The 144,179-nt window shown below is 36.7% G+C and overlaps 1 protein-coding gene across 1 annotated transcript; it reads right to left on the bottom strand.

Moving 5' to 3' along the window:
• Window positions 1-9,373: 9,373 nt before the first annotated feature.
• KY (kyphoscoliosis peptidase) lies at window positions 9,374-109,769 on the bottom strand. Its single transcript, XM_074302115.1, has 11 exons — window positions 109,526-109,769; window positions 103,968-104,030; window positions 96,095-96,157; window positions 77,585-77,659; window positions 75,055-75,117; window positions 65,643-65,719; window positions 64,615-64,723; window positions 60,565-60,682; window positions 34,526-34,714; window positions 29,482-29,672; window positions 9,374-15,465 (listed from the first exon to the last, which is right to left on the bottom strand). Exons 1-11 carry the CDS (start codon window positions 109,647-109,649, stop codon window positions 14,573-14,575), a joined length of 1,965 nt encoding a protein of 654 aa, XP_074158216.1. The 5' UTR covers window positions 109,650-109,769; the 3' UTR covers window positions 9,374-14,572.
• Between the last annotated feature and the right edge of the window lie 34,410 nt (window positions 109,770-144,179).

Here is a 144,179-nt window from a genome sequence, read left to right on the forward strand (position 1 = left end):
ATATGGCAGAAACTAGGCATTGATCCACACTTAACACCGTATACTAAGGTCAGGTCAAAATGGGTTCATGACCTAGGAATAAAGAATGAGATTATAAATAAATTAAAGGAAGATAGGATAGTTTCCTTCTCAGACCTGTGGAAGAGGAATGAATTCATGACCAAAGAAGAACTAGAGATCATTATTGATCACAAACTAGAAAGCTTTGATTATATCAAATTGAAAATTTTTTGTATATACAAAATCAATGCAGATAAGATTAGAAGGGAAACAATTAAACTGGGAAAACATTTTTACAGTCAAAGGTTCAGAAAAAGGCCTCATTTCCAAAATATATAGAGAATTGACTCTAATATATAAGAAATCAAGCCAATCTCCAATTGATAAATGGTCAAAGGATATGAACAGACAATTCTTGGATAAAGAAATTGAAACTATTTCTAGTCATATGAAAAGATGCTCCAAATCAATAATAATCAGAGAAATGCAAATTAAGACAACTCTGAGATACCACTACACACCTGTCAGATTGGCTAGAATGACAGGGAAAGATAATGCAGAATGTTGGAGGGGATGTGGGAAAACAGGGACACTGATACATTGTTGGTGGAACTGTGAATACATCCAGCCATTCTGGAGAGCAATTTGGAAATATTCTCAAAGAGTTATCAAACTGTGCATACCCTTTAATCCAGCAGTGTTGCTACTGGGTTTGTATCCCAAAGAGATCTTAAAGAAGGGAAAGGAACCTGTATGTGTAAGAATGTTTGTGACAGTCTTCTTTATGATGGCCAGAAACTGGAAAGTACATGGATGCCCATCAATTGGAGAATGGCTGAATAAATTGTGGTATATGAATATTATGGAATATTCTTGTTCTGTAAGAAATGACCAACAGGATGATTTCAGAAGGGCCTGGAGAGACTTACATGAACTGATGCTGAGTGAAATAAGCAGGACCAGGAGATCATTGTATATTTCAACAATAATACTATATGATGATCAATTCTGATGAATGTGGCAATTTTCAACAATGAGATGAACCAAATCAGTTCCAATAGAGCAGTAATGAACTGAACCAGCTACATCCAGCAAAAGAACTCTGGGAGATGACTATGAACCACTACATTGAATTCCCAATCCCTCTAATTTTGTCTGCCTGCATTTTGGATTTCCTCTTCACAGGCTAAATGTACACTATTTCAAAGTCCGATTCTTTTTGTTCAGCAAAACAACTATTTGGTCATGTATACATATATTGTATTTAATTGATACTCTAACATATTTAACATGTATTAGTCAACCTGCCATCTGGGGGGAGGGGAAGAAGGGGAAAAATTGGAACAAATGGTTTAGCAATTGTTAATGTTGTAAAATTACCCATGCAAATATCTGGTAAATAAAAACTATTTAAAAAAAGATAAAAATAGTAATCATGTTATACAAATGAAGTGCAGAGGAAGAATAGACATAGAGGTTTTAGAAGGTGAGGAGGGCTGGTAGTTCTGAAAACTTGTTCATATCAGGAATGGGTTCAATAGGCAACACTAAATATATATCATGAAGGGTATAGCACCCTCTAAAATCCATAAAGAAATAAAGGGGGAGGGAGAGATGGATAAGGAAGCAAAGGGTGAGGGAAGATAACAAGGGAAGGATCTCTGAGTGAGAGGAGATTAAGTAACAGTAAACCAAGTAATAGAGCAGATTTTAAGGAAAGAGCAGGGATAGGAAAGATGTGTATATGAATGTGTGTATATATGTATATATTTACATATGTATATATAAATATATCTTTTCTTAACTGCAGCTTGCTTGGAGTGGTGGTGGAGATGAAAGGGAGATGTGTGTGTATGTATGTATATCTATATATTTACATATGTATATATACATATATATGTATATATATATGTATGCATGTGTATATATATAAATATATCCTTTCTTAACTATAGCCTGCTTAGGGATGGGAGGGATGAAAGGGGGAGAAAAAGAATAATGTAAGTAAAGTGTGCAACAGAGAACAAAAGAACAATTTACAAAGAAGTAAAGACCAACACTCATGAGCATAATTTCTCCTATTAATACATATATATATATACATATAGATAGATAGATAGATATAGATATAGATATACATTTTCTTAAATTGGTATTCGTTATATATTTTGAATCCTCCCTGATGTTCTGCTGGACACGATGATGTTCCATTTTGTTTTGTTTCATTTTGCTTTGTATTGCTTTTCTATTTTTTTCTTTCTTTTTCTATTTTTCCTTTTGCTTGTTCTGTTTCTTCAAATAAAATAAATTTGGAAAAAATAAAAATAAAAAGACTATCATAATCTAAAATCACAAAAAAATAAAAAGAATACAGGAGTACCCCAAGGGAGTAAAGAAATGTTACATACTTGGTCTTCAGGCAGTGGGGATGTTATATAATCATATTTAATAAAGCAAAACAAATTTCCATATTGATCCAAAATCAATGTCTCATTCTGTATTCTATATCCACATATCTGGAAGTGAGCATCTTATTTCTCATTAGTCTTCTGGAATCATAATTTGTCATTACACTGATCAGAGTTCCTAAGTCTTTCAAAGCTGTTTGACTTTTCAATATTGTTATCTCTGTACAAATTGTTCTCTAGGGTTTGTTCATTTCACTCTGCATCAGCTGATACAAGTGTTTTAAGGTTTCTTTGAAATGATCTCTTTTATGTTGGAGAGGAAAACTGGGACACTGATACATTGTTGGGGAATTGTGAACGGATCCAACCATTCTGGAGAGTAACTTGGAATTATGCTCAAAAAAGTTATCAAACTGTGCATACTCTTCGACCCAGCAATGTTACTATTGGGCTTATATCCCAAAGAGATTTTAAAGAAGGAAAAGGGACCTGTATGTGCAAGAATGTTTGTGGCAGCCCTCTTTGTAGTGGCCAGAAACTGGAAACTGAATGGATGCCCATCAATTGGAGATTGGCTGAATAAATTGTGATATATGAATGTTATGGAATGTTATTGTTCTGTAAGAAATGACCAGAGGGATGAATACAGAAAGGCCTGGAGAGACTTACATGAACTGATGCTGAATGAAATAAGCAGAACCAGGAGATCATTATACATTTCAACCACAATACTGTATGATGATCAATTCTGATGAATGTGGCTCTCTTGAACAATGAGAGGATACAAATCAGTTCCAATTGATTTGTAAAGAACAGAACCAGCTACACCCAGAGAAAGAATACTGGGAAATGAGTATTGACCACAACATAATATTTCTACTCTTTCTGTTATTGTTTGCTTGCATTTTTGTTTTTTCTTCTCAGGTTATTTTTACCTTCTTTCTAAATGCGATCTTTCTTGTGCAACAAGATAACTGTATAAATATGTATACAGATATTGTATTTAACATATACTTTAACATATTTAACATGAATGGGACTACCTGCCATCTAGGGGAGGGGGTGGAAGGAAGGAGGGGAAAAGTTGAAACAGACGTTTTTGTAAGGGTCAGTGCTGAAAAATTACCCATGCATATGTTTTGTGTATAAAAAGCTATAATAAAATTTTTTAAAAAAAGAAATGATCTCCTTTATCATTTCTTATAGTACAACAGTATTCCAGTACATTTACATACCATTACTTGTTCAAATATACCCCAGTTGATGGAAATCCCCTTAATATCCAATTCTTTGTCACCACAGAAAAAAATTATAAATATATTTGGTACATCCTTAGAGATTGTTTTGGTTAGGACTAGAATCTTCCTCAAACTATCATCTATTATTCACCCACCTTCCTTTTCTTTCTGTTATCCTGTTGAATGAAATGTATTTTTGTGCCCAACTGTATATGTATGTGTGTATGTTTGTGTGTGTGTATTCTTTCTATATTTGATAAATTCAGATGAAAGTGAAGTTTGAATGTTAGCTGCTCCTTCCTCTCCCCCTTGTTTGAATAGATTTCTACTTGTGTACCCTTACCATCTTTTCCCTTCCCTTTCTAGTGTGTTCTCCTTCCCCTCCATTTCTACCCATCTTTTATGATCATCAAGATATAACAGAACCACCCTTAGGCCTTCAAATTAGACTCCCTCTATAACCCTTGATGATGATGATGATGATAGCTGTGTGATCCTTGGCAAATCATTTAATCTCTTTCATCCTAAGTTATTTATAAAATGGATATACTATTTATCCACATAGATGTTGTGATAACATATATAAAAGACTTCATAAAGCCTAACATGCTGTATTATAATTGTGATTATTTTTATAAGCTGAGGAAACTGAGGCTCAGAAATGAGAAAGTGACTCACTAATTGTCATATAGGTAGTATCAAAACCAACCAAAAAATTTCTGACTCCAAATGCTGTGTGCTTACTGCTACAAAATGAACTGAGAGACTTCAGGAGGTGGCTCCACAATTAAATACAGCATCCTTTGAGCTCAGTTTCTTTAGGGTATATGTTAGTCAGTTAGGTGGTGGCTCTTAAATTTCTGATCTTGATATCGTTGCTGAAGAACCTGAGTTGCTTCTGGGCTGGGCTGCTTTGGGCTAGTCTGGACACAGGTGAGGTGATATTGAGTTTCACTGAGCCTTCTGAGGAGGGTTCCTTGAGCAAAAGATGTTAGTTGTGGCTCATTCACATGAAACTTGAAGCTTTAACAATGTGGCAAATCGAATTGTACCTTTTAATGCTTCTCTTCAGTCTTATGTTTGAATGTCAGATTTTCTATTCAGTTCTGATCTTTTCATTAGGGATGTTGAAAGTTCTATGTTTCATTAAATATCTATTCTTTCCTCCTCCTTCCTCCAAAAGATTATTCTCTGTTTTGTTGGGTCAATTATTTTTTGGTTCTAATTCCTTTGCCTTCTAGATTCCACTCTTTTATCATGGTAGTAGTCTGATTATTCTTAAATTGTTTCTTTTTGATTTGTTTTCTCGGTGTTTTTTTTTTTTTTTTTTTTTTTTTTAAAGCAAGTGATAATTTACATTATTTTCTTTTGTTTTATTTCCCCATCTTTTGAATTTGTTTTTAATATTTCTCATTGTCAAAGGAGACATTAGTTTCTATTTGGTCCATTCTACTTTTCAGGGATTTGGTTTCTTCAAGATGATTCTTCCATATATAGCTTTCTTTTCTTTTCTTTTCTTTTCTTTTCTTTTCTTTTCTTTTCTCTTTTTCTTTTCTTTTCTTTTCTTCTTTTTGGCTTTAGAACTCTCATTTCATTTACAAAATTAAAAAAAAACACTTTCCCTTCAATTTTTCTTTCATTTCTTCTAGGAATTCTAGTTGAATTTGTACCTTTTGTATGTTTTCTTTTCTTTTCTTTTTTTAAAAGCTTTTTATTTACAAAACATATGCATGGATAATTTTTCCAACATTGACCCTTGCAAAACCTTTTGTTCCAAATTTTTCCCTCCCCCCACCCTCTTTCCTAGCTAGCAGGTAGTCCAATATATGTTAAATATGTTAAAATACATGTTAAATCCACTATATGTATACATATTATACAGTTATCTTGCAGTACAAGACAAATCAAATCAAGAAGAAAGAAAAAGAAAAACTGAGAAAGAAAACAAAATGCACGCAAATTAACAGAGAGAGCGAGAATACTATGTTGTGTTCCACACTCTGTTCCCACAGTTCTCTCTCTGGGTGTAGATGGTTCTCTTCATCACTGAACAAGTGGAACTGGTTTGAATTATTTCATTGAAGAGAACCACATCCATCAGAATTGATTGATGTTTAGTCTTGCTGTTGCCATGTATAATGATCTCCTGGTTTGGCTGATTTCACTTAGCATCAGTTCATGTAAGTCTCTCCAAGCCTCTCTGAAATCATCTTGCTGATCATTTCTTACAAAACAATAATAGTCCATAGCATTCATGTACTATAATTTATTTAGCCATTCTCCAATAGATGGTCAACCCCTCAGTTTCCAGTTTCTTGCCACTACAAAGAGGATTGCCACAAACATTTTTGCATATGTGGGTCCCTTTCCCTCCTTTAAGATCTCTTTGGGATATAAGCCCAATAGTAACACTGTTGGATCAAAGGGTTATGTTCAATTTGATAACTTTTTGAGCATAGTTTCAAATTGCTCTCCAGAATAGTTGGATGCATTCAGAATTCCCCCAACAATATATTAGTGTCCCAGTTTTCCCACATCCCCGCCAACCTTCATCATTATCTTTTCCTGTCATCTTAGTCAATCTGACAGGTGTGTAGTGGCATCTCAGAATTGTCTTACTTTGCATTTCTCTGATCAGTAGTGATTTGGAACACTCTTTCATATGAGTGGATATAATTTCAATTTCTTCATCTGAAAATTGTCTGTTCATATCCTTTGACCATTTATCAATTGGAGAATGGCTTGAATTATTATAAATTTGAGTCAATTCTCTATATATTTTAGAGATGAGGTCTTTATCAGATCCTTTGGATGTAAAAATGTTTTCCCAGTTTATGGCTTCCCGTCTAATTTTGTTTGCATTAGTTTTGTTTGTATAAACCCTTTTTAATTTAATATAATCAAAATTACTTATTTTGTGATCAGTAATGATCTCTAATTCTTCTTTGGTCACAAATTCCTTTTTCTTCCACAAATCTTAGAGGTAAACTATGCTATGTTGTTTATAATATCATTCTAATTTGTTTATAATATCATATCATTCTTTATGTCTAGATCATTAACCCATTTAGACCTTATTTTGGTATACAGTGTTAGGTGTGGTTCTGTGCCTATTTTCTGACATACTAGTTTCCAATTTTCCCAGCAGTTTTTGTCAAATAGTGAATTCTTATCCCAAAAGCTGTGGTCTTTGGGCTTGTCAAATACTAGATTGCTATAATCATTGACTATTTTGTTCTGTGAACTTAACCTGTTCTACAGATCAACTTCTCTATTTCTTAGCCAGTACCAAATGATTTTTATAACTGCTGCTTTATAATATAGTTTTAGATCTGGTACAGTTAGGCCACCTTAATTTGTTTTTCTTTTCATTAATTCCTTTGAAATTCTTGACCTTTTATTCTTCCAGATGAATTTTGTAATTTTTTCTAGGTCCAAATGTGTTTTTCTTTGAGGCTTTCTTGTACATATTTTTGAGTCATTCTCTTCTTTTTAGTTGTGCCCTGAGCATCTCTATCATCATAACAGCTTTTAATGGTGGTATTCTTTTTTGCTTAGTTGCTCATCTTTTAGCTTACTTCTTGACTTCAGACTTTATGTTAGGGCCAGGTTTCTTGTTCTTCTGGAGGAACGTCTGAGTTGGTCCTGCTGTTGCTTTCTTGGAATTATTGAGTGTGGTGTTTTAACATGATCTCACAGACATCTCAGGTTAGGAATATGAGGCAGGAAACTTTCATTGCTCCCCAAATGGTCTGATCCAGGAAAAATCTGGCCACTGTCCTCTTGGTCTGAGTTCTGCCAACTCCTGACCTAGGTTTGGGTCTGAACACAAGACTATGACCTTGTCTTATTTAGATTTTTGAATAGACTGTTGCTGCTGCTGGATTCAGTTACTATTTGACAGTTAGAAAGTTTTATTGGTTTCGAGTGACAGAGCCATACACTTCATGTTGATCTGGGATTTCTGCCCTAGTTATTCCTTTTCAAGCACCAGATTGGGTTGGAAGTTAAAACTAGAACCCAGAAGGTGATCAGTCACATATCTACTATTTGCTTTTGAATTTGATCCTTGCTTGGTAAACAGCCTAGGGCCACAGTGGCTCTTTGCTTTGAAATGCCATCCCTTGGTACAAGTCCCCTCCTCAGTCCACTTTGGATTTATGACCACTGGTTAGAAAGCAACAGAACTTCCAAGTGGTTACTATTCCTGTACTCTATTAAAATTTAAGTACACCTCAGCTGGATAATCTTCTTGTATTGATGAATGGCTTCTTTCTGTATTTGAATGTTCTGCATCTGATACTGGCCAGACTTCAGACATGGGCTGGAAGAACATCATTTACTGTGGTGTTTTTCCTTGGATTTCCAGATTGGGATTGGATCTAGTACATTTTCACGATCTTTTTTAAGGAATTGTGAGGGAGAGAGAGGGAAAGCTCCCTGTACTATTTTTCACTGCTCTGTGATTTTGGCTCTATTTCACTATGTTCCCTTCTTTGAATTTAATTTGAAGATTAACTTTGGGAATTCTGTACAAATTCTAGTTTTTGATTTTAAAACATGTAATATCTATTTTTGTATCATCCTGTATGTGTACCTGTGACAGGAACACTTCAACTATAATTACAGGATTTGATAATCTTCAATGAGGGGGTCCTTCTTTCCCTCCCCCTCTCTCCCCCTCCCTCCCTCCCTCCTTCCTTCCTTCCTTCCTTCCTTCCTTCCTTCCTTCCTTCCTTCCTTCCTTCCTTCCTTCCTTCCTTCCTTCCTTCCTTCCTTTTCTTTAGACCTTTCATTTGATTGATAATAGGGCATCTCCAGTAAGAAAGTTCATTCTATCAATGTAGACTAACAACTATTTTGCAACATTTTTTGAAAGTTACCTAGAACATTGAAAAGTTAAGTGACTTGTCCAGTATGTCAGAAGTATACCTTAAACTTGTTTTCAATAATCTCTATAATGTCTAAATTACAAATAGTCATTGAGGGTAATAAACATTTTTTGAACTTCTGATCCATCACCAATCTTAACATTTATACATTAGTTAAGTATAAAACACAAATAACCAAGCTATTACCATAAAAAAAAAAAGTGAACCAACAAAAACTATGGTGATCAAATGAAGCTGATTTTTTTTCCAGTAGAACAACAAATACTGGTAAGACAGCATGGCATAGGAGATAGAGATTAGGCTTTGGGGTCAAGATAACTGGAATTCAAATCCTCTTTCTGACATATACTGGCTGTGTGAGCTTGAACAAGTAAGGCTCTTAAACTCTCGGTACTGCAAGCTATCATAAGATAAGACATAAAAGACTAATTTATAGGTGAGTTACCAATTTGCATGAGTGAATGGAGTTTTCACATTGATAGTTCTCCAAACCAATGATATTCCAGTTCTGAGCAAATTAACAAGGAAAGGAGGGAAGAAAGGGGGCTGGAAAAGGAAGTTGTTTAGTTTTAAAAGTTTAACAAACTGCAATGAAAGAAACTTGTCCTTTGTCTGTCTTCAAAGGACTGATGAGCCACAGAAGAAGACTGAACTCACCTAATTGTGTTTTCTTTAATGGAAGATACAGCTCTTTTCTCAGACAGCCCATTTGCATCATACTGTCACATTCAAATGGTCAGACTATTGATTTTTCTTCTCCAGCTCCTTTAAACATGGAAATGTTTTTGACTTTTTTTTCCTTGAGAGCAGTGATAAGAACGGATCGATAATTACATTGTTGGATAAAAATGAATATAAATTTTATTGAAAAACAACACTAGCAACAATGTGGGAAAGCACACAGATCAAACAGCCGTCAGCCTTTTCAGCTCAATACAAGGATTATGAAAAGTAATCACATTTTTAACATTTTCGACTACTCATACAAAATGAAAAGAAATTATAGAATTCAAATGTACTCTGATATACTGATGTGGGACATAGATGCAGAACAGTTTTTGAAAGCTTTCCCAGTACCACTATATGGCAAGTGGGGTTAATCCTCTGACTACTGTGGGACTACCTTTCAAGAAACAGAAGAACCTAGCTAGTCCATTTGAACTGCTTCTAAAATCTCAGGCAAATAGAATGAGAAGCTTTTTCAATATCTTTTAGAGAAGGAAATACAAAAAAAAAAATTCTTTAGCACCCTTTGTCTTGCTTCTTAATAGGATGTATTTCCTTACATTTAATACCAAATCCTTTATGCTAAACTGATCATTTCCTTATATATTTATGAAGCTGCAAGGAATGTTTTCCCTTATAGCATTAAAGGAGGGGTTCTTAACCTGGGATCCATTAACTTAAAAAAAAATTTTTTTTTGGATTATGTTATTTTGGTAAAATTGGTTTCCTTTTCAATCCTAAGTATTTTACTTTATGCATTTAGAAATATGATTTTGAGATAGGGTCCATAGGTTATAACAGATGGCAAAGGGTCCATGGCTCACTAAAATAATTAAGAGCTTCTTAAGCTGTTCACAGTGATCACAGAATGGAAATAAAGTCCAGCTGTAATTGTGGAGCCTAAAACAAGTCAAAAGAAAGCCGTTTATGAGTGCATGACTTTTCTGACAACACTCCCCTTCTCTGCTTTCCTCTCCTAAAGCACCCTACTCCGACTTGGTTTCCACCCGCCCATCACTTCCTATAGACTGTTCACCTAGCTGCCTCATTTAGTTGTCATTCTGGGGCATGCTAGCTTTCTGCCCAGTTTTTCCACTTAAACAAAAGGAATTCAATCAATTTCAATAACTTTATTGGCACAGCAAGTCAGACAAGTGCTGCCAGAGCCAATATATCAAACATTTCTGTTTCGAGAAAGGATCTTAATGCTAGGCACCCTCATTTCTTATTACATTGCATGTCTCTCCAGTGATACCCAGGCCATGCTTGCTGCCTCTGGCTTGCTTGGAGATGCTTCAAAGCATAAAGATAAGTAAATGCTGAAAACACAGTAATCAGTGTGACCATAAGAAATCCCCAAAGTGAACATAATATAAAACCCTAATAAATAGGATTTGGGAAAAAAAAATCCATATATAAATCTGGATTTTTTTCCCCCAACAATCATTCTTATTTGTTGTTGGAAGACAAGTGAGCAATATCAATTCACAGACACCAGAGGGCACCCATGCCATTCCACAGCACAACAGAAACCCACAAAAAAAGAACAAAAAGAGAATGGGATTTGAATAAAAGACTTCAAAATTCAATCCTGCATTCTTACCAAGAGCAACATGCATTTACAATTTCATCTGATTTCAGTTCATGTATTTTGCTTCAACGAGAGAGAGAGAGAGAGAGAGAGAGAGAGAGAGAGAGAGAGAGAGAGAGAGAGAGAGAGAGAGAATATGAAATTTTCTGACAAGGCCCAAAGCTGTCTTGACAAAGGGGGCACCTGGTTGAATGAATGCTTTTGGGGGGCAGCCAGAGGAAAGGGTTGCAGGGCTGGCAGAACCATTTGGCTAACAAAAGTATGATTCTCATTCTTGCTATTATCAGGACAGGGGTCCATGTTCTACATTTTTTGGTACTTTGCACTTTACAGAATGCTGATTCTCCACCCCCACCCCCTCCTTTTAGGTGGCTTTAAGCTACCCAGGGCCCTGCATTTGCAGTGTCTTCCTGGCTTAGCTATTCATTTAGTTACAAAATTCACAAGGCTGGATTTTGTTACTCTTTTGATGGTGCATAAAGCTCTTTCTCCCCTCACTCCACACAAGCAAACTTGCAAAAAAAAAAAAAAAAAAAAAAAGACTGTGATAATGATCTATAAATGCCATTTTGTCTTGAGTGGTAGTGAAAGTGAAATTTGCCTCAGGAGAGGAGTTGTGCTTTTTAAAATATAATCAGTGACTGCAGAAAAGCACATCTCTCCTGAAATCTTGATGCTTCTCAAGGGTTTGGTTTGTTAGCAGCCCCTGAGACCCACACCAGCAGAGGCAGATGTCTCACTGATGCATTCTTAGCCCCATGCAAAATTGTTCAGTGAAGCCCCATTTGCAAGCTTTCTGTGCCCTCATGATAAATTCTGCCCCTTTCTCTGACAGGCCACTGTGTGGGATGAGAGGCAGAGAGGGAACAGAAGGGATTGGAAATGTGGTGGGGCAATTTGGAGGGAAAATGTTAATTAAGTGTGAATAAATGTATGTATATATTTGTGTGTGAGGTCTGACACAAAAATGGGGATTATTTAGGGTTGGAGAACCAAAATTCTTCCAACAGCTGCTCATATTCTAATCATTAGACATCACTGCTGCTTTGTTAAGAGAAGCTAAATTCTCAGCACTCTGTTGAGCATGATCATCTGTTGTGCCTTGAGAAGATTTGGTGGTCCTGGGATGGCTGGATTTTTCCTGTTCTATAGCCAGCTCTTGACCATCCTATGAGTTAGGCAGCTTGGGGAGATGGTGTCTATGTTTGAATCAGCTAGAGTTAAAGGGATTCTAACCAGCTCAAATTAAATCTTGAATGGGCTACTGCAGTTTTGGGCAAGAAATGGATAGTGAGGCAGAAGAAATAATTCTGTGTGTGTGTGTGTGTGTGTGTGTGTGTGTGTGTGTGTGTGTGTGAACTCTTGGCCAGATAAGCAGCTTCCCGATGCATTGGAATAGAGGCTAAAAGATAGGGTCTTTCTGTGAGGGTCAGATTGGATAGTGAGGAACTTCCCTTTCTAGCATCTTCAGCCTCCAGGGGAGGAAATACCTATCCTACAGAAGTAGATGGAATCTCTTTAACTTCAGGCTCCTCCCTGTCCAGTTATGGATGCAGCCTTTTCTCTGTTGCCATGGAGATAGAGAGCCCTCTGGGAGGGGCTGCCTACCCTTCACTGGACAGCTGGGCTGAGGGGAGGGGATAGGAGGAGAAGCAAGACTAGGCTGCTAATTTCCTTTCCTAGGCCTAATCTCAAATAGGGAGTGAATAGTCCTGAGGGGATGTGGGGCAGGAGGAGAGAAGGAGGGAGAGATACAGAGAAAATGAAATTTTCCCTACCAGATGAATGGATATGTTAAGTGATATATATTTTTTTATTTTCGGCTTAAAAATTCATTCATGAAAATCAGGAGATAAAGAGGAGACTCCCTTTATAAAGACTAAAATAAATAAGGGACAAGCTAAAAGATAAAGGTTGAAAACGGTCATTTCCTCATCACTTATCTTAAGTGGGTAATTCTTAGTGCCAGGTGAGGAGGTAAAGATGATTGTATTAGCTCTGGACTGACAGGATAGGCAAAGAAAGTCTGGAGGATTATTCTGTTTCTAAAACAAGCATCCCATGACTAGTTATGCTAGTGAAAAGAGGAGAATCTCATGAAACTAAAATCTAGTCTTATTCCCCAATTTAAGTCTCATTTTTGAGATCTTAGCTTAAAGGATGTGTCAGCCCTGCCTTCCCATCCCCTTGAACCTTTTATTTGGGTTTTAAGAAAGGAACAAAGGACTTATTTGAGTTTTGCCTTTTTAACTCATGAAGATTATAAGCTCTTTGAGAGCAGGGACTGTCTCATTTTTGTCTTTCCTAGCACAGTGTTTGGTACATAGCAAATAATAAATGCCACAGTGTTTGGCATATAAAAGGCATCCAATAAATCATTGACTGATTTCTAATTCTCATTCTCTAGGGTTTTTGTGCAATGAAACAACTGAATGAAGATGGAGAGAAGAGTAGCTGTGTTGATATTACACTTACTATTATATATGATTATATATAATTACATATATAAGATAAAATACTTACTATTTTAATGTTCAGAGTAGCTTTGTGTGTATGCGTGTCTATGTGTTTGTAAAACTAATTTCTGGCTCCCTTTAAAATGAGAGTTGGATTAAGGAAGAAATGAGCATTGCTTTTGTTTTTAAGTTCTCTGTGTACTCTGATACATCCTCTATTTTGGCTTCTGCCAGTCTACCTCTCAGGTTGCCATTTTTAATGCATTAGATGGAACCCAAAATTTAAGAGGTCAGAGATTGTGTCTTTTGACTGCGTGAGACCGTGAGAGGGCAATGAGGATGATGGATTCTCATGTGGGCTTTTTTGATCCTGACATGGATTGTATGACTTTTAACAAAAGGAAACAGAAGGGAGAGAAAATGGGATAGAAGGAACACTGTCTGAAAGCTTTGAACCTGTCATTTCCAGATGGACTTGGGAGAAGGGGTATGTATGTGTGTGTGTGTGTGTGTGTGTGTGTGTATGTGTGTGTTTCTTTTCAGTGAGTCTAGATTCTCTCTACATTAAATACTATACAATTCTACCCTTTAGTATTGAATAGATTTGATTTCTGCTCTGTGATCATTTCATGGACCCTGAACATTGAGGGCAATTCTCTCTTTACAATGAGGAAACCCTATAATATGGTCAGTATTCTTGTTCCCCCACATCAACATTATAACAGGGTTTTATTATGATCACAAAACCTTGGATGGATATAGCACCTTTTCTTCCAAAGCATCTTCACATCAATCATCTTATTCTCACAACTTCCTTGCAAAATGAAAAGGGGATAAGTATCATTATACTCTCTGCAAAAAGGAAAACTGAATTACTGAGTAGATAAGTGACTTCATGAAGATAACTGAGTGAGTTAGCAGGAGACAGTACAATGACTAGCAACTAACTTTTTTCAGGCCCTTTCTATTTCTTGAATGATGCTATCTTATAGGTTAATTCTCTCCTTCCTTCCCTTCCTCCCTCTCTCCTCTCTCTGTCTCTCTGTCTCTCTCTCTGTCTCTCTCTGTCTCTCTCTGTCTCTCTCTCTGTCTCTCTCTCTCTCTCTCTCTCTCTCTCTCTCTCTCTCTCTCTCTCTCTCTCTCTCTCTCTCATTTTTCTTTCTCTCTTTCCCCTCTCTCTCTGCCTATTACTAACTTTGCTGAGCTAGAAAAGTGAGAAATGTCCATCCAGAAAGATGGAGTAGAGGGAGGTCAAGGATTGTTATTGGGCTGTCACTTTGTATTTCAGGATGTAGGAGTAGAAGTTGTGGTTGGCATTCTCCAAGACCATGACGTAAACCTCTCGGCAGCCTGCAGTATTACAGGTGCCCTCCCAGTAGCCATCTTGGCTCAGCGTCAGAGGCCACGTGTCCTGCCCTTTCACTAGTGCTTCTGCCACCCCATGGAGCTTAAGCTTAAATGGGATATTCCGATTGGCCGGCAGCACCCCAGACAGAGGTTCTAGCAGCTCATTGTCCTGACCCCAGTTGCCAAAACTTTCTGGGAACACGGGCCATTTCACTTTAGTGTTAGAGCAACAGAGGAGGTAATTGAAGATGAAGACATAGTTGCCTGGATCCAACCTCTTCTTGGCAAAGATTTTCAGGGCAAACTTCCCTGCATAGGGGAGCTGAACTTTCAACTCTGTTCTCTTTTCTCCATGGACCTGGAAGATGTAACGTCGCTGCATCTCCTCGGTTATTTTCTCATCTCCGTGTAAGGAGGCTAAAATACTGATGCCTTCCTCCACCCCGAAGCTGATGGAGCAGCGCCCGTCCTTGGTGTGGATCATGGGATCAGGATGCGAGGGCTTCAGGATGCCTGCTTGCTCCGAGAACCAGCTGGGACCTACTGGCTGGTGGAGCTCTGAAGGAAGCTGGATGCTTCTGTCCACCGAGTTGCATTCCACAGTATATTCCAGCACAGAGCTGTAGAGGTCTGAGTTGCCTTTAGCAAAGATCTGTAACTTGTGGGTGCCAGTGGTCTGAGGGTATACCTCCAGTTTCATCCCATTCTTCTTGAAAGTCATTATGCCATTTTCCTGCTTTCCATTGAGCATGAACATGAAGAGAGTTGGAGAGCAGCTCTCAATGGAAATGGTGGCTTTTCCTCTTACTATAAGGAAAGAAAGAAAAAAACCTTGTTAGAAGTTTCCCTTATCTTCATCAATAAATGCAGGTTTCCTGAAGGTCTTCAACTATTTATTATTTTTTGGGGGAACCATATCACCTAGCACAGTACCTGCCACACAACAGACATTTCATAAATAAATCGTTGTTTTTCCAACTGAATTGATTAGGAACAAAATGCTTCTCTGGACTGACCTAGAAAATAGGGAGGGGTTTATATGTGAAGTTGAACTTCTGCTATACATGATAACATACTGACCATTCATCCATTCTTTCAATAACAATTTATCAAATTTCTATTGAGTTCCGGTAAGAAATGACCAGCAGGAGGAATATAGAGAGGCCTGGAGAGACTTACATCAACTGTTGCTGAGTGAAATGAGCAGAACCAGAAGATCACTGTACACTTCAACAATAATACTGTATGAGGATGTATTCTGATGGAAGTGGAAATCTTCAACATAAAGAAGATCCAACTCACTTCCAGTTGATCAATGATGGACAGAGGTAGCTACACCCAGAGAAGAAACACTGGGAAGTAAATGTAAATTGTTAGCACTAATATCTGTCTGCCCAGGTTGCATGTACCTTCGGATTCTAATGTTTATTGTGCAACAAGAAAATGATATTCGCACACATGTATTGTACCTAGATTATATTGTAACACATGTAAAATGTATGGTATTGCCTGTCATCGGGGGGAGGGAATAGAGGGAGGGAGGGATAATTTGGAAAAATGAATACAAGGGATAATATTATAAAATATATATATATATATATAATAAAAAAAAAATTTCTATTGAGTTCAAAGTACTGAGCTGGAAGATTTCATTCATTAACCTCTTCAAGCACTTCTGTTACTCAGACAAGAGTTCTTAACATGAGGTCCATGGATCTCAAAGAGATCTTTGGGTGATTTTAGGGTGTCTATGAATTTGGATTAAAACATATTTTTGTTTTTACTCATCTCTAATTAAAATTTAGCATTTCTTTTGATTATGATGAAAACAAACATTATTTGGAGGAGTCCATAGGCTTTATTAGGTTTCCAAAGGGACACAAAAAAGGTGGAGAACCCTTGATTTAGAGACTGGCAATGTGGTCCCTGAAAATCAGCAAAGTATAGGGAAAATGTCATTGAATTTGGAGCCAGAAAAGCAAGAGTAAAGATCCCAGGTTTGTTTTTTTTTTTTAATAACCTACTTGACCTTGGATAAATCAATGTATTTTTTCCCCAGGCCTCAGTTTCCCCAACTGTAAAACATGGAGGATAGAGTGGATTATTTGCATAGTCCTTTCCAGATCTAAAGCCTATAGTCTTAATCTGCCAGTAGCAAATGTTTTATAGGGCTTTTTTGTTCTTCCTCTCTTTCAGTGTATTCATTTTCCTTTTTTGAGTTCATTTCCCTAGCAATCAGAAGAATTCAAGCTAGTACATTTTAGCTCTTTTCAGAGTCTTAGAGGAAGAGGAGATTGAAACTACTGGCAAAAGTGAGATAGAGGAATTTTATTTATCCAGCTTTTTCTGTCTCTCCCAACAGCAAAAGATAAATTGAGAATTTGCTTTTTTGTGGTTTGTAAACCTCAAAATCCTATACACATGAAGGATCACAGATTTAGAGTGAGAAGGAGCTTTATTGGTCCAAGAGGCTTGTCCAAGGTCACATAGATAGTAAGTATCAGATGAGGGACTTGCTCTCAAGTCCTCTTACTTCCATCCATCCCTTTTTCTTACTTTATGCTGACACTTTCAGGTGAACTCAGTGCTGCTAAACTGAGTCTTTATCTTTTACATATGCTTACCATTTTTTTGGTCTGAGTCAACCTTATTAACTCCTTTTTTTTTTTTTTTTTTTTTTTTTTTGAGGCTGGGGTTAAGTGACTTGCCCAGGGTCACACAGCTAGGAAGTGTTAAGTGTCTGAGACCAGATTTGAACTCAGGTCCTCCTGAATTCAGGGCTGGTGCTCTATCCACTACGCCACATAGCTGCCCCTTTATTAACTCCTTTTACTGATATATTTAAAGTATGATAAAAAGGTAGTTTCATGATCTTTTCAAGAATCCTACATTTCCTTTCTTTTTATCAATGGGTTTCTTAAGTCTGAGTGGGAAGTGAATCATAGAATGTTAAGAGTTGGAAGGGACCACATAGGTCCCTTGACTTTGGACTGTTCTCTGTAATTTCAGGGCAAAGCAAACTGCAGGAAAAGGGTCAAAGTGGAAAATATTGTTATAGAAAACACACTTTCAGCTTCTTTCCCCTCTCTCTTTTTAACACAGGCAGATAATCCCTCAATTTAAAACACACACACATAATCCAAATTCAATAATTCTCCCTGGATCCATTTGTTGGCTCCGGATACCCTGACCTATTTCTCTTCTTCTTTTACTCCCTAACTATTCAAATAAATGTTCAAAATCTATTGTATTCATTGATGTCTTGTAATACAGATTCAGCCTCCAGTCCTCTATCAAAGATCATCTTTTAATCATCAAATCCAATGACATTTTCTTAGACCACATCCTCTGAACCCTTCCCCCTCTATTGGGCATTTCTTCTTCACAGCATTTGCTGCATTGCACTATTTTGGTTGGGATTTTACCTCTCAGACTAATACCTCTCTGCTTTTTTGCTTTCCTTTTCACTTTCAGTTGTGGGCATTCTCTAAGGCTGTCTCTAGCTTTTCTCTTTCTGTACTCTTTGGAGATCTTATTCACCCTTATGGTTACAATACCACCATTCTGCTAATGACTCCCAAATTTTGGCAGAACCTCTCCTATGAGTTTCAGTTCTATCTCTAGTTCCTTGCTAGATACTTCCCTTTGGATTGTTATTTCCTACTTAGCATGCTGGAAAACAAATATCAAAGGCATCCTTTGATGATTTGCCACCAAATCCACTGAATCACCAGGTGTTATCAGTTATTCTATCTTAATTTCTCTTTTTCTTTTTCTTTTCATTCTCATTACCTTGATTGAAAGTACAACTTGTCTACTAGACAAAGTTACAAATTCAGGGTTTGCCAAAACCTGATCCTGATATACTTTTTTTTTTTAATATGCGAAAACAGCAGATTCTGTTATGTACAGCTTAAAAGAGGGGGAGAAATAAATCCAATATGTCATTTAAAAAATGCTTTAACGAACCTCTTCTTTTTCTTCTCTCTCTTTTTTTGGTATCCCTATCATCACTACTTCCACATTTAATCAATGAAAATCCCTTCCCTCCCTCAAAACTCCTACAATCTTTGTAAGAAATAAGTACAGTCTAGCAAAAGAAATTGACACATTTGCCAAATCAAAAAATGTATGTCTAATTTTGAACTTCAAGTTCATCAACTCTTTGTCGGGAGGGTGATATACTTCCTCATCAGTCCTCTGAAATTATCCTAATCTATCACCTAAAACCTGAATTTCCATTGATTCTTTACTCAGATTTACTCCTCCAACAATACTTATCACAAATATTTGCCTGGTTCATTTGTTTCCCCCTCACTGGGTTGCCCTGCCTTCTCCTTTTCTTTATCCAGCCTCTTTCAAAGGCTAGCTGAAATCCTACTTCTTACATAAAATCTTCTCTAACTACTCCACCCTACAATGATAACTCTACTCCTTCAACTATTATGATACATTTACTTTCAATTTGATTTATTTGACTTTATGCCCATGCTGGTTTAGTTATTAGAGTTTTCCTCTGCATATTTCCATCATATGTTTCCAATTAAATTATAAATTTCCTGAATGCAAGAACTCAACCTTATGCTTTTATATTCTTGCCTTACCAAGATTTAGCCTTAGTGTACTTTCACCATTTACTGCCTTCACTTCTATCCACATGTTGTTGAACAAAGAGAAAAATCATAAAACTATGCTTATTAGGTCCACTATATATTTATATTGCATAATTTTGACTGGGCCCTCACTGCAGCAAAGCAATCTTTTTATATCTCTCTAAGTGACTCATTATTCCACTCATGACAGTAATTATTCCAAACATTCTGACCTCTTTTCAAACCTCTCATAGTTTCTACTCCTCCAATCCTTTCAGCTGAGAACTTTGCTCCATTTTACTGAAAAAAAAAATGAAGCCTGAAGCCATTTTCCGAGAGCTCCCTATTCTTTACTCCTTATTCATCACCCATTTAACTTCTACCACTATCTTATCCTTCATCCATGTCGCACATGAAAAAGTGGCCCTTCTCCATGCCTAGGCAAATGCCTCCACCTATACAAGTGATCCCAAGATTTCTAGCAGATTGCTCCTTCCCGTTCCATTCAATCTTCTTTTGTCTACTAGTGCTTTCCACTACCCACTACCCACAAACAAACCCATGTCTCCTCCATCTTCAAAAAATCTTCATTTGATCCATCCATCCTTGACCATCATCCTCTTATAGCTCTATTCTGTTTCATGGCTACACTCCTACAGAAGAATGTCTACAAGAGATGGTTTCCACTTTTTTTCCTTTCACTCTTTTCTCAATTCTCTATTTATTCAACATTCTCCAGTGTTACCAATGACTTCCCAAATGCCACATTCAATGAGATTTTCTCAGTTTTCTTCTTTCTTGACTCTTCTCTTTGACACTGTCAATAATCATCTTTTTTGATACTAGACTTCTATGATATCTTACTTACCTTCATACTTGTTCAACCACTTTGCAATATTCTTTGCTGGATCTTCATCTAAGTCACAACTAATAATTGTGGGTGTTCCTCAGAGTACCATCCTGGGCCCTCTTCTCTTCTCATTTATACTATTTCACTTGGTGACCTCATCACCTCCCATAGATTTAATTATCATAACTAAGCTGATGATTTGTAGATCTATTTAGTTGTAATCTTTCTTCTAATCTCCAGTCTCATATCTACAGCTGTCTATTAGAAATTTCAAAATCAGCATCTACAAAACTCAATTTATTATTTTCTTTGTTTCCACTCCAATCCTTCTCTCTTCCAAACTTCCCTATTACTATGAAGGTATCATCATTGTCCTAGTCATTGAGACTCACAACCTGGGTGTCATTCTTTGTTCCTTACTGTCTCTTACCCTCCCACTCCCATCCCTCCTATTCAATCAATTGCTAAGGCCTACTAATTTTACCTAAATAATATCTCTGGTACATGTCCTCCTCTCCCCTTTGATACTGCAACAGCTTTGATGTGGTCCTTCTCACTTTTGAATGCTTCAGTAGCCTTCTGGTTGCTCTCCCTGCCTTAAACCCCATCCACTGCTAACCTATTAAATTAATTTTCCTAAAGGGAAGGTCTGACTGCATCATCCCCTATTCAATAAACTCCAATGGCTCCTTATCACTTCCAGGGGAGATCAGAGGAAAATGTTATAAGCTCAATAACCTAAAACTTAGATATATTTATTGCTATCTTCTGGGAAGCAGATGGTTGAACGGGCAGCCTCTGACCTAAGAATTAGGATTCATGGATCTTATTCCCAGTGACACCTGTGTTTTGTTGTATCTGAACAAGATAAAATTTGAACTTTAATATCTTCATTAGTGAAGGGCCACTTCTCTTTCACTTGACCTCATAAATTAGGATTAAAACTGGTATGGCCAGATGATATCCAGAATTGTTGTTGTTTTGATTGCTTAATCATGTTCAACTCTCTATGAGCCCATTTGGGGTTTTCTTGGCAAAAATACTGGAATGGCTTGCCATTTCCTGCCCTTGCTCATTTTACAAATGAGGAAACCAGGGTAAATAGGGTTAAGTGACTAGCCTAGGATCTAGTAATGTCTGAGGTCACATTTGAATTCTAGTCCTTCAGACTTTAGGCCTGTTGCTTTATCCATTGGGCTACCTAGTTGCCATATCTAGAATATTGCATCTGAATTAACATGCCATCTTTCAGGAACAATATTGATAAACTGAAACAGATCCAAAGAAAGTTGATCAGAAGTCTCAAAATCATTCTTTATGAGGATTGGTTAAAGCAGCAAAGGATGGATTAGCCTGGAAAAGCAAAAATAGAGGGGACACACTATAGTTACCTTCAGGTATATCAATACTTGTCACATGAAAGAGGAACTAGGCTTAGTCTGTTTAATCCTAGTAGGAGCAAAGGGCAGAAGGCCAAGAGAGGCATATTTTGGTTCTATATAAGAAAATAATTCCTAAAATTAGAACTGGATTGTGGCTCTTTGGAAATAGTAAGTTCCCTGTCATTAAAGGTCTTTAAGCAGATGTTTAATAAATGTCTGTTGTGTATATCATGACTTTTTGGAGGGATTCTAATATGCTTGGGCCATAGCAGATGACTCTTGGAGTTTCCTTTCAACTCTACAATTCTATAAACTCTTCTAGAAGACGGTTTGAGAGATACCAAAGATTTTTAAGTTAGGTGACCAGGCTTCTAGTTCCAATTTTGCCAAGAGTTCCCTGTGTGAAGTTGGACCAGCCATTTTATTTAATTTTAAAATGAAGAGATGACTTTTCAAGTCTTTCTAGAGTTGATGTTGGAATAGTCTGATTCCTCATGGAATTATAGAAATATAATCCACAGAAAGGAAAATAATAACAATAAAACTCAAAGAAATCTTGCCTTTGGTGGGGGGAAGGATGGAGGGAGATGAGAAAAGGAAAAGCAATTCATCTGAAATAGTGGGCCTTACATACAGTGAACACAAATGTTTCAGGAAAAACAATAATGGAGAAGTAGGAGTGAGGATGGGTGGCTGAATGGGGTCTCTGGCACTTGACAACTCTCTGACTAGAAGAATTATAAGGGGGGTTAATCAGCTAACAAGCATTTCAAAGGTAGCATTTCAAAGCATTTCAAAATAGAACTCAAAGCTCTTAAGAACTGTAGAGTAGGCAGTTTGATGGGCAGGGAAGAGTCTAATGAGCATTCCTCCTCTACCACCTCCCCAGCTCCAGTCCTTTTTTATTTTCCCCTCTTCCCTTCCCAATCTCTCTACTCCTTTCTATCTTTTTTTACTGGCCCCTTACTATTTCCTTTATTTCTCTCACTCTTTACATCTAAATTGTCTACCTTCCCTTCTTTACCAGACATTTTTCAGTCTTTGCCTGTTTGCTTTTCTTTCCCATTTTCATTTCTTTTTCCTACCCCCCCCAAATCCTCATTGATAATAATATGCAATTGATAATAATAGTAATTATTATTATTTTGCATGAAGCTTTGTTTCTTATCTGTTCTTAAGGAATCAGGTGAATTAGTCTTGTATTTGCTTCTTTCTTAAAAAGCAGAATAGATAGTAATTACAGGTTGCTGTAATCTCTCTGGCCCAAAACAAACCTTGGGTACAGTGTTTTGTTCAGTTCAGCACAACTAACAATGCTTATGTGCCTCCTATTTTTGAAGTGATATGTCATATTTTTGGCTAGAGATTGAAAAACCACAAAGTTTCCAGAGGAGGGAAAAAGAGATGGTTAGCATGGAAGATAAAAGAACTGGGAGCAGGGTGGATGGAATCACTGGATCTTTGATTTAAAGTTGGGAAGCTTATCTATTCCACCCAGTCATATTAAAGATGAGGCAGCTGAGGCCAGTGAAGTTAAATTAATTTCTCCAGGACACAAGGCAATAAGTAGCATGGTCAAGATTTGAACTTAGGGTCTCTGAATCCAAAATCATCAATCCTGCACTGGGGAAAGGGACTAAAACTATTTTGCTTCTTTCTTCCCTTCTCTGAATTCCTATGTTGGGAAAAAAAAACGATTGGAAGTATGGGGAGGAAGATTTCAACTTTCTCTAAGGAAAAAAATGTAGCATGCCAGAGTAGGTAAATACTAGATTTAGAGCTGGAAAGACTTGGATTCAAATATTGCTTAAAAGTATTATTTGACACTTAGTAACTGAGATCTTGGGAAAAGTGAGTTAATGTTTTCCAGTTTTAGATCTGAATTCTTCCTCTGCTTTAAAAAAACTTATCTTCTAAGTCATGGATGCTTTGAAATCTTTCAATGAAAAAAGCTCATCCACCCAGGAATTCCTTACATGGAAGAAACCATAGGTCCTTCCACATTTGAATAAAGAGAAAAAATTCCTAACATTTGAAGCAGTCTCAAAATAAAAGTGGCTTCTTTAAGGGATGGAGGTCTTCCTATGGAAGGGGATAGTAGAAGTGAATTAATGCTTCAGGTATGGGTTATCTCAGAGGTCCCATTCAATTCTGGAATTCCATGACTGACTGACTTTTCATCTGTTTAAAAAAATGGATAATAATACATGCCATGCCTTATGTCAAGGCAATTAAGTCAGTGGGTGGCTAAGTGGGATAGCAGATTGAGTGCTAGACCTGAAGGTAGGGAGGTCTAAGAAATGTATTAGCAATGTGATTAACAATATCATTTGACCTCCATCTGCCTCAATTTCCTCATTTGTAAAATGGGGGTAATAATAGCACCCAATCTCCTAGGATAGATGAGAATAAAATAAAATAATATTTGTAAAAATTCTCTGCAAACCTTAAAGTGCTATGTAAATATTAGTTATGAGGTTGTGATTATCTGAGAAAATTAAAAACAATCCAATAGTTGTTTTTAATGATTGGCTATCATGTGAAAGAAGGGTCATTCTTGTTTTTCTTGATACCATAGGAAAATTAGGAACAGTGGGTATGACTCGCCAAGTAAGTGATTTCAGCTCTAAAGAAGGAAACATTTCTTAATAATTAGAGCTATCTGAAGGTGGATAAGGCTTCCTGAAAAGGCAATGTGTTTATCATGGTGTAATAAAAAAGGCTTTGTCTGTAGGTGGGTGACCTAGATTTGAATTCTACCCCAATACTTATTACCTGTGTGGCCATGGATAAGTTACAGCCTGTAACTATGTAAAATGAAGCAACTGTACTATATGGCTTCTGGAGTCTTTCAAGGGTTCTTAATCTAAGGTCTATGAATTTTAAAAATGTATATTTGATAACTATTCAATATAATCAGTTTTCCCTATGATCTTATTTTATGCATTAAAAAATCATTATTCTGAAAAGGAGTCAATAGGTTTTACCAGATGGCCAGAGAGGGCCCATGATATGCAAAATGAATCCCTTCATTAGAGCTATAAGCCATTAATGAGATGTTGAAAAGAGATTCAGAATTGGACAAGAGGTTGGACTATTTGCTCTAGAATTGTAGACTAAAACTGAGATTAGAACTGGCAAAAATCTTGGGCAGCTAGGTAGTACAGTAGATAGAGCACTCAGCCTACACTCAAGAAGATGAGTTCAAATCTGGCCTCAGACATTTACTATCTGTGTGATCCGGGGAAAGTCAGTTAACCTGTTTGCTTCAGTTTCTTTATCTGTAAAATGAGATAGAAAAAGAAATGGCAAACCACTCCTGTATCCTTGCCAAGAAAACCCCAAAGAGGATGATGAAGAGTTGGACACAAATGCAAAATGACTGAAAACAACCTTGCAGATAACCCAGCACAATTTCCTCAACTAGGATTAGGAAACAGAAGCTGAAAGACATTAAGCGTCTTTCCCAAAATGGAATAGCTAGTGGGCAGTAGAACCAGGATTTGAATTCAGATTCTGTGACTCCCAATGAAGTATTCTTTCCACTTTTTAAACTCAGAGGTTCTATGGACAAACCTTAATTAAATCAAATTGCTTTTTATGTCTGTGTGACCCTCAATTGATTTTTTTTCTCTTAAGTGTCAATAATTCTCAATAGGAAAAAAAAAAAAAGCTCCCTAAACCTCATATAGCATGCAAAAGCAAGTAATCTTACCCTGTTATTTTAGCAGCTGGAGTTGTCAGATATTTATAGCTTTTTAAAAAGTAAGTGAGAGCAGCACAACCTGTTTAAAGAAACTAACATCAGTTGAAAAGGGCAGGTCGTCTGGAACAAATGTGGGTGCTACAGACAATTCACAGTTGCCAGTTATTGTGCTTGAAAGGTGGGACTCAGGACCTTCTCTTCAAGCATAAACCATTTACACTTCGACTTAAGAGAATCTTTACAGGGTCAGAGTGATTTGGGTTTTCTGAGCAATACACAGATGGTTGTGGTTATGTAGTCTTGGTGTTGTAGAATCCAAGGCTTACTAGGCAGGAGACCTGTATCCTAAATCCCTATGCTATTACTTGTATTTATATAATGTCATTGTATGTAACAATAACAGCTTATATTTATGATGCTTTACAATTTATAAATAACATGCTTTTTGAGGTATGGAGTTTATTTTTTAATCCCATTTTATAGATAAAGAAACTGAGGCTGTATTGTGACTTGCCTAACTATGGAGTTAGTTGTCATTTGTTTTCTTCAAGAGCAACACTACTTGAAGTACAACATGCTATTGGTTTTGATCAAGCCAGCTAAAGTTCTGGACTAGATCAGAGGTTTTCAATCTATTTTTCTTTCTTTCTTTCTTTCTTTCTTTCTTTCTTTCTTTCTTTCTTTCTTTCTTTCTTTCTTTCTTTCTTTCTTTCTTTCTTTCTTTCTTTCTTTCTTTCTTTCTTTCTTTCTTTCTTTCTTTCTTTTTTTTTGTTTCATGGATTCTTCTAGCAGTCTGGTGAAGCATATTCTTTTCAGAATAACATTTTAAAATACATTAAATATATGGGATCATAAAGGAAATTAATTAGGTTAAAATAGAGTTATTGAAGTACTTTTTTTAAGTTCAAGGGTTCCCACATTAAATAACTCTTAGACTTGATAATTTCTAAAGTTCTTTCTAGGTTTAAATCTTGTCTCTAATTAGGCACAAACTGAGAATCTAGTATGGTGGAACTTTCCAAAAAGGGTGTTTCATTGGTGTATGTTTGGAAAATGCATTCCTATCAGTGTGGAAATTTGCAAATGGAGATTACTGCCCATGATGGACAAAATTAGAACCAATGCATATAAGTCGTAAGAAGTGCCCATTTCAGTTTCATTAAAAAAGAAACAAACAAATTGCTTCTGAAGAACTGTTTGAATGTGGAATGGATAGAATGGAAAGAGGAAAGATTTGAGACAGGGAGTCCAGTTAAAGTTACTGTAAGCATCTATATAGGTAAGAAGTCATAGGACTTAGAAAGGGCTGTGGAAGTAGTAAGAAACAGATGGATGAATATAAGAGATGCTGATTCTTTGTATTCCCATTACCACTTTTCTGGGAGCTAGATATATGGAGGTCTTCCAGCAAAAGACAGCCACTTATATATAATCATTTTAAAAATTCCTATCTTAGATATGGATTACACTGGTTAGAAAGATTATTTCCTGTGTTCTCTCTACTATCCTGCTCTGTTTCTAAACTTGTGATTTTGTTACTCTATCATTGACATAAGAAATCCTCTCCATCTCTGGACAAGGCTCACAAGGAGGCTTATACATGGAAATATGGATGGATGGACCACTTCTACACCTTCAATTTCAAATGACATCATATTTTGGCAAAAAGAGGCCCTTTTCAGACTCAGGGTTGTATTATAACCAATCAAGCAAACATTTATTAATTGCTTACTGTATACCAAGTACTTTGCTAGGTGCTGGGGCACATAAAAATAAAACAATCTCTACCTTCAGGAAGTTTAACTTCTATCTAGAAAGTGGAGGGGATAGAAAGATATACTCATATAAATAAATGCACACAAACAAACACAAAGTAGTTTAGCAGGGAGACTCTAGCAGCTGTTGGGGATGAGGAAGGTGGCACTTGAGCTTAGTAGGAGGTACTTAGGTGAGGCTAGAATGCTGGAGTTGGTATCAGGAAGACCTAATTAAAATCTTGCTTCAGTCACTTTGTAGGTGTGTGAACCTGGGCAACTTATTGAATTTCTGCCTGTTTCCTCATCTGTAAAGTAAGGATAATGATAGTATATACCTCCCAAAGTTGTTATAAGAATAAAGGGAAATATTTATAAAGTGCTATGTAAACCTAAAGTACATAAAATATAGAGCTAATTATTATCATTAATAGTCTTCAAGTAGACAAGGTGATCAAATATTCTCCATTACCACTAAGGGTAGAACAAGGAAAAATTGGCCATAAGTGTAGCTATATAGATTTAGGAAAAAATTTCTAGATTTATTGAGAAAAGAGATGAAAAAGAAGAATTAGTATAAAAAATATATCCATCTGCCTAGGATTAATTAGGTGAAGTTCTGCCTAAAGCCATTACATTCATTGCAGATGACTCACAAATTTACATTTCCAGTCTCTATTTCTCCTTTGAGCTCCAGTCTCACTTTTAGAATTCTCTTCAAGGTTCCTTTACCTGAATTCCTCAACAGCATCTCAAATTCAGCATTTTAAAACTGAATTCATCTTCTTTAATCCAAATCTTGCTCTTCTTCTCAACATCCTTATTTCTTCCAAAGGCAACAGAATCCCCTAAGTCACCTCAGCTTTATGCCTAAGAGTCTTCTCTGGCTCTTTCCACTCTTTAACCCCAAAATGCCAAATTCTGGCAATTCTATCTACATAATGTTTCTGGAATTCATTCCCTGGGTGTCTCCAAACACATCTCCATTGCCATCACCCTCCTTTGAGTCCTCATCATCCTTTACCTGGAAGACTGTAATATTCTCTTAGATAATCTACTTGCCCTTAATACCTTTTCTCTCTGAGAAGTCCTTCACAGAACGGCCAAATTAATCCATAAAAAATCTACATGATCATTTAATTTCCCTACTCAAAAGCCCTCCATGGTTCCCTGAAGATGAAATACATACTATACTCTTTAGCCTATAAGTTGGAAGATAGTTATAGATATGCAATTTATTGTTATTCTGGAAATCCTAGATCTGTGTGTATCCTCTCTGTTGTGTGATGTAATATAAGTCACATATTTCTACTATTACTTGTTTTCCATATCTCCCAAGAGACTCTGATGACCTAAACTCCTGGCCAAAGAAATAGCAATGAGAATATAAAGACTGCCTTCACAATGCCTCTAGTTCCCATCTCTCCCTTTCTACTGTTACAATTCTTTTCAAAGCCCCCATTCCTTGCCTCTACTACTGCAGCAACTTTTTGATTGATTTCCCTGCCCCAAATTTCTCCTCTCTCTACTCTATTCTAAGCATGCTAATCATGTCATGTTCTAGCTCAAAACCTTTAGAAGTTCCCCTCTGCCTCCTGAATATAGTCCAAATTCCTTGATGTCTCCCAAACATTTTTTGAAGCTTTCTTACTTCTCCACTTTTGTATATGACATTTTCTCTATCTGCAATGTTCTCACTGCTATTAAAATCTTATCTGCCTCAAAAAATTAATCATCCTCATGAAGCATGTCTTGGATCTTTCTACTGGATTTTCCCTCCTCGTGGCATCTTGTACTGCCTTGATGCCCTTGCCATATTTTAAATTGATTTAAAATTATCTGTTTACTTATGCTTAATTTGTTGTTGCTGTTCAGCTATTTCAGTCATGTCTGACTCTCCATGACCCTATTTGGGCTTTTGGCAAAGATATGGAAGCATTTGCCATTTCCTTCTCCAGCTCATTTTCTTGATAAAAATACTGAGGCAAAACAGGGTTTCATAGCCAGCAAGTGTCTGAGGCAACATTTGAACTCAGGTCTTCCTGATTCAGGCTCTATCCACTGAACCACTTGGCTGCCCTTGGTACCCAGTTAAAAACTCCTTAAATTCAGGGACTGTATGATCCTCAACCTATTATAATCTCTATGACTACAGCAACTAATAGATAGCAAATACTCAATAAATATGGGCTAATTGAATGGGTTGACTTAAAATTATCACAAGTTCTATGTTCAGACCAATGAGGATATGACCCATTAAAGAATTAATGCTCTGGACAATATTTTGCATGTGACGTATATGTAGTAAGTGTTGCTGACTGACCTAGAGATTTATCTTTGTTCTTTCATATGTCATGACAGTAATTCAGAAAGTCCTGCTATTTAACCTGAATTTTTATACTTTGAGGCCCTTGTGGAGGAGAAACTGTCTTAACCCATTGAGAAACAATTAACCTACACAGGTTCCTTTCAGAGACAGAACATGCTGTGCAAGAGAACCATTCATTGTTTGTTCACCTGGCTTAGGGTCTTTGTTTACCTGTTTTGATGACTGATGTCTCTGGGTGTGCTGCCAGCATCCCTTTGTTGTAAAATTCACTCTTGTGATACATATTGGTCTCAAATTGTCTTAGAGACTGGACAGGTTTCAGCAGTTGCCAATTCTTATTGTCTGGGAAGTGGTCCTCAATGAACAGGGCAGGGTGGGTGAGGAAATAGAATTCATTGTATCTGCAGCAGAGAGAAAGACAGAGTCATGGGCAGCCCTGCACAGCGATCAGCCTAAAAAAAATGCTGTGTTTCCATCAGCATCCAGGGTCACTTTGAATATCTTTACAGTACTCTATTTTCTTGGTTTAATCATGTTTTCTGAAGTAGAAGATTAAGGGAACATAAAATTAGAGTAAGAAGGAACTTTAGAAACCAGTTAGTTTAAATCCCTCATGTTAGAGATGAGGAAACTGAGACCTAAAAATGAGAAGTGATTTGCTTAAGATCACACAGGTATTAAATAATAGAGCTAAGATTTAAATCCAATCCTGTGACTCCTAAGCCATACTTCTTTCCACACATATTAGGATGGAGGTTATGACTGGTACAAGAACCATTCTAACCTAGAAAAAGCAAATTTTAGTATCCTTTTGTTGGCATCCACTAATTTCACAGTAGAGATTATTTCATAAATCCTAATGCATATTTTATCACATGCCTTTGATGTGTTATTCCTTTGACACAATGGATATGACCTGTATTTATTTGTGGATTTTTCAGGCTTAGGGCATCCATTAGACAGATAGTTACTTAAGAGTTTTGTTTTCAAGACCAAAAAGAGCAAAGGCTCAAAACTCAGTCTAGACCTCAAACATTCAGGCAAGATGGGAAGTGGGGGTGAGGTGGGGTGTGTTAGGGTAGGGAGTGACTGTAAATGGACAATACCCTTGTTCTCCTAAATTGTTTTTTAGTTGCTTCATTATGAGGCTATTTAACTCAGCCTTGCAGTGACATGTTAAAAAAAATACATTTATTATCAGAGATTCATCCCTGCAGGCTTTCTAGGGCACTACATTAATAAGAAAGCCACCACTGCACACAGACACACCATCATTTGTGGGTATTGGATGCAGTACTAAGGACACAGAGTTGAAGTGGAAGGAGAAGATCTTGGTTCAATTCCAGTGTGATCACAGGAAAGTTACTTAACTTCTCTGGGATTTTATATTTCCTAAGCTAATAAGGGATTTAGAGCAAATGACCTCTAAAGTCCCTTTAAGCTCAAATTTATGATTCTACAGCCTGGAAGGCACTGAAAGGATGGCTCAATACTGGGTTGCCCTTGTTTAGAATTGTCTTATAGGACAATTAAGGACTGGCTCATGGGGACCAAAGGTAGTGTTGAGAAGAAAATGTCTGCTCACTCTAATAAAGGGGAAGCAATTTATACAACTATAATTATAAAGTAGAAGTTGAAGGGTAATATATTGGTAAGGAGACAGGTTTGTTAAGATTTCAATTTTTAAAAGCAGATTTTTTCCCCTCTATTAAATAAAAAAAAAAAAAGGAATGAGAATTGGAAACATATCTTATAGATCATTATGTAGGCTCCTTGCCCTGGGCCAATACACTGGGTGAATAATGAGACCTTTGAGATTGGATCTGATGAAGGAAAGATATGCTCTATTCTAGTATATTAGCATATCGATGGCCTCCTAGCCTAATATTCTGCTTTTGTTCCAAGAATTTTGCAGAAACAAAAGGGAGAGATGAAATTCATGTGACCTTATAGGAGAGCCTCAGATCTCTGCTAGTTAATGTGGAGAATTGAAACATGGATGGAGCTATTTATGCTTATAAGGAGCTTTCATGCTTGATGACCAGACACAGTATCTCTTAATGGCTACACAAAACAAGAAATGATACATCTGAAAAAAAATACAGAATCTGAGTCTATAGTTTTGAGCGTAGGTGACTGGAAGAAGGAAGGTAATAGGGATATTATATAGCACTTAGAAAACTCTGCACAAAATTCAGTAAATGCCATAGACTGACTTACAGCCAGTGAAAACTTTCATCTACCATCCCAGTTTGTGCTGTCTCCGGTCACATTATGTAGAAGTCACAGTCTTTGGACTGCAATATATAGGACAAAAATGCAATCAAAAGCCAATATAAGCAGGATCTAACAGATCATCTCAATACATTTATTCAACCATGTTTGCATTAACTATATTCCATGGTGATAAAAGAATTCATGAATGGGGTACTGATCTTGGAGGGAAAAAAAAAAACATCTATAAGAAAGGGATAGAGGCTAAAAATGGAGAAAGGCAAATAGCCTGAGTTTTGAAAAGTGGGAGAAGGTAGACTCTTCAAACTATGGCCTAGTAAGCTTAACTTTGATTTCTCACAAAATAACAGAATTGGAACCACCCTTTATTAAAGGGGTGGTTTGTGAGCATATAGAAAAAAAACAAAACAGGGATCTTTCTGAGCTAGTATGGGCTCATCATGAACAACAATGCCAGACTAATAAATATTATGTTCTTTCTTGACAAAGTGATAATGTTGGCAGATTAGGAAAATGTCTAAGATATACCTGGACTTCAGCAGTAATTTAACAAAGAATTCTTAAAATATTCTTGTGGATAGATGGAAAGATGTGTACTGCATCTGTATAGTTAGATGGATTTAAAACTGCTTCAGTATGTAGATACAACAAATGATGATCAGAAGATTGATCTTATGCTGGAGAAAGAGTCCAAGGAGTGTCCTAGGGATTAGTCTGTCTTTATTCCATCCACCATTTTTATAGAAGATTAAGATGAAACAATAATAGATGGGATGCTTAATGAATTTATTGCTCATACAAAGCTAGGTGGGATAGTTAACATGTTAGATGGAAGAACTATAATTGAGTTAGGGTGCACAATGGAATAGCAGAATGATAGAGATGAAAGGCTTGTTATGTTTTGTCATATTGATAGTACTGAGTTTTGGATGTCCCATTTTAGGAAGGACATTGACAATTGAAACATGTCCAGAGGAAGATTACCAGGGGGATAAAGATACTGGAAAATGAATATGATTAAAGGGTCTGGGAACACTCAGCCTAGAGTAGAATAGAGGTAGAGAGGGATACAATCACTTCCCCTTTAATTAGGAATGTATGGTACAGTGGAGAGAGTGTTGTGTTTGAATGGAGTTAGCAGACCTGAGTTTGAATCCTGGCTGTGTTGTTGACCGGGTATTTAACTTAGGATGCGTCGTTTAATTTCATTGGGTCTCAGTTCCCTCATCTTTAAAATAAGGGATTGTTTGAGATGATTTCTAAGCTCCTTTACAACTCTAAATCAATGATCCTAAACCTCCTTGACTGCCATATAGAAGAGAGATTAAACTAGTTTTAATTGGTCCCAGAGGGCAGAATTAGATATAATGGGTGGGAGTTAGAGTGACATAGATTTTGGCTTAATTCATGGGGAAAAAATCTTCCAATTAATGCTGCCTCAAAATGGAATGAGCTGTCTTGGGAGGTGGGGAGTTCCCTATCACTTGAAGTCCCTCTCCATGATATTTCCCTGAAGAAAATATTGTAGAAGGGATTCCTTCCAGACCATGGAGTGAAATGGATGAATGCAGAGGTCCTTTCCTGTTCTGTGATTGTGTTCTAGGATTTTAATGTTGGGCCTATGTTGTGCAATTCAATGGGTCCTATAGAGCCTGATGGTAGTTGTTACTGTTGTCGAGTTGTTTCAGTTGTATCCTACTCTTTGTGACCCCATTTGGAGTTTTCTTGGCAAAGACACTGGAGTGGTTAGTTCTTTCCTTCTTCAGCTCATTTTACAGATGAGGAAATTGAGATTAAACAGGGCTAAATGTCTGAGGCCAGATTTGAATTCAGGTCTTGATTCCAGGCCCAGCTAGCTGCTCTAACCTGATGGTAAGGGTCGCAAATCATTGCAAAGGAGTGGGAACTTTGATTTTCTGTAATAGAATAGCTTCTCTGTTAGAAAGTCTTTGTTTGGGCTAGACATGTGTGGCTGCCAGGCTGGATTTGGGTGACCTAGGATAGAGGGATTTCACTGGAGAGGTGAAGAATGACATTAGAAGAAAAGGACTTGTGTAAGAGGACTAAGCCAAGAGGATTAGAAGGCTATATATGATAGTATATGGATTCTGTTAGTTCTACTGACATTACTTTCCCTGTGGAATGTGTCTCTCTCAGAAACACACATAATTAGAAATGCATCTTATTGTTTCTAACAAACAGTACTTTTCTCATTGTTCTTCATTTCAACAGACAAGAGTGAATATAAGTGTCTGCCTGCAGCCAGTTCCTCAGAGTCTCCCTCTACTCCTGAATGAAAGACTATGTATATACAGCTTCAGGGATATGATCCTAAACAGTATAAAGTAGGGCAGCATTAATCATCCACTCAAATAGGCTCCATCTGTAGTAGGTAGACCTTGTGACTTTAGAGCACTATAGAGTCATAGATTTATAGATGACCTTAGAGGTCACTCACTCCAATCCTCTTATTTCACAGATAAGTAAACTGAGATAGAGAGAAGTTAAGTTATTTGACCACACAGAAAGATAAGTGTATGAGGCATTATTTGCACCTGAATCTTCTTGATTCATAGAATCAGGAAGATTTATTTTAGTCACTTATCTGAAGCTACTTTGAATTTCACTGAGTTATTGTTTGGATTTTAGTCAGAATCTATATTTATATTCCCAAGTCCTAAGATAAATCAAAAGAAACAGAATAAACTTGATTTCTCTTTGCTATTCTTATTTCACTTTTTTTTTAAATGAGAAGTTATGTTTGGAGTAAAGGGACAGGGCAAAGGGATGAGATGTAGAGTCTGGGAAAGGGAAACTGAATATGTTTGCTGTAGGCCAGTGCTTTTGGTACCTTTATGAATCTATCTGCAAGGAAACTTATCTTATGACAGAAATCTATACGAGAATGCTTTTATGAGAGTGTGAAAATGAGAAAGAAGCTCCAAAAGATCCAAAGACCCTTCTTCTCCCTTTGTCTCCCATTTCTCTGAACTCAATAGAAATGAGGAAGGATACCTACATGAAAGTGAATTTGGTGGTAGCAGGATCTACCAGGCCACTTCCCCAAGTGCTGTCCAATAGATGCCATCTTCCTTCCAAGTAAACAGCATTCCAGGCATGGTCATATTCCCCTGAAAAACTCTGGCCAGTTTGATAGCCATAGCCTTTGGAGTATCCGGCCACTGTCACACAATGCACCCCTGCAATCCTGTGGGGAAGGAGAGATTTAATGAGAAGCACCTCCTGTGCAGAAAGGCTGTCTCTCATCTACTCTGATGCTTTCAAGGGGATATAACCTGCAATGCCTGAGGTGTCAGGAGCAGCAGAAGATGCAAGATTGAAACAGACTGAGTTCTCCTCTAGCTGCTATATCATTATCTCATGCTTATTATTGCTATCATTCATTTCTCCAGGAAAGTTCCGTATCATTTTATATTTGGTTTTTCAATGATTTTTTAATATTTACATCAACATTTAATTTTATTTTTTGCCCAATTACATGGAAACAAAAATTTTTAACATTCTTAAAAATTTTTTTTGATTTCCAAATACTCTCCCTTCTTCCCTTCTCCCTTCTTGAGAAGGCAAGTAATTTGATAGAGATTATACATGTGCAGTCATGCAAAACACTTCCATTTTAGCCATGTTGCAAAAGAATTTGCAGACCAAAAAAATCCCCAAGAATAATAAAGTTTAAAAAAAGAATATTTCAATCTGCATTCAGACTTCATCAGTTCATTCTCTGGAGGCGGATAGCATTTTTCATCATGCATCCTTCAGAATTTTCAATGAGATTTTTCTGCTTTCTCTTTCTTTTACATGCCTTAGGTCACTATATATTTTTTACCCCTCTCTGAGCCTCCTTGTCTCTCCTTTCCTTTTGTTTTTATGTCTCTCACTGGTTTTCCACCTCTTTGTTCCTTCTTTTCTCTCCAATTCTCTCTGTTTAGCTTTGTGTTGGCTTTTGCCATATGTTGTAGTATAGATAACTGGTTACTAACAAGTTACTGCGTGTGATCTTAGCTTAGACAAAGTCATTGGAGGTCTCTAATTTTGTTTTCTCCTCTGCAGGATGAATGAATTAGACTTGATGGAATCTAGATTCTTTCTAGATCTGAGGTTCTATGTATATGCTGTCTCCTCACAGCTCTATGTTGATAATCCCAAGATCCTTTTCTCCTAGACATCACTGGTTGGGTTGACTGAGGGCATACAGCCCATGGTTTGCTATAGTGGAAAAAGCTCTGGAGTATATGTTAGAGATTCAGGATCTAGACCTGGCTCTGTTACTAACTAAATATATAATATTAGGGAAGTCAGAACTTTTTCATGTCTCAATTCTTTCACCTGCCAAATAGGGGTAAGTGGTACCTTTTCCTATTAGTCTTAACAATAAAGGTTCTTGTGTCATAATGCCATCTGGCTATCTGGCAAAGCCCAAGGACTCCATTACAGAATAATACTTTTAAATACATAAAATAACATACATTGCATACTAAGGAAATTAATTCTATTGAAATTTGTTTATCAATTTTTAAAGTTCACATGCCCTAGATTAAGAATCTATATAGATTGGAAGGTTATTATGAAGATCATATGGGATGCACTGCAAAAGAGTGGTAAATTAGAATTAAAAAGAGTTAGGTTTGAATCCACACCATATTGTTACCTATGTGATTCTGGAGAAATCTCTTCCTATTTCTGGACTTCAATTTCATCATTTGTTAAATTACATCACTGAATTAGACATTCCCTTCCAGCTAAGGTCCTTTCCAACTTTAAACCCTTTAATTATAAGCACAATGGTCTGGTATTTAGATTTGTGTGACACAGGATAAGATATCTAAATTTTTTAACCCATAGCTTCTCTGCCTAAAATGGGGGTGGTAATATTTGTCCAAAGTAATTACCTAATAATAAAAATAGCTAATTCATAGAGTACTTTAAGGTTTGAAAAGCACTTTATATGCATTCTTTCATTTAATCATCACCTCAACCTTGATAATTAGTTGCTGTTATTAATCTTGTTTTATAGATGAGGAAACTGAGGTTCTGATTAGCTAAATGACCTGGACAGAATCATGTGACTAAAAATGTTGGAAGTGAGATTTAAATCCAAGTCTCTTTCTGATTTCAAGTTCATCTATCCCACTATATCATGTGGTTATAAGGACCAAATAAGATAATGGATGTAAAGTACTTTATAAATCTTAAAGCTCCAGATAACTGTTTGCTACAATTATCATCAAATAATAGAATGTAACTAAAGTACTTTGAAACTGTAATAATAAATACAAGGAATTAGGGTTTTCTTAAATTTGTGGTTTTCTGATGATAGAAAGTCCAGATCTGGGAGTCTGCTGCCTCTCTAGATGCAAACTTTGGTTCAAGAAAAATTAGTAGCAAATATGCTAAAAGGCAACCTTTGTATCTTTGTCTTTTCTCTCTCTCTCTTCTTTTCTCTCTCTCCTTTTCTCCCTCCTTTTCTTTCTTTATCCCTCCTTCCTTCCTTTCTCCCTCTCTCCTTCCTTCCTTTCTCCCTCTCTCCTTCCTTCCTTTCTCCCTCTCTCCTTCCTTCCTTCCTTCCTTCCTTCCTTCCTTCCTTCCTTCCTTCCTTCCTTCCTTCCTTCCTTCCTTCCTTCCTTCCTTCCTTCCTTTCTTTCTTTCTTTCTTTCTTTCTTTCTTTCTTTCTTTCTTTCTTTCTTTCTTTCTTTCTTTCTTTCTTTCTTTCTTTCTTTCTTTCTTTCTTTCTTTCTTTCTTTCTTTCTTCCTTCCTTCCTTCCTTCCTTCCTTCCTTCCTTCCTTCCTTCCTTCCTTCCTTCCTTCCTTCCTTCCTTCCTCCCTTTCTTCTCCATTTCTCTCTCCATCTCTCTTTTCCTCTCTCTCTCCTCCTTTTTGATCAATTCTCTTCTCTCTGTGTCTCTCTTCTGTCTTCTTCTTTTTCTTCTTCTGTCTTCTTTTTTTCTTCTTCCTTTTTCTTTCCTTCTTCTTCCTCATCTCTTTCTATCTCTCTCTCTGTGTTTTTTTCTCTCTCTCTCTGACTTTCTCTCTGTCTCTTTCACCCCACAGAGAATCAGAGCTATAGAACTAGGTAACTAAATGGACAAAGTTAGAGAAGCTGCATAAAATAGGAACTGTCCAGTCTATGCGTTTTGATGTTACTTTTAATATGTTTGTCCTTTTGCATAACACTGTTCCATTAGCTCACACAATTTAAATTCATTCATTTCAAATATCTAGATTAGGAAAAAGGAGAAAAGTTAATTACTTATGAATTATGGGCAAGTCTACTTGCCTTGGGAAATAAATTTTGGTCTTAAGTTTCTTAAGTTTTGGTCTGATAAACAAACCCTAAGCTGATGAATATAATGGCTTAAAATGTTATCATTTTTAAGGCAAAGTCATGCCTCGTTCCTTTCATTTGTACTTGCATAAGGATACCCTTCTATAGGTGAACATATTGTAGAATATAAGCTCACCAACTTTTTAATATTTGTAATCCTGGTGGCTAGTACAGTGTCAGGTATACTGTAATGGATCTATGCTCTCATAAATTTGGATGTTCTTTCCAATGCCTGATCATTTTATGAAATTATTGTCCAGGTCTTGTTATGAATTCATCAAAAAGTATTCAATATTATGTCCCTTCTAGAAATATTGTGTTCTTAACAGTTCCAGAGGCAGAGACAAAATGGCAGAGGAAAGCCAGAAAGCTGCTTGAGCTCTCCCAGTTTCCCTTGAAAACCACATGAAAACAGAGTCTGAACAGAGTCTGAAACAAAACCACTCTCCAGCTCAAGATAGATTAGAAGAACTTCAAGATAGGTCACTTTCACTAGGATGAAAGGGATGTTCAGCCCAGCTTAGAGGAAGTCTAGGGAAGAGAGTGAGAGGGTCTTAAACAGCAGATTCAGTAATGAGACTCTTGGTTCTGGTTCAGTAGTACAGCAGATCAGTGGGGCTTTCAGTAGTATAGCAGATCAGTGGGGCAAGCCCCAGTATTAGCGTGAAAGGCAAATTCAGGGAAATTAGGCTGTTTCCTGGAGAGGGTAGATAAAGCTATCAGACCCATTTTCCTCCGCAACATTTTATAAATAACTTTATATTCCTTACTAGTGTGTTTTCAGCTTCCATTTCTCTCAAATGTTTGCTGAGTAAGACAGTTTCTTGGTTCCTTTGTCTTCATTATAGAAACTGTTTTACATTATAATTTTCCCCCAGAAATAGTGATGATCAAAGTCAATATCTTTGTATCTTTCTATTTCCTAGTGTTTTTTTTTGGCATCAGTGGTTTGTTCAAATAGGTCAGGCTGAAGTTATTGCAATTTTTTAGTGTTATCTCATTTTTAACTTTTCTTTTAATTTTATGCCAATTTAGACTTTTACCATAGCTTTTACCATAGAATACAGCAAACAACAGTTTTGATATGGATCCTTCTCCACTCCCATAAGCAGCCTAATCTTTTTTTGTTTGTTTTGTTTATTCCAATGTAATCATTTTCATTTGTTGTGCTATTGTTCAGTGTTTACTCTTGTCCAGTGTTTTTTTACTTTATTCTTTATGGAAGAATTCTTGATACAAAGACATGAGACTTTTGAATAATCTATAAACATTTGACTCCTTGTTTATGAAACCTTAACCAGTGTACACCACTGCATTAAACTCAGTAACTATCAAAGTACAGATTTGCTTTAGTTTGGTATATCTTGTCAAATTCTTCATAGAATTTTTCTGTTCTACTCCCCCATCTTTCACAGCAGATAATGCATAAATTGCAAATGCCATCATGACTATATTTTTTGCTTATATTCATAATGAGCACTGAAGCTATTGGGCTAAGTATATCATGAAGTGATGATTTTCTTCTCCCCTAGAGTCCAAGAAGGAACCAAGTTGGTCAATATCTTTGCTTGTCTCTCTAAAGAGACTTTGAGAACCATTCTTCTAGTTAGTCAAAATTTCTTTTGCCTTCTTACTTAATTTATAGCAAGAATTATAAGGTTAATATGAATTTTATTTTTGTCTAGTAATATGTCTATTTGTTGGTCTCAGAAAGATCTCACATTTAGAGTACCAGCAGTTAATGTTTATAAACTGTCCAAAAACAATGTGATTTTCAAAATCACCCTTACCCCCTCCTTCTGTGTTTCTGCTACAGTCACTGTGGAAATGTAAGGAGGTCACTCAAAATTGAGGGCAATCTTTTTTTTTTCATGGCCAAATCATTCATTGCCAAATGCTTACTTAGTCTCCTCATGATTAGACTCTGTATTTATCTATTCTGGTCCTCAGAAAGCAAACACAGTCTGTTAAGAGCATACTTAAAGCCTTTCCAAAATGATATAATCAATCTGCCAGTATCTGTCTTTGAGAATCCATGGTCACATCAAGGCCCGAGTGAAGCATTAGAATCAAACTTATGAGAGAATATCCCCATATCAACAGAGTACAATAACATGGATGATGCAAATTCATTTAGTTAACAGCATTTTATTAAGCTCTTATGACATGACAAAGCAATGGATATTATCAAGGCTGGGGTTCTCTTTCCTCATCAAAGTGTCTACTAAATGCCAAAATGTACAACAAAGAGTCTGAGTACAGAAAGGGTTACTTTCTTCATGGCCTGGATAGCAATCAGTTTAAGATATAGTGTAAAAATTGTGGCTGGCATTTTCTGTATTTGAAAATTGCATCCTTTTAATGTTTCTGTACACTGGGAACTTTGAGCCTTTGTTGACACATATGATTTAAATAACATGAGATTTTCAGAAATAGTAGAACAGAAAAAGGATTGTACATGGAATTGTGAATTTCTATTATGCACAACTCACTTTTCTTTTTAAATAGTTAAAAAATTCAACATATAACTTTAAAACCATCCTGATTATCATGATTCTTTCTTGGATGTCCATTCTTCTCTTTTAAACATTTTTACAGCATTTTACTTTTCCCTATTACATGTAAATACAATCTTCAACATTGATTTTTTTTGAAAGATTTTGAGTTTCTAAATTTTCTTCTCCTCTCCCCTCCCACTTCCCCAAGATGGAAAGCAGTATGATATAGACTATCCAACTTTCATTCTTTTCTACAATTAAAAATGCTTCAGCAGCCTTTTTTATTTTTATTTTTTAACTACCATATTCCTAGTCTCTCTTTCTCTCCTATCCCTCTACATATGATTTGAAATAATTATATGCCCAAAAGAAACCTAGAATTTTAGGGGTAATGAAAACATATGCATTTTCACAAAACCATGTTAAAAACTGGCCTTTTACCACCTCCATCATATTGCAAACTAGGTCTATTTTATCTACTCTTAGTTCTGTCTCTCTTGGGGAACTTCAGACCTAGACACGTTGCCCAGTCATTAATCAGGAAGTATTTAGGTGAAGACCTCATTCTAGTGAAATTAGAAGCCTTGGAAGGCAGGCTTGGGATGGGCTGTCTGGTGTCCAGCCACGCTGTCAAATATTTGAACTCTGAAAGTAGATGCCATCAACACAATTCATCTCTGTCCCCCTAAGTTTGGATGTTATTTCCAACTCCAATTTGTTTTGTAGTAAGATAAGCCATGCCCAATTGCAATAACTTAGCAGTTTCCTGGCTCATCTGATTCTGACAAGTTTTTCAGATTGTAGCTTTATCTCTTCTCTTGGTTTCAATCAAGTCATCACCAAGCCCTCTAATTATGAGCCACCATGTCATCTGACTGCTCCTGCCATGGAGGATGCCCTGCTGTGGAACTGCAATCAGTAGCACCTGCAGACTTGCCCCACCCATCAGCTCCAGCTCATACTGGGCAGAGAGCATGAAAGAGCATTTTGTGCTTATCTTCAGGACACAGTAAATGATGACATCAAGAAATCATTTTCCTTTCTGATTATGTTTTGCTTAAGTGAATATATGCCTCTAATAAACGTGAATATCACTTTATTCCTCTACTAGCCCAATCACCATGATGTGGAGGTGACTTTGAGTTCCTGAATGACATGGATGTGGGAGCAAAAACACTGCAAGAGATGGAAAAGTTTCAAGTCCAAGTCTAAGAAGGTTCTGAGGGCTAATCTCCAAGGGTTATCTCTTTAGTTAATAACAATATTTGACAATAGTAATGATAGAAATAAGAACTAGATCTGTAACTTCATTGGGATAGGGGAAATGCTAGATGATGAAATGATCTACCAATTCATGCTAGCACTTTCTTTGCAAACTATATCTTAGAGAGTCCTTGAGGCATGAAGAAGTAAAATAACTTACTCATCATCTCACAGCTAGTATAAGAGAGAGGGCTTGCACCCAGTTCTTCCTGATTCCGAGGCTGGCTTTGTCTATCTATTTATCCTTATCTGTTTGGCTCTCTAAACTGGCCATGATAAAATCATCACCATCCTCACCACCACCACCACTACCACCATCATCCTATGAAATCAGCATAGATTAGTAAATTTGTCTCAGAGCACATCACTGAACTGTTCAGTGCCCTAGCCAATTCGTAAAGCTGAGATTCTAATCTGCAAAACAGTTGCTGATTTCCATTGGGAGAGAGAAGGAGTTTCCCCCCTGAGAATTTACTACACCAGTGAAATTATAGGTCTGAGCCAACTTACATTTATATACCTCTCACAGGTTTAAAAAGTGTCTTCCTTATAATAACTTTTTGAAGTATGAAGTTAAAATATTGTTATTTTTCAATTAAGGAAACCAAGGCCCAATGAAATCACTAGCCCAAAGTCATAGTGAGTGACAGAGCTATCATTCAAAATTAATCTTTTGATTCAAGATATAGTGCTCTTTCCTTTATACCAATCACTTTTAATCAATGTCATAATCACCTGGGGATATTAATGTCCATGTTCTTTGTGCCAACTATTTTTTTTCCTCTCTGGAGGGCCATAGTCAGTGTCACCTCAAAGAATCAGTTTTTCCAAGAGGATGGGAACAAGAAAAGAGAATGATGAGATTGCAGATTTAGAACTGAGAAGAACCTTAGAGATTGTGAATCCAATCTCTCCGTTTTTGGTTGTGGTTGAGTCATTTTTAGTCATGTCTAACTCTTCATAACTCCTTTTGGGTTTCCTTGGCAAAGTTACTGCAGTGGTTTGCCATTTCCTTCTCCAGATATTTTACAGATGGGGAAACGGAGGCAAATAGGGTTAACTGACTTTTCCAGGGTCACACAGCTTGTGAGGGACTGAGGCCAGATTTGAACTTATAAAGATTCCTTCCTGATTTGAGAACTGGTATTCTAATCATCCTATCACTTAGTCACCTTCTCCCACTACTCCTGCCTTTTACAGATGAAGAAACTGAGGCACAAAGAGGTTAAATACCTTGCCCAACATGACTTCTTAGAGTCTAGTTGAGTCCACGCAATTCTCTACAGATAAAAGGAAGAGAGAACAAAATATTTTGTGAGTATGAAGATTATAGTGGCACATGAGTGACATGAAAGAGTCATACCTGACTCCTCCCTGACTCTTGTGCTGCAAACATTCAGCTCCCCTGTTACTGCTGGCTATAGAATGATTATGGACTTAATTCAAAATTACCAGCATCCTTTCTGATTAGTCCTCCATCATGAACTCTAGAAATTCTCTACCCCACTGAAAGGTGATGGGAATAGCCATTTATATGGTGCCTTCCATGTTCCAAGGACTGTACTAACCACTTTTTTTTAAACCAATATTTTCTCATTTGATTCTCACAACAACTCTATGAGTAGGGCTATTGTTATCCTCTTTTTATAGTTAAGGGAACTGAGGTAGACAGTGGCTAAGAAGCTTACCCAGGGTCACATAGCTGGTAGGGATCTGAGATCAGGTTTGAATTCAGGTTCCTCTGACTTTATCCAATGTACCACCTAGCTGCCTATTCTACTGTATTCAATTGCTGTCCAATTCCATGCACTGTCCAATTACAGCCAAATATTCTAGTACCCTATTTTGAGGCTGCTGACATTCAGGGTAGTGCTTTCTTTTTAGTCACAGAAGTTTCCTCACTTACTCCATAAGGACACAACAGATGGAAGTCTAAGAAAGCATCCAGGAAGTATGCTGAGAGACAGGGAATACCATCCTGGCATTTAAAAATTCTTATACACAATCCACAAATTAGAAAACTAAGTAGGATAGTAAGTCTAGAGTTAAAAAGGATTTCAGAGATCAAATGGTTCAATATCTTCATTTTATAGATAAGGAAACTGAAGTAAGAAAATTAAATGACTTACTCATAAAGTCAATAAGTGTCCAGGCAATATTAGAAATATTAGAGTTAGTACACTGTCATATTGTCTCCGGAGAATTACAACTGTTTTTTTAGGCCACAGTCAGACATCTCATCATTATTTCAAACCCTCTTACATAAAATCAAACTCAAACCTTTACCCAAATCAATTCTACCTCCTGGCTTCCTTGTTTCTATTGAGAGTACTGCCATCAATCCTGTTTTGAATCCTCAGGTCAGTTTTGATTTCTGCACATATCAACTTCAAATATGATGTTGAATGATGGTAGCAGAATTAAGAATAATGATGGTAAATAACCAATTTCAACACCAAGATGAGCTTGCCCATCAAGGCAAGTGAATCTAAGATGATATCTCTGCTCAGGGGCCACTTGGTCTCAAGGAAGGAAGGTGAAACTATATTTATTTTTCTCATGGAAGGATTAAGAGATTTCCAGGCACATAGGAATAACAGAGCTCACACTTGCTTTGGCAGCAACAGCTGGCCCAGATTCTGTCTGAATTTACAATTCCACTGAGCAGCATGAAGTTAGGTTGTATCTGAGAGTGGAAGAAAGCAGTCAGTATCTATTGGGAGTTAGTTCCAGATGATAAATTCAGATTGTGTTAATCAGGATGGCTGAAAACAAAAGAACCAGGACAGGAGATGTCCAGGGACAACTGGGAGCCTCCATAGTGAGATGGTGAGAAGATGATGGAGTCAAGTAACAGAAACATCTTATCAAAGAAATCAGTATTCTGAGTGTGAGAGAGATTGTAGTGTAATGGAATGTAATGGACTGTGGAATTAGGTGTTTGGTCTGGGTTCTGATGCTATGTGAGACCTTGGGCAAGGAATTTTACTTTTGTGGATCTCAGTTTCTTTATCTGTAAAATGAGTGGGGTGTGGGCCAAGTGTTTTCTAAAGTCTCTTGTGACCTTTACATCCTGTGATATCACAAGGGAGAAGCTTGAAGAGTCATGTGGTGGATATATAATGCACTGTTCTTTTTCCATCTTAATAAGGATGGCAGAAATGGCCTGTGTTGCTTGAACATTACCTTCCCATATTCTGTTTTAGTCTCTCCTTCGACCTCACAATACAGTTATCCTTTCCCCATCATAACTTTCCCCATTGTAGTTTTAATATCATGCAGGTCTGCATAAGAAATTAAGTGGGAATTTTGGGGGGAGTTTTGTGGAAGTTTCAGACAACATGTAAAGGTCAGTAGATGACCTATGGGCCTATGACCAAATAATTAACCCAGATTTTACAATAGGGTACTGTAAACACCCCCTAAAAGAAAAATAGAAAAAAAATTCAAATTTCTTCTCTGATACAGAGAATGTGAATTTGGTGTAAAATGGTGGGAAACAACCACAATGTGGAATAGATGATTATATTTTCTACATCACAAGAATAAATGCTTGTATTAGGAATAAAGAGTTTATTAGAAGGGTTTTTCCCCCCTTCCTTCACAGTCAGTGATGTAAGAAGACTGCTTGAATAACTAACAGTCTTACCTTTGGCTTATACTTGGTTTCTTCAAGAATCCAGGGCTTTATGAGTGTGGTTATTCTTTCTATTAAAACAAACTGATGCCTCTCTATGCCTTAGTAAACAGTTTTTTTATAAATGATGATTGAAAATATTTATCACTTAGTGGCCAATCCATTAGTAATAACTTCATCAAATTCAGCTATCTGGTCCCGGGAAGAGAGACACACTACTGTTTTTGGGATTTTACACATATCTTGATAGAGTCTTTCAGAACTTTGGTTCCATTGGAGATTTCAGGAACCCAGGGTTACCTCCTGACAATGATGAAATATTAGAGTTTGACTTTAGACAAGCAACAAGCATGTATTAAGTAGCAGCCACTGTGCTAAGCACGGGGGATACACAGAAAGATAAAAGACAGTTCTTGCTCTCAAGGAACTCACCATCCAACAGAAGAGATCGCATTGTTAGGTTGTTTTAATATAAGTGCAGTGTCCAGATGAAAAGAAGCAATAATCCCACAGAACAATTGGGAAAGATCACATCTGGAGTACTGTGTTTCATTTTGGAATTATCCAGAGGGAAGAAATTGAGATGACAAGATGTTTGAATATTATGTTATATGAGGAAAGGAAGAAGGAATGATGAAGATTTAGCCTAGAGAAGATGCAACAATAATTATAACACTATAATAATGATATCTAGAAAGTATATAGTATTTTAAGGTTTATAAAGCACTTTACACAAATCATCTTACCTAATTCTCACAACAATCCTTTCAGGTCGATGCTATCATTATCCTCATTGAGTTTGAGAAAGATTAATTGACTTGTCTAGTATCACACAGCTAGCATTTCTTTGAGGCACGATTTAAACTCAGGTTTTCCCAGTTACAAGTCTAGTACTCTAGCTATTGTGTCACCTAGCCGGCTCCAAGATTATAATTTGCAGAGCTCTTGCTGATCTATATTGGTAGTGGGAATTTTTTCAAAAGCAATTTCCTATATCAACAAGATCTTAGATATAGCATAAAAATAGAATAGATGTTTCTGTGATATGGTGAGCTATCAATCACCAGAAGTGATAGATTACAAAGCAGTTACTTACAGTTATGGTGCAGGGACAAAGTTGCAGTAGATGCTCTTTCATGTTCCATATTACTTAAAAGTTCTAGTTTGGAACATTTGGTTTATAATGTTTTATGATAAAAACTAGATTCAAGAAATCTTCACTCCAAATATTATTCATAGTAGCATAATGGCTTTTATTCCATTAAAGTCTTACTATAAAATCTAATTGTGGAGACATGGAGAAAATCTTGGGTTCTGGAAACCTAAGTCCAAAGAACCCCTTTTCTGCTAAATTCCATTAAAGTGGGAAAGTATGAGCTCAACAATGGATGATGTATTTGGTGTCTGAGAACCAAGCTAATTCACTTCAGAATCAGAAGGTTGGCTACAAGTGATGGATTTTTTTTCAGATACAGTAACTTATAGAGACAGTTTATTAAAGATATAAAGGAAGGGACTGTGATCTGCATTATTGGAAGTATTACATCAAATAATACATCACATACTTTTGATATTCTAAAGCATTATTTTTGCTATTAAGATCATTAGTCATGACAGCACAGCCATAAGGTAATCTCATCTCAGAAGATGCATATATTTAGGGTTACTGTTATAGGTTAGTCACTGAGTTGATGGCTCACTTAACCAATTCTACAATCTAAAAGTCACCATTTTATAGGATTATAGGATCAAATATATAAATTTTTTGAAGGGATCTTGGAGACCATCTAGTGTAATTCTTTCATTTTACATGTGAAGAAATGGAAACCCAAGGAGGTTATGATCTGTCCAAGGAGTGTCATGGGTAGGATTGAACCTACCTCCTTGACTTCACTTCAGTGACCTTTCCACTGTCCCTTCCTGCCTTCCTAATCTTGCCTTCGTGTTATAGCCATACCCTTGAAGAAGCTGAACAGCTCATGAGACTTCAAGAGAGAAATTATATGACAAATGTTTTGGTTTTGAGTTTCTGGAATATTAATAGAGAACAATGTTTGATTGATGTAGGTCACTGGTTCACAAGTGGAAAATTAAAAAGAAATTCTCTAGCACTTTGACTGTGGTTGACTAAAAGCAATCATGAAACACATTAACTGTTCAATATCTGATTTATAAACATGAAGGGGCACTTCAGAAATAATTAGCTGGCTTAACCACTTAGTGTAAAATGTTAACTTTAGAAACTAATAATTGCTCACATTTATTTAGTGAAAACATGTCTGCGCTCACATTGTACTTCATAACCACTCTAGGAGTTAGGGAAGAAAGTTGTAAACAGTGCTTAGGTGACCCCCAATTGTTCTGTCACTGGCTGTCTCTCCTTCTCTGGGTATTTTTGTATAATGACCCTGGTGATAGCCTCCTCACTCTGCTAAATGGAGAAGCCCCAGGAAATTCCAAAACCCCTGAGACACCTTGTCAGAGTAAGACCGGTGATAGTGGCCAAAGTTTCATACCTGTAGGAGGGAAGTCTGAATATCAATTAAATGCCAATTCCCCAATAGTCTTCCCCTGATCCTACGATGAATCAGCATCACTTAAAAGTCCAAGCTTCTTGCTCCCTTCCCTTAATGTCTGATCCTTCTAGACCCAGACAAGAACCCTCTTCCATACGATCAGATTTTGCTGGTGGGAGTATCTCATTCCATCCAGGGCCCCATTAGGGTTTCCAATTCCAGTCAGGCCTGAGCCAGTGAACCTGACTTGCCTCTATCATCCTCCTTGATTGCTCATCATTTGTAAATGTACCCTCAATAAAACTAGCTTATTTTACTGTCTTGTGTGCACCATGTTTCCTTATACTGATCCTTTGTATTTTGAACATTTCTCAATATAGACCAAGATAATTTGCACATGCTGATGATCTTACCTACTTCAATGGTTTTCACAATTATCTATTCACTACCGTCTAAACACAGATTAGATATAAACGTGTGACTGAGTTTTATATCTAATTTTAATTAAATAGGCATTAATGAAGCATTTAGTATGTGTCAGGGTCTTACAGGTATAAGGCATAAGAAGGTAAAAATGAAATAGTCTTTGCCCTCAAAGAACTTACATTATACTCCATCCTCAACTTTCCCCCCCAAGGCTTTGGTCCTATATTTCTAAGTGCTTGCTGGATATCAGCATCTACATATTCTGTAAGAATTCCTCCCACTAAGTTTTTTATTTCTGCAGATGGCACTACTGAGTCAATATTTGCAAAGCAATATATATATATATATATATATATATATATATATATAGAAATTTGAGATTATAACAACTCTACAAGCTACATACCACAGGTGGTAATATTCTTTTTTAAGATAAGAAAAATGAGACTCAAAAATTAACTTGCTCATGGTCACACAGCTAGTGAGCATCAAATGTGAAGTCTGACCCAAGGTCTTTTTGACTCTACGTCCATACTCCTATGCCGTGCTCCTAGTTAACCATATGACCTTCCCCTGCGTTCCCCATTTTCAATCAGTTGCCAAGTCTTGATTATTTAACTTTCAAAACATTTAATATTTGTTTTCTCCTTTTGATTTATATAGCCACCATATCACCTCTAATTTGGATTATGCTAATAGACTCCTACTTGGTCCCCATCTTTATAGCTTCTCTCCTCTCTAACCCATAGTCTACAGAGCTACCAAAATAAACTTTGAGTCAGAAAACTTTACTGCTACATGATATAATAGATGGAGTGCCAGATCGGGAATCAGGGCCTCTTGAGTTCAAATCTGATCTCAGACACATACTAGTTGTGACCCTGAGCAAGTCATTTACCCTTATTTGCCTCAGTTTCCCATCTGTAAAAATGAGATGGAGAAGGAAATGGCAAATAGTTCCAGTATCTTTGTCAAGAAAACCCCCAAATAGGGTCACTAATAATAGGACATGATTGAATGACTATATAACAAGAACAAAGATAAACATATACATACATATAACATATATGTATGGGTACACATATACACATGTGTATATTGGTATATATATATGTGTATACATACATATACATATATCTCTCTAAAATGATAACCATAATGATATTTATCAGGACTTGTTAAACTTTTTCCACTTGTGATCTTTTTTCCTGAGAAATTTTTTATGTGACTCCATCTTAAATCTGAGTTGAGATATTTCCGGCATTATTTGTGCATGTGTAGTGCAAAGTGCACATGTATGTTCAGAACCAAGGTTACAGTGAAGTTACCTGATACAACACAGACAAGCACTGCCAGAAATACCTTGGATTCATTATACATTTGATTTTGAATTAATTTTGGGTTATTGCATTCAGAAACCTTTTGCTATTGCCAATTTTTTATGATCTCCACATTCAATTATGTGACTCCATATGGGACCATGACCCACAGTTTAAAAAGCTTTGAGATATATAATGATAACTATATTTTATCTATAAATATATTAACTAACATTTGGCTCTATCTACATAGCACTCACTGTGTGCCAGGCTTTTGCTGAGAAGTTGATACTATTATTATATTTATTTTACAGATGAGAAAACCAAGATAAACAGAAGTTAAATGACCTGCTCAGAGCTATACAGCTAAGTGTCTTTGGCTGGATTTGAACCCAAATCTTCCTGGTTTCAGGCCCAGTTGCTCTATCCACTGCATTATCAAGCTGTATATATGCATATGTGTGTAGTATGGTGTAAGTATGTGTGTGTCTCTATTCCAAAGAAATCAGAGTTCTGATTAATCAATCAATCAATCAATATATAGAATTTATCTCATTGTCACATGAGATAAATGAGATAAATAAATCTATATCCCCAATCCATACACATATACACATACTCAGATTGTAGTCAGTTCAGTCATGCCCAATTCTTAGTGACTACATTTAAGTTTTTCTTGCCAAAAATATTGGATATATTAATGTCCAGTGTGCCATTCTACCTACTGATTGCTTATTGATTCAAGGATAAAATAAAAATTCCTCAGCCTGGTATGTTTTATTGTTTCATTTTTTAGTCATGTTCCATTCTTCATGACCCCATTTGGGATTTTCTTAGCAGAAATACTGAAATGATTTGTCATTTCCTTCTCCAGCTCATTTTACAGATGAGGAAAATGAGGAAAAGTTTTATGACTTGCCTAGGGTCATACAGTTAGGAAAATCCCTCTAAAATCTGATTCCAGCCAGCTTCTGTAGCCAACTAAGTTCCAATTAGTGAGAATACTATTGGTAGTGTTATTTGAAGTATAATTATCTTAAAATATGGTAAATGGTTCCAGCCCAATGAAATTATGCAATGAAAATGTGAATAATGTGGCCACTTCACAATATTCATTATTCATATTAATTGGAACTAAGCTATATTTTACATTACTTCCTTTTATACACACTACATTCCAGGCAAACTATACTATATTAATTCACCAAACTTAATACTTTATCGCTTGCCTCAGTGAATTTTTTTTTTTTTTTTTTTACAATTTTTCCACTCCTCTCTCCCTGATGGATTTTGAATTTACTCAATTCTTCATCTTCTTTCAAGGTTCAGACTAGGCATTTTTGCCTCTATGAATTTTTCTTTCATTTTCTTTCATCTTTCTATCTTACTGGGAAGAAGTCCATTAAATAAATCAGCAGAGAAGGGAGGAGTTCTCTTGTTCCTCAAGTTTTCTTATATTTACTTCTCTGTATATGTGAAAAATACCTTCTGGAGAATGTAAACACCCCAAGGGGAGGAACTACTTCATATTAGTCTTTGTATCCCCAGTACTAAGCATAGTGTCTGACAAATAGTGGCCAGTTAATTTAATTGTTGAATTGAATCGAATCGAGTAATCTTAAAGCAATATTCTGATTGTGTTACTTTTTGATTAAAAAAAATCAATGGTTCCTTTTTGCCAGATAAATAAAATATGGATTTCTTGTTCTGCTAACATTTCCATTCTACCTTTTTTCAATCTCTTCCCCTTTGGCTGTATTGCAGCCAAATTGGCCTACTAACTATCTGGAATTTTTATTCCATCCTCTCCTATTTTCCTAACTTTTTGTCTTTCACCCTCTCCGATTCCCCTTCCCTTGTCTTCTTTGAAGGACTGGGCTGACTAACCTATGAAAGCTTCTCTAAACCCCTCTTTATCTATGAAGTATCTAACCTCTTCTTTCTATCGTTCCAACTGAAAATGACTTCTCCCTCTTCAAACTCTCTTTTGTATTCTGCCTATATTATAGTTACTTGTGAGCATGGATTAACTCCATCTTCTAAAAATTATAAGCTTCCTGAGAGCAAAAGCTATGTTTTAAATCATCTTTATATCCTCAGTGACTTACACATAGCAGGAATTTAATAATTGTTGACTTGAATTGAATTTCCATTTTTTAGATGAAGATATTATATGAGTGTTAGTCTTAGAAAAAAATCTGTTTATGAGTGTAGCTATAATTCTGTACTGCTTGTCATCAAGTATTTACTGAGCAGAGTAATGACTAAGCACCTGAGTGAGGCAATAAAGCCCACAGACTGTCCCTGTCCTTATGGAGCTTTTGCCTAAATAATGTAGTGGTCATTGCCACTGTGATGGTAAGAAGTTAAAATCTTTACTAAGCAAGTTAAAACATCAAATTGATTAGTGGTTATGGTAAAGCAAAAGCTAAATTGGACTGATGTCATTGTAATCACCTTGTTGGGAATAGTGATAATTGGAGATCCCCTTTTATAGATGTTGTTGGTTGACAATAAGATTTTAGGATTGGAATCTTGCCATTAATTTTGAATCATCTCAGAAGGAAAGAATTAAAATTCAAATTCAGTGCCTTTAAAACCAAGGTGTCTATTGAAGTTATGGGCATTATTGTTAAAGAGAGGTATGACTATGACATTCTCCCATTCCTGAGGCTATAATGGCTACAAATTAACTTAAAGATAAAGAAGATTTAAAAAAAATAACTATAGAGCTGGAGGTAACCTTGGAGGCCATCTAGTTTAATTCCACATTTTGTAGATGAAGAAACTAAGGTCAGGAGAGGTTTTGTAGTTGGCTTAAGGAAACACAGATAGCAAATGGGGATGGCGCTCAGGTTTTCTGACTCCCCATCAGTCATTCTTTCCACTTTACATGACTTTACAAACTCTTCTGTTTGATATTTCATAATATGGCTCCAGCTTATTTTTTAAAGAATTATTTCACATTATTTTCTCTTTTTGCTTCTATATTTCAGTCAAATTGCCCTACCCACTGCTTTTTTTTTTTTTTTTTTTTTTACATCATTCTATATTCCCATTTTGTGCCTTTGAACAGGTTGTCCCCCAATTCCTGGAATGTCTTCCTTTTTCATTTGTACTTCTTGGAATCTCTACCTCCCTTACAGGGTTGAGCTCAAGTATCCTGTCCTGAGATGTGGTCTTTCTTAATCCTCCTCTGGCTCATTCTTCCCCATGTCCCCTAATTTAGCCTGAATGTATTTACTTGTCCTTTTTTACCAGAGTATATGCTCCTTAAGTGTGGAAATGGTTTCATTTTTGTCTTTGCATTCTCTCAATACTTAGGATGTTGCCTGGTTACAGAATAGATCCTTAATAAATGCTTATTGAATTTAAATGATGATGATTCGCCACAATTACTACTATTATTATAACTACTACCATTGCCACCACTGTTACTACTACTACTACTATTATTTTTTATTACTGCTACATACTACTATTACTACTACTACTACTATGACTGTGACTACTACTACTATTACTACAACCCCTACTACTACTACTACTATTACTATGATTACAATGATGACTACTACAACTACCATTGCCACCACCACCACCACCACCACCACTACTACTATTACTATTATTACTAATACTACTACTGTTACTATTACTACTACTACTACTATGACTGTGACTACTACTACTATTACTACAACCACCACTACAACTATTATTACTCCTACTATTACTATTACTATGACTACTACTACTACTATTACTACAACCAATACTACTACTACAATGATGATGACTACTACTCCTATTACTACAACCATTACTACTACTACTATTACTACAACCACTACTACTACTACAATTACTATAACCACTACAACTACTACTATTACTATGACTACTACTACTAAAACTATTACTACTACCACACCACTACTACTGTCATTACAACCACTACTACTACTACTATTACTACACTACTATCATTACAACTACCATTACTACTACTGCTATTACTATGACTACTACTACTATCATTACAACCACTACTACTACGACAACTACTATTACTACAACAACTACTACTATTACTACTACTATTATCATTACAACCACTACTACTACTATCATTACAACCACTACTACTACTATTACTATGACTACTGCTACTGTTACTACTACTACTATTATTACAACCACTACCACCACTACTACTACTACTATTACTATGACTATGACTACAACTACTACATCACACAGGATAATAGATAGAGATCTGGTCTTGATGTTAGGAACACTAGATTCAAGTCCCACATCTGACACATACTGACTGTGTAGTCCTGGGAACCTTTCAAATGTAGAGATTCTTAATCTTTTTTTAGGTCACAAACCCCTCTGATGGAGCCTTTGGTCCCTTTGTCAGAACAATGTTTTTAAACAGTTGAAGGAAATGCTAAATTTCAGTTAGAGATTTATGAAAAAAAAATGCAGGTTTAAAAAAAATATCCAAGTATATGAACTTTACTGAAATCTATGCATAGACCTATTAGAGGGATGTGGGTCCTGAGTTAAGAGTCCCATTCTAAGACTACAAATTATTACAAAGATAGTTACCTGCAGTAGTAAATAGGACTGTCTTTCTAGAAGCTTTCCATACCAATGAAAGTTGAGGAGCTCCCCTATTCCTCCCCCGAGGAATATTTGTTGTTCAATAATAGTCAACTTTTTGGGTCCCTACTTGAAGTTTTCTTGGCAAAGACACTACAGTGGATTGCCATTTCCTTCTAAAGCTCATTTTACAGATGGGGAAACTGAGGCATATAGAATTAAGTGATTTACCCTGGCTCACACATTATGTAAGTATTCTAGGCCAGATTTTGAAATCAGGTCTTCCTGATTCCAGACCCAGTGCTTTATCCACTAAGGAAATAGTCCTCCACAAAAGTCATTCTTGCATAAAAGTGTTCCAGCACAAACTCTGAAGCTGGAAAGGTTTTAAACATACATATTACCCACTGGAAATGGACTTGATTTTGGTCTGGCTCAGTTTGGAAAAGGTTATCCCCACAGGACTGGCTACCAGGTGATCTTTTTATCCCATTGTTAGCTTATAATAATTGTCTCCTAAAAGTGAGATAGAACAGTGCTTGGTACAAGTGGAAGGAAGAACCACAATGAAGAAATCCTAGCTCCTTAATATTGTGGCTGTTTATAATATTAGCCATGTAAACAGCTTTAGGCTCCTGGAATAATGGGACCAGAATCTGATCTGTGATAACAAGAACTCCCAGAAAGCACATAGAACTTGGTCTATTAGCAATAAACATCATGGATTTATGGAAAGTTATGTTGGAAAATCTCCATAGCTCATGGAGCTAGAGAAACATTAAGAGGTGAAGAGAATGCTGTGAAAACTGAATCAAAACGACAGGAGACTGGAGGGAATTAAGTGAGGCTCTAGACAGGGAACTAGACAGACAGAATCAATTACGACTGTGAGCAACAAAGGCAAAATGGAAGGAATTAAAACTTGACAGCTGAGAATATGAACAAATTTGGTCCAGCAGTTTAAGACAAAAGAACTAACAGAAAACACATTTATTATTTGAAAAGAAAGATGAGGAAATGAATGATGCTGCTGGAATATCTGAATTCTCCACTGAAGTGCTTCATTAAGTCTGCTTTTAATGAGAAAATGCAGGTAGGACCATTAAGAAGTAATGATGGCCTTGTAAATACAACTCCTGCTAAAAGGCTACTTTGGCAGTTGAGGGGAGATAAATCAGTTGATCAGGATTATGTATGTATCTCAGGTTATTAAGGGATTAGCTAATGAATTTGCCAAACCTCTGGCAGTTATTTTAAAGTAAAAAAAGGAATGAAGAAGGTGATACATAAATATGGAGAGAAAAGGGCAAGAGTATTGAGCTATGGAACAAAGGAGGGAGCCTGGAAACTATGTTCTGACCTTAAGACAAGCAAGGATAATGCTTATAATTTTCTGTGGGTGTGGTGGTGGAAAGAGTATTCGATGTTCTGGAGTCAGATGGACCTGAATTCACTTTCTTTTTCTGTCCCTTACTACCTGTGTGACTTTGACTTACATCTGTTTTCTCAATAGTCAGACAAAGGTTTGGATTCAATGGTCTGTGAGATCTATCCTTCCAGCTCTGAACCTATGATTTATTGTATTGTATTATATATATTGTAACTACTAAGCAGAAAACTTAATTTTAAAAGATGAAAAATAATAGAATATTTTATGACTAGATAGTATTTGTAAAAAGCACTTAGCACAGTGCCTGGAACACAGTAGTTGCTATATTAAATATTTCTTCCTCTTTCCCTTTCCTTCCTTTGAACAACTTATTGCCCACTTGGTCTTGTCCCGATGGCCTTAGAGTGAATGTAAATACCAATTGTGGCTGTTTTGGCCAGAAACCCTGAGATTGTTTGTTATAGGCCAGAATTCTGAACTTGAAACAAGGATTCATACAAGATGCTAATTCAGTGGAATTGATAGAGACAATGGTTGTTTAGCATGGTGCTTAATAGTTCTCTAGTGTCGTACATGTACTTAGTACTTAATATAGTTCTACAAGATTCACACCTATGATGATGTAATTGTAAGAGAACATATAATCGGGGATACAGAACCAGATTCACTGAGAGCCAGAGAAGATAGAGGACTGGAGGCTGGAGCTCAAACTCTGAGAGCCAAGGAGAAAGATTCATTCCATCTTTGGTCAGGCTCCTGGTGGCTGGTCTCCTTCACTTCCCCCACTAAGACCAAGGCCATACTTAAAGGCTCTCCAGAAAGCTGACTCAGGGCCAGGCAAGGAGACAAGACTTTGAAGGAGACAATAAAGACTTTCAGATTTTAATACCTGGCAATTCTTGTGGTGATTAATCTACTGAAAAGAAGGCTGCTCCAAGACTCCAGAAAACCCAACGAGAACATTACAAGTGTTCCCTTCCCAGATTGATATTTTTTTCTTTTGACTAGGTAAAAGGGCCATTCTCTGTTTAATTTCTTTACCTAACCTTAATCACTGAATAATATGTTACCTCTTCAAACTGCAATCTGGGAAAGAGCTTAGTTTAAAAAGGCCAAGGTCTTCCACTGCATCTAGACATTTCCAATTGTCCTGATCTGTCTCTTGCCATTGAACCCAGATAGCTCTGGAGGGGAAAGTGAGGTAGGGGACCTTGCACAGCCCTTCCTCATTCATTTACATGTTGTACCATCACCTCCCTGATGTCATGGTCCTCTTCGAGAACAAAGGACAAACAACAACAACAAAATTGATAAAAAATTGCTCCATTGTCAAACCTTTGGGCCAGGAAATCAATCAATTAAACAATAAACAAACAAGTATTTATTAAGCATTTACTCTCTAACAGGTGGATACAAATACAAAGAATGAACCCTCCATTTCTATACTTTAATGGGGGATTTAAGTACATATAAAACATATACCACATATATATGGTGGCAATAGTCTAGCTTCTCACCCCCAAAGTTAATTAATTAATTAATTAATATAAATATGTACAAAAAAGTTAAATGAAAGAGGACATTAACAATTCCTAGAATTAAAACAGATTTTAAGTAGAAAATGGTTCTTGAGCTGCATCTTAAAGGAAAAGAGAAACGTTGAGGAAGAAGCCAGAATAGGACATGTTCAAGGCATTGGGGGTAACTAGCATATAGCCATAGGTTCAGGGAAATGGAGTTCTCTGTACAAGGGGCAGGGTGAAAACCCGATTGGCTGGATCACAGAGAGCAGGAGGGGGAATAATATACAGTGAGGCTAGAAAGATGAGATGGGGCTTTAAAAGCTAAAGAGAGGGATTTATATTTGATTGTAGAGACAATAGGAAGCTACTATAGTTGGTCAAGTAGAGGCAAGAAAGTTAAAATCATCCATTCCTTTGGGATAGTTATCTATTTTTTGAGCCCTAAAGAATTATTAAGCAAAATGTAACCAAATTCCCAATAAGAATATGCAAGGTAATTTAAAAAGCCAGGTTGATTAAGAAAGCCATATAAAGAATGTTTGAGGTTCAAATTGGAGTCCTCTAAAATGTGGAAATTAGTTTGGAGAAGAGAAAATTTGGGGGTGGGAAACTGGAATATTGCCACCCTTAGTCTTCAGATATGTGAGGGGCTCTCACGTGGATGTTAGATCATACATGTTCTGTGTGGTTCTGCAGAATAGAATTAGGAGAAGGATGCCTATTGTAGGGAATAGGATTTTGGCTGGACATAGAGAAGAACTTTTGAGTCAATTAAACTGTTGAACAATAGACTCATATGCCTTGGGAACTAGCAAGTGCCCCATCTTTGGGGAGGGAGAAGGGTGTTCAAACAGATGTTGAATAAATTAGTCTTGATGTAATTGCTAAGGTAGCTGGGCACTAGGTAGGAGCTTGTCTCAAGACCTCTGAGGTCCTTTCCATAAATTCTTAAAGGCTGCTATTCATGAGTTCTAAGAAATCATATGAGATTTATATACACACACACACATACACATGGCTATATGTATGCACATGATTTGTGCATATGTATCTCTATGTGTATATGTGTATGTATATTTCTAAAGTCCTCCCCAAGTCCTTACAGAAGTCCATTCTAGCATCTTAAAAGACAACCAGAAGCATTCTTTCAATATATGTGTCAAAAAGGTTTATAAAGATATAATTAGGAAATATAAAGTCCCCTGCTCCAAAGTATATCTTCTTAGAACCTTAAAGGCAAACAGAAGCATTTTTTAAATACATATGTCAAAAAGTCCAAGATAAAAATTCACCTTTTTATTAGCTGGTGAAGGGTAATCAACAGCAGATGAAAGTACTAGGAAGATAAGCATTTAATCTCTATTGGCTTTTATGCAATCTTACAGAAAAGGCCTAAGTAGACAGAACAAATATATCTAGAATCTAGGATATAATCTAGGATGGAAAGGTAGAAAGTCAATATTAGATAAGGAGGGTTATCTTCTAAGACTGTTTATTAAAACAGTGTTTTCAAATAAGCAAGCTGCAATGAAAAGTCACAGTTGTGATACACTGTAATACAACACAGGCTGAGGAATCCTAAATACAGATCAGTACATACTATTTGATCAAATAAGATGACATGGCTGTAGAGAGGATAAACAGAAATATACTGCAATATTCAAAATCCCTCATCAAATAATATTTGTGGCTACTACATGTTACCTACTTCTACATATTGTGAAGGGTAGAAACCCTCAAGCTTCTAGTCCAGATGAAGAGCTAAGGCTAATAAACTCAATCAAATAACAACACAAGATAGTGAGTTGTTCAGTCATTTTCAATTCTCTATGACACCATTTAGGGTTTCTTTAGCAAATATTGAAGTGGTTTGCCATTTCCTTCTTCAGCTCATACAGATAAGGAAACTGGGGCAAACAGGGTAAAGTCATTTGCTCAGTGTCACAGAGCTAATAAATGCCTGAGGTTGGATTTGAATTCAGGAAAAGGAGTCTTTCTGACTCCAGACTTGGTGCTCAATCCGCTGTACCACCTAGCCACCCAGGATAGTAATGAGTGACAAATAAGTGGAAAAGGAATTACAATCTTTGTAATTTCACAGGCAAGAAAGATCAGTGTGGTATGGAGAGTTTTATATGGGAGTCTTCATGGAGGAGATGGGACTAGATTGGAGCTTGAATTATAGGTAGAAATATAGTCAGTAAAGGAGGGAAGAAGGAGACAGACAATGGCAAGCAAGAGTCAGGAATATGCTAGGTATATTTGGGAGTCATTGAATAGATCCAGAATAGGCAGTTCATAATAAACTTTTAAAGGTACTTTGATATAGAAAAAGAGTTAGGTAAAGAAGTGGATAGGGTGATGGACCTAGAGTCAGGAAGGCTCATCTTCCTGAGTTCAAATCCAACTTGAGACATTTACTAGCTGTGTGACCCTGGACAAGTCACTTAATCTTGATTGTCTCAGTTTCTTTCTCTGTAAAATGAGTTAGAAAAGGAAATGGTAAACCATGCCAGTGTCTTTACCAAGAAAAGGCCAAATGGGGTCACAGTCCAATACAACTAAATTAATTCAACAACAACAAAATTATAGAGAGAGGTTTGGGGGGGATTGGGAGGGCCATAGAAGGTTAACATTCACATCCTACAGATGAAGTAAATGAGGTTTAATTAAGGGTAATGACCTGCCAAAGACTGCAGCAATAGCAATAGTGGCAATAGTCGGGGTCCAGTTTTTCTTACTAAGAAACCACTTATTTAAATCATTTAGATTTATTTAGATCACATCAGCTAGAAATGGTTTTCTTTCAAACCAATATTATAAACAAAGTACCAAGATTTATCATTCTAAGCATGGATTCTTGCTCACTTTAACCAGGTTGAATCAACCTCATGGGGAGGGGGGGTGAGGTATATGACACCTCATTCATTTCCCCTTCCTTGTTTGTACTCCAGGCAAAGGTGCAGAGGGCTCTTTCCAGGGCTTTTAAAAACAAAACCAAAGAGGCTTTGAAGAGAGCTCCATTTCTAAATTATTCACCTTTCCCCACTGCCAAAGCTTTCCAGGTAGGAGACCTTTTGTTTCCCCAGGAGGGCCACTGGGCCAGAACTGAGGACAGCTTTTCATACTAGGCCTTGGCTGTCTGCAGATACCAGCTCTCTCATTCCCAGACCTGCCATTCTTTTAACCTTCAGCTCCATAGAGGCCCAGAGAAGGAGGGGGAAAAAAAGCCTTTTATAACCAAATTATCTCTGTGTATTCATCTGCCATTATGTTAATGCAATGTGAAGCTCAGCAGATGGCACAAAGTAAATTATGCTGGTGGAAAAAAAAAAGAGAGAAAGAGAGAGAGAGAAAGAGAGAGAAATTGACCTTTTCAGGACTCGTTCAGATTCCAAAGCCGAGTTTGCAAACTAAAGTTTCAAGCCTGGCACCAATGCAGACAATGATTTACAAGAGGCAGCTGAGGATAGGGTTAGTAGCTTCCAGAAGCCTCTCCTGGGACCTGGGCTTTGCTTCGCTTTTCACTTACCTGCACATTTTCTCAAAGAGCTCGGCGTATCCATCACAGTTACTCTTCTGGCTCTGCAGAATGTCAGTGGGTTTGTAGGACCGGCGGTCCTTTTCCTGGGCAGCCACAATATCATACTCTGGTAGGACAAAGATGGGAAGAAAGCTAAGAGGATGGAAGGCAGGTTCCTCCCCAAAAAGGAAAATGGCAGAACAGAAGGAAAACAGTGTTTTTATCAGACAATCTGATAATCTGTTGGGTCTCAAATGTATGATTTCTTTAGCATAGGTAACTCCTAATGAAAGCCCCCCTCTTTCAATGTAGATTATCATTTACTAGGCAATTTATAATCTTAGAGGGATAGCTGGTGCACTGAGAGCTGTGAGTGACATGCTTGTAGGACAGTTTGTAACTGGAGCGGGACTTAAATACAGGTCATGCTGACTCTCTATTCATAAGATCTCTCCTCCTCATCATTATCATGAATAGTACTGGCTCATAAATAGTTTTGTATTAAAAAGTGAAAGTGGGGTACTGGACCTAAAATATATTTCATAAACTCCTTTTCTTTCTGTTTCTATTTGGATTGGTTTCCACGGGAACTTGGATCTGGGAGGCCACTAGACTGATTAGCACATTCACCAGAATGAAGGCAGATGTAAAAGAGGTAAAGGCAATTTGGGACAGTCTTTTTATGAGTACTTTTGTTAAAAGTTTGGAGGGGGAAGGAGATTAAAATAGAATTAAGAAACTGTAGATTTGTTATATCTGCTTGCTCTCCCAAAGCATATAAAATTTGAAACTGGTCATCTAGGAGCAACTAGAGGATGCTGTTGATAGATTTCTGGGCCTGGAGTCAGGAAGATCTAAGTTCAAATGTGGCCTCAGACACTTAGTATGACCCTCTGCAAGTCACTTAACCTGTTTGCATCAATTTCCTTATCTAAAAAAATGATCTGGAGAAGGAAATGGCAAACCACTCTAATATCTTTGCCAAGAAAACCCAAATGGGGTCACAAAGAGTCAGACGTGATTGAATTGACTAAACATTGACAACAACACAGAAAATCAGTTCCTATGAACAGTTATCAAGAGGCCAGGCCTACTTGGATGATAAAGTTTGTAATGAGACTCACATATCTATTTATTAGACTAAAAAAAAGGGGGGGGGGGAGGGCTTTCTAGGCTGGATGGGTGGCATTGCATACAGGAACTATCCTTGGTTCCTGAGGTCTGTGCCCACTGACTTCAGCTGAGGGTTTCTGAGAGCATGTCAGAGAAAGGAAAGAGACTCCCAGGCAATGCAAATCAAGCTATGAAAGCTTAAGCCTGGGGACCAAAGTGTTGCTGCTCTGTCATTAACCGCCAGAACGAGAGATTGATTTCTACCATTCTACGCTCGCTGCCATGAGGGCAGTTGAATAGTTGAATCCTCATAAATTCCAAATGGAGAGAGAAATCTGCTCCTGAATGGAATATCTCAGTGATCAGGGCCTCATTGGAACATGAGTGGGCCAGGAAATGCTTTTATCGGATGAATGGCTTATAGCACTGGTCTTGTGCCAAGACCAGAGGTCCTGGTGATCTGTTTTTAAAAGTGACACTTTCATCATGAAGGCAAAGTCCATCCTTCAGGAGACACTGTAATTAATTGATGTGTAGAAGGAATTACTGGGAAGTAGGTCTGCTGTGACAGGTGTAATATATACATAAGAACATGAATAAGTATAAATTTATATGCATGCATGTTTGAATGCAAACATGTATGTATCTGTATATGTTTAGGCATGTGTCTATACATGTACACATATATGTGCACACACATACACATATATAAATGTACCTGTGGATGAGGGCTTGTGTGCACATGAATGTACATATTTATGTATATGTAAGAGTATAAATGTGTTTAAGTATATCTCTGGCTGTGAATGTAGGCATATGTGAGTGTAAATCCATGTGTATTAGTATATCTATATGAGAACATGTTTAAATGTGTTTGAATGTATATGATTATGTATCACTGAGTAAATGAGCATTTGTTCACATACATGTGTATATATGTGTGTGTGTGTAGGAGACACATAGCATAGGAGGGAGAGAGAGAGAGAGAGAGAGAGAGAGAGAGAGAGAGAGAGAGAGAGAGCTGGTTTTAGAGGTAGAAAGAATGGAGTTTAAGTCCTGATTTGAAACATAATGGAATAAGAGGAAAAGTATTTATTAAGCACTTACTATGAGCCACATAATGTGTAAGCACTTTACAAATATGACCTCATTTGATCCTTATGATAATCTGAGATGGTAGATGCTGTTATAATCCCCATTTTATAGTTGATGTAACTGAGGCAGACTGAGAGCAAATGACTTACTTCCCCAGAGTCATACAATGACTAGTAAATGTCTGAGAACAAAGTTGAATACAGGTCTCCTAACTCCAAGACTGGTACACTAACCATTAGGCTATTTAGCTGCCTTTGCCACTTCAGACAAATCCAATCCTTTAAGACTCTGTGTTGCAGAGAAGTCCCTGACATTTTGGTATTTTCTCATTTGGGAGTTTCCTATACCAAAGTAATCTCAGAACCAGTCCCTATATCTCTATATGTACATATTAGTCCTTCAGTTATTTTCAATTGTGTCTCATTCTTTTAGACTCCATTTAAAGTTTTCTTGGCAAAGATAGTCTAATGGTTTGCCATTTTCTTTTCCAGCTCATTTTATAGATGAGAAAACCAAGGCAAGCAAGATAAAGTGACTTTCCCAGGATCACACAGGCAGAAGATGTGCGAAGTCAGATAGGTGTATATCTGTGCATTTGCATGGGAGGAACTGTGGTAAGAGCAGAGGCTAACATTTATATAACTCCTACTATGTGTCAGTGCTAAGTGCTTTACAATTATTATCTCATTTGATCCTGGCAACAATCCTGAGAGTAGGTGCTATTATTATCTTCATTTTACAGATAAGTAAACTGGCCCAAACAAGGGTTAAATGACTTGCCTAGGGTCAAATAGAAAGGAAAGAGGGCTGGGCCTAGAATAAGGAAAACTTGGATTCATATCCCACCTCTGACCACCAATTAACTGACTGATTATGGGCAAAACACTTAATCTCATCTCAGAGATGAGTATTCTTAAAGCTTCCCTCATGGGTTTTTGTGAGCCTCAAATGAAAGAATAGTTGTAAACTATGTTTGACAAATGACAAATGACAACAAACAACAGCTATTTTAAAAAATATATTTTTTTTACTATCTAAGTTGCAGAGAAATCCCTGACAGGTACTGGGTATTTATTTATTCATATGTGTATATGTGTTATATATGTGTAAACAATAAACACACACATATAAAACAAATCACAGCCCATCGGCTTGTCTTCCCTGAATGTCTATGATTGGTTCCCGTGATGCTCTGGAGATAGAACAGAGCTCATATAAAAAAGGGTCTAATGATGTGACTTGCAACTTCAGCTTAAGAATTACAAATCAAATCTTCCATGATGTCTCAATCCCCCACCATTGGGGAAGATTGCCCAAGAATAGGTGCCCAAGGGGTGGGGTCTATTTAATCTCTTCCATATAAATGCTTTATTAAAGGTACCAATAAGGAACAAAATGAACCAATTTGAGATTTAGCTCCTTTAATCTGAATCTCTTCTGAAGAGATATAATGAGCTATAGATTCTGTGTATTTTGCAGTAAATTGAAGTCCACAAAGTGGTTCAATGGGTGAGAGACCTGGACTTGGACTTAAGGTGACCAGCCGTCAAATCTCTCTTCAAACACATTCTAGGCAAAGAACAATGCCCATCTATCTCTGGGCAAGGTATTTGACTCCCTCAGCCTCAGTTTCCTTATCTGCAAAATTAGCAAAATAAGAGCACCTACCTCATAGAATTAAAAAGATCAAGGGAAAGTAACAAATATAGAGCTTGGCAAGTCTTAAAGAGTTATAGAATGCTGGTTGTTATAATTATTTTATTGTTCTTTTATTATTATTATAATTATTTTATTAATTGTATTATTACCAATAGTCAGAGCTGACTGTTACACCCATGTTGTGTAACCTACCTATGTGATGGCATATCCACACCCAAATGGCTCTGACTTTCTCCAGGTCTGTATGAGCCTCCTGGAGCAAGACTTTCACCAGTTCTTCCAAACTAGACTTGACCTCCACCTTTGGGAAGAACACAATGGGTCAGAAGCAGGGCAATTATGGAATAAGAGGAACTATCTTTTCCCCATATTGTTAGTTTGGAAAAAAATTGGATGTTGACTGAGGTATGGGGGATAGAAGAGAGCAAGGCAATAGCTAAGTATGATTCATGGCAAGAACTGAACTGGCCAACATTGATGTGACCATAACCCTCTCTTGTGGAACTTCTTTCACCCTCAGTTTGTGGCCTCTCTCTTCTTTTTCTCATCATTCTTCTAGCCACTAGAGTTTCTGAGGTATCAGAATATAATTACTGCACCTCTTACTTTTTCTTCCCCCATTCTTCTGTGAGTTTTGCAATCGAAACCAAGCTGTTTTGTTGTTAGGGGCAAATGTAATGTTGGAATTGGGATCAGTGATGGCCAACAGGGGTCCAGGAGCAGAAAAATAGTTCATTAGGATAATTTAATAGATAACAGAATTCCTAGACAGCAAGAAATCAGGTCAGAGGAAATCAGCTAAGAATGGTTGTAGCAGGAAAGTCCATTCAAGAGGGGTCCATAATCTAAAGGTGATGAAGGTGGTCACAAAGAACAATAAAAGTAAAAAAGAGTGATGAACTAATTCATCCCAGCTCCAAGATTAGCTGCTCTCTATGTTTTCTGGAATAAGGCTCATTAGAGTTCATTTTAGTCAGAAAGGATACATAAGAATAGAGGGGAAGAGATGCTGGCAACTGTTGGCATTTTCCACATATGCTAATGTGGATACAGACCACCTTTGAAGAAATTTGTATCACTTGGTGAGTTTTCGGTATTCTGGAGGAGCTCTGTGAAGCTGGACTTTAGTTCTACCATCCTATGGTATTCTAACCCATGCCCTGAGAGGATCTTCCTATCTGAGGATCAGAGGCCAGCACAGCACATGGTGGATCTCTTACCTTGGAGGCATACTCATCCAATTTTTCAAACTGCCTTAGGTCTAAGGGCATGGATTTCAGACTAGACCGATCCTTTTCTCAATTGTGAAGGTAACTCTTAATAGTGTTGTTCGTTCTAGACAATAATAATGTCTAGTGAGCTTATGTCAAACAAATGGAGAAATAGGGGACTTCTACCCAAAGTGGACTCCTAGCACAGGCTAGTTGGGACAGGTTTAACATTTCAGGTAAGAAAGTATCTATTTACTAGAAAATGTTTTTTCTCTTCCTTCCTCTGAGATACTCTCTCAAGAGAACTGAGTATTATTCCTGGTTCTGTCATTTAACTGGATAAGTCTCTGGACTTCAGTTTCCTCACCTTAAAATAGTGTGTGTATGTGTGTGTGTGTGTGTGTGTGTGTGTGTGTGTGTGTGTGTGTGTGTGTGAGAGAGAGAGAGAGAGAGAGAGAGAGAGAGAGAGAGAGAGAGAGAGAGAGAGAGAGAGAGAAACAGAGACAGAGACAGAGACAGGAAGAGAGAATGGATTACGATAAATATCCTTCCGAATCTAATATGAATCTGAATAAGATAAACAAAATCAACAACATTTATTATTATTAACATACATCAATCTGAGTCAAGTGGATTTTTGTAAATATGGATATCATTTAGATTGTCTCCTTCAGTTTCTCTATAATAAATGTCTATAGAGACATAGGATACACTAACTCTCAATTATCCATAGTTAAAGGAGATGAGGTGAGGCACTAACTAAAATCTACAAATTATTCATTATCTTATAGCATCCAGTTATTTCAAGCTCTGCATCCTTACTCCTGGTCACAGATAAACCTCACATATAGAAAAAGTATGTGGGTACCCAAGAGGCACAATTTTGGGGATGTTTTGGAAACTTTCTACTGATCCAAAACATCCTCTTTTCTCAACAAATTATTTTTTAAAACCTGGTACTATTTACAGATTCATTCTCTTAGCTTATCACTTATTGTTGGCATTGTCACTTATTAAAATTTTGACTTTTCTTCAGGGACTGAAAGATGAAATTTTATAGAGGGGAATATACAGATGGCATGGAGGCAAGAATATAAACCTTAGTAGCAGGAATGCTTGAATCCAAGTTCTTTTTCTGGCATATACCTGCTAGATAATAGATACCTGGGCAAGTCATTTAACCTTTTCAGTGCCTCAGTAAATCCTTGAAGATTAAGTTTTAGATCTGTTGCTATTTACATTGGTAGAGGAAGTTTTCCTATATGGAGTTTATTATATTAATGAAATCACAAGTCTGGAACAACACACACACACACACACACACACACACACAATTCAATTTGTGTACAAACACAAACACACACTTATTCCTGAGACATAAATGTATTTGTTGTTGCTATTCAGTAATTTCAGTTGTGTCCAGCTGTTTATGATTCTATTTGGGGTTTTCATGGCAAAGATACCAGAGTGGTTTGCCATTTCCTTTTCCAGCTCATTTTACAGTTGAGGGAAAACAGGGTGAAGTGAGTTGTTCAGGGTTACACAGCTAGGAAGTGTCTGAGGCCAAATTTGAACTCAGAAAAATGAATCAAGCCTGATATTTTATCCACTATCCCACCTAGCTGCCACATAATTTATATATGCAACATATACATAGGTATATGTGATATTTGCATATGTGCATATAAATACATCTACATTTCTTAAGAATAAGACAAGAAAGAATTTAATAAAGATAAATGTAAATTCTATATTTAGGTAAAAAAAATCTAAATCACAAATTTAGGATAGACTTAGTGTGTCTAGACAATGCTTCCTGTGAAAAAGATGGGCAATGGTGGTGGGAGATGATAGACTATATATCCAATATTATTCAACGGTATGACATAGTAGCCAAAAAAGTTACTATTATGCTAGTTTGCCTTAAGATAGTTATAATGTTCTGAATAAGGGATAGAGAATAGCTCTGCTTTACTTCACTCTAAGGCTGCTAGGTGACACAATGGATAGAGAGCTGGACCTAGATAGAGCCAGGACATATCTTAAGTATTGTATTTTTGTTCTGGGCATCATATTTTAACACATATGGAGGGCTTCCAGAAGAGAATGACGTGGATAGTAAGGTAACTGCCAAAAAACAATCATTTAAAGGAATTGTGGATGTTTAGCTTAGAGAGAAAATTTAAAAAAAAATTTCAACAGTTGTCTTCAAATATTTGGAAGACTTTTAGGGAAGAGGGCTTGTGCTTGTTATTTCTGACCCAAAAATGTAGAATTAGGAGGAAAGGGTTAGAAATCACAGAGGCATGTTTTGGCTTACGGTAAATAAAATTTCTTAAATATTTATACTATCCAAAGGAGGTTGGAAGGTAGGAGGTTTCCAATCATTGCAGGTCTTCCAGTAAAAGCTAAGAAACCATTTCTAAGAATTTTTTTGCAAAGACTTTTTGTGGATACAGATTTGTCTAGATGGCCTTTGAGGTCTCTTCTGGCTTCTTGATTCTGTAATTCATTAAGCTAATGAACTATAAGCATGTTAGTATGAATCAATACCAATTATTTTAGGGGCAGCTAGGTGGTGCAGTGGGTAAGAGTTATGGACCTGGAATCAGGAAGACTCATCTTCCTGAATTCAAATCCAACCTCAGACACTGTGTGATCCTGAGAAAGTCACTTAACCTTGTTTGGCTGAGTTATCTCATGGAGTTATTTTCCTGGAGAAGTACATGACAAACCACTCCAGTATCTTTGCAAAGAAAACTTGAAATGGGTCATGAAGAATTGGCCATGATTGAAAACAACTGAATAACAACAACATGAATCAATTTATCAGAACATTTTCAAACTGATAGGTCTTCTGGACTAATTTTAAGATAATGAAATACCAAAAAAGTTTCCTTAATGATGGAGAAAAAAAGAGGTCCAGGGCTTTGGGCATGACATTGGCATGTGGCTAGAACTGGGTGGGTGAAGAATCATTGTGTAAAGGTCTGGAGGGAAACAGTATAAAAGAAGACCAAAGCTTTGGTAAGAATATGGTAGGATACAGGAGAAAAAATCCTTATTTCATAATTTTACCCAGAGTTACTTTTGCATCCTATTAAAACTTTTATTCTGTGTTTCTTATGGCAGGAGCTCAATTAATGTTCATTGGATAGATGGAGGGAGGGAAGGTGGGTGAGATGGAACCATTTAAATACGAGTATAGTGAAGTGACTTTGAACTCTTAATGATGCAGAAAAAGGTCAGAAAGTGGGAAGCCCAAGGAGGTTATAAGTCAAAGGAGTCCTAGATAATTGACCAATTAAATAATGAACTCTTGAATAATGGAAATCTTGTTATCCATAAAATTTCTTTACCTAGTTTGCAAAATGATGGCAATAAACTGAAGAATATTATTAATGTGAACTAGAGATTTGAAAAATGTCTCCTATTTGATGGTAAGCTCCACAAGGGCAATGAATACCTCTTAGATCTTAATTGGATGTCTCTTTGGGACTAGAGTGCTTTATAAATGATTACTACATTGAAATGAACTGTTTTTGTTGCATCAAAAATATTCTCTATTGTTGCAAGCTGAACTTCTTACCACTATGAAAAAAAAATAATTTGATGTTTAAGAAGAACCTGGGCATTTTAATTTATCACTACCAAGCATTTTAGAATGGCCACTGACAGAGAGCTCTGACCCCAGAAGTGCTTCGTCCTTATGTTTCAAAGAAAAGGCCTCTTTGAGGATGCCATTTAATGCTGTGATCAGCAAAAAGTGGTCAGGAGAACAGAGATACCAGCCAAGTCAGGAGGACAGGTTGGGAAGGCATAGGAGAAAACAAAGTATATTAGATTTTGTTCTTTTTTTTGCTTAAATCATAAACATCAGCAAATACACTAGGAATTGTCATTGAATAAAGATCTTTAGCTACTCCTGATTAGCTTAATGGACAACAGAGAGAGGGGAGGATGTTATTGCAGTCAATTGTGACACTGTGTGATCCTGTGTGATCACCTGGTGATAAGGTAGAAAAACTCCAGTGCTGGGAATGCCATTGCCAAGGACTCTCCAAAAGGCTTCTTCTGAAGGGCTCAGTCCTGGGAATGGAAAGCTGTGACTTTGAGCTCTAGAGCAGGGCTACCTATTCCATAGCCCTTTGACTCATACCTCACATACATTTCAAGAATTACTAGCCCCAGACACAGGGTCCTGAACAAAGTACAGACTTTAGAAAATTTTTGATCCGTGATACCCTTCACAGATTTTTGAATCCTACTGAGACAGAGGAATCTAATGAAGAGAAAATTTGGATGGGATTCTAGAAAACAAGACTATTTTCCTGGCTCCATCACTCAGCAACTGTGACCTTGGGCAAATGACTGCCTCCCAAAACTACTTCACAGAGTAGAGATAAAAGGAGGTAATGGTAGTGGTGGTTGTTCTCTGTCTCTTTTTTAACCTTTCCACTACTCTCATGCTCCAGACTCTTGAAGATGGTGAGAGAAGGTAGCAGTGAGTCGGCTAATTGCTCTCTTCCTTCTTACCCCCAACATTTTGCTTTGGAGATTGCAAAGTGGGGCAAACACAACTGCACAGCCACAAATTGGAATTATTGAGGGTCTATGACTACTGCTCCAAAAGTATTCAAAAAGTGAGCCAAGTGCTTTAGGGGATAGGGTGAGGAACCAGCTTTTTTATCACTAGTTCTTAAGACATATGGACAACTGAGTAATTACATGGTTGCAGAAAGATGTGGCCTCTCTTCTTCCCTCCACTATCTATCCATCCATAGTAAACAAGGGATTTTACTTCTTTTTTTTTAGCTCTTAGTTCATCCATTTCAAAAATGGAGAAGAGAAGATGATCATATTTCATAGAGACATGGAGAGAATCTAATTAATGTTTGTGAAGATTATTTGAAGTCCCTAGATACCAGGCTGCATAGGAGTACAAAGCATTTTCTTTCTAGATTTATTATTTCTTTTGGAAGGTTGGATGTGGGAGGGTTGAAGAAAGGGAGCAGGAGATTGAGGGATTATACCATTCATCTCCCTGTTTCCAGGTAGGTCAGCCCCTACACTATTATAGGCAGATCAGTCAGCGTATATTTATGGAATGTCTACTGACTGAATGATAGAATCAATCATAAAGTCATAGAATGTTAGAGGCCAGAGATCCTCTGGGCCAGCCCCCTCATTTTACAAAAGTCAGGGAGTTGAGTTTTAGAGTGATGAAGTGATTTATTCATAGTCACATAGATGGTAGATGAGCCTGAACTGGAACCCAAGTCCCCAGTGCTCTGTGTGAATATAACAGGTGCTTAGTATTTGCTGAGTGCATAAATGAGGGTAAGAGTAGGGGTGACATAGTTTCCACACACTGTAAAATCTGAAAAAGCCTGTGCATCTTCTGATACTTACTCATTTTTGGAATCACTGTGATTATATCAGAAATGAGGCATGGCAATGGGGACTTTGGGATAAAGTACTTCTCTCTTTGATAGAAACGGACAGTAGTGAGATTAATGATCCATTTTTAAAAATAGAACTACTCCAAATCCAAACCATCTAGTTGCCTTTGTACATGGTTTGATAACCAGGTATATTAGTCATGGTGCGGTGAATGATAAATATGCTGTAGTTACAGATGATGTGGTTGACAAAGGGACCTTAGAGTTAGGAAGCCCTCCCACCTCTGACATTCAGGGCAAATACTTAGCTCCAAGTATCTCAGGGAATTCTCTAAGGCAAGGGTTCTTAACCCAAGGTCCAAAAATTTGTTTTTGTTTAAGATAACAATTAATATAATTAGTTTCATTTGTAATCTATATAGTTAATTTTATGCATGTAAAATATTATTCTATGTTTCATTAAACTACCAAAGTTTCCATGACACAAAAGATTAAAAATCTCTCTCTTAAGGCTTTATGTTGCTGATTTATATTGGTAGAAGTGCTCCTTTTATCCATGAAATCACATATGGACCAAAAAATGGAAAAAGAAATTCCACCCATTAGGATTTCCTTGATTAATTCCTATTCCAGTCTTCCCATAAATTCCAGCCATTTAGAAAAGAATCAATTTTCATCTTCCTACTTAATTCTGAATTTTTTTGATGCTCTAAACTGTGTGCTTTTAGGTAAAATGTCCAAATTCTTAGAGAATGGGCTTCTTTCTCTTATGGCTAATGCTTGTTTTCCCAGAAACTTCATTTAGAAACATTCCCTGGAATAGGTTCTGGCCAGGTCCAGAACACATTGAGTCATTTGAGGACATCCCTCCACTTGGAGACATGTAGGCCAGCAGGAAATTTTCTTCCATAGTGAGACAGACATTGAGCACAAACCTGAGGATTCAGTAATCTCTTTGGTATCTGTAAGATACACTTTGGTATCTGTAAGATACATTTTGCTCTTTCTGACTACTGCCTAGGACCATCTTCTTTTGTTGAAGCAGTGGAAGGGGAGAAAGAAAAGGGGAGAAAGCCTTTTTCCAATGAAAGGTTGTAGATAATCAAGCATGGGCTAGAACAACATCAAGCTCCATGGCTTAAAAAATACAAGTAAAATCTAAGTTGTCTATATTTCATGACAATGAAATGAAACCTCACAAATGAGAGACGCAACCTTATATAATACCTTTTTTTTGTATGTATTGTTTTTCCCTTTAAAATGATGGAAGGAGTTTCACACACGTTATTCAAGGTATTACCAGTGTCACACTTGCCCTTCTGACTTCAGCACTTTCAATCCTCAGTTGTCTAAGGAGGTGGATGTAATTCTCGTAAGCCTAGCCTGGGATCTCTCTCCAGGTCTTCATTATAAAAGAAGCAGAAAAGTCTGAAGGAGTGGAAAGGGCATGAATTGCAAATCAGGAGACCTAGGCTTGGCCCAATCATTAGCTATGTGACCTCTCTCAGTCTTGGTTTTCTCATCTGTAAAAAAATTAATACTACTACCAGCCTTGTTTATCTAATAAGATAAAAATCAACTGGAATAATTGATCCTTTATTTCAGTCCCTGTCTCCTCATGTCTCTATCCCTTTGTCTCAGCTGTCCACCTTGCTCAGTTGAAGTGACATTTTCTGCAGGAAATTCAATGTCACAATTTTCTCAGGGCTAGTGCCTTCTTCTCAAAAGCATCTTATTTCTATTTTGTAGGAAACTACATATGTATATGTTGTCTCCATTGGCTAGACTTCCTGAGAACTAAGTTTCCTGAAACCAAGAAGAGTTTGGCACATAGTAAATACTTCAAAAATGTTTGTTGATTGATTGTTTGGATATTGGGAGTGAAAGTAACATTGTAAAGTAATGTTGTATACAAATGGAAGGGAAAGGAAATACAGTATAAAAAAAAAAAAAGTACTGAACTTAAGAGTCAGAAATTCAAACCATGGACTCAGTTTCTCCATATGTTCAATGGGGATAGTGTCACGTGCCTTAATCTTGGTTAACTTAACTAATTTTTGTGAAATTCAGTTTTCTTATTTCCTCAAAATGCTGCATTAATGAGCTATTACTATTAATAATAATTATTATATTATTATTATTATCCTCAAATGGAGAGTTAGCCAATTACAATACTGGCAATACCTGCAAGATATTCAGAATAGCTGAACTCATATATTATCCTGGAAACCCCAGGGAAATGAAACGTACTTGCTTACTTTCCCCTCACCCCTTCCCTCTTTAACAGCTTTTTATATCTATAGTCGACATCTTTCAGGTTTTCTCTGACAAGGGCTATTGCCTTGACCTAAATGGATGGAAAGTGGATTTACACATTTAACAGGTTTCTGCTCAATATAGCTCTGAAAATGAGGGATTTTTCCCCCTTCTATTTGGAAGAAGGATGACATTTCTAAAATGAGGTTGAAAACAGTTACTAGCTTCACTCTTTCTCCGTTCCATTTCATAATATCTGCATATTTTAAAACCCTATAATGATTTATGCCTCATTAAATCTCCCCTCTGTACAGATTATATAAGGCTCAGAGGCATAGCACCCCTACCCAAATATGTTGTGCATAAATACATTTAAAATATCTGTGGCATTAACCAAGTTGATCTGATTTCAAATCATAGAAAATGCATAGAATAAAGCTAACTATATTTAATACAGAGAATCATAAAATGCTAACACTGGAAGGGGCCTTAGAGAACCTCTAAGAGAGCTGAATTCCTTCACTTTACAGATGAGGAAACTGAGATTTATAGAGAAAATGGGAATTGCCCAATGGACTAATGGGATAGCATAAGTACCAGCTTAGCCCTTCTGCCTCAGTCTGATATTTTTTTTCCACAAGACCAACTTGTTTTATTAGCTTACCTATTTAAACCATGGTATATTTATATAGTCAATATTTAGTAATACATTTAAAACTATTTAATAATGCCTTTAGAATTAAATTTTTTTCATGCCATATAAGTATGGCATCAGAAATCAGACATTTTTATGTAGCTATAATTTCAATTTATTTTCTACAATGAGACTCTACCTAGATTAGGAATCATTAGTTCTCACTTGGTTTAGTCTTTCCTCCAAATCATTCTATATATTTAATTGTTGGGTTAGCCATCCTAATTTGCAGATACCATTGTGTCCCTTTGATGCTTAAAAACCTTTAATGGCTTACCATCACTTTAAAATGAAGTCCAACTTGTTTAGCCCTGGCATTCAAGGCCTTCTACATAGAAGTTCCAACTGACCTTTCCAATCTTATTTCTATAGTTAAACAGAACTGGAAGATAGGTGGAACAATGGGTAGGATACTAGGCCTGAAGTCAGAAGAACTACTTCTTCCTGAGTACAAATCTGTCCTCAGATAGTTACTAGCTGCATGACCCTGAGAAAGTTACTTAACCCTGTTTATCTCAGTTTCCTTATCTGTAAAATGAGGTGAAGAAGGAAATGGCAAAACACTTCCATATTTTTGCCAAGAAAATCCCAAATGGGATCCAGAAGAATCAGACATGACTGAAATGATTGAACAACAATTACAATCATTTTGTTTTTCCAACTCTGGGGCATTTCTATAGGTATTTTTCCCCCTATATCTTGACTGCCTGCCACCTATCCTACTATACGACTAGTTTTCTCTACCTTTTGAAATCCTACTTATCCTATAAGGCCCAGCTCAAATGTCAATGCTTCCATAAACTTTTCCTGATGCCCTAATGAAATACGGAGCTTCCTTTATCTGATTATGTTTCACCTATTTACTTCATTAATTTATTAACTTTTTGGACATGACTTATCAGCCTCACTAGACTATATGCTTCTGAGAGAAAGGAGTCATATCTTCTTTATGCTTGTATTTCCCTCCAGAACTTAGACCATATAGTTTGTCATAGACAGTAGAGACTTACTAAATGCTTAGCAAATTAAACATAATGAATGAATGCTGAATAATTTGACCAATATTTACCATGGGCATCTTTTCCTCCTGGTTGTTGTGGTCTTGTGTTTCCATTCCGATCACCCTGAAAACCTAAAAAATTCCAAATATTGGTGAGTCAAATATAGACTGTTCTCAACTATTCTGTTAACATATATCCTTGCTTCAAGTTTCTCTACAAGCTTTGCCCCATAGCCTTAGTCTTCTCATTAGTACAGAACAAGAAAAAAAAAATTGAAATTGGCACCAGTCAATTCCATGCTTGTTAACTCGTCTTGGGTGGAGGGAAAAGGAATGACTAGTAAAGAAGAGAGAAGCATTTATCCATTGGGTTATTAGAGAATATTTGTGATCAAAGGATTTGTTTTTAGCATTCCATATTATCAACTAGACTCCAGGAACCTTGATGACAGTGATAGTACCTCATTAATCTCTATATTCCAAATAGGGTTTAGCATTTTGTCTTGCTCTTTGTAGGTATCCAGTATATTTTTATTGCATTGAATAAGTGATCTAAAAATTGATTATAAGGAAAAACAAAGAGGACAGAGAAAAGGAATAAAGAATAGAAAAGGAAAGTCAGGAAAAAGAAAAGATGAAAATATTAAAATCAAATAGTACCTAATAATTTTTTCAAATACTATATATTTAAAGTTTTCGCACTAATGAAAATGAGCAGCTGTTCCTCACCTTACTGAAGGACTAAGGCAGAAGATGTTTAAGGAGCAACATAAGTGATTTAAGTTAGATGCAAAAACTTTTGGCAGGTTTCTCACAATTATTGGAAGGGATGTTAAAGGAGTTTATAGAATCTTTTCTGCTAAACTTTAAAAATAGGATAAACAAATTTAGCAGGAAAGAAGCTTATTGGTAGAAGAAAAATCTTTATAACAAGTTTCTCTGATAATGGTCTTATACTTAAAACACATAAGAAACAGATTCAAATATATAAGAATGACAACCATGCTCCTATAGATAAAAGATTAAAGGATATGAACAGGCATTTCTCAAAGAAAGTAATCCAAGCTTCAAAATACTCCAAACTAATAGTTTGGGAAAAGCAAATTAAAACATTTCTGAGGTTCCAACTCCTATGTACCAGATTAGTAAAGATGACTAAAAAGGAAAATGACAATTATTAGAGATACTGTGGGAAGACAAACACTGATATACTATTGGTAGAGCTGTCAATTGATTCATCTATTCTGGAAATCAATTTAGAACTATACTCTACTCCATCCCTTCCTTTGATGTCACTACTAGGCCTATGTCCCAGAAGATTTAGAAAAAAAGCAAAGGACCCGTATGTGCAAACATATTTGTAAAAGAATTTTATTGTTAAAGCAAAGAACTAGAAACAAAGAAACAAAAGTAATTCATCCACTGGTAAGTTCTGCTGTGAAAAAATATGAAATGTATAATGGTTATCATATTGCTTCTCAATGGATAGGAGAGGGGCAGATGGACAGAAGAAAATCTGGAACTGAGAAATTTAAAAATGAATGCTAAAAATTTTTAAAAGTTCTATTAAAATATAGGAAAGAGATAGTTTCAGAAAAATATGGACTTATATGAAATGAGTGAAGTGAGCAGAACCAGAGGGAATAGTTTCAACAGTAACAGCAACATGCTAAAAAACTTAGATGAAAGTAATAACCAATCTTGGTTTAAAGGACGAAGGGTGAAATAATATTATATACCTCCTACTTCCTGACATAGAGAGAATGGACCTTAGATGTCAAATGAGATATGTATTTTTGGACATGGTATATAAGTTGGTTTGGTTTGCTTCGCTCTGCTTATTTGTTATAAGAATTGTGAGTTTTCCCCTTTTTATTGGAGGGTAGGGAATGAAGAAAAACAGTCTTCATTTTTAGGTGGGACGCTGACTGAAGGCAAGGAATGGACTACATGACTTTGTTGATTTTTTTTTTTTTTACTTCTGGAAAGAAGATAATGAAAGATTCAAACATTAAAGCTTGATTTCGAGCTTATCCTGCAATTGTTTTCACTCCTTTCTCAGAGCATCAGAGAAAGAGCTATGTCAATCCAGGAAGCACTGAGAAGTTCAGCTCTTTCCCAAATGGCAACTCCCCCTCAGACTGGAGTAACCCCTCTCTGAGAACCAAATACATCTGTATAGAAAGAAACCAGACAAATGATACTGCCAGATGAGACGCCCACTCACTAGTCTATGAAATAGATTTTGGGATATAATACATTCTTCCCACCTACATGTTATGAATTTCCCACAAATATATAGAAAATTAGAAGGATCCAGTATAGTATGGGGAACAATTCCAATCAATTAACTACTGAGAAGGAAAGCATTTTGGATACCAGGGCCTTTTCCAATGCAAGGATTTTGGGATGCAGCTTAGCTCAGGTGAAGATGCTCTATATATTCTTCTGACTGAGTATAGACTTCAAGGACCTGGAATGGGACCCGACTCTAGGTCTACTTTCCTCTCTCTTGAATCTCTTTATCATTCCTGAACACATTAGACAAATACAGTCAGTACCCCTGGAGGTTCAGCAACATATGCAAATGGATACTTACGTTTGTCAAAGGAGAATTTCTTAAGTAATTGTGGTGTTTTGTTCCCAGGGTGTATCTCCACAGTTAGATGAGTTCCTGGCAAAAAAGGAGATGTTGAGACTAAGTAATTAGAGTAAAGCTTCTTAAACTACAGGTCACAATCCCAACTTGGGAGTTACGTAACTGATTGTGGGGGAAGGTCACAAAAAATTTGGCAGCTTTAAAAGGGATCAAATATTCTACCAAGATTTAATTCTTTTTGTTTTTCCAGAGGCAATTGGGGTTAAGAGACTTGCCCAGGGTTACTCAAAAGGAAGTGTTAAATAAGTGTCTGAGGTCAGATTTGAACTCCAGTCCTACTGACTTCAGGGGTGATGCTCTATCCACTACACCAACTAGCTGCCCCTAAGATTTAATTCTTTATGTAAAAATAAACAAACATATCATCTCACTAGTGTACAAATTTGCTTTTGTTTTTAATAAATAGCAAAATTATATATCCCCAAAATTGTTTTAAATTAATCATTAAATCAATTATTAATTAACATCAATTTATTTATACATTATCACCAGTAAATGATTGATTTACATATTTATATGATATCTATATATCCAGAGTCATATAAAATTTTTTTTGGACAAAAAGGGGTTGTGAATGGAAAAGAGTTTAAGAAGTATTGAACTAGAGAATAGGATCTATCAAATATAAGATATCAATGAAGACGTATTTATTAAGTTCCAACTCTGTACCTAGTGTTATAAGGATACAAAGACAAGAAAATGAAATTGTTCCTGCCTTTAAGGAGCTTACATTCCATCAGAAAGGAATATAACATTTTAATATGTATTTGAGAAATAATTGATTCAACAAATATTTAATAATAACCTCATATGAACAAAGAACTTTACCATGCACTGAAAGCAGTGAAATGCTAGGTGGTAAGACAGCTGGAAATGAGAGATTAGTGATATTGGGTTCTACATGAATCCTTTGGGAAGCTAAGCATGGAAGAATAGAAAGAATACTGCAGTTGATATTAAGGATATGAGTTCAAATCCATGCTTTATTTATCACCCATCTTTGGGTTTGGCTTTGAGTAAGCCACTTTACAACTGTAGATCTTTACCTTCTTTCCTTTGAAATAAAGAGGGTGAATTAGATAGCCTCAGAAATCCATCTAGTTCCAAATATTAGATCCTAGAACATTTGTTCTAGTGATGCTGCTCACATCATTGTGTCCTCAATAGTATCAAATATCTATTTTTTTTTTGCGAGGATTAGATTTATGAAAAAAATAGATAAAACAATTTTGGGCTAAATTTGGCAAATCAGAGAAGTGCTCAACTGCCATTCTAAGAAATAATCACTTTGTGCAAAAAACAAGGTAATTAATGGTATTAGTGTGTACAGTATGCATGTGTGTGTATATTTACATGTGTACAAGTATGTCTTTCTCTCTGTCTCTGTCTCTGTCTCTCTCTCTGTTCTCCCCCCTCTCTATCTCTCTCTCTCCCTCTCTCCCTCTATTTTCCTCTCCCCTTATTTTCATGGCTTTATGTTTTCACTGCTATAGAGAAATCCTAGTTAAGAAACTTCCATTATCAGGGCAGCTAGTTAGTGCAGTGGATAGAGCACCAGCCCTGAAATCAGAAGGACCTGAGTTCAAATCTGGCCTCAGACACTTAATACTTCCTAGCTGTGTGACCCTGGGCAAGTCACTTAAGCAAAAAAGAAAGAAAGAAAGAAACTTCTATTATCAATACAAATGAGCAAATGCTCTGAGTCTACAGTCTTAAAAGACTTCCTACTAACACTAAGGGGGTTAAATGCCTAAGGTCACATATCTAATAGGTTTCTGAGGAAGAACTATACTCAGGTCTTCCTGACTTTGAGGCCACATTACTTTCCATTATGCTATTCTGACTCTTGCTGATTAGATGCTTTCTCTAACACGTCAGATTCCTATTATTTAAAGAAATCATTACTGCCTCTCTCTAAGGCCACACTTGGAATGATATTATTAGAACTTAGTTATATACTCAGGAATAATTTCCCTTTTGTGTCTTTCCTATGAATTCTTATCAAACCACAAAGATTACACTCACAGACTCTTAAGAGTTTAGAAGGGATCTCCTAAGCCAGATGGCATTTGAACATTGTCTTGCTTGCTCTCTCCTGCCTTTTCTACTTTGCATAGGTCAATAAGGGTCATATTGGTAGTCAACCCTTAACAAGTACCAAGGTAGCCCTGGTAAGTTTAATATGCTTGGTTCTGGTTCCAAGAAGATTTCTCTCAAACTAAACCTATGTGGAGGTCCAAGAGTCCCTAATCACTTCAATCTTGACTCTTCTCTCTATAGCACAGAAGTGATGATAAGGACGAATGATTCAACCTCTACACCGTACTGCAATACATCCAGGAGTCATGTACTCCGAGAGTGTTGCCATGACCACCTTATGATTCTGCAAAGTCTCTTCCTCAGTCTCTAGTCTTGTTACCCTTTAGACCTTAGGTTTCCAATTCCATCTCAGAATCTGAGTTCTCCAAAGAAATAATAACCTGAATTTTCCTAGCTTTACTAAAACTATAACATATTATGATATTAAAGTTTATTTTATGGATTTTATTCTTCAAAGATATCTTTAAAGTTTATTTCTTCCTAGGCAATGTTTCTATGTTTCAGATAAATAGCTACTAAGTAATGGTGGATGGTATGATATATAGTCAGTTAGTCAAATAAAGTGTTTACTATATACTAGGTACTGTATTAAGCACTGGGGTTGCCAAAAGAAGTTAAAAAAACGTCTTAAGATCCTTCTTTTCAAGGAGCTCATATTCTAATGGGAGAGACAATATGCAAACAGGTATGTACATACAAGATGTATACAGTATAAAAGAACCGAGTGAGGCTAAAGACTTTGCATAGTTCTATCTCACCTAAAATCAATTCCATGAGCAAGTCAAGACATCACCCTTCTGACAACATTGGTCCTGTTTGAAAAGGAAGGACAAACAAGAACAATGTGATATAAAAGACACTGGGTGGGTAGGTGGGGAGTGAGGAAATAGAGGGAGGCACCAAAAGGCTTCTTGCAAAAGACTGAGATTTGAGCTCAGTCTTGAAGGAGGCCAGGAAGTGAAAGTGAGGAGGAAGAGCATTATAATCATGGGGATAGCCAATGAAAATGCATGGATTTAGGGGATGAAGTATTGTGTGTTAGGAATAATAAAAAAGCCAGCATCTCTGGAATAGAGAGTTCATGGAGAAGAGTAAAGTGTATGAAACCAATAAAGGGACCAAGTTGTAAAGGGTTTTAAAAGCCAGGCAGATATAATATGGGATATGGTGATCACAGGATCTGAATAGAAAGATTTTCTCTCACTCTGCATATCTAAAAGAACTTAGCATGTTTCCCTATTCAATTATAGAATTCAATTAAAATAGAACTCCACTTTAAATCTGAACAGTATGATTACTACCCTAATGACCATATTTTTTAAAAATATGCTATTTGGAACATGATTTAAGGAACTCAGCAAGAAACAGAAATATCGAAGTACAATCACAGATACCTTTATCACTCTTAACAATTAATGTTCAAGGCTAAATGTTGTCACTGTCATACCCCAAGCCAGAGGAGATTTAACTCATTTGGGGGTTTGTCTTTGCTTGTCTGGTTTTTCTGCAGTTCCAACAGAGCCTCCACAGTTCATTCCTTTGGATATTATTCCTGCAGCCTTTCTCTTTTTATAGGTTTAATTGCCCTAGTGAAAGAAGCTTTTAAAATTAGATTCCCACAAATATTTATTAATCATCTATTCTTTGCAAAACACTTTTCTAAGTGCTGTGAGAAGTAAAAAATTGAAATAGGACATAGTATCTGATCTGATAGAAAACCAAGACATAAACATTGAAATTTAGAATATACAATAATCCAATTATAATTATATTAAATGAATGAAGAAGAAAGTATCATGAAAGAGTCAAGAGGTTGAAAATGCTACTAACAAGGGGAAACAAGGAAGACTTTATGAAGGAAATGCCATTTGATCTGAATTTTAAATGGAGGGTAGGAATTTAATAGGGGAAGAGGAAAAGAAAAAAGCATTAGGTATTGGGGGCAGAGTGAACAAAGATGGGGAGGTGAGATAGTTAAGGGCACATTTTGAGGGAAAAGGGCAGTCTACTTTTTGGATAAAGGAAAGAGCATATGAGGAAAAATAATGGAAGATAATGTTGAAGAAGTCAAATGGTGCAAGATGCTATAGAGACCTTAATTTCAGGCAAAAGAATTTGATCTTAGTAGGAAATTGGGAGCCATTGAAGATCTTTGAGTAGTGTGATCCATGACTAAGATTAGTCTGACAAATGGATGAAGGATGGACTAGGCAGGAGAGAATGGAGGTGAAAAGACTTTTGGGGAAGCTATTACAATAATTTAGACAGGCAGCAATTCAATGACAAGGATTTCTTTGGCAATGGATAGTGAGGTAAATACAGTTTCTACTTTTCACAAGACTGATTTCTTACTTGTAATATCTGTCAGCTAGGTGGCAAAGTGGTAGTGGTTAGAGCAGGGGACCTGGAGTAGCAAGTCCTGAAATCAAATCTGACCTCAGACACTAGCTAACTGTGTATTCACTTAACCTGTCACTTAACTTCTGTTTGCCTCAGTTTCCTCATCTATAAAATAAGGATACCAATAGCATCTATCTCTTAGGGTTGTTGTGTAATAATTGTAAAGTGCTTAGTATAATGCCTGGCACATAGTAAGTGCTACATAAATGTTAGCTATTGCTGTTATTATCAATGTCATATTTGAAGGAGTTGAGCAGGGGTACATGTCCATTGTGCAACAACCTGTCTTTTTCCTGAATTCCTGAATACCTCGTTGGTTCTTTGGTTCCTGCTTATTCACTCTTGTCCTGACTCTTGATTTCTTTCTTCTTTCCTATAATTCTGACTGTTGACTAGATATGCCTTGACCTCTGCTTTGATATTTGTACCTATATTATCCCATACCTCTTGCATATTGGTTTTTCTCCCAGCTTCCTACTAAATAGCAGATAGCTTGCTCTCTATATGAGAAAGTTACAAAAAGTGAAGATAACAAATGGGCCACCTACTGCACAAGAGAGAATTATACTTCCTTTATCCCATGGTTACCAAGTAAAGCTGCCAGAAGAATGGTGTACTACTGCCTTGGATCTTGTAGGAGCTCTTATAGATAAATGCTCTGTCTTTGAGAATACTAAAAAGACCATAAACATTAGAGGGAAAAGGAATCTTAGAGGCCATTTAGTTCAAATCTTTCATTCACAATTAAGAAAGTTATTGCAAAGAAAAGATGTGACCTACTCAAGATTAAAAAAAAAAAAAAGTAAGGAATAGAGTCATGATTTGAACCCAGTTAATAATTTGTCCATTTCCAAATGTTAATTCTGACAAATTTGACCATTGCTTCTTGAGAGGCAGTTTGAGCCAACTCCAGCACACCCTTGAACCCAGATCTCAACTGCTTCAAAATCCAGTCCTCTTCTCCCTTTTGCCTTTCAGTTATGTGGGTATCAATACATTAATAGCAGCATCTTTTGCAAGGAAGACAACTGGGTTTCCATAGTATGTCTATTGTCTGAATGATGGTTAGTTGGTATTAACATTATCTGGCTGTTTAATACTGATATCAGACATATTCACTGATTATATGTGTTCGGTAAGTAAGCAGTTCTCTGTTTAATCAGCTGATGATGTAATCAGACACTTGGCTAATGTTAACATTTTTCAACTACAGTTGGGAACAGATCTTTCTGTTTTGGTTTGACATAATAAGTGAGCACTGTTTGATGACTTAAGTACATTCTTATCCAACAAATGCAGTTGTCAGTGTGTGAACATATTGATTAAGCCTAGGTTCTGTTTATAAAACGAAGGGGTTCAAATTCAAACATACATATTAAAAACACATTATCATTCTCTGACTAGCATTAATGATTTTAATGAGAACAAAACACCTCATTTAAAACAAACAAGTAATTAGAAATTTTAGCAGGCCCTAATTAATCAAGCTGCAAATTGTGCTTCCTTGTTGCAGACATTATTCCCAAATTGAGTTTTAAGTAAAGGAAGGTGCATATATATAATGCCTTTATTATATTTACATGAACATTGCAAATGTACTCAAGACCCAAGATGTGGACACATTTGAAGAGTATGGGAATGATCTCTCAGAAACATTCTTCTGCCCTAAGCATATAACTTTGTGAGGGGTTACTGGAACTAGACAGTCTAAATAGTAACCATGAAGTTGAATTCCATTTTACCTCTGGTGGCACTGGGATGGGGAGCCATTACAGAAATTATTAGGACAGTTATCAAGAATATAAACTCAGTAGGAATGCTAGATCCAGATTATGCTCACAACTCACACATGCCTTTGCAGCAACAGTTCTGCTGTCTGAGCCAATGATTATATTTCTCCCCATTGTCTGAGCTAGTAAGAGGAGAGATTAGCTTTCTTTGCACCCTTGACCCTATTCCCTCCCTCCTTCTCCAAAACATTGAGTCTGGCAATCATTCAGGTTCACATATCTTCAATTGCTTCTTTACTATGAATTTGTAGGATTATTTAGAGCTAGAAAGAACCTTAGAGGTCTGATATTACAGATGTGAAAACTGAGTTTCAGATAAGTTAAAGATTTACTCATGATCAAAGATAGTAATAGTAAGAGTGCCACTTCTTTCATAAATAAAACTAAGTCCTCCAGGTCCCCCCAAACATTTTTTTCTTGGTCTTTTTTTACTTTATACAATTGTCATGATCTCTCTTTGTACATTTACTGTCCAACTTCTTGAACAAATTGTCTATAGTAAACTACATTCTTTGCAATTCACTCTTGCCTAAAACTCGGCTAATTTGTTTCCATCATCCCATGCCCCAATTCTACTGAAACTGATCTCTTAAAAAGTCAGTAACAAATTCCAAATTATTAAATTCAATTGATGTTTTCTTTAGTCCTTTTCTATCTTGATCACTTTATAGCATTAGACACTATCTTTCACCCTCTTCTACTATGTACTCTCTCCTTATGAGACCCTGCACATTCCGGGTTTTTCATCTGCTTCTTTAACACTGTTCCTCTATTTCCTTCACTCACTTTTCTGTTCATCTCCAGATGTCCCAAGCTGAGCCCTCTCCAAGGTTCTGATCTTGACCCTTTCTTTGTGATGTTTTTTCTTACCTAGTCTTAATAATTGAATGAATGTTGCCTCAGTCAAACTTAGATATGTTAAAGACCTTAGCTTAAAAAGGCCATGATCTCCCACTAAATCCAGTGCCATGTCCAGTTGTTCTGATCCACTTGCCACTGAACCCAGATGGCTCTGGAGGGGAAAGTGAGATGACCTTGCATAGGCTTCACTCACTTCAATCCAATTCACTTGCAAGACATGAGATCACCTTTCTAATATCATTGGTCCTTTTTGAGAAGGATAAACAATAGCTATTCATTCACTCCCATCTTAAGCCCCCAATCTTGAACTTAGTAAAATTTCCCCAAACTTATTCCTTATTCTAACTTAAGAATTTTCATCATTGTCACCAACATTTGGTCACCCAATTTTAAAACTAATTGTTATCTTTGAATTCATTACTAAGTCATATGCATTTAATTTAATTTAATTTAATTTCTTCTCTATTTCTACTGTCACCATTTTGATACATCCCTAATTCCTCTTGTCTACATCAAAGCAAAAGCCCCTTACTTGGTCTTCTCAACTTTATTTTCTTCTCTCTTCCAATCTATTTTTAATACCTTTGTCAGGTTGCTTTTCTGACACATATATCAAATCACTTCTCTTTCAAAATCTTTAGTGATTATTGCTTTCTAAGTGAAGCTCTTTTTTTTCTTTTTCTGTTGTGCACTCATAGTATTCTGTCACTTGGTGCCTCCTTTCAAGCCCTCTATTTACTTTTTGCTCCAGACAAATTACCTCTTGTTCCTCAAACATACCCTGTATTTTCCATCTTCCATACTTTTCCTCACACTGTTATATCCCTGTGCCCAATAACCTCTCTGCCTTGCCTTATTCCAACCTATTTATTAGAACCAAACTCAAGTGCTATCTCTTGCACAAAGCCTTACTGATCTTCTTTCTTCTCCTAGACTCACACAACAATTTGTTTTTCCATGTTCTTAATAAATGATACATAAAAAATCTAGATAGGAACCATCTTCTGCTTTTCTTAGGACCAGAATAGAATGGGCAAACCCTATTTCGTTTAGATTTCCTACAAGTTCTTCACAGAATCATTTCTTCATAGCATCTAAAACTAAGTGGAACCTTAACAAGTATCTAATCCAGTCTCCTTTCCTCTAAACTTGCCCTTCATTCTGACTTCATTATTCCTATCAGTGTTAACAACATCCAATTTTGAAAGCTAATTCCTTTGTCTTTATTATCAAGTTCTATGCATTTAATTTTGCCAAGATCTTTTGGAACTATTCCCTTATATTTAATAAATGAAGAAGCATATCCAGTATAGTGAATAGCTTGTTTAAGGTCACAGAGTCAGTTAGTGACAGGGCTTACATTAAAATTCAAACTTAAATCTCCTGTCTTGCAGGTCATAGCCCAATTTTTTTTTCAGTTCACAATTTATAAGACTCTACATTAAGTGCTGGAAATATAAAGAATAAAACAAAATAAACCCTGACCCCATGGAACTTATTCTACTGAGGGAAAACAGAATCCACAAGATAGGTAAATAAAAATGTATTCAAAATTAAAAAATAAAAACAACATAATGGAGAAAGGAGGAAGAGGAAGGGAGAAGCTAAACACTGAGAGAAATCAATAAAAATCTCATGTTGGAGATGGTCCTTGGGCTGAGCCTTGAAAGGAATCAGGGGCTCCAAGAAGTAGAAGTGTAGAGGGAGCATGGCAGGCATCAGAGGCAGCTTCAGGAAGGGTGAAGGGTAGGAGATGGTATGTTCAGGAATGGTGGCCAGTGTTTTATGGTGAGTAAAGGGAAGTTGTCAGTCTGGAAAACTAGGTGGAAGCATATTGTGAAGGACTTTAAATGTTAAGTATAAGAATTCTTACATTATCTTACTTATTAAATATCTTACTGTATTTCAAGACAAGTCTGTGAGGCAGGCAAGACACATGAGATCAAATGAGGATCTCATATACAGAAATTAAGAGTCAGAGTGGGAAGGAGCAAGCTGCCATTCATATATGGCAGAATAAGATTATAGTCGAGCCATTCTGACTCCCAGTCCAATCCTGGGCCAGGCCACCAGAAACATAGAAGGCAGAGCTTTTGAACTTTCTACATTCTTCCACACTTCCTCTAGCAGTGACAACTGTAGTAACATAGCTGGTACATATTCCTATGGTAGCCAGATATGCTACAAAGGTATGTTATACAAAACCCACCTATACATTGTATAATAAAAGGGTCCTATTTCCTCCTTTGATGGTGCCTTTCCCATTCGCCTCTGGTTTAATCTTATCCATCTTTTAAACTTAATCTAAATCCCTGAAATTAAACCAGAACCTATCATAGCCAATGGAAGAATTATAGGCCTACTTTCTAAATTTTACTTTATCACTCAATCACGCAAGTGTGAGGTACCTACTAGCAAACATTTGTGCTTGCCTTCATGGGAGATATAGAATAAACTTAAGATATACTCAAGATGCTCTCATGATGAGAGAAGGCACACATATGGCAACGTAACATAGGGGGAGAAATATTTAATTTCGAGTCAGAAGTCTGGCTGAGAATGGCAACTCTGACACCACTTGAGGCAGCTAACTAGTGTGGTAGGAAGAGCACTGGACCTAGCAGAAGGGATAGATTTGAGTTCATATTTAGCCTTAGACATTTACAAGCTTTGTCACTCTGGACAAGTCACATAACCTCTGACTATCTGTTTCCTCTTATGTAATATCAGGAGGTTAGAGTCAATAGCCTCTGCTGTCCCTTCTAGCTCCAGAGCCATATTCTTATGATTGTTGTTGACTTAACAATATCATTAGTGTAAGTAATGAAGTATAAGATACATATGAGAACAGAAAAATGGCTTAGAGATCGTTTAGGAAGAAAGGAAAAGATCATTTATTAGGTGCCAGGTGTTGTGCTAAGGACTTTACAAATGTTATTTTAATTGATCTTCAAACCAATCCTGGAAGGTAAGTGCTAATATTACCCCCATTTTATAGATGATGTGTCTGAGGCTGGATTTGAACTTTCTGACTCCAGACCTAGAATTCTAGCTACTTCTTCTCTTCATTATCCATAGGCTAAGAATTCCTAACTTTGTGTGTGTATGTCTTGGTCCCCTTGGGCCTTCTGAGGTGATCTGCTATTTATGCCATAGCTTTTACCTTTAGGTTCTCACCGTGTACTTTGTTGACTGTTGTTGGGGATCTTCCTTTTTGTAATAACCCGAAAATCTTGCAATATGCCTATTATTCTCATGTCTGGACATCAACACTATAATGGGTTCTCCTATATTTTTCTCTTCTTCCTTCTTTTTCCTTATATTTACTTAGCAATCCTCTAGCACTCAAATGTTCCAAGACTAATGTGAGAAGGAAGTCATTTTTGCCAAAGACACTGCTTTTAATGGCAGGTCAAGAGGTTACCATTTGGTACATTGGGAAAGCCATTGGCTGTGTATTACTCCAATGATCTGAAAAAGTTTGTCTTTCCCATAAATTTCTCATTATTTCTCAGAAAGCCAGGGGTATCATGTTATTATTATTCAGGCATGTTGCCACTTCAATTATTTCACAAATGAAGAAACTTAGAATATCCAAATGAGTTTCCAGGTGTTACACCACAAGGGAGATGGGAACAGAACTGCACTGACTCTCTAATCCCTTCACTTGAATACTTCACCTGCATAGAATTGTCAATGGTCTTGTCCCAGACAGAATTCAAATACCATGAGAAGTGGACATGAGCGAGGGGACTGGGAACCTTGCTCTTGAATCAGGCAATTAGGTTTGAGAAGTACCATGCTTCCCATCCTACTGTCTAGTGATCCAGCTTTGGGAATGGATACAGACCCTGCAGGAGATGCTGAATGCTCTCACTACAGAGGAGAAGAAAGTCAAATTCATGTACGAGAACAACTTAATTAAGAAGTGTCTCATCTAATCTTCAGAACTTTTCTGAGGGGCACTGAATTCCTTCAAAGGTTGTCGGAAGCCTTCAACTTCAGTAGCATCTTCCAGGCCTCTCCTGGATGACTAATCTCCTTAATGTATTAGAAAATCAATTCTGAGTGTAAAGGTTAGAGGGTCATCTAGCTGAGCCCAACAGCCTAATCATATCAAGTGCTGGGAAAGCTTTTAGCCATCAATGTTATTATTCTTTAAAGAAGAATAGGCTACAAGTAAAATGAAATGAATTTAACCTAAGCCTATTCTTCAGCTACAGCTTTGAAAAGATTCATTGTGAAACTCCCATTCCCTACCCTGTTATTTTCTGAAAGGACTGTCTAGTTTTTCTAGAGAAAGGGTCAAAGAGGCACACAAGAGACTGGTGTTAAAGACCTCATTTTTACCCACAAGCTTCCAAAATGGGCTCTGGCAAACTGAACTATTAAGTGCAGACCAGAACAGAAAACAGGACTGGGTTGTTGTGGGTTTGTATGTTTGTGTGTTTTAATTCAATATCAACTGAAGCTGAAAAGCCCTTCACACAGAGGATCTCAGGCAGAATGCATAAAGGATTGCTTGTACTGGAGAAGATATGGCTGACTGAGGAGAGAGTGACTTAACTCTCTTGAGGCTCACAGAGGTTTAGTAGACACTCCATTTCTATTGAGGACAGAACAGAAAGAGAATGAGAAATTTAATGATAAGACTTTTAAGTCTCTAAGTTGCAGAACAATTGCCGACCAGGATTTGTAGAGGAAGCTTCCTTACTGTGACTTCCTTACACTAATGAAATCCCAGGTCTGGTCAATAGAATAATAAATGAGAAAGTGATGGAACAGTAAGGGAAAAAGAAAAAAATCACAAGATAGAAAGGACCCCGAAAGAAGTTGCTATCTTGAAAGGGGAGGGGGGACAATGAGAACATGAAGAGGATAGTATTTGGAGCACTTAGGTAAAGAAATTACTTTACATACATTATCCCCTTCTGTATTTCACAATAGTTCTGAGGATGTAATAAGAATAGATTTCATATGTGTTCTTTTAAGTTTACAAAGCAGTGGTTTCATTCTATCCTCACTATAATCCTGTGTGTAAATATGGTTATTATCCCCATTTTATAGGGCAAAAAATTGAGGGAAACTGAGGCTAAGACCTTTGTCATTAGGGTTTCACAGTTAGGAAGAATCTGAGGCATGACTAAAACTCAGGTTTTCTTAACAGGCCTAATACTCTAACAACTGAATTTGGTAGGTGAATTGATTTCCTTGCTTTAGAAATGAATAATTCTTGGGAAAACACACACATATATAATTTCCTTTTTTCCCTAAATAATTATTCCATAAATTTTATTTATTTTAAATTATTCTATAATTTTATTTTGTTTTAAATTATTCCCTAAATTTTCTGTTTTTTGTTTTTGTTTTTGCCTTATAACATCTTTATTCAGGATTAGTTTTTTTTTTTTAATTTGCATTTAACTTTTGTATATATTTGTAGTTACCATCTTTATACTTAAACACACATATTTATGCTGTTTTTCTTCCTCTCTCTCCTCCTATTTTACAATGTAAATTCCTTGCAAGTAGAGATTAGTGAGTACAGATTGTTTCATTCTTTGCACTTGTAGCCCTAACACCTAAAACAGTTACTGGCACAGGTTGTTATTTTCTTTCTTTCTTTCAAAATTTTATTTCAAATTTTTAAAATTGAAGCTTTTTATTTTCAAAACATAAGCAAAGGTAATTTTTCACCATTGACTCTTGCAAAAACAGGTTGTTATTTTTGTTCAGTTGTGTCTAACTTTTCATGATCCCATTTGAGATTTTCTTGGCAAAGATATTAGAGTGGTCTGCCACTTCCTTCTCCAGCTCATTATGCAGATGAATAAACTGAGGCAGAGTGAAATATCTTGGTTAGGGTCACACACCTAGTGAGTGTCTGAGGCTGTATTTGAATTCATGAAAATGAGGATTCCTAATTCCAAATCTAGTGCTCTACCCACTAAGTCACCCACTCTCCCCATAGCACATAATAGGAGCTTAATAAATGCTTTTTGATGGAAAGGTTTGAATTGTTATTGTTATTATCATTATGAAGAAATTGAGATTCAGATCAGTTAAAAATGACTTGTTCAAATCACACAGCTATTTCAGAGATATATTTTGAACACAGGTCTTCCTGCAAGCCTAGCACTTCATCCACCATATCACAGCTCTAATGCAAGCTATTTATAAGAAAGGAACTTTCTGACAAAGAGTGGTTATGAGAACAAGTTGTTTAGATCTTTAAAAATGAAATAGAAATCCACTATGTATTACAAAATTGCTCCAAAGCATTCCCATCTGAAGTTAAAGGGCTAGGCAATGTGACTCCTAGCTGGCTGTTCCAGCCCAGGGATTATATGCAAATAAATAAACAAACAAAATAACAAATAAATAAAAACAAATGAACAGATTAAAAAAAATAAAAACAAACAAATAAATAAATAATGCATGAAAAATAAAGGCATGAAAAATAAAGGAATGAAAAAGCCTGACACCAAGTTGGAAAGCCTGTCAAAGCTTTGTCATGGACCGTATGTTTAAATTTTTTTTTTTTTTAAAGAAACAGTCTAGCTGTAGAAAGTTCAGAAAGTCCCATCACTTGATTAGCTCCAAGGAGAGAGATTTTTCATCTGTACCACTTTATATATTATTAAGTAATAAGGGTTGAAATCTATATAGGCAGAGAATAGTCTACTCTGACAAGATCAATGATTCATTAAGATTAGCTATATTTACTCCCCAATAGAGTATAAACTCCATGAAAGCAGGAACTGTGTCTTTCTATTTCATTCCAACTTGAGTGGGATCCTTTCTATGAAGTCCCCCAAATCTGATTCATTAGCCACTTTCCCCTTCCTTTTCTCTGGTCACAGAGGAATGAGTATCCTTACTCCTTACTAAGGCTGAACAGTATCTCTGATTTTTCATGAACTCTTTCTCATTTTCTTTCCATCATACTCAGGTCTTTCCAATCCTAAACAAAACAAAATAAAAACTTTCCTAACTCTTACATCTGATCTGGTTGCCAATTTCTCATATTCTTTATTGCCAAACTTCTGTAAAAGTTTGTCTATGCCCAGAATTTCCCATGGAGCTTACCTTATTCACTCTTTTTTTCAACCTTTTGGAGACTGACTTCCTCTTCCACCATTACATTGAAACTTGTTCCCCCAGAAGTCCCTTATGACCTTTTAATGATCACATGCAGTGACCATGTTCAGTTCTCATTCTTGTTGGTTTTTCCATAGCACCCAGTATTGTTACCCCCTTTTTCTTTCTGAACATTCTCTCTTCCTTTGGCCTCAGAGACACCTCCTATTTCTTTCAACATTGCTTCTGTCTTCTTTCCTGGTTATTTACACTCTTTCTAACCCTTCAAGGGTAAGTGTGTTTTCCAAGGAGAATTTGACACTGACTTCTTGTCTCTTCCCTCTACACTCTCTCCCTTGGCAGTCTTACTCATTCTCATGGCTTCAACTATCAGCTCTAAACCAAAAACTCCCAAATCTGTATCTCTAATCTTGACCTTTTGTTTTAATCTCCAGATACACACCTCCCTCAGTCTTTCTACTAGACTCTCTTCTATTTAATACAGCATGGCCACACCCAAGCTTATTATCCTTCCCTCTGAGCTCCTTTTTCTTCTCCTCAGCCTTAGTTATTTTCTCAATAGTGTGGCTTTTTAAGTGGAAACTTGGATTTTATGGTTGACACTTCTCCCATATCTAATAAATTACCACTTCAGCCAATCAACTAGTATTTACTAAGCACCTATTAGTAGCTAGTCAACTAGGGGGGAGCAGTGGACAGAGCACTGGGTCTGGAATTAGCAAAACCCAAGTTCAAATCTGAACTTAGACATTTACTAGCTGTATGACTCTGAAAATGTCACTTAACTCTGTTTGCCTCAATTTCTTCATCTGTAAAATGAGCTGGAAAAGAAAATGGCAAATCACTCCAGTATCTTTGACCATAAAACCCCGTCATATGAGCTCACCATATGACTGAAAAACAACTGAGCAACAATATGATGATCCATACTAATTTCTGGGGATACAAAGAAAGGAGGAATGACCATCCCTGCCCTCGATGAGTTTACATTCTAGTGAAGGGCAACATTAAAAAAAAAAAAAAACTGTGGTACAGACAAGAGGTAGATGGGAGTAGAGAGAGTGTTATTTGTTATTGTTTCATCCTCTTGAAGAGGATCAATGACATCAGGATGGTGGTATCTTGATTTGCAAGTAAACTTGACTTAAGTGACACAAAGCTGTGCAAAGTCACCAGCCTTATTCTTTCCTCCAGAGTCATCCGCCAGACATAGGTCAGGATAATTGATGGTGGCCCTCTCCTGGCCTTTTTAAACCAAGGTCTTCTCTAGATCTCATTTTGTCTGAGGCAACACCCATTCAGTGGTAACAATGGAGGCAAAAGATGGCCTAGTTTGCCTTCATAAAGACAAACATATTCAAAAAGAAGAAGGCACTAACAGCTGAGGGAACTGGGAAAGGTTTCTTGTAGGAGGTGAGATTTGAACTGGGTGTTGAAGGAAGCACCACAGAAGCTAAAAGATGGAGCAGGGGAAGGATGGAGATGGGAGGAGAGGTAAGCAGACCATTTCAGGCATAAGGAATAGCCAGTGCAAGGCAAGGTGATGAGAAATGATGTGAGAACAATAAGTACACTAATCCCATTTGGTATTCCTCCACAATGCTATTTTTTCTCTCTACCTCCACTGGTGTTACATAAGAAGAGTTTCATTATCTTCTTGAACTATTCAAACAACCTTCCAATAAGTCTTCTGTCTCATTTTTATGACCCTTCACAACTTCATATCAACCCTATACTGAAATCTTTCTCATACCTTGGATCATAGATTTAGAATAGGAATATGAAGCAACTGAGTTTCTTCAAGAAACTTCAAGAAATTGAGGGATGTTTAGTAATGTACTTCAGGTTACAAAGGTAATTAAAATTGAAGAAAGGATTTGAACTCAAGGTTTTTGACTTCAACTTTAGTATTCCCATCATGGAACCATAATCTAACTCTGCTTCTCCTCTGCTCAAAAATTGGAGTGTTAAATAATGGAAAAAACCTCAATAGAAAGAGAAAGGAAAAATATTAATTTGAAATTTCAATATGGAAAAAATAGTGAACAAAGACAGAGGTTACCTGTTGTCTACTGAATGAAGTTTAAAATTGTTTTGCTTGGCATTTAATTCTTTCCAAAGTCTAGCACTATCCTATTTTTTTCCCCAACCTTATGTTGTGCTACATTCTATCACATACTGTAGCCAAACCAAACTACCCTATATCTCTGAACAAACTCTGAACTTTCCTGTCTCCATATTTCCCATGCCTGGAGTATTCTTCCTTCCTTTCATTATCTAAATCCCAATTTAAATGCCATCTCCTCCATGAAACCTTTGCTTATATCTCCCAGTCACAGTAACATGAATTGAGGTCATCTAGACTAATCTACTTTTTACCAATGAGTAAATGAGTCCAAGAGAGATAAAGTATCTTATGCAGTCAAAACAACCAGAAAGTGCTCCAGGTAATTTTTGAATGCAGATCTCTATTTCCAAGTTCATGGTGTCATGCTATATGTGATATAGATATTAAGTATAGACAGTAAAGACATTTGCCCACTTGCACCTCTGGTGTGTTTTTCCTGCTTCATTCTAAATTATAAAATCATAATACCAAATCATTTACTGTCTATTAAAATGGAACCTATTCTAATCTTTATAGTGTCATTTAGAGCATGCCTTTTAGGTGCCACTAGATGGCACATCTGAGTAGAATGCTGTATCTGAGTCAGAAAAACTCAAGTTCAAATCCTTACATGTTTCCTAGGTATGTGGCTCTGAGTGCGCACACACACACACACACACACAGAGGCAGTATGTACACACACACATGTGCATGCACCAGTGTGCATAGACATATGTGTGTACATATGTGTATGCATGGATAGGCTTGGATGTGTCTATATATGTACATAAGCATATGTGCATTTATATATGTGTCTATATATGTTTATATATATATTTGTGTGTGCATATGTATATGTATGTGTATGTGTATGTTTGTGTGTATAAATGTATTCATAGATATATATGTATATGAATAAGTGTATAAATATACATATGCATATGTATAAGTATACATATGAATCCGTATATGTATGCATAGGTATATATGTATGTGTGTATAAATGTATCTGTGCATATATATGTATAGGCATATATGTATACATGTGTGTCTCTATATATGCATAGGTTTATAAATATATGTGTATAAATGTATATGTATGTATAGCTATATAGGTATATGTATGTGTCTATATATGTATGCATAAGATATATGTGTATCTGTATATGTATGGAATATATGTATATGTGTATAAATGCATATATATTCTAGATATATATGTATACAAATCTGTAAATGTATATGCATATAAATGCATGTGTGTTATATATGTATGCAAAGGTATATGTGCATATGTATGTATGTATGTATATATATATATATATATATATATATATGTATATATATGGAGAGAGAGAGAGAAATTACCTTGTTTGATCCTCATAATAGTCCCAAGAATGAGGTTCTATTATTATACTTATTTTACATTTGTAAAATGTTTCACAAACTTGAAAGCACTATATAAATGCTATTATTATTATTACTATATAAATATTATCATTCTTATTTTTTAATTGCTTGTCCATTGCTTGATAATTCCTCCTCCTCCTCCTTCTTCTCCTCCTCCTCCTTCTCCTCCTCCTCCTCCTCTTCCTCCTCCTTCTCCTCTTCCTCTTCTTCCTCCTCTTTCTCCTCTTCCTCCTCTTCCTCCTCTTCCTTCTCCTCCTCCTCCTCCTTCTTCTTCTTCTAAGAAATAGCCTAATTGCAGTAACTTCAGAGTCTCATCACCAGATTAACTTCAATGTGGTTGGATTTTTCATCTGTACTATTTCACATGGACCAACTATTAAGTTATAGAAAGTTTGTGATCTACACTGGCAAAGGGTTCCCCACCCTGACAAGATCATTAGTTCTTTAAGACTGGCTATATTTTATCCCCCAGTAGGCTATAAACTCCATGAGAACAAAGACTATGTCTTTCTGTCTCCCTGCAGGACTTAACATAGTCTTTGCACACTCCAGACCTTTTGTTGAAATGAATGATCTCGGGCCCTTCTGAGGCAGAGAGAATTCGTGTTATCTGCTAGCTACTGAGCAGGGGATACAGGATATTGCTAGGAGAAAACCAGCATGGACCCTCTAATAACATACCTTGGTTGTCATAGGACGTGATGACTTGTGTCTGCTGATGGTGCTGTGTCTGGGCCACATTTCCTATTTAAGTAAGAGAAAAAATACTGCAGTGACCATTGGGACTGGGATGGAATTTCCCTCAAGGCAGAGCAAGCCTTTAGGAGAGGCAAGTTATCCAAATGCTGCCAACATTTCCCCTCTCCCCTTCCTTCTCCCTCCCACACCAGGGTCCAACTCAGCAGGGAGACCTTTCATCAGTGTCCCAAAACAGATTGAGTTTCCTTCATTACCAGAGAGCTGATCCGAAGCTTAGAAGGAGTGGCACAGAGTCAAGTAGTCTTTGTGACCACAAACGAGGCCCTTGTCCCTTGTAAATCACTGCCCTGGAAAATCATTCTCCCAGCCCCACCTTATCCCTGTCCCATGATTAGTATCTGAGCTTTGATTTTGTTGCATTCAAAAATTGAAGTGATTTTTCCAATTTCAAATTTATAACTTTCAAAGGAATTAAAAGTTTCAGCATCTCTTAGGAGGAACTTATATGATTATATAAAAGTTGATGCTACAATTTTTATCTACTACCTATCTATGCTTTGGATAACAATTCTGTCCCATTCTGGTCCCCTTGGTTTCCCTCTCCAAGGAGGGAATCTAGAAAAGGAAAGTAGTCATCCTAATCCTGCCACTGAACTCTACCATGAATGACTTTGGGCAATCCACTTCCATTCTCTGAGTCCCAGATTTACAGAATCACTGAATGTGAAAGTTGGAAGGGGTTTTAGTGGGCATCTCCTCAAATCAAACATGAAATGAATCCCAACCAAAATAAATCTGTAAAATGCTGAGAGTGGACTAAATAATTTCTATGGTAATTTCATTTCTAGTATTCTTTGATTTGGAATCAATCATGCTCTCATTTGGTTAACTAAGTGAGGAATTTGGGGGAAGAGAGGAATTAGGGTTCTGGCATCAGGGGGCACTGACACTAAGGGACTGAACCCATCAGTCTTTCCTCCTACTTTCTCCCTCTGACTATTTACCTTTCTGTATTACTTTTCTGTATCATCCTTACAACCTTAAATCCTAGTGAGGTAAAGAAAAGCTTCTTTTTAAAAGTAGGGAATGATGGGATCAGGTGGATAATAATAAATACTCACATACATACAAATATATTTCACAATAAATTTGTGAGATAGGGTAATGCAAGTAGTAGCATACCAATTTTATGGATGAGAAACTGGAGGCACAGAGGTCTCAACAGGGTCACTTACATTCACACACAAATCTTTTGACTCCAAGGTCAATGTTCATTTCTTTTTCTCATCCCCAAAATATGCACATCAAAGATGTTTCTTCATATATAATATGAAGCCAAGATAGAGATAGCCATATAGATTTGATTTTTACAAACCCACTTTCCTAACATCCTACTCAAACTGTAGACAATAGTAGTGAGGAGCCTACTTTCAGGTTATCCTTCATTTCTTGTTTTATCTAAATTCTGATTTCTTTTTGTCCCTGAAATGATTTGGGTGACTTCTGTATGTTCCCTAATTCCTCTTTCTGACTCTACCACAAAAGGAGGTCTAAGCTTTTCCTTTCTTCTTTCTTCTTTGTCATAGAATCAAAGAATATAGAGATGTAAGGGACCCTAAAACTAATTAGTCTAACTTCCTCATTTTATAGAAATCTAGTCCCAGAGACCCAGAAAGAGAGTGTCATATTTTATAATCTCCAGAGGCTATACTACTAAGGGAAGAACTAAGCTATTCTGAATTTCCTGGGGTTATGCTTCTTTATCCTGCCACTTTCTACTTCTTCCTCAGCAGTGATTCCTCCCATCAGAGTGTTCCTCCCCCCCCCCCTTTTTTTTTTTTTTTCATTTTTAGCTGTGAGAACTATAATCAAATTATCATTAACATTGCCCCTGGGAATGGCTTGTTAAAATTGAGTGACCCTCCCCCCCTCACCATCCCAGTAAAATCCCCATTTCCCAGACCAATCCATATTTCCTTGCCCACAATACTGTTTTATCTCTGTCTCTGTCTTTCTGTCTCTTCCTTTATCTCTGTCTGTCTCTGTCTTTGTCTCTTTCTCTGTATCTTCCTATCTAACTCTCTGTCTCAATCTCTGTCTCTATCTCCATCTCTGTCTCTATCTCTCTGTCTGTCTGTCTGTTTCTCTGTAAACTCTTTGAGGACAGAGATTGTCTTGTTTTTGCATTTTTATTCTGAGTTATCAGTGTTTGGTGCATATTAACCACTTAATAAATACTTTTTTTTTTTCATTTCTCAAGGTCACCCAGATAGTAATTAACAGAGCTAGTATTCTAAGTCCTTTGAATGTCTTTTAACTCCCAATTTCTTTCTCTTTATTTTCTTTAAACATTTTTGACATCTTTTTTCTTTTTATCTCACATTTTCCTCCTGTATCCTTTCTTTTCCTCTTCCAAATAGCTATCCCATATAAAAATAATATTAATAAAAAGAATAACAAGAGAAATAAAAATCTGCAAAATTAATGAATACATTGAAAAAATTTGTCAATATATAAAATATTTCCCATTTGTGGATAACCCTCCCTTAAATCCCTCTCCACTTCTGTAAAGGAATGAGGTGAAGTTTCTATTCATCTCTCTTACTTGGTGTCAAGCTTGTCCTTTTGTAACATTCATTTTTGCATGTTTTGTGGTTATTTCTACTTCTCTTTTTACTACACCAGAATGATTCCTTGAGCTTAGAGATTTAGCATCTTCTAGTGCATCTCATTATTTCTCTTCAGTTAGGGTCAAAGCCAAGCCCATAGCAGAGAACTGGCCTCAAAGCAGCCTCCTGTGGGCATGCAGCAGCTTCCTTCTAGTGGATCTCCTGGCCTCTTACCCAAACTCTCTTTGAGACTGACAATTGTCCCTAAGTCTCCCAGAAATCAATAAAACCTTGTGCTTGGTGGGAATTTCTGGCCCTTCAACTTATCCCTGAAGACAGGAAGGCTGAGTTTCTGCATAAGACAGCTGGCTGTCTCCCCCTCCTCCTCTCACCCCCCCTCAATGCAGGGGGGGGGGAGTGAGGAAACCAGATCCTGGGGAAGGGAATCCTCTAGGAGGAGGATTGGCTGGCACTGATGGACGATTGATATTTATAGACATGACTGTACAGTTGATTTCCATATGTAACAACAGAGCTGTACAGTGCTGCTAGGTAGAGTTCACCAAAGGACTAGGAAACAGCGAATAGAAACACAGGGTAATACACAGCCAGGAAAGTGGGCACTGCTCCATCCTGAGCACAGCCGGTTGGGTGGCAGTGTTGCCAGGCTGAATTTCTCAACAATTTGGTATATTTGCTCTGCCTTTAGAAATTATGTGGGTTATAAAGTGAAATTATAACAGAGGAGGAAATATTTTAAATGGCCAGAACCTATATTCAATGATGTGTCAGTAAAACCTAAAGTTTTAAAGGAATCAAAGAATTATCTACAAAATTATAAAAGACCTATATGAACAGAACACCAAATAAAGATATTAAATAATTCAATTTTAGAAAAAGAAATTGAAGTGATTGGAAAGAAACTACCAAGGGGGAAATAAGCCTGCTTCAGATTGAATTAAGAGAGAATTCCATTACTTTTAAAGAACAATTAAGAACAATTATGCAAATTGTTCCCAAAGAATTAGGAAAACAGATCAATTTTGCCAAATTCCTTTTATGACACAAAGATAGTTCTAGAACTGAAATGTAAGGAGCATAAAGCAAAGAATAGAAAGTAAAGGCTAATACCATTCATAAATATCAATTCAAGAATTTGAAAAAAAAAAATCCTAGCTTAAAAACTTATATCTAATGATAGTTGGTTTATTTTCCCCTGCCCCCAATTTTGGCCACTGGAGTAAGCATCCTATTATTAGATAAACCTTAACACACCTCAAACTATTGTCTGACTCTAGAGTAATGGTTCTCAAAATGTGATCTGTAAACCCTAGGCACTCCTAAGACCATTTCAAAGAGTTCTTTTTCATAAAAATATTTTAAAATAATGTTAAATTTAAATTTTTGTTTAATTTAATAAATAAAATTTTAATTTAAAACAATATTAAAATACTTTCATTAACATATTTCTCCCTTTTCCATTTACTTATCTGTATGAGGCAGATTTTCTTCAAAGACTTCAAATAAAACAGCAGAAAAAGTGACAACCAATTTGTCTCCTATTAAGCCAGATATGAAAGAATTTTGTAAAAATATATAAAACAATTCCTACTTCTTGCTATATTTTTTTGCTTTGGATAATATTATTATTATTAATATTATTTTAATAAGATGTTATGATAACAGGTAATGGATTTATTAGTTATTTTAAAAGAATAAATAATTTTAAAAATTATCAGTTTTAATTTTTAGTGCAATAAATATTAATATATATAATCCACAGAAATAAAACTCTTTGGGAGCCTTAATATTTTAAAACTGTCAAGAAGTCCTGATGCCAAAAAGTTTGAGAATACTGACCTAGAGACTATACTTAAGATTTCACAAAATTGATCTGGTTAAAGAAATCAAGAGACCTGAATTAGAATCCCATATTGGCTATTTGTCAAGCATGTCATTATGGCAAGTCATGATTACGCTGGATCTTAGTTTTCTTATGTATAAAAAAGGAAGAATAAAACTTGAATTAAATGCCTCACAAGATTGGAGAGATGGGAACTTCTTCCTAAAACTTAATTCATTTTTGTGTCCCTCGTTTTTCTCATATATCTCAGGGGATCTCTCAAGATTGTTGTGGGGTTAAAAATGAACCACAAGACTTGAAAGATCTTTTAAAAAATAAAATTCATTCTAGAAATGGTGGGCTGCGTATTCAATGAATAAATGTTAAATAAGTGAAAAGGGAAAGGAATAATAGACAGTCCATATTTCCAAGTAAGTACACTAATCAAAGAGACTAACTTACTGCTTTCCCAGCTCAGAGTCTCCCCGGGACATACATGGAGTAAAAGCAGAAGTCAGCAGATTTCACCTAGCTTCTGGTCATGACTTGGCTAGAAAGCCATTAGATTAACCTGAGAGAAGTCAGGCACAGGCTCATAGATTTAGAGTTGGAAGGAATCTAAAGGTCATGGAGACCAACTCTTTCATTTTCTAGAGAAGGAAACCAGAGCCCAGGGAAGTAATTACAAAGGTCACACAGGTATGAAAAAGCTGACTCCAGATCCAGCACTCTTTCCACTGGACCTCTTGGCAATAAATATAGAATTGGAATTTTAAAGTTGGACAATGTTCCATCAGGGCTGGCCCAGTGCTGGCACTGGCTTTTACTATTTCTGAATATTTGTTTGGGGCTTTGGTTAGATGGGAAAGACTTAGGAATGCTGTTGTAGAAGACAGTAAATCTTTCCACACATAACAGCACTTTGGAACCTGTATGAAAAAGGTATCCTGTGAGTGATAACAGAGAAACTGCTGTACTAGCATCGACAAGGACCTTTGGCTCACCCAAAGAATTGCTGTTACTACGGATTGGAGAGAGGAAAGTGGGGTCTGTATCCATCCGCTAGTCCTGATTTTTCTTTTTAAATTTTTCAGGGGAGGGGTTTGATGAGGCAGTTGGGGTTAAGTGACTTGATTTGCCCAGGGTCACACAGCTAGTGAATGTTAAATGTTTGAGGCAGAATCTGAACTCCAGTCCTCCTGACTTCAAGGCTAATGCTCTATTTAATGCATTATCTAGCTTTACTCCTAGTTCTGATTCTTTGTTTATACAGATATCATGGGAATCTGAGATGCAGAGATCACTGCAGCTCAAAGCAACCTCAGATAAAATCTAATCTGGCCCCTTTTCTTTATGAATTGAAGATGACTAGGACACAATTGCTTGCCCCAAATCATACAGGTCTGCAGTGGCAAAGCAGGATTCAACTTAGATTTTCCAGCTCCCAATTCAGGATTCTTTTAGGGTATATGGGGGTGGGCAAGAGGAGGAGGGAAGGCCAGGGAAGTCTGAGAGAGGAATTAGGACCTCCGATTTCATCAGTTTAGAGAACTTCAAGTTAGAAAAAAAAAAGCACCAATGTAAATCCTCAATTGTTCTGGACTTAGAAATTTGGCTGGGGGCAATGAGACATTCATTGGGTGACTTGTCCAGGCTCACATATCTAGTACATATAGGAGGAAGGTCTTGAACCCAGATTGTGACCCCTAAATTTCTCTTCCTACTACTGGCTTTTCTCCAATGTTTTTTTCCCCACTGTCCTTTTCAGCATCCTTCCATAACTCTCTTCTTGATGAATTCCATTAAAAAAAAAAACAAAAACAAACAGAAGCACCTTTGAGGTCAGCTTTTATTCAGCTCCTAAATCAGATTTTTCTAGCTCACAGTCACATTTCTTTTAGGATTAGCCTGATTTCTCAGAGTTTGATTCTGTGATTCAAAACTGTCTTAATGGGAGTGTTGGCTGAATGGTTTGTAATCTCTGTTAATGGCATTAAGTAGGTCTCTGAAAGGACAGAGGACTTGGGATAATGATAATTGTTGTCATACAATAATATTTCACATATATATGAGCTTTTAAAGTTTATAATATATATTGTATATATACATATATGTGTAAGTATACCTTGAAGTGTATATATACATACATATGTGTATATATGCATATATGTAAATGTATGTGTGTATAAATATCTATCTATCTATCTATCTATCTATCAATATCTTAGGATCTATTGATATCTCCATTTTTTACAGATGAGAAAAATCAAGGCTAAGAGAGAAGATGTGACTTTCCCTGGATCATGTAGCTAATTAAGTATCTGAGGCAGGATTTAAATTCAGGTCATCTTGAATTTAAGTCACTTAATATTCTATCCATGATGCCTCCTAGCTACCTAATAAAACATAATTTATATTTTATTAATGTTCTTTTTTCCCTCGATCTCTATCGATTTTTACTTTTTCACCACCTTTCCCATCTCAATAAGGTCCTTCCCTTGTAACAAACAGCTAAGCAAAACAAAAGCAGCACACTGGCCTATGTCTAAAAATCTGTGCTTCATTCTGTATCCATCATTTCTCTTGCAAGGTTAGAAAGGTTAGAGAGACACAAATTGAAGGGGCTTAAAAAAAGCCAAAGTCTTCAAAAAATAGCGCACACACACACACACACACACACACACACACACACACACATGGGTTATGAGCAACAGTTACCAAAGCAGCCCAGGATCTGGCCTCTTTGAATTGGCTTATAGATCCCATCCTCAGAGAACTTATCTTTGGACTGGAAGAGAAGGAAGTAGTGGGATGCGTGTGGATTGAATGGTTACATGGATTGAATCACAGAACAGAAAGCTTCAGAGTCTTTCCTAGACTAACATGTTATCATATTCTTTGCTCCCAGATCATTATGGAATCACAGAATTCTTGGCCTATCTCTGTTAGTAATTTTGATCAAAATCTAAATATAATCAGGTTTCAGAGAGGAGATCATTTTAAAGCAAAAAATCCTTCCTGATAGTTCAATACATTCAGCCTGAATTCTTTAGCTTCAAGTAGCTGAAAAAGTCTTCTGAGATCCTTTAGTTCAGTCTTTGGACTCTCTAGGCTTCAAGAGGAACAAGGTCACCATGACCTTGTGTCATAGATAGAACAACATTTGGGCCTAATAGGTATTTCAGAACCAGTCTACAAGCCTGGTCCAACTTTAGTTGTTGTCATTCCTTTTCAGGAATACTGAATTCTCAGAGATTTAAAAGGAGGTAAGAAAATAAAAGAGGTGAATGAGATTGGGGTTTCAGTTTCCTAATATATAAAATAGACTAAGTTAATCTATTGCTCAAGTTTCTTCCAGCTCTAACATTCCATCACCCCCTGTGACCTCTTCCCAGACATTTACCTCGAAGGTCATTTCCTTCAAATTTCTGCCTTCTTCGGTTTCCATTTCCGATTCCCTGGAAGCCTGTGAAACAATGAGTTGGCATGAGACATGACACAGCAGTTAGACATTTAGTTAAGACATTTTAAAAGCTTTGAATAAAAACTTTATTGTGAACTTAACTTTAAAGAATAATAAATACAAGTAAGTTTACATTTACAGCTAAGTTTATAAAAGATTCAAAATCTACCAGGGATCTCTAACATATATGCTATATTTATCAGCTATATTCCTTTCCATTGCCTTTTTTTTGGTCCAATAACAGTGTATTATTTGTATATTTTCCTCATCTCCTATTATAGTAGATATGCATGCTACTTAGTTCTGGCATTTTTTTGTCATGCTAGTTCATGAATTTTTTTCTTTCATTCATTCATCAAATATTTATTAACTATCTACCATGTGCCAGGTACAGGGCAAAGCACTGGTGATACAAAAAGAGGCAAAAGAATTCAAGGAACTTGCAATCTAATTAGTAAGACAATATGCAAACAAATATATTCAAAGTAAGCCGTATACAAGATAAATAAGACATAACAGTGGTTAAGAAAGGCTTCCTATAAAAGATAGGATTTTAGCTGAGTCTTAATGGAAATCAGAGAGATCAGTAGTCACAGATGAGAGAGAACATTCCAGGAATGAAGAATAGTCCTAAAGAGAATAGATTTAGAGTTAGAACCTTAGAGGCCACCTATTTCTACTCACACATTTTACACATGGAAAAACTGAGGTCTATAGAGGTTAAATAATTTTCCAAAGTTTCACAGGTAAATAGTGTCTGAGGTGGGATTTAAACTCAAGTTTCCGGATGCTAGAGTCATCATGCCATACTGGGCCCCTTGTCCCACTGATGAGTTTCTCCCAGATTTAAATACCTTGCAGCTGATATGTCTCCAACCATTACTTTTTTCAGCTTCCTATTATGTGTTGACTTCTCATTAAAATGTTATCTCCTTGAGAGCTGGGGCTATTATCTTTTAGCAGCTTATATTTTACCCTCAGTACCAAACACTATGCCTAGCATATAGCAGGCACTTAATAAATGCTTGCTACACTTGCTTTTCCCACTGTATACCTTCAGCAATTTTCTACTTGACAATTTATCTAGGGCAGTTGAGTTAAATCCAAAGGGTGGGGGACTTTAAATATAGAGATCCTTGCATATTGACTTACTTTTAAAATGTAATATTATCTATGTTTTATTGTAATTTTAAGTTTTATTTTAGTTGACATTTCCCAATGATGTTCTAATCTGGTTCTGGCCATTCCAGAATGTTGCTGGCCACATGGATAACACCTTTGATCCAGGGTACTGTATTCCACTTAACATCATGGCTGATGAGGATAATCAGTAATGGGTAAAGCAAAGGCAGGAGGCTTCCTATAGCTTTGGGGTTTCTCTTTCCTACAAAATATGGCTGCTTACTTCTTAAAGAAGTAAGCATGGACCAGACTGCAAATAAGAAGCACTTTTGTGATAGATTCCTTAATTTTTTTGAGTTTATGGACCTTGTTGGAGGGGAAGAAAAAGAAGGAAACATTTATTAAGTACTTACTATATGCCATGCACTGTGCTAGACATTTTACATACATTACGTCACTTGACCATCACAACAATCCTGGGAGATAAATACTATTACTATCCCTATTTAATAGTTGAGAAAACTGAGAAGGCAGGAAGGAGTTAAGTGACTTGCTCAAGGTTACACAACTGGCCAATGTCCAAGCACATAATGAACTCAGGTCTCCCTGACTCCAAATCCAATACTCTAGCCACTATACTACCTACCTGGGTAGGAATATATATTTGGTGTGTGTGTGTGTGTGTGTGTGTGTGTGTGTGTGTGTGTGTGTGTATGTGTGTATTCCTCTTTTGTCAAATTAGGAGAGTAGATAAGGGATTAGATATATGACAATCTAGTAGAGTGGATAGAGAGCTGGCCTGAAAACAAAGAACTAAATTCATATCCTATCTCCTATATATATTGGTCAGTCATTAACCTCTCAGTGCTCTCAGTATCATGAACCACAATTGCAGGGGAGGCAATTGGAAGTTTTTTTTCCTGGGCATTCCCTATATTAAGAAAGTGGCAGCTGCAACTCCTATCTCTAAATTAGATGCTCTCTGAGGTGTCTCCTGGTTGTCTCTGATCAAGAATTAACTTGAGAAGGCCTTTTGGATAGACTTTCATCAAAATCTCAGGCCTTTCATTCATACTACTACCTCAGAACTTAACCATACCAGCCCCCTAGAACATGCTCTATTCTGTATGTAAGATGTCTTCAGATTGGGCCCCTGAAGATTCATTCACAGATATTTACTAACCCAGATACCTGATTTGATCTCCCTTCTTTTCTGGTATTTGAAAGAAAACAAATGACTTCTGCCTTCATTAACATCAGATCCTTGACAGTCAGAGATGCAATCAAATGGTATAGCCCAGTATTATGCGTAGCAAATTTCTGCTTCACTCTTTCCAAATTTCTGTGATTCAGAGTAATGGACTACTTGAGTAAAAATTCTCTTCCATTGTTACACTATCTTCTGCTCTCTCAACTCCACCCACCTCAGATATATCTCTCCTGAACCCTTGGAAAAAACTGTTCTATCATTAACAAATTTCCCTCAATCCTCTGACATTTGAATAGAAAAAAAATGATGTGATGTTCATGACTATGGAGTCTAATCATATCTTAGTAAGTCAGAATGAGGGTTTACTTTCTTATTCTGGATCCTTGGGAAGAGGATGTACACCAAAGGAGGGATTTTGTAAAATTGGTGTCACTATCTCTACCAAAGAGCTAAAGGTAGATAGGAAGAATTTTTGTTTCTTTAATGATCTTCCCATATTCATTTAGGCCACATAATTCCTTCTTTAACATGTTAGGGATTTCTCTCCATGAAGGAATTGGGCTCCCTGGATAGAACTACAGCTCAATCATTTTGACTAAGCTGACCCACCTGTTTAGTTAAATGATAGGCCTGACCAATTCCCCTCCCATCCTCACATACACATGGAACTGAGTAATTGTTTGAAATGCCAGTAGCCACTTATTACTGATATAGTCAAGGGAGGCATTTCATTGGAAAATAATTGCTGTTCTTCTTTTAGGTCACAAGATGATTTTAGAATTCACCAGTAAAACATTTCAAGAAAAAAAATTAATTCTAAAAGAAGTTTAAGGAGAAAGAATATTCTTGAGCTTTAGTCTCTGCTAGGATTTCTCCAAGGTCATATTCAGGTGCATGAATTATAATGTTGGAAGAAACAGGGGTGGATTTATGAATTGCCTATTCAGCCTATTATAAACTACTGTTACTTTTCTGATTCTGATAATCATTTTGGGGTTTTTCTTTATTCTTTCACCCACTTTCAGTAGTGCCAGATCTCTCAAGGCAGAAATATATAGCACGATACCAGGGAATAAATAAGGTAATGTAGGTAGAAAACCACCAAAACCCACCAAAATCTTGATCTAGCCTCTCAGGTTCTGAAATCCTTTTTGGAGAACTCTATGTTACAAGGGAATTATACAGCACATCTCAATAACAGAATTGAGAGACAGAATGGACAAAGTATAATTTCTTAATCAGTATCCTATTACCTCTGCTAATTGCCTAATTATTTTAACCCAAAGCTTCCAAGCTCTCTAGCTAGTTTAGTGCTGTCCCTCCCACCTAGAGAATCTCAGAGAATTGCCTTTGGCCCCCATGTCTCTTCTGAGTCCAGGACACCTGTTGGTATTCCCAGAACTCCTGAATCTATTTATTTTCCTTGCTTGTGTGTGGTGTCTAGGTTAGCTCCCAGGAGGCTTTCAGAGCCTCTCCAGCTGTAATTGACAGGGACAAAGACATCTTCAGCATCGACACTTCAGGTAGGCAGGTAGGAGGTGGAAATTAAATGGGTTCAAGAGCTCTGGGGATGGAATTGGAGCCAGAGGCAGAACAGCAGCAAAAAAATATAAACAGCTTTAGTGTAGGAGGCTAAAAAGAAGTTACACAATGCATTTCACAGAACTTTCATTAGGCCTTGTTTTCAAAGAAAGAAAGCTTAGTAAGGTGGGTGCCTACTTATAATTAATGCAGTGAATACTTAGCTTCTCTGTTGATGAAATAGACTACTGATAATTAATGGCCCTCAAATCCTTAAAAATGAACTCTTTTCATCATCATCATCTTCAAGTAAATAACAAGCATTATTAAACTCTTAATATATGTGATACATTCACTATTTTAAGGGCTGCCAAAACCAAAGAAATCATCCCTAACCTTTAAAAAAATAGAATAGTTTTGAAAGTAGTCCCAAGTCTTTGTTTTCCACCTGCCTAAGAAAGCCTTCAGGATGGAAAGCAAATTAGGTCATTATATTTGGGAATCAGGAGTCCTATACTCTAGTCCTGGCTTAGCCCCTGACTAGTTATGATCATTTCTCTTTTTTGGGACTCAGTTTCCTCATCTGTACAATAAAAGGCTTTAACTAGGGAATTCCCAGAGTTTCCTCAAACTTTAATCTTCTCTGGTTCTATGATTTTATTCCTCTCATGATAGATATGGCATGGTAAGCACCTTCCTTCTAGAGATTAAATCAATTTCTCATCTTTCATTTCTTTATCTTCCCCCACCCAAAGAAACATCCTCAGGAAATTTCATCTCTAAAGAAACTGAGGGCCCAAGAAGGTCATTCCCTTCAGCCACAAAGCCAATCTTTGGCAAGCTTGTATTCTTGAAATTTACATTTCTGCCCAGTGTGGAAAACTGGACCCAGAACTACACAAAGCTGCTTTCTGGGTTCTTGTGAACTTTGCTGAGCTGGGGAACCAGGCAAATGAAAACCCAGACTGCCTTTAATATCAGCATCTTTAACTTGCCTCTCTGATCTGCAAGCTTGATAGAGTACCTAGCGAGGATATTATATTATTGTTCTTGTTGACAGAGGTGATGAACAGAGACAGGGTCAGTAAAATGGACTCATCCAAGTCCCTCTTTGGTTCAAACCCTCCAGTGGCTGCAGCACTTCAAGGTCCCCGGGGTTTCTTTCCTAGCTAGCTTCTCTGAGACTAGACAAAGTTCAAACAGCCTTTAGCATAAGACTCTGAATAACGTCCTTTCCCCCTGATTTCCCATCGGGGAGCAGTGTCTGGTTGAAAGACCGATCTTATATCCGGCAAATGTAGATTTGCTATCTCAGGGGCTCTTGGGCTTGCAGAAATCTATCAAAACACAGGTGGGAAATAAAGTAACGATTTTAGGAGGCCGGGGAATCCAGTGGTGGGGAGCGGCTACGTAGGGGCTTCCCCCTCAGGGCTGGCGGGGAGCAGGGAGCGGACCCTGTTTCGGAGTCCTGCCCGAGTCCTGTCTCCCAGCGCCTGTGCTCTCCGAGCGGTGCAATTGCTCCGCGTCCTGCAGGAGCGGGCACCCACACTGGGACCGGGCACCCTAGAGAGACCGACCTTAGGGGCACCTTCCCCGCCCCTTTCCGGACTCCGGGACTAGCAATGCTTGCTTGCTTGTTTGTTACCTCGGCGTTGCAGCGAAGAAGCAGGATCCGTCTGTCTGTCCCTCTGCACAGTCCGTCTCTTCTCGGAGTGAACTATAAGGAGCATATCTATGGTTATTTCACAGTTTTCTTTTTTCAACTCCATGGCACCTGTTAGCTGTGCGCATTGGCCCTCACTGCCCGCCCCACACGCAGCTGCAGCAGCAGCGGCCGGCTGTCGTCCCCGATGCGGCGTCTTGCGGCGAATGACACTGTTTATTTTCCTCCCTTTGAGCTGAGAGCTCCCCCTCACTCAAAACGAACACACAAACAGCATTTCGCTGACTCTGCCAAACACGCCATTAGTGCCCAGGAGAGATCTACCCTAATGAAGAGGTTATAAGTCACCTTTGAAAAGAAATCCCGGTGCGGATCCATTACCCACAGTGGAGGAAGGAGAGCGCTAAAGAGAGAACAGTTCTGGTTTCACAAGGACTTCTCCCTCTGCTCCCACCCCCTCCTCTTTCCCTCTCTCTTTCCCCATGTTCTCTTTGCCTTCCTGCCCTTTTCATTTTGACCACTTGCCTTCTGTATTAATACTTTTCTCAGAACTAGTTTATGCTTGGCTGGGTTCTCTTTGGAAGCTTCGAAGCTTCCTTATTGCCGAGAAAAGGGGGATTTTCCTTCCTCCTGCTCCCCAGGTAGAAATTTTACATTTCAGGCAAAAACTTTTAAAATTTCTTTAAAAAAAAAAAAAAAAAGGCAAAAAATGAGGAACAAGAGAACTCACGTCTGAATAGGTGTGAGAAATGGGATAGTATCCCTTTTGCATCTTCAGATACCCCAACCTCTCTCATATACATCCAAATATATGTGTATCTGTACCATACATATGAAACCAATTATATGTGCGTGTGAATATATATATATCCCCTCTCATATGTATATATATTTGGATACATATGTATGGATCTAAGTTTATGTGGATATCTATACATGCATATATATGTACTCCAATCCATATATGTATACATATAAAAGGGGTCAACTGCATTTGCATACATATATACATATGTGTATTTATTAATCTACTGGAGAAGAAAGGTAAATAAAGTAGTTTGCAAGGGAATAAGGGAGAGTAAGAGATTGAGAGACTGAGAGAGAAGAGAGATCTCTGTAGTCAATTGATCATCACACTAGTCAGATTGGGTAATGGGATCTCCTGAGTGTTTGACTGACAGCACACAGTAATGCAGAGTGAAAGTCTTGAAAATGCTTTCTCAGTTAAAAGTCTGATCTTTCCTTCATTCCTCATACTGATTCCCTTCCCCATCTTTTCTCACTTTCTCTTGCCTTTCAAATAGGCTAGCCAAGAGACAGAGAGGGAACAGTATGATTTAGCAATTAGGAGGGACCCTATTTAGCTGGCCACTGAGATTTGGAGAAGGCTTGAGCTGAGAAATCCTTTCTAATTTTATCTCAGGCTCCTATCCTGTCACCTAGCTGGTAGCTGCAAGACATTTGGCTGGTGGTCTCTGGGGTAATGTTAACACCTGTGGGTGACAGGCCTTGGCAATTCTATTCTATGATTCTACATGCTTAGAAAACTCATTCATCATGCATAGGATGTATGCCATCTCAACCTAGGGTCCAAGTCCTTGCTTCAGATCACACAGTCAATAGAACTAACTAGCTAACTCTTCAAGAGACATTTGTTCCCTCTCAGGCCTGTCAGCTCACCCTTATTTTGAAACTAAAGATTCCTCCCTGACTATCATAGCTCCACAATATCCTGTGGATTGTTAACTTCTTAAACTGACCTTTAACAACATGGGGTCCAGGCAAGCTTTGGGCAGCTTTATTTGGCAGTCCTGGAGAAAGTTGGGAGCATGCAAGGGAGTGCCATACTCTCTCTAATAGAGATAGGGATTGGAACTAAGTTCTAAATGGTGTAAAGAACTCCTAAGAGAGAAAACTCCTAGTAATATAGATTGACAACTTTTCTTGCAACTTAGTTTTAAAGAGTTGCCTTGAAACTTGAGGTTCAGTGACTTGCCCAAGATCACTATTATCATGTGTTAGAAATAAGACTTCAACCTAGGTCTTTATCACACATTATCATATGTTAGAAACAGGACTTCCACCTAGGTCTTCCTGGCTTTGAGGCTAGCTTTCTAATTTTTATGGTGCTTCTTCCACTTCAAATGATCCTAATTCTAATCATAGACATATAAATAAAGGTGAGTTTATATCTCCATATTTTTATTGAATTGCAAAAGTAGTCATTTTATCATTCATGTGATAGAGTTTATAAAACATAAAAAGATAATACAGGATAGGAACCTCTCTCAAGACTACTATCTGAATTGTATTAAATTCAGAGAAGAATGAAATAATAATATCTAACACATACCCACCTACTCTTCTTCCTTTCCCCCACCTCCACCCACACTTGATACAAGTCAATGAAGGATATTTGATCATTGTTGTCAGACTGGATTCTACCTGTCCCTCAGACTTCTGTTCTCCCCCTAAGGCTCTACCTCCATCATTGTAGTTCAAGTCATGATGGATCACTGCTCTCTGGAAGACTTGAAATATTGGGCTAGGGATTTGGAAAACAGGGAATTGAGTTCATTTACAAGCATACCTTGGAAACATTGAAGATTCAGTTCTAGATCACCACAATAGAACAAATATTTTAGTAAAGGGAATCACATGGATTTTTTTGTTTCCCAATGCATATAAAAGTTACATTTACATTATAATGTAGTCTATTAAGTATATAATAGTATCGTGTCTAAAAAAAAGCAATGTACATACCCTTAATTAAAAAAAATTATTGCTATAAAATGCTAACCATTATCTGAACTTTCAGTGAGTCATAATCTTTATGCTAGTGGAGGGTCTTGCCTCTATGTTGATGGGTGCTGCCTGATCAGGGTAGTGGTAACTAAAGATTGGGGTAGCTATGTCAATTTTTAAAATAAGACAACAATGAGCTCCCCATTTGACTCTTCCATCTGAACACTTAGAGGTTATTTATTGTAGGGTAATTAATCGGTCTAGTTCCAATATTGTGTTTCAGGGAATAGGGAAGTCTAAGGAGAAGGGGAGAATAGTCAGTTGGTAGAGAAATCAAAATACACAACACTTATCGATTAAGTTCATCATCTTATATAGGAGTGGTTGGTGGCTCCCCAAATAATTACATTAGTAACATCAAAAATAATCAAACAGATTAAGTTTAGAAGAAGTGTGATGTAGCAGAATGAACTTTTGATTGGGGAACATGATTTAAATCTCATCTCTTATTTAAGTCTGTGTCCTTGAGTAATTTATGTGTCCTAAGGTGAGTTTCATCACCCATAAAATGGAAATAATACTTGGACTTCACACCTTGTAGATCAAAGGAGAAAATGTAAACAAAATATCTGGTAAATCTTATAGTGTTGTATAAATATGAAAGTAATTTCCCTCCCAACTTTTCTAGAACTTCCACTTCCTCCAACTTACACTGTATTTTGTTCTTTGATAGTTGTGAAAGAGGAAAATAGTTCAACATATTATACCTTTAAACTACATAGCTACATTGTATAAGAAGCTGTTTTTGGTATTATATTATTCAGTCATTTTCAGTTTTGTCTGACTCTTCATGACCTCATTTGACATTTTCTTAGCAAGGATAAATGGTTTGCTTTTTCATTCTCCAAATCATTTTATAGATGAGGAAACTGAGTCAAATAGGGTTATATGATTTGCCCAGATTCACACTGCTAGTAAGAGTCTGAGACTGGATTTTAACTCAGGTCTTCCTGACTCGAGGCTTACAATTCTATCCATATTTTCTTGTACAACATGACAAAATTGGAAATATGTTTAAAAGGATTTCACATATTTAACCTAGATCAGTTTGCTTGCTGGCTTGGGGAAGAGGGAGAGAAAGGAGGAAAGGAGAAAAATTCGAAAGACAAAATCTTACAAAATTGAATGCTGAAAACTATCTTTACATGAATTTGGAAAAATATAACGCTATTGGAAAAAGAAAAAGGAAGAGAAAAAAAACATTCTACCCATAGGACACTTAGCTGCTCTCATGGATTTCAGTCTAGTAGATATATACATACAGAAATAGCTATCAAATCCCCAGAATCAAATATAAAATCTTCATTTTGGCTTTTAAATCTTCACAACATGACTCTGTTCTATATTTCTAGCTTTATTACATATTATTATCCCCCCCATTACTCTTATGTTACATAAAGACTGGCTTTCTTGTTGTTCTTCTTTTGTACTGGCTGCTTCCCATGCCTAGAATGGTCTATCTCCTTGCCTCTAACTGTAAGGGGCTGAAACTCTTGAGGAAATGCACTGAGGTTGGACAATCGAGCATTTGAGGCTAATTACTGATTGGGCAATACTCTATAAGAATATGCTTGGAAAATGGCCCTTCCCATTATCCTGTACTGGCCCAATAGTTTGGTGTATACAGAGAATTGTGGAAGGGACCAGGAGGTGCAGTGAGACCAGCCAGGGTCACTTCTGCGAGAGAGACAAGGCGGTCAGGTTGCAGAGATTCTACGAGTCCTCTCTCTTCACTTCTACCTCTAAAGACCAAGAATAAAGACTTTTGCTTATCTTGACTCCTGCTGATTCTAAGGTATCCAGGTTGCTAACATGGTCGCCCCATCTAATTTTTGGTCTCCCTTTGTTCCTACAAGATTCAATTTTGAAATATCAAACTAATGTAAAAGTGTAATAAGAGCTAGTCCTTCCTACCAGGGAGACTGATCCTACTGGATCATTTGAACCCCTGGAGTTCTGAGCTTGTCAATTCTTCGGGTTAAGGTGAAAGGCAAGACTAGCAAGTACATAAGCATAAGATCAGAAATGGAGCAAGTCAAAACTCTTATGTCAATCAATGTAGGAATGAGCCCCTGAATTGACTCTATACTTTCTGGGTGATAGAGAGAGAGCGGACCTAAACAAAAAAACAACAAAAAAGTAAGACAAGAGATGTTTGAAGTGCTATGTTAGTTCTATCAGTAGACAACCATAACAACTGGAAACTTATGTGAAAAGCATAAATGAACACATATGTAGAACTCAAAGAGTCCACAATCCTATATATTTATGACAGTACAACAAAGGGAAAAGAAAACTGGAAGGGTATGGTACACTGGGCAGGTATAGTAAAGGTGAGAAAAAGGAGTCACATTCTTTTCCCTTCAGACCTTCTAGACTAAGAAGATAGGAAAGTCCCTTTATCTACAAAGGATCCCATCTGTGCAAGCATTTTCTCCAATCTGACAGACTGCCTGGTACTTGCCTTCCAAGGATCAAAGGGAATCCAGCTTGGGTACAAACTACAAATTATGTCAGCTGGGAGTGGGACTTCACCCTTGACAAATTCAGGGCTTCCTACATGCTCTGAATCTAGAGTTTCTGGAAAATATAGCAACTAAAAAGACAAGTTCAGGGGGCCCCTTAACAACCCTTAACATTTCAGAGGTAGGGAATCACAGCTGGAAAAGATCATGGAAAGTTTCTTGAAGTTGGTGGCATTTGAGCTGAAACCTCAAGGAGAAGAGAGACAATTTTAACAGCTTCTTAAATGTCAATACCAAGGAGTAATTAGTACAGGATTTTCAGGAATGAGACTGAGTACTTGAGAGAAGTTCTAGGCTCAGAATTTGGAGATATTGAGTCTATTCTCAGTTCTGATACTCTGCCAGCTTTCCATGTGTCCTTGAATGAGTCACTTCACTTCTCATTGCTCTAATTCATAAGGTAAGGAGGTTAGATTAGGTGTCTTCAAATGTCCCTTTCTACTCAAATTTTCTAGCATTCTACTCTGCTATGAATTCAGAAACAGATTTACCACTGTAAGCAGAGATAAATGCTCTGATTATTTGAATCATATATTCAGAGCGAGAAAGAAACCTTGTTGTTGTTACTCAATTGTGTCCTACTCTGCTTGATTCTGTGATTTTTGTACTTGGGGTCAACTTTTCTGGTTTTGGAGGCAATTAGGGTTAAATGACTTGGCCAGGGTCAAGTATCTGAGACAGAGACTTTTCCTTCATTTTTTCCTCCAGAACCATTTGGGTCCAGTGATTAGATACATATTGAGATGTGAGGAAGGAAGAGGATGTTAGGAAGAGATTGAGACAAGAAATAGCATAGAAGAAATTATAAGAGTTTTGTAAACCATGTTCTATCCATTTCTGGACAATTATGGATTTGGGTTCTAATTTGATGATTTTGGAATGGTAATTTATCCATGGTTTCTTTTGTTCTTAGTCAGAAAATTGGGAAATTCTGTAGCACCAGTCTTAGATTGCATTTGAACTCAGATCCTCTTGACTTCAGGGACTGCATGCTATCCACTGTACCATCTAGCTGCCACCTACATGATGTTTTCTTAGGAAAGATACTGTAGTGATTCACCATTTTCTTTTCCATTGGTCACCATTTACAGATATTTTACAGAGTTGAGGCGAATGGAGTTAAGTGATTTGCCCAGGATCACACTTAGTGTCTGAAACTATATTTAAACTCAGATCTTTCAGACTCTAAGCCTGGTACTCTATTCACAACACCATCTAGATACTGGCCCCCCCCCCCCCGACCATCTAATTCAAACCCTTCATTTTATAATGGCTTATCTAAGGAGTCAGAAGTGGCAAAGTAGAATTTGAATCTTTATCTTCTGACTTCTGGATCCATTATCTCAGACTAGGGTAATATAGAAGGCTATGATTTCAGAGAAGTCTTACAGATTTAGATTTAGAGATGAAAGGAACCCCACAAACCTTCTAGTCTGACTCTTCACTATTTTATAGATGGGAAAACAGGCTCATCTAGAGGGTTTAAATGGATTGTCAAAAGTCTCACAGGAAACAGAATTGGGATTTTAATCTGGATATTCTAAATCCAAATTCATTGCTGTTTTCATTGTGGAGACAGTTCTGTAGCAAATTTGTCTTAGCCTGGGGGCAGCTCTGGCATGGGAACATGAACAGTTATTGTTATGTTCTTTGAGTTAGAGAAATATACAGCAACTACAGCATGAATACAACCCCAGAAGTGTGTTTTAAGTTCTGCTCTGTCCCAATTCCAAACAAGCATAAACTGATTTGATGAGCCAGATTCAGAAGGTCAGGGTCTCCTCCATAGTCAATAGGGAGTTGAGGACTCTGGATAAGGAAAAGAGCAATGAAATTTCACTGTTTTCTTTCTTTCTTCTTTTTGGTTGTTATTTCTTTTTCTTCCTCATACAGATTCCTAACAGTGTGAAAAGCACAGCACAGTCACTCCTAGGCAATCTTTTATGAGAGAACCAAATTCCCAAAGACTGACCCTGGAGAAATGAGAAAATGACATAAAGCAGATAAAAAAGTAAGAAAAAAGTGACAAAATGAAGAGTCCTAGGAGATGGAAGCCTATAAAGAGAAAGAAAGAGAAGGAGGGAGAAAGAAGACTGAGAAAAAGTGATGAAAGAGAGTCTCTTGACATGGTCTGTTTCTTTGGATTACCTCACTGAAAAATAATCATTTAAGGCAAATACCTACAATGAGGAAACAAAACTCACAGTCATTATGAGGAGAAATTTGGGATATTATCCATTTTTTATGTCCTGATTTTCACCTGTACCAAGTGTTATCCTCTAGGGCTTCTCCAAAATAGACCTCAATCAAAACATCCTATCTCTGTCTTAAGTCTTGTGCATCTATTTCCAAATCATGTTCTAGTGCAAAAAATACTGGCTATAGTCAGGAAGAGTGAGGGCAGAAATCTTCTCCCTATCACAGTATACATGTTCATTGTCCTTTTGTGTGTAAAGATAGGCTCCTCGTCCTCACATTATCAATGGAGGGGGCAAATGTGACAGGAGAACTTGATAGAAATATTGAGATGTTTGTCGTCCATTTTCAGAGAGTACCATGACATTAGGGAGATGATGCCCTGATATGCAAGTGAGGGAGGGTTGTGCAAGGTCACCTGCCTCATTTTCCCCTCCAGAGCCATCTAGATCTAGTAGTGAGATGTAGATTGAGATTTTAGGAGGTGGAAAAAAGGAGAGTTGAGGAAAAGGATGGTATAGAAGAAATTATAAGGTTTTTGTAACCCTTGCTCTTTCCATCTCTGAACTATCATGGAATTGGGTTCTAATTGTGATGACTTTTGAATGGTAATTTATCCATGGTTTCTTTTGCTCTTACTCAGAAAATTGGAAATTCTGAAAATAACTCCTGTCTAGGTATACAGTTGCTCATTAGCCTAACAGATTCAGACAAGGAACAGCATTGAAAAAGTAATCCATTTCATCAGATTAGAAATGAATAGTTATGTAACAGAAAATAATCTCAGGCAGGTTCCTGGATACATAGTTTCATGCTACTTTCTTCCTAGAGTATCAGTAGTTAAGTTTTGCCCAAAACTCATAGATCTGTTAGTGAAGGCATAGGCGGTCTCAGCCCCCGGACGTTCTGCTGACCTCAGTGAAAGGTCAACTTTCTCTCTAGCTAATGATCTGCTTTCTGACTGATACATTTCTTGTATAATTTCTTCTTGCACTGCTTTACCCCGGATACTATTTGTGGTTCTCAGTCAGGGATGCAATTTTCCAACTTTTGCTCAGTCAGGCTTTATGTTGAATCTAATAGCAAAACAAATAGAAAAACCTGTTTCTGACACTGTTCAGTCTCAACCACTTCTCCCCACTACCCACATTTCAGGGATGGGAAATCCATTTCCATTTTCTCCATCTTGTTCTCTCCATTCAGTCCCCTCAATGCAAACAACCCTTGCTGTTGACAAGCATATTTTATAGGAACTGGATTTCCTGTCTTCCTAATGAATATTTGCACTCTGGACACAGTCATTCTAGAAACTGTTACCCTTCATACCTTAGTGCTGCCTGATAAATGTAGGCTTTCTCTTCCCTCCCCTTTCCCATGCCTTGGATTCCCATGCAACTTGGCTTTATAGGTGGAAGGTACCTCAGAGGCAATCTAAATTGTCTCTTTCACTTTACAGAAGAGAAAAATTGGGGTTTAAAGAGCTTAAGTGACTTGTTAAAAATTCTCTTCTCACTTCAAATCCATTGCTTTTTTCCATTGTGCCAGGTGGTTTGGTAGCAGCCGCTTATTAGCCTGAGGGCAGCCTTGTCCTGGAGACAGGCACAGACATTATTATGTTCTGTGAATTGGATAGATATACAAGGAGAGATTCAGGTAATATTAATGCTTCAAAAACAATAATTATAGCTCAAATTTGTATAGAACTTTAATATTTGCAAAATGCTTTCCTCAGAACAATCCTATGAGCTAGTTTTTGTGTAGTTGGTCTAAATATTACTTCCATATTTCAGATGGGCAAACTGAAGTTCATAGCCATAATGGGACATACTTAAGGTCACACAACTCGGAAGTGTCAATCAGGATTGAAACTTAGATTTCTTCCAATTCTAGGTCCAGTACTATTGGTACTTTGCCATGTTGTCTTTTAAGAGGATCCAGAAGATACTTTATGTGATAAAATAGCATATATCTATATTGTGAAGATTATCAACTCAGCAATCACTTAGAGTCTTAGAGAGTTACCTAGAAGCACTGAGGTGTTAATTACTTTGTCCAGTTCACATGTTTGTATGTGAGAAAAGACTTGAATTCAGGGCAACTTGACTCCAAGGCATGCTACCTTTCAGACCTTTTATTAAAGATATATTTCACTGCACACAAAGGGTGACACTGAACTTCAGACACACAGGATCTTGAAGCTGGGTAACAATGAAAAAGGAAATAAGGGTACAATAGGATCATTGTCAACTGAAAGATAATTACTTAATGATTGGTTTTTGATTGGTGATTAATCAGTCAACAAGTATTTTAAAAAACTTTTGTTATATGCCAGGCATTGGGGATACAAAGAAGACTCAAAAACAATCCTCATCTTCAAGGAGCTTGCAATATAATAAAGAGACAACAGGTATATAAATAGGGACATCCAAAGGACATATAGAACAGATAAAGGCAACGTTAGAGGGAAAAGCTTTTGTAGCTGGAGAACAGGAAAAGTATCCTGCCAAAGGTGGGGTTTGACATGAGTCTTGAAGAAAATCAGAGGATATGGCAGAGGGAGGAGAGGAAGAGGAGTATTACAGGAATGAGGGACAGCCAATACCAAGCAAAGAGATAGGAAAGGTGTTGTATTCGAGGAAGAGCAAGTAGGCTACTATGTTGAATTTTAGATATCTAAAGGACATATTATACAAAACAACTAATAAGCTATTGGTGATGGCAGACTGAAGCTCAAGAGAGAGATTATGGCTGGATATAAAAATCTGTTAATCATTTGCATTGTGATGATATTTGAACTCATGAGACTTGATGAGATTACTAGGTGAGAGCATTTAAAGAAAAGAGGGCCCAGGACAAAGCTCTGGGTATTCCAGCATGATTTTCACATATACACCAAAGAAATATTTAATTATAATTTTGTCAATTACAATCCTTAAATCTCTTAAAAAACAATCAAATGCAAATGAAGTAATGGAGCTTAATTCTCTGCAGCTATTGTTATCTTATTGCTCACCTTGCCTTCAAACCAGTCTTCTCAACAATTCATCTAGGGATCAGTTCTTTATCTAGATTTGCCTGATCCTCCAAACTCTTTGTCTCTCCTCAATAAGTTTAATTGGGAAATTATGTTTCTTCACAAATTGATTTCATCATTTTTTCTTACACAAATGTCCTTTCCTACTCCTTTGACTAGCCAACCTGTTTTCATACAAAATGGGGGCAGTACTTTCCACATACAAGATTCACATAAAATGGATGGAAAGTAATCTTTCAAGGGAAGATGCTAACAAATGGGAGGACCAGAAAAAGCCTCCTGCAAAAGGTAGAACTGGGTCTTGAAGGATGCCAGATAAGGATAAGGAAAAATATCATTTTAGCTCTGGGGGACAGCCAGCCCGAAGACAGAAAAAAAGAGATGTTACTGAAGAACAAGAAGTAGGTCAGTATAGTGGATCATATAGCTCATGGAAAGGAGTAACGTCTAAGAAAGCAACAGAAAGAAAAAAAAATGTAAAACAGAAAATGTAAGAAGATAAGGGTGGCCATACCTGCAATAACTAATGAGATCCCCCAGATCAAGGACCCCAGACAGCTACATGCTACTGTCAGAGCAACACGGCTTCTCAGGAGTTATCTCTGGCTTTATATTATACACCCCCCAACTTTTGCTTACTCTGCTTGTTGGACCTTGTGCTCTGTTAATGACCAGGCCCTTCACCATCTTTACACTGACAATATGGTGTAATGAAACAAGCCCAGGTCTTGGAGATAGAAGATCTAACTACATGACTCTGGCCGAGTCACTGCATTTTGGGGGAGGTCTCGCTTTCCCCCACATGTATAATGAGATTATTAAACCAGAGGACTAGTCAAGTTTCTCCCAGATCAGATAGTCTATGTGCCCCTTATACATGGTCATGCTTTGAATTGAACCTTACTTTATCCATTTGTGACTTACTCTTAGAAAGTGCAGGATAGCAGCAGCTTCATGGTGCAGTGGATAAAGAACCAGCTCACAAGCCAGGAGAACCTGTATAAATCTGGCCTTAGGCACTTAATATTTTCTAGCTGTGTGACACTGGGCAAGTAACTTAACCCCAATTACCTCACCAAAAAGTACAGAAGGTTAAAATTTTCACTTCCCTTTCTTTATCCTTCCCTAATCCATTTTATAACTGGGTAAGTTATTTAATTTCTCTAAAGTCATATAGAGTAAATGAAAGAAAGAAAGGAAACATTTATTAAGTGCTAGCCGTGTGCCAAATATTGTATTGAGCACTTTATAAATATTATCTTATCCTCATGTAGGGAGATAGAAACATTATCATCTCCCAACAGTTGAGGAAATAGAAACTAAGTAACTTGCCCAGTGTTATACAACTATTAAGTGTTTGAGGGTAGATTTGAATTCAGATTTTCTTGATTCCAAGGTCAGTACTCTATCTACTGAGCCATCTACCTTCCCATAAAATGTTGTGAAATCTACTTTGGGAAAGAAAGTTCGTCCTCAATGAAATATAGATGAAAGAATGCAGAAACTTCTTGATATAAAAACATGGAAACTTAGAACTGAAAGGAACTTGCAGAACAATAATTACATGAAACCAAGATTCGGAGCAATTCATAGATTTGCCACATCACATAGCTGGTTAGTGACTAGGCCTGGACTAGAATCTAGATTCTCCTAATTCTTGGGCCAATGTGAATTCTATTATACCACATTCATCCTCACTAGAAATCTCATAGTATTTCCCATGTGGCTACATTTTTGATCCAAGGAAATATTTCCTATTTCTGGTTGTTCATTTTTGGGTCTTCTAGTCAATATTGCATACTGGGTAGAGTGCTAGAATTGTCACCAGGAAGAAAAAAAGTTCAGATCCTTCATTTGACATTCAATAGCTATGTGATGTAACCAACAGGAAGTTTATTTAAACCTCCATTTTTTCACCTGCAAAAGAGAGGCAATCATTTCTGATAGGGTTGGTGTGAGGTTCAAATGAAATTTATAAAATTTAAAGTGATATATTTGTTGTTGTAGTTTAATCTAACTCTTCATGACTTCATTCAGGATTTTCTTGGCAAAGATACTGGAGTGGTTTGCCATTTTCTGACTTGCCCAAGGTCATACATCCAGAATGAGTCTGAAGCCAAATTTGAACTCAAGGCCTCTTGATTCCAGGCTTAACACTCTATCCACAGTGTTATTTAGTCATCCCCAAAATGTCATGTAAAACTCAATTATTCTATATTTCAACAGATGAGAAAAGCAGACTTTTTTTTTTAAAGTCAAACTTTGTATATTATTGCCCAAATCTTCCCTCTATTATCTAGGTCTATTCATGGCTTAGTAATTGTCTAATTATAGCATTAACTTTGACTCTAGAGTACTTTCCCTGATGCTCTTCTCTATGTAGAAAAGCTGTGAGAGCTTCAGGGACTGTCCTCTTAATTCTCTTCAACCTGTGTTAGAAGGTTCCCTCACAGGTGTGCAGCTCTTGGCAGTCATTACTTAACTCCCCAGCAGGCTTCTCCATATTAGGGGGCTTGTTTGTTGCCATGCTTCTAAAGCTCAGTGACAAACCCAGTTGGAGCCTTTTATACTGCCTGAGTTGCTGCCTGTTGGGCCACCTCCCCCATCATCACCCTGCTCTTCTGTTAAATGACAGTGTTAGCCCAGGTGATCTTCAAGGTCCCTTCTAGTGTTAACAAGTCATGCTTCTGTTCATCTCTGTTTGTACCTATGCCTGGGAAATCTCCCATAGATGTCATTTTGCCTGAGGAGAAGGTGGGAGAACTTACTGTGAGCCAGCCACCTGCAAAAATAAATGAATAAATAAGGAGAGAAATAAACAGAGGCAGTTTCTCAGAGACCTCAGTAGTCTGACTGTGCTCTCCTCACCACAAAGTAATCTGAGGAAAGTCAAATGAAACAGATCTCTCATGCAATATACATCTGTAAATTTTCATGTAAAGGGAATATACATCTCTAATACTGTTTAACTTAACATTGAACCTGACCAATATAATTTTATTCAAATAATAATAATTTACATTTATGTAATATTTAAAGATTTTACAGAGTGCTATCTTTACATAGTCCTAATGTATATTATTACCCCATTTTATAGATGAGGAAACTGAGAGCCAGAAAAGTTAAGCAGTTTACTGAGGATTACAACCCTAAGCATAGCATAGTAGAAAGAGATTGGATTTGGAATCAGAGAATACATTTTGAAATCTGAGCTCTCCATTCTCTTTTCTCTGTGAGACTTGGCACATCACCTCTTTGAACTTCGGTTTCTTCTTCTACAAAATGGGGTGGGAGGACTTTAAATGATAGGATTTTTAAGACCACTTCCATCTCCAGAGCTGTGTAGCTGTAGTCTTAATGTCAGGCATTAACATGAACAAACATTTATTAATTAGCTGCTGTCTACATTGCACTGTGTAAGATAGCAGGGAAAGGACAAAGATGAACTCAGAGAAAGCCCCTGCCCTAATGGAGCTAAATAACCTAGTGAAAGAATATCAGGGTGGAGGTGGGGATGAGATGTGATATATATATATATATACAGATAACTTTAATTCATAATATTATATAAATGTATTAAAAAGGTGAAAAACAAAATACTCTTCATGAAATCCATAAAGAGATACTATTCATAAAGGGCAGCTAAATGGTTTCATAGTGGAAAGAGTGCTGGGCCTGGGATCAGAAAAAAATCATCCTCGAGTTCAAATCTGCTTCAGACACTAGCTATGTGATTCTAGACAAATTATATAACTTTATCTCATCTATAAATGAGCTGAAGAAGGAAATAGTGAACCACTTCTATATCTTTGTCAAGAAAACTCCAAATGGCATCATGACAACAACAAAATAGAGATATAAATCTGAAAGAGACATGATTAGCTCAACTGGTTTTGATATGATCTTCCTTCCAGACTTCAGTAATCCAAGTCCCTCGTTATTGACATTGAAAATCCAAAGACAGAGACTAAAAGTGGATCTCTATGCAAGAAGATGAATCATTATGTATCTGCTTTGCTACTGCATTCTAAGAGAGCATGGGACCTTTCCAATGTATTTGCAGCTAAAGTCTTCCACCTATGTCCTTCCTCCTCTTTCCCATTAGAAGATGAGCTCCTTGAAAGAAGGGATTGCTTTATTTTTCTGTCTGTATCTTCAGCTATTATCAAGGTTCTTTACACATTTTTATTGTTTGTTCATAAGTCTTTGTAATTCCATTTGGGGCTTTCTTAGCAAAGATATTGGAGGAGGTTGCTATTTCTTTCTCCAGGTTATTTTACAGATGAAAAAACTGAGGCAAATAGGATGAAGTTAACTTATTTAATATCACACAGCTAGTAAGTTTCTGAAGCCCTATTTGATCTCAGGTCTTCTCAACTCTAGATCTGATGCTCTATCCCCTGAGCCATCTAGGTGCCCCCATTTTACACATAGCAAGGGTTTAATAAATGCTTCTGCATTCATTCAAAGACAGGCAGCATTTTTCATTGGGGAGTCAGGGTAATTTAGGGGAAAGAGCCTTGGATAAAATTTTAATTAGTTTTAATTCTTCCTCAACTACTTGCTTCATGACCATACACAAACCACTTGTTTGGGCCTCAGTTTCCTCATCTGTAAAATGATAGGGTTGGACTAAATAGCCTCTGAGGCCTTTTCTAGTTTTAATATTCTATGATTCTAAGGCAAAATCCATTCTGCCTTTAGGCTGTTTATTGCCTTTTCAGAGGAGCATACATCTAAAGCCGGGAAAGACCTTCAAGACCATTTAGTCCAAGGATTCTTAACATTTTTGCGCATCCTGGACCCCTCTGGCAATCTGGTGAAGTGTATGGATTTCTTCTCAGAACATTTTTAAAATTCATAAAATAAAATCCATAAAATTACAAAGGAAACCAATTATGCTGAAATATAGTCAGCAAAATATTTTTACAAATAAGCTCATGGGCTCAAGGTTAAGAACCTCTGAATCCAACCCTCTCATTTTACAGATTAAAAAACTTGGGCTCTAGGGAATCTAAGAGACATATTCAGGGTCACATAGGCCAAAATGTCAGAGGCAAGATTTAAACCCAAATCCTCTGAATCTCAAACAAGTGCTCTTTGCATAATGCCATGCTGCAGATATCTTTGGAAAGTAGGATGAATTGTTGTTGTGGTTGTCCTTCATTCTCAAAGATGAGGACCATGACATCAGGGTGATGCCATGACATGCAGGTGAATAAGATTTAAGGGAGGTAAGTTGTGCAAGGTCTCTTGCCTCAGTTTCTCCTCTAGAGCCATTTGGATCCAGTGGCCAGATTTGGATTAAGATGACTGGAGATGGCCTTCGGATTGAGTAATTGGGCAGTCAGAAGTCAGAAATCAGTGCATCAGTAAAATATGTAGAAGGAGGACTGCTTGTCTAAGTGTTTCCACCTGAAAGCAGTTAGTAGAATGTGTATAGCTGGTAGTTTTCCCCCCACTCTATCTGTGGTCAATCTACCATTTATGTTGCAGCAATAGAATGGAATAAAAGGAGGTCTGAGGCATAATCAGCTGCACAAATGATGCATTCTAACTCTCATATTGGGCAGCAGTATAATTAATAGGACTCAGTTGCATTATGAAAGGCATAATGAAATCTTATCAGTTCTTCCATTACACCCTCCATTACAGACCGCAGATCATTGACGACACTCTTACCAGGGAAGTTAAGGTAATTATGGAGAGATAATCAAAACATATGCTTTGAAGTTTGGCTTGATTAGTGATGGAAGGATGAAAGAAATGATCCCCAGACAATGTTTAGCATTATAGATATTCCTCATTTTAAAAAAAAGTAATAGAAATCTAGGGTTGATACAGGGTCACTTAACACCTGTTGAACAGGGAAAATTACTGAGAACTGAAACCTCCATAGAGCAGCTTCCAGGAATAAGGCTCCAGAGGATTGTTGACACTACTAATAGTTTGAAGCAGGGTATGGAAAGGATTGAAATGGAAAAATGTAGCTAGCAGGAAGGGGGGAACTTGGAGACTTAGAACTAGCTATATTAATCCTAGGGACCAAGTTTGGTACTAGAGTTGTTTTTTTTTTTCCTATTTTAAGTAATTTTTGAGATCTTTTCCTATGAGGATTTGAAGTAATATTGGGTTGTCCTTCACAAGATTTAATCCATAACAATGAACTATAGTGAAAAGAACACTGACTTAGAAATCAAAGAACCAGGGTTTGAATCTTGCATAGTTACTACCTTGTGTGATTTTTTTTTTTTTAAAGAAACAGTATATAGTAGGAACTGTACTAGATTTTAGACTTTGGAGTTAGAAGTCTTGGGCACTTATTAGCTTTGTAACCATAGGCAAGATTTGACCTCTTTCAGACTCAGTTTTCTTTACTGTAAAATATATTTAATAAGAACAAATCTCACAGGGTTATGATGAATACCAAATGAGACAATCTATGTAAAGTACTTTGCAAATAATAATGTCAGATATTATTATTATTTTAAAATGGTATTTAATTTCATTCTAAAATTAAATAAAATAAATAAATAAAATAAAATTCATACTTCTGTATACAAAGTAAATGAAAAAGAGCATTATACATGAAATAGTAAATCTTTATCACCTATATTTTTATTATCTAAATCTCTATTACGTGTTTTGCATGTAGAGAACAAATTCAGCATATAACTTTCAACACTATTCTGGTTTTTTTGTTTTGTTTTGTTTTGGTTTTTTTGAGTTTCATTTTGGATTTCCTTCAATTCTTTTTCTGATCATTAAAAATATACTGCATGGAATAGGTTAGGTTCAAAGGACAAAATAGCCAATAACTTTAATAATCTAGTGTTTGACAAACCCAAAGACCCCAGCTTTTGGGATAAGAACTCACTGTTTGACAAAAATTGCTGGGAAAATTGGAAATTAGTATGGCAGAAACTAGGCATTAATCCAAGATCAGGTAAAAATGGGTTCATGACCTAGGCATAAAGAATGAGATTATAAATAAATTAGAAAAGCATAGGATAGTTTACCTCTCAGACCTGTGGAAGAGGAAGGAATTTATGATCAAAAAAGAACTAGAGGTCATTATTGATAACAAAATAGAAAAATTTTGATTATATCAAATTGAAAAGTTTTTGTACAAACAAAACTAATGCAGACAAGTTTAGAAGGGAAGCAATAAACTGGAAAAACATTTTTACAGTCAAAGGTTCTGATAAAGACCTCTTTTCCAAAATATTGACTCTGATTTATAAGAAATCAAGCCATTCTCCAATTGATAAATGATCAAAGGATATGAACAGACAATTCTTAGACAAAGAAATTGAAACTATTTCTAGCAATATGAAAAGATACTCCAAATAATTATTAATCAGAGAAATGCAAATTAAGACAACTCTGAGATGCCACTACATACTTGTCAGATTGGCTAGAAAAACAGAGAAAGATAATGCAGAATGTTGGAGGGGATGTGGGAAAATTGGGGCACTGATACATTGTTGGTGGAATTATGAATACATCCAGCCATTCTGGAGAACAATTTGTAACTATGCTCAAATAATTATCAAAGTGTGCATACCCTTTGATCCAGCAGTGTTACTACTGGGCTTATATCCCAAAGAGATTTTAAAGAAGGGAAAGGGACCTGTATGTGTAAGAATGTTTGTGGCAGCCCTCTTTGTAGTGGCTAAAAACTGGAAACTGAGTGGATGTTTATCAATTGGAGAATGTCTGAATAAATTGTGGTATATGAATGTTATGGAATATTATTATTCTGTAAAAAATGACCAGCAGGATGATTTCAGAAAGGCCTGGAGAGACTTATATGAACTGGTGCTGAGTGAAATGAACAGGTCAGGAGATCATTAAATACTTCAACAACAATACTATATGATGATCAGTTCTGATGGATGTGGCCCTCTTCAACAATGAGATGAACCAAATCAGTTCCAATAGAGTAGTAATAAGCTGAACCAGCTACAGTCAGTGAAAGAAATCTAGGAGTTGACTATGAACCACTATAGAGAATTCTCAATCCCTCTACTTTTGTCTGCCTACATTTTTTTATTTCCTTCACAGGCTAATTGTAAACTGTTTCAAAGTCCGATTCTTTTTGTACAGCAAAATAAGTGTTTGGAGATATATATATATATATATATATATATATATATTGTATTTAATTTATACTTTAACATATTTAACATGTATTGAGCAACCTGCCATCTGGGGGAAGGGGTGGGGGAAATGATGGGAAAAGTTGGAACAAAAGGTTTTGCAATTGTCAATGCTGAAAAATTAGCTATGCATAAAAAATTTTTGTAAAAAAACAAACAAAAAATAAAAAGAAAAGAAAAAAAGAAAAAATATTTTGCAATGGTCCTCTTTCCTTTCCTTTCTTTTCTTTGTTTTGGGGAAATCTTATTGCTACTTGGCATCTTACTCATATCTTTCTGCTCACCTTCTCCCTCCTAACATCCTCTTCCCCCACTTCAACATTGAAAAGAAAAACAAAATTATTCTAACTAATGTGTAGAGTCAAGTAAAACAAATTTCTATTTTTGTTCATGTCTGAAAATTATGAGACACTTTGAGTCTATCACCTTTCTGTCAGGAAGTAGGTAGTATGCTTTATCATCCAATCTTCTAGAGTCATGGTTGATCACTGAATTCATCAGAGTTCTTAAGTCTTTCCATGGAGTTGTTGTTTTTTTTTTTTTTTTTTTTTTTTTTTTTTTTAAAGGGTCTTTTTCAGGTGTTTGATGAATTCTTTCAATGCCTATTTTACCTTCTGGTTCTATTACTTCTAGGCAGTTCTCTCTGATGATTTCCTCTAAAATAGTATCTAGGCTCTTTTTTTCATCATAATTTTCAGGAAGTCCAATAATCCTCAGATTATCTCTCCTAGATCTATTTTTCAGATCTGTTGTTTTTCCAAGTAAATATTTAATGTTTCTGTCTATTTTTTTGGTTTTGCTTGACTGATTCTTGGTGTCTCAATGAATCATTCATTTCTATTTGTTCAGTTCTGATTTTTAATGAGTTATTTTCTTCATTAGCTTTTTTACTTCCTTTTGTATATGTCCAATTGAGTTTTTAAATGAGTTGTTTTGCTCTATGAATTTTTTTCCATTTCACTAATTTTTTTTTTTTTTTTTTAGTAAGTTATTTTCTTTTTCTAATTCACAAATCCTACTTTCCTGGAAGTTCTTTACACTTTTCCAATTCATATTTCAGGAAGTTGTTTACATTTTCCAATTCATATTTCAGGAAGTTGTTATTCTCTTGCATAGCTTCTCTTTCCTTTCCCCATTTTTCTTCTAACTCTCTTAAGGTTTTTAATAGTCTCTTCTAGGAGAGCCTTTTGTATTGGGGACTAACAATTGTCTGGAGACTGTCTGCTATTAGTCTCCTCAGGTTTGAAAACCTGCTTTCTTTCTGTATAGAAGCTATCAATTGTCCTTTTGATTTTTTTTACTCATTTTTTAAAGCCTATAGGGTCTGCCTTCAAGGCCAGGAGGTTACCAGCTTCCTCTGCAGAACAAGGATAGGTGTATGGACAGCTTGCCAACTAGCTATAGAGAGTGGCCAGGTATCTGAGTGCTCTGGGAAATAGCTCCCCAACAGAAGTGACTCAGGCCTGCATTGGCGGGCGGAGCAGTGGAGGTACCCTGTAAAGAACTCTGCTTTGCAGATTAACGACTGCCCTGAGGCAAGAGGTTGAGCAGTGAAAGTGTCACTATTGCAAGGCAGAAGTGGCTCTGCCCAGGGAAGCACAGTTGTGCTGGGGAAGTTCTATTGCCCTAAGCCAAGCCCCGCACTGTGCAGATTAGAGGCTGCCCCAGGATGCACCCCCCCCTGCTGTGTAAATTTGCAACTGCCTTGGCCATGCTGCAGAATGCAGCTGTACAGTTATGCTGGTCTATGCTGAGTCACTTCTAGTTTGGGGTGAGTACAGCCAGATCCTGTTAGGTTCTGGCATTTTTAGAGTACCCTGTACCTCTGACTCTATTCTCTCTGCTGGTCCATTGCTTTGCAATCAAGGTAAAGCAGCCAGCCTATGGCAGAGTTGTTTCCACTACTCTTCTAGCCACAGAGGCTACTTCTTCTGGTCCGCTCAGGACACCAGTCTTTCCTATCTCCCTGCCTGCGTGGGTCTGTTCCCATCCCTCAGGACAAATCTGTTCTAGCAGTCCTCCAGATTATCTTCGTCATTGTGCCTTTAATCTTCGTGAATTTCACCAGTCAAGCACTATTTTTGAGACTGAATTCAAAGATTGGTTGAAGGCATGACAGGAGCTTAGAAAGTCTTCACCACCTTGGCTCCGCCTCCTATTAGTAGTCATTCTTAAGTCTTTCAAAGTTGTTTTTCTTTATGTAGTGAGGTTGTCTCAATGTGGCTTTCAGGAAGGGTAGAATAGACATATCTCTAGCATCTCTGCCCTTCCTTCCCCTCCCCCTCCACTTTTCTAGGGGAGATTTTAATTCCTGGCAGAAAGGTAAACAGGAAGTTGGGACTAGAGGATCAAAATTATATCTATCTGTATTTTTAGAAAAGTATTTGTATAGGTGATACAGTTTTAAAGTTCAAATTAAATTCCTGATAATTGTTCCATATCAGAGAAAGAGAATTTCAATATCCAAAGCTTGACTAGCTTCCCAACAAATATAAGCTCCTTAATAAATATATCACAAATTGTTAAGGACCATGCCTAAGTATGAAGGGACAGGTCCGTTCTCCAAAAGTCCCCATGGCTGTGGATCATAATACCCCTGAAGGAATTGCAAACCAGCCTTTATTGACACAGATGTTGCTTTTGAATTGGGAATGAAATAAATTGGAGAGAAGAGGGAAGAGGAGAAAGGTCAGAGAATGCAACTGCCTCTTAGTCTCCTTGTATTGTTGTCATCCTCTCACTTGAGGGGATCTATTCTGCTGATCAGAATTTAATCTCTTATCAGCCACTAGTAGGTGGCTCTCACAACACCCAGAAGCCCCTAGCATGTTGCTCCATAAGAATAGCAAACAAACAAAAAAACAAAAAAACCCAAAACAAAACCCCAAAAGCAAACCATTTATTTATAATGGCATCCAAAGAGAAGTCACAGAAAGTACATATTCACTAGATTATACAAAATACAGGCATTCTCCCCTGGGGGCAGTTTGGTGATAGAATGTTGGGCCTGGAGTCAGGAAGACTCATTCATTTTCCCAAGTTCAAATCTGACCTCAGACACTTACTAATTTATATAACCTTGGAAAAGCCACTTCACTCTCTTTTTTCAGTTTTTTCTCTGTAAAATGAATTAGAAAAAGAAATGGCAAACCACTCTAGTATAAGAAAACATTTACATAGGATCATGAAGAGTCAGAAATGATTGGAATGATTAAACAACAACCTAGCAGAAATGAGGTAACTCAGTTCAATCAATAGAGTCCCAGATATCACGAAGAAGTGAAATTCCCCAAAGTTTCTACTGAAGCAAACTGAGAATTGGAGATGGCAATTATAGTTCCTCCCATGTCAATTTTTTTTCAGTCTTTCTTGAATCTGAAAACCACAAACATCCAAAGAAACTGGACAGACCAAAAAGCCTGAAGAAACCAATCTTTTTTTTCTCATTTTTTCCTACTCTTTCTTACCTACAGAAGGTGTTGATCTCCATTAAGTATGGGATTCTCTCCATTGAGGAATATCAATGGACTTTGGAACTCAGCAATAAATGTACATAAATACATACACATATGCTTATGTTATGTATATTCATACATTTTAAGGGAAATCACATTTATTTACATGTAACATATATGTATATATGTGTACATACACACATATTACATGTATAAATGATTTTCCTGGTTCTCACTTCACTTGGCACTACATATTGTAACTTTCCTGTTCTCTGAATTTATTCCTTTTGTTCTTTTTTTTTCTTATAGCCCAATGATATTCAATTTCATTCATATATCATATTTTGTTCAATTTATTTCCCTTTCAATTGATAGATATCTTATTAGTTTCCATTTCTTTGATATAACAAAAACGGGGTAGCTATTGACATCTTGAATGTCACTAAAATTCTTATTTTCTTTAATATGTAGAATGGTAGAGCTGGCTACTAGTTCTAAATATTCCAACTAGAACCAGAGACTAATTTTTCCCTGACCTTTTTAAGTATATTTTTCAATTTGTTCTTTTTAGCATGGTTTAACATACCTATGACCAGATCCAATAAACCAGCACGTATCTATTGAGCATTTATGATGCCAAAGGCAATATGGTCAATAATAATATTAGTTTATATTTAAACAGTTTTTAATGGTCACTTAAAGTAGTATCTTAACTGCATTAGTGACTATGAAAGATAGCTCTCTGGAGGGGGAACAGTTAGGAATTTCTTAGGAAATGTGGTGATGTAAAAGGAAAAAAAATGTCAAAAAAGAATTTACTTTTAAAAAGAAGATAATAATCATCATTACAACTCAAATTATTTTGGTTCTTTAGCATGCTATCTGAAAGGCTGAGCCATTATCCTAGTCATTTGGAAACTAACTCAAATTCAGCAAGTACCATTTTATAGCAAAATAAATAGAAAGATTCAGCCAATTCTCAATTACTCATGGGTGGGTTGTAGAACCAAAAGCTCAATTGAAAACTCTGGATGACAGTGTCACTTAGTCTGCTTAATTAAGTCCTTTAACATAAACAACATATTTGTTTACTCTAGCTCAGGAGGAACTGGAATAGGCTTTAAAGAATAAAGCAAACCTTTCTCTGTTCCCAAGAAGGCTTGAAACAAGCAAGAGAGAGATTGTTTGAGAAAAAAAAATCCTTTGCTTTCATCTGGGAGGTGATGCTTTCCATTCCCAGTATGGATGAGAAAGCAGGATGAGAGATGAGTACTGGTTCAGGTTGAATAGTTGGTCAGACTTACACATTTAACATCTATTGATAAAGAGATTATGGTCCAACAATGCATTTCTCAGAAACATCATCACTAGAGGTAGAAAGACATACGGATAACAGCAAAGATATGGTAAAGTCAAAAGAGAATTTGGAGTCAGAACATTTGAGTTTAGAACCTGTTTTTGACCCTTATTAATAGTATGACTTTCCAGTGACATTAGTCTTTTACTGTTCCTGAAAAAAGATCTCCATATTTAGATTCTGCACACTTTTACTGGATACTTCTCTATCTTGAAAACTTTTTTTAAATCTCTGTTTCCTAGCTTCCCTGGCTTTCTTCAAGTGCTAGCTAAAGTACCACTCTTTATAGGAAATTCTTAATTCTTAATTCTAATGCCTTTCCTCTATTGATGATCTCCAATTTATCCTGTATTATATTTTGTTTGTACATAGCTGTTTGAATATTCTCTCCTTCATTAAGCTATAAGCTCCTTGAGGGCAGGAACTCTTTTTTTTTTTTTTTTTTTTTTTTTTTGTATCTTTAGCTATTAGCAAAGTACCAGGCACATAGTACCTTCTTAATGAATGTTATTAACTAATTGAACACTTCTGCCACTTGAAAGAAGAGTAGGAATTTAAGAATACCTAAAAGGACCAAGCTGACTCAATTAATGCAATATATGCAATCTGTAATCCACAAGGCAAAGATAATGAAGATAATAGGATAAAAATTTTAATTCCAGAGCAAAATTAGTTTTATTTCAAAGTCAATTAACCCACCTGGTCCTTCTATTGTTAAGCCTCCATTTTCTCATTCGCTAAATGTAGTAATACCCTTACTATGTACCCCTCAGGTACATGATTGCCTGAGATGAATTCGAAGTTGTAAAGGAGCTCAGAATCCATCTATTCCAGGAGTTCTTAATTTTGGATTCACAGACAACCAAGGAGTCTGTGGATTTATTTCAGGGAATTCACGCACTTGTATGGGTAGAAAAATTCACCTTTCTTTTCATTAACTTCCAAATGAAAGTTAGCATTTTCTTAAACTATGAATGTAGTCAACCAAACATTATCTGGTGACAGGGTCCATTGGTTTTATCAGAGTGCCAAAAAGATCTATGATACAAAAAAAAAGGCTAAAGTCTATAAGGACTAGAAGCAGCTGGGTGGTACTGATGAGACAGAGAGAGAGAGAGAGAGAGAGAGAGAGAGAGAGAGAGAGAGAGAGAGAGAGAGAGAGAGAGAGAGAGAGAGAGAGAGAGAGACAGAGAGAGAGAGAGAGAGAGAGACAGAGAGAGAGACAGAGAGAGAGAGACAGAGGGAGACAGAGACAGAGACAGAGAGACAGAGAGAAAGAGAGAAAGAGAGAGACAGAGACAGAGAGAGAGAGAAAGAGACAGAGAGAGAGATCCCCTCTGCTCAGAGATGCAGGTTCAAAAGAGAAAGAATTCAGAACCCCAAAGTCTGTGGCAAAAAAGGGAAGTTTTATTTTTCACTAAGAGGCTTTCCCTTAGTGGGCAGATTTCTTAATGAAGAAATTTGCAAAGAATGGGTCATCAAAAACTTATTTTATGAGCAAATCTGCGGGCAGTTTGAACTAATTATCAGACCAGGATCTCCCAATTGATTGAAAATCACTTTGAAGGTTTTAGACTTTCCTGAATGAGGATGTGACTCCCCAAAAGATCAGTGGGGGGGGGTGATTTGCCCTTGAATGATACTACTTATCTCTGTCTAGAGGATGTGCCTTCTTTCCAGACTCTCTGGAACCTGGGAGACCTCAAACTCTCTTTCTTTGCAGATCAAAGAGGACACAGTTTCAGTGTTTATTTTACAGATTAAAGGGGACACAATTTTTTTTTACAGAGGTCACCTATGTCAGTACAATGGATAGAGTACCAGTTCTAGAGTTAGAAGACTCATCTTTTTGAGTTCAAATCTAGCTGTGTCTTTGGGCAAGTGACTTAATCTTGCTTGCCTCAGTTTCCTTATCTACAAATTGAACTGGAAAAGGAAATAATAAACTATTCCAATATCTTTGTCAATAAAATCCTAATTGGAGATATGAAGAGTCAGACCTGACTGAAATAACAAGTTTTTCTCATTCTTGTATGATTCAGGGGCTCCAGTTGCATACCAAAGAACTTTCTATCTCTTTAAAAGTGCCTTAAAATCCTTTTAGAAATGACAAAATTTTCATTACACAAAGAGAGAAAAGAGGCTTAAAATATAAATGCCAGCTTGAGGGGATATGGACTGAAGTGCTTTTCTGGGAAAATGTAAACAAACAATGTCATTTATCAATCATAAGAGCAGGGCTAAACTTGGGTTAAGTAGACATTCAGATATGAAAGTTTAGTAATTATGATCAGTGGCCAAGTTTTAATAAATGTGAATCAGTTTAGGTTAGAAGTATTGATAAGGACTCATTTCTAGCAGGATATCTTGGATAAGTTTAAAAAGAATGATAGTGAGATGATAGTGATTAAGAAAAGATTGTATGTGGTTGATAGGACATAAGTCAAGTCCAGAAATCCTGAGGCATTTTATTTCCCGTGGGATCTGCAATCTATGCAATGAAGCTTCTTTTGCCAGAGGATACTGTCATTTCCCCCTATCAGCTGTTCTACTTGGTTTTAACTTCACCATCAACATGCTTCCTCCCCTTTCTCTCTGTCTTATCTTTCTGTCTATGTCTCCCCCTTGTCTGTCTATTTGTTTCCCCATGACTCTTTCATTGTCTCTCTGTCTCTGTCTCTGTCTCTGTCTCTGTGACTGTCTCTGTCTCTCTCTCACCTTCTGTTTCTGTTTCTCTGTCTCCTTCTCCCTCATAAGCTCTTTATAAAGTGAGGCATATAGTAGCTGTTTATAAATATGTAGTAGATACTCATAAATGTTTATTGTATTATATAGAGAGTAAAGGATCTTTTAATTCTTTTAACTTTTGAAGACCAGGGAGGACTGAGCTTGTAGGCTTGAGATGATCAGTTTTAAGAGGCAGCAGAAGCCCCTTGGGCCCCTCTTGAAACAACTACGATCAAAGAATTTTCTTGATTGGTTGACCACAGATTCTCAAGCAGAAATTTCAAAGAGTTTATTTGTCTGCAAAACACTTGCTAGAAAAAAAAGACTTTATTTTCAATGTCTATGAATTTAAGAAGCTGTTTCTTGCTTTTCCATCTCCCTGTATCTTGTTCTTTTCACCCTTAGTTCTCTTTTCTCTAGAGAAGCTATTTAGAATTGCTATTCCGACTATGGAAAGTTCATCAGCCCTCAGGACAGAATGTATGTATTTTTCTGATCTGCAGGATAGTTTGTTACTGGGAATCCTTGCTCTGCTGTACCTACTCTGATTGCAATTCCTGGACCATCTCTGTGGTCTTCTCAGATACTTTCTCTGATTAAAAATTGTGTGTTGTGTATGTGTATGTGTGTATTTTTTGTTCCTACCCCTGCTTTGTAGAATGTGTTGAGTTGGAGGTTCATGGAATACATTCAGTCTGTCTGACTATTCTATTGCCTTGAACATACACTTTAAAGTTTAGTACTTCAAACATCTATCTTAAGATGCTAAATAATCTTCATTAGGTATTAATTGCTACCTTTAGCAATCTGATGAAACATTTATTTCTATTCTAGTTTGCCCTATGCCATAAGATGCTTTCGCACTGTTTTTATAAGCCTGATAAACTAAGATACCACTTCTCCCAACACACATACACACACACACACACACACATGCATACACACACCCCTCAACATATTTGCACAGTTCATCTCTCCTTCAAGTACCCAAACTCAAAATTATTTGATTTGATGAAGATCCTCTTCATCAAATGTTGAATTCCTTCAGTTTATATACATCAGTGAAATGTTAGGAATGTCAAGTTCTGATTTAAATCAAACTCCTCCTAGGTTAATCTTAGACTTGGGGAGGGTGAGGGGAAGAAAACCTGTATTCATGGCATGTTTCCCTGCCAGAGTTAGGAATCTAGATCACTTATCTCCTCCCTCTCCTATGAACTATTTTGTATTAGGAGCCAAAGAATTTGAGTTCAAATTGTGGCTCTGCTGCTTACTAGTTCTATAACACTAAAGTGTTTTCTACTCTGTAGGTCTCAGTTTCTTCATCTATAAAATAAAGCTGTGGACCCGATAATATTTATGGTTCCTTGCAATTCTAAATTCCCATAATGTCCTGTGGCTCTAGCATCTGCTTTTTCTTCTTAATGAGGGTAGAAGGAAAGGGAAACCAGTTCTGCCATCTAAGAATATTCAATGATGTCTCACAGCAACTTCTTGGTTTTCCCAAATTTTTCTTCCCTTTCCTCCCTTGGATCCCAGGCACCTTGGTTTGTTTATGTTAAAGTAATACTAATTACAAACAGTATGTGAATCACTTACCATTTGTTTTCAATTGCCATGAAATATGATGATGTTTATGAAAATCACTTCAAGTAAGTGACACACTAACTTTTTTGTAAGTTTTATTTAGTGATAACACTAAATTATTTCCCATAAACTCAGTTATCATGGTTGCTTGTGTAACATAATTATCTGTTTATAGCTTAAAAAATAAGATGCAATATTCATAATGCTTTGGATTAACGTTAACACTTTCCATTTGAATAACCAAGCCATGTTTTTGTTGAGGAGCTATGCTTTTAAAAAGTTAATCTAAATCATATAAATCAAAGAAAGGATGAGAATACTTAGGCTATGAATACTAGACAATAAGTTCCTTGAGAGCAGGGACTCTTTTAGGCTTATCCTTGTAGGTCTTTCAGGACATGGACAGTGCTTCGAACCTGGGGGATACCAAAGAACTGTTTATATACTTTTTTGGGGGGAGGGGGTTGCTAAATTTTTTTTGAATAAATGCTTAGGGAAGTACCATTTAATAGTTGATGAATGAATGTTTTTTTTTTTTTTTTATGTTTGGTAGAGTTCAAAAGTTTCTTCTCTGCTCTTTTTGATGGACTAGAGAGCCCAATCAGAGTTGATGAGTCTTTGAAAAATGCAATATAAGAGAATGCTCAGTCTAGTCTGCTCTGACCCTGCTATCTACTAGATGAATATTTGAGAAAAAAAGGGGGGGGACATTTAAAAATATTTTACATATGACCAACTTTGTATCTCATTGATGCTTGCTTGCATTTTCTTTTCCTACCCTAAGATAACACCTCTAAATGGGGTGTGGGATGGGTGGGAGGTCCATGATAGTGGGGGAACACAGCATCCCAGCATGCATTGCTGCCCCCTGCTGGTGGCCACATATTACCAGATTTATGGGTTATGTGAGGTCTCAGAATCCTTCTATAAAAAACCTAGGGGAGATATTCTTAATCTTTCTCCTTTTGCGAACAGAAGGCTGACCAAAAAATGAGGGGTTAGAATTTTTATCATCAGCAAGTTGTCTTATATTACATATGTATACATTGTATACTTTTTTCAAAATTTACACTTCAAAATATTTAAAAATTAACGCTGACTTTTCTCTTCCCCCCCCTCTTTCTCTCACCCACTTACCCATCCGAATACACCCCTTCCATTAATCCTTCTTGCCTTGAATTTCTCTCATTTATCTGCTTGCTTACCCTCAAGATGCATCATTTCACATCCCAATTACCAAATATTTTTCTAAATTTCCTGATTATTGATAAGCTATATGATAAGATATTTTTAGGATCTTGAACTTTGGCCTGTATTTTCATGACAGCAGTAAACTCAGCTACATTGTGGTGTACTGAATTGTAAAGGTTTCTCTGACATACTAGATACATTTTTTTCTCCTCTCTCTCTGAATAAGGAGTAATGAAACCAAATGGCATGATGGTAAATTTTACTAAGTGGCTAAAAACTAGATCTCCCAAGATACTTCCTGTTCTTAGATCTAATCAATTGAGTCTTACTACTTGAAGTAGCTTAGGGAGAAATTACTGGCTTTTCAGAAGGAGAGGCATTTTTTGTCTTAGCCAAGAAAAGACAATAACCCCAAACTCAGATCTTTTCTATTTGCTAAATGGCAAGCATGGATATGCTATTCTATGTGGGAAGAAATAGTATTGCATTGGTTTGAATCAGTTCCAGAAATCCCCTGTAACATATAATTTATCCAGATAGAACAAGAAACTAATTAGATATTCCTCTTCCAGAGAAATTCCATTTTACTAATCTAAAATCGAGAAACGTTAATATTAAGTCCATACTTTGTGCCATGTACTATGCTAGATCCTGAGGATACAAAAATGAAAAAAAAACACACAAAAAGAACAAAACAGCTTCACTCTCAAGGGACTTACATTTTACTTGGGGGGAGGTTTTAACAAGAATTAATTAAGCACCTTTTATTGTGCCAGCACAATAAGACACTGTGTAAGCCCATTGTGTTAGCCCACATAAGACACCATGCTAGGCACTGTGGATATAAAGATCAAAAAGAAATTGTCCCTGCCCTCAAAGACATTTCATTCCAAGTGATGGGAGAGAATGGAAGCAGGTAGGTCTATTGAGAGGCAATCGACCAATCAATCAATATTTTTAATTGCCTTCTATGTGTCAGGCACAGCACTATTTGTTAGGAATGCAAAGATAAAAATTAAATAGCTTTTGCTCTCCAGGAGTTTACATTCTATTCATTAGAAGAAGCATGTACAGAGATACCATTTATAACTCCCACTCCTCAATTATAATTTTCATTGAGCATTTTTGTCCAAGATCATGGGAAATAGGAGAAAAAGGTGGTAGGAGAGGAAAGGAGTGAGAAAATTGGGTTCAAGTAGGAAGCCTTCTTTACTAATGGTCTTAAAGGTAACTTTCCCAAATTCCTAATGACAATGTGTATTTGGGTAAGGAATAATTATGCAGAAAATATATCGTGTCTCTTCTCAGTAGGGATTGTAACCCCCTCTGACTCTCTGTTAAATACATTTGCTTTCCTCTACCCTTTTCCAGTGTGGGCTCATGGCTTGTCAAGTTTTTCCCCTTTCCCATAGTATTTCTGTCAACACCATCTTATTTGGTATTCTGTCTTTTTCTATCAATAGCTCATTAAATTCCCCTTGCTTTGCACTTACTGGTTTGTGTATGTGGGGAATTCTATTTTGTTTCATTTCAGGTAGTTTAATTTTGCAGACAATGTACTCTGTGGCATTCTCTGACTTTCACTGTGGATAGAGATGATGAAAATCAATTTGTCTCTCACCACCATTTCCAAAATATCTCAAGCAAAGCCAGGAGAGATATCCAATGGCACATTAAAGCCCATGGAGATATTACATCTCCTAGATTCCCAAGTGTTTATTACAGTTATATTGAAGTGCCCCAGCATATTCCTCGATCCTTCTGTCTTGAGGATACCAAAAAAATATTTCCAGAATAGCTTAAATATATAGTTTAATCCTAAGCAATGAAATTTGGGTGGAGAGGGGCGTGTGCTTAGTAATAATCTTTGGTCATTAGAGAGTTAGTGATCATTTGTTTTCAATTTCCAATGAGTCCAGATTAAAAGGTAATGATTGATTTTGGCTAACCAGGAGGAAAAACTGCCTGATATAATGTATAATAAAGATTAGAAGGGGTATTTTGGAAGCTTGTACAATTTTCTTTAAAAAATGAATAGTTTAGGATGGTCCTGCCTAGAGCCAGGGGGAGGCATAAGATGACCTCTAGAGATCTATTCTTGACCTCAGGTACTCTGATTCTATTGAACCAGGATTCTTAACCTGAGGTTTGTGAAGCTTAATATATACTAACATATTTAACATATATTTAATATATAAATTTCAACATAATTGATTTCTTTTATAATCCTGTATATTCTATTTTTAAAACATTACTCTGAAGAGGGTTCCATAGATTTTGCCAGATTGACAAAGGGGCCTATATCTCAAAAAAAGGAGAAGATCTTGTATGTCCTAATCTTTTCTCAAGTTCATAAGTACCTGATGGACTCAGAAATGGTTCTTGGGGCTTAAAAGATTATTTAGTTGAGAAAAATGTAAGTGTCTAAAATAAAAAACTCTGCACTCTGTTGTCAGATTTCTTCAGTTCTTTTAAACCCACAGTAGTGCTGGCATCCTGTCCAGTCAAATTTTTGATAATGTTTTATTATGTATTTTTGGTCCAGTCATTTTACATTGGGCTATTTTCTAATTCTCATAGATGTTGTCTTTCACTTGAGATCACAAACAGAAAAATCAGGTTCTATCTTCAAAATGTTTTGAATTCTTTATCTATACCTTCAGACTATTTAAGTAGTTATGGATAAAGAGGTCAAAATCCTTTACAGATAGAATTTGCTTTTTCTTTCCTTTTTTTTTTTTTTATTTGCATCTATTCCCCTGATATTTGAAATCAGGAACAGGGTTCACAGACCACAAAGTAACTCCACTCTCAAATTGGGCTCTTTTCTATCTCACATCAGCACACTCCTGGGAACTGTACTTCTTCCTTGCTCTGGCCTCTATAGGGTTACTCTTCACAAGATGTCTGGATTCCCCTGCAGACAGAATAAAATAGCTCTTCTCTTTTATATTTTCGTGGATCTTCCCATAGTTTCTTCCATAATCCTTCTAGTCTTTTAAAATCTTGTTTAATAAGTACAACCCAGAAGTAAAGAATTTAGTAACCAATCTCCAAGTCACTGGTTTAATGAGGATCTTTCTCTTTTTGGGCCTCAGGCTTAGCATAATTCTTCATATGAACTAAGTATTTAATAAATACTTGTGGATTGATTGATTGGGGACATGTTGTTTTAGGCAGCTTACCCAAGGCAGTAATTTCAATGACCTAGTTCTTGAAGAATGCCTTTTCCTATACCTTATTCCCTTTTAATCCTCACAAAGAATCCATAGAAGTATGTGCAAAATCTTTTCAATGGTGTCTTCCTCATGGCCCATAGACATCATGATCCTTTGTTGAGGGTTCATCCCTGTGCAAGTCTCTCCCATGCACTGGGTTGCCATGGTTGTCACTTACCCCAGCATAAAATAATGCAGTGTTTCCTTGGATCAGAACTGTTTTGGTATTTATGGGATCTGATTTATGTACTTTGAGGGTAGATAACTTAAGACTCCTCCCTCCAAAACCTCCCCAGCAATTTGGGATGAGTCCTTCAAATGTTTTCCGATGCTGACCTCCAACACTACTGATTAAGGTTAATTTGGATGATATCCCTCTAATAATAATGATGACAAATAGGGATGGTTCTGGTTCCCCCACCTAAGACTTCTGGGGACCTCATAATCTGGCTCATCTTTAAACTTTAGTATTATTACAGACCCATGATCACTCTTTACTTAAATCCCTGACTCTTGAAGCTTAGGATTAGTTCAAACTTTGGTTTGGCATCCATTCAAAGTCTTGAGGACATACACATTTACTTATTCTAAATTTTGTGTATTTCTGCAGAGCACCATACTCACACATCACTGTGATCTTCATGTCTTCCTCATATTGGTCCTTTACTCCTATTCATGGATGCCCACTGCCCTTATACATGTGTATATCCCAACCTAAGGACCTTTGTGTCCTATGTACATTTCCCATTCTGAGTTGAGTTCCTTATCTTGGTTTGTGCTGCCCATATCATGTATGATCCTGCATAGGCCCATATATTTTCTAGCCATTGAAATTTATAGTATAAAAAAAACATTACATGTTAGAACCAAAAGGGATATTTGGGATCATCTTCTCTAACCTCTCATAGTATGAGTGAAGACTGGAGAAAATGAAATGACTTGCCTAAGAAGACAGTGCGCTAATGATAGAGTTACTTCTTTAAACTCAGGTTTCCTGCTTCCTAGTCTTTTACTCATTCACTTTGTCACTGGTTCTCCACATTTTTTATTTCATAAATAATTTTTGAAAAAAATGTGTTGTAATCTCTCAAGGTAATTCAATGTGTTATTCATAACATTCTGCATTAATATATTAATACATAATATATAACAGTAATATACTTTAGTGTGTAAATCTTGGACCATTGCCAAGGATTTTGCTGATCACTAAATGAAAACTACTGCTTTACAGCAATCTACTTCTTCCATGATTAGGATACCATCTCAATCAATCATTTTAGTAAGTACCCTCTATATGCCAAGCACTGTGCTAGGGTCAGAGTATTTACGTACAAGGAATAAAACAATCCTTGCTCCCACTAAGTTTAAATAGAGATGGCAAGTACATGAAACTATATACAGTGTAAATATGAAGTTAATAAGCCTGACTTTACTCTGAGTCTCCATGATGTCTTTTTCTTCTGGAAAGACAACATGATATAATGGAAAGTATAAAGGATTTGTCATCAGAGGACCTGTTTGGACTCCAGCTCTAATCTGTTTCCTGTATGTCTTTGGGCAAGCCATTTAATTTCTTTTAGCTTCAGTTTCTTCAAATGTCAAATGAGAAGGATATTCTAGAAGACTTTTAAGGACTCATCCATTTCTAAAGCTTATGAATTCTCCTTGCAATTGTATTTAGGTCTATACCATCTTTGTTTGAGTCTTTCCTTTTTCACTAAACTATAATCAACTTAAAAGTAGTAATTATGACTTTGTATCTAACACAATATTAGATATGAAGTAGGCACCTAACAAACAGGTGATTGATTTTAAGGGAAGAACTATTATTATTCACTATGGCATAGTAGAAAGGATACTGGGGTCTTAGGAGACTTGGACTTTATGGTTTAGGTTCAGTACTAACTGTCCATGAGACCTGAGTTAAATAAAATTTCTGACTCTGGGGCTCAGTTTCCTCAGCAGTCAAGTAAAAGAAAGTCCTTTCCAACTTTGTCATTCCACAATTCTCTATACTAATGAATAGTGTCAACAAATTATTCACTGCAGAGTTTGTAACAAATCTTGCTGTAAGGTCATTGTTGTTGGCTTTAAAAATACTCTCATTTATTTCATTTTATTAAATATTCTTGAGATAATCGAAATTTGTTTACTCCAATACAGCAAAGCTGAGAGAACTTTCTAAGCCAAAATATGTAATTGCCTCTCCTAAACCCAGGAAGATAAGAGCCAGAAGGCTAATAAGGTAAGGAAAAATGAAGATGAAATAACTGATGGAGGGAGGGAGGGAGGAAGAAAAAGATATGGGAAGGAAGAAAAAGAGGGAGAGATTAGTTTAGATTGATTTAAAATTCATGTTTAATATGAATCTAATAGTTG

The sequence above is a fragment of the Sminthopsis crassicaudata genome, chromosome 3 (assembly GCF_048593235.1).
Source record: "Sminthopsis crassicaudata isolate SCR6 chromosome 3, ASM4859323v1, whole genome shotgun sequence".
Taxonomy (NCBI): domain Eukaryota; kingdom Metazoa; phylum Chordata; class Mammalia; order Dasyuromorphia; family Dasyuridae; genus Sminthopsis; species Sminthopsis crassicaudata.

Bases quoted from the DNA above. Each gene is read 5' to 3' on its own strand.
- KY (XM_074302115.1), bottom strand. From the start codon at position 109,649: ATGGAGTTGAAAAAAGAAAACTGTGAAATAACCATAGATATGCTCCTT. The intron at 75,118-77,584 runs GTAAGTATCCAT...GGAATTTTTTAG, and splicing joins GAAATTCTCCTTTGACAAAC to GTTTTCAGGGTGATCGGAAT. The intron at 60,683-64,614 runs GTAGGTTACACA...TTGTCCTACCAG, and splicing joins GTGGATATGCCATCACATAG to AGTATGATATTGTGGCTGCC.